Genomic DNA, 144,179 nt, shown 5'->3' with positions numbered 1-144,179 from the left:
TCCTCTTCTGATATCACTCTTTCTCCGAGTTGTTTCAGTTCTTGAAAAGTTGACTGAATAAGAACTTCTCTTGTTTCGGTGATATGTCAGAAACTTGTTTTCTAACCCAACACATCTAGGATGGTTTTAGTTTTGATAGAATCTAAACGCCTGTGCATTGTATACATCCTCCATGCAGCTCCTTAAATAAGTGTCAATCCTGCAATGTAATTATTAGGTTTGACTACTGTAACAAACATTTATGAGTTAAAAAATAATATATTACTATTAAACTATTAAGAAACCCAATGAAAGACATACTATGTCTCATTGTTTTCACTGTCACAATACACTGAATGTTCAAAAGAGTGTAATGTTCTCCTCCTCAAAAAATGACAGACCTATAATCTGCTTGTACTTATTTTGTTACACAGACTAAGTAAAACAAACTTTTGGAAAACAACCAGATGAGCTTTACAGATTTGATGAACCATTGGGCTAGTTAACTGTAATAACATGAAGGTGTTGACCATCACACCTTTAATGGATGATAAATCATATAGCTCTTACGATTACAGTTGCTGTTCATAGCCTGTCCCAATAATATACCAGAAAATTACATAAATATAATTTAGAATCTAAGATCTTCTAAATATGAGCATTTTAAAAAGCTAGCCTGACTTGTTTTATTTAAGAAAGTCATACCAAGGAAAAATATACATGTGGAAATAACTAATTTGGATTAAATCTGGATTCTGTTGACCCAAACAGAAGACTGCGTAGGTCTGGAAGAAAAGGTGGCTTGACTTGCAGAATTTATCTCATTTCTAAGGTTTTTTTTCATGGGATATTGCCATATTGCAAGTCAGAATGCAGCTCTTTAACTTTTCATGCTCATCTTATCCTAAACAATTTTAAGTTGGAAAGTCTTCCTCCACTTATACAGAAACCAATATGGCTTGATATCCCATGCCTCACATCCCACCCTAGGATCTATTTATATACAGAACACACTTCAGTTTCAGATTTTATCATAGGACCATATATCACGGGCTCCAAGAAAAAGGCGATGTTCACATATTGAAGGAAGAAGCTGTTTTGGTTTGTTGTTTTTTTTTTTAAGTTGGTGATGTATGAAATTCCCCTCTTCAGAACATCTCTGTGAATTAGTTCAATTCCAAACTACACTGAAGGCCAAAAAAGATATTAAAAAGGAGCATATTAACTAGGGTTACTTAAGGATCACTTAAGTCAGCAAAGTCCATTGGGGTATCTGACTTGAACTAGCTGAGGCACCAGTCTTTAATTTTTCAGATTCATGCTGTAGTAATTCTGGAGGTATAAGATTTGAAAATTATAGTGAACAATTATTATATTCATATAATTTATTCAAAAACAAGATACAGAAAACAATAAAACGTACAAAACTACAGTATTTAAAAGGAAGAGCCATGGCTACTATACACACGCATCCTACAACTCATCTCTGCTGTTATTTTAACCTCATCTTTACCTAAAATCATGGTCCAAAATGTCAAGTATCAACAAATGATATAATTTAAAAAAATATGGATAAAGGAAAATCTAATGGGTCAGGAAAATATAGTATTAAAAAAAAAGGTGTACATATTTAAATGCAGTTTTTCCAGAGTGTTTTGTGCTACTTCTTTCTCATTTTTTGCTGCAGTTGACTTCTGAAAAGTTTTGGTTTGCTTTTTCCTTGCTATTCTCACAGTATGTCTTCAATACATGCTAGACTGAAAGAAAATACAAATTTATTGAGTCTGTGATTTCACTGTCCTGTTAATCTGTCATTTTAAAATCTCATTTGCAATTGGCATTCATTCATTAAGTGTATTTCATACATTTTGGGAGTAAGTCAAGAGAAAAGAAAAATCTGCCTGGCAATATTTTCATTGAAATGCACTTATTTGCAATTATGTGACAAAGTTCACTAAAGCTAAAAAAAAAAAATGTCAACCTACCAGGTGCTAAAAATGTCCCTGAGGCTATCCTTCACTGAGATTTAATAAAGCTATTAAAAAATCGAGGAGGAAAGTTATATTTTAAATGTTTTTCTTTCCTTTTATTTTGAATTTCAACCTGTCCTTTACAGTGGAAATTAAAAGAAATGAAAGCACAGTCTCTTGATTATCATCAATATGTCAATCATTTAATCTGGTAACTAGTTCTCTCTTTTAAAATTCACTTTTTAAGGTGTTGACATTGATGTTCTTCAAACAATTTTAATGAGGAAAAATTCAACATACTATGAGATACTGAGGTTTCAAATTCTCCTTTTCAGGAATTCATACCACCTGAAATGAAAGTGAAAATATATTTTCCCACAACCTCTCCCATTCTCAAATTTGGCCACAGATGTATAGACAAATGATGACATATTTTCTTTTCTGAGCAAAAGTAGAAAAGGTGCAGATAATTAAATAAATTGCTATACTTGCAATACAATCAATCAGACAATTGTAAATGTCTGTGGTACATAGTCATAAAAGTAGCCACCATATGTTTCTGAAGAAGTCATATAAAATGCCTGGTTTGCTTCTTTTGATCAGTTAACTAACCCAGCTGCAAACGGAAATATCAGATTGACGTATCTTGACTGTAGGAAGGGCTACCTTACAGGACATGTTTCAGAATTATCCTAAAATGTATGGTGTGACTAAATTTACTATAATTTAAATGTACAGCTGCCTGAATACATTGCATTCACTGGTTTGTTATCTAAGTAGGCAGGTAATTAAAGCAGGCTCACCAGTCAGAATAATTCAATATTTTTAATAATGACTTTGATGATGGAGAGCTGAATACAATTACAAAATGTTACCGCAGTAAATGGTTAATAAACCACAAGCTGTATTTGAAGGCACTACAATGATTCTACTGGAAAAAAAAATGACACTTCTCACATAAAAAGAAACAGAAGTCAGTTATGTCCTCTGATACATTGCTAGCAGAACCTCAAAAGAAATACTGCATGTAGTTTCAGGCACCACGTTTCAAGATTTTGGACAAGCTAGGTAACGTCTAGTCATGGATGACAAAAATATTTGAAAAAAGAAGCTAAAAGAACTGAGCTTTTTCAGTTTAAATATGCAAAAACTAAAGAGCAGAGACAGCATAAGGAGGGAACTGGGCATGTTTAGTTTGGAGAAGAGGAGGCTGAGGGGGGACCTCATTGCCCTCTACAACTGCCTGAAAGGAGGGTGTAGAGAGGTGGGTGTTGGCCTCTTCTCCCAAGGGAATAATGACAGGACCAGAGGAAATGGTCTGAAGTTGCGGCAGGGGAGGTTTAGATTAGATATTAGGAAGAATTACTCTACTGAGAGAGTGGTCAGGCACTGGAACAGCCTGCCCAGGGAGGTGGTGGAGTCGCCATCCCTGGAGGTATTTAAGGAACGTGTAGACATGGCACTTCAGGGCATGCTCTAGTGCCCAAGACTGTTGGTTTGTGTCTGTTTGTGGGTGGGTGTGGTGTGGGGTTGTGGTTGTTGGTTTGGTTTTGGTGTTGTGGGGTTTTTTTTTGGTTTTTTTTTTTTTTTGTTGGCTGGACTCGATCTCAAAGGTCCCTTCCAACCAAGAAAATTCTGTTAATCTGTGATTCTGTGATAAGTTTTCCACTAACTAAATAACATACAGAGACAGAACTGTGGAAGATTTTTTTCCACGTTCATGGAGATTGAACTAGAAGAAAACTGATTTTTCTCCCTTGTAAGAAAAATTCAGAATACATATTAGAAAAATATAAGGCTTTTTAGGCTGTTCCAGATATTGATGGGAAAGGTTATACCTTCATAAAAGGTTACGAAAAAAAGGTTAGCTAAATATCTTCCAGAAAGGTCTAACTGTACTTGATATTAGTTCACTGATAAGACATGGCTAAATTATCTGTAATTGCCTCTTTTCCAGCTGTGATATTCCTGACACTGTAACCCAACAATTATCTACATTATCAGAAAAATGTTCATTAAAGGAAAGAGATGCTAAACATTATCCACAAAACACCAAGGTTCATAACATTATAATCTGGGATGCTAATGATGCCTGTCAAAGTTAGCAAGTTTTTAACATTGTGTTGCCTATTTTCATTTTCTTTTAATTTTGCTCAACTTAAACTGATGGCATTTTCAATGCTCAGGGTGATGTTTTAACAGATCAGCTAAAATGGTTCTGTCTTTTAAAGGCTAGGAGATTTTCTCCATTCTGAAAAAAATATCCTGATTTATTTTTGTTTTCTAAAGTGTCTGCAAAGGTTTAGAAGCCCACCCTCTCCCCCCCTCCATTTTTAAACAGGAAATTTAGGTAATGGATCCTGCTCTGAATTTTATCAGTTACAACTCATTGCTATTTGTCAGTGAAACTAGTTTAGGTCCTGGTTCTACATTTAGAAATAGGAACCTGTTTTTCCTTTGCCTTGAATATCTTTCCCTTATAGTTCCTTTTCTTCTTCTTGACAGGCATTCATCACTTTTTCTCCAAGGCAGTACAGTGAAAGAAGCCATCACCAGAGGAAAAGGCAGACAGAGGAGCGGCCATGCTTTGAATACACTTGGAGACAGCGGCCTTTATAGCAGCTGACAACAGGTGCTGATGGAGGCCATGGTAGAAAGAGCTCTCTAGTCCAGTTCCATGCTCCCCAGTACAAGACAGACATGGACATACTGGAGAGTCCAACAAAGGGCCACAGATCTGATTAAGGGACTAGAGCATCTCTCCTATGAGGAAAGGCTTAGAGAGCTAGGACTATTTGGCCTGAAGAAGAGAAGGCTCAAGGGGGATCGCCTCAGGTATAAATACCTGAAGGAAGGGTGTAATGGAGATGGAGCTGGGCTCTTCAGTGATGCCCAATGACAGGACCAGTGGCAGTGGACACAAGCTGAAATACAGGAGGCTCTGTCTGAGCATTAGGAAAGATGTTTTTTTCCCATGAGGGTGACTGAGCAGTGGCACAGGTTGCTCAGAGAGGTGGTAGAGTCTTCCTCTTTTGAGGTATTCAAAAACTTTCTGGACACAGTCTTGGGTTGGACAAGATGAGCTCCAGAATTCTGTTACAACCTCAACCATGCATCGAGCATGCTGCAAATTAGACCTTCATGGATTTCATCTAAATTCAACTACAACAGGTTTTATTTTGTTGTTTTGCTTTTCTCACTTGTTATAAGGGAAACCTATAGTTTCTGCAAAAAGAGTTCTTTCAAGTATTTCAGTATATTTTCTCAGGTTATAATTGCATGTAGACATTGAGTAAGAATGGAGGAGGCAAACTATGGAAAAATAGCTCAAATTAACCAACAAAAGACCCTGATGGTCTTAATTGCTTGTTCAATTGAATCTCCACAATATGTACTCTTTTCACAATATATACGTCTATCGTTAATAATTTAAAGGACTAAATAAACTTCACTGAAGAAAAAGTTAATTCCCATATTCTTTACTACAAATTTCTGAGTTATTGAAACCAGATCAGATGAAAACATTCATAAAGAGATTGCTTTTCCAAATTTCCCTTCTCCATCTTTAGGAACAAGGGACTAACACAGATTTGAATTAATTTCCATAATTTGTGCTACTAGACATATTTCTACTTATTTCCACTAAATTTTGCCAAATGGCTGATCCACCTGCCCCCCTTCCAATCTGTCTTTCATTTCAGATATTGAATTGTGCTATTTATTTTCCTTTTCAGAATCTCTCTTTTAAAAGAAAAAAAAAAAAAATTAAGCAACTTGTTGACTCCAAAATGACAAGAGGTTTAAACCTGAAGAAGAGTGGTGAGAAGCATTGATAGCACGAAGATAACAGGCTAAAGCTAAAATCTTTTGCTGTGCTAGGAACTCTCAAAGGAGTATGAGTAAAATCTCAAAATCAATATGAAATTCACGTATTTCAGCATTTCGATAGTTACTACGCAGCTACGGCATAAAAGTTTAGTGTCATCTTAGAGGCAGTTGACAGTAAGTGTAGACTAAATGTAGTTGCTTGAAAATCACTTGTACTGAGCAGAAAATTCTATTTATGCCAGATTATGCCTTAATCTATTTCCAGATTCAGAGGAGTGTCACTCCTTATCAGAAAAAAATAATAAAACTGAACTCAAATAATATTTTGGAATTCTACAACTGAATTCAAATATTATTTGTTTTTATTCTACATTTGTTATAATACAATGCAACAACAAGCAAGAAATATTAAAGTTATTAAACAGTTTAAAAAATGTGATTGTTAGTTTTCTGGGTAAAACAACCTTTATTCTTTGAGAGTAGAAGTTAAAATGAGAAAAAAGTTTTCTTATATGAAGTAATTAAAATGATAACTTTTTACTTATAGCTGTCTAAGGATTAAAGCTGGTTATTGAAATAAACCCTGTTTTCCATATTCCAGTACTTATTAATTTTTTTTTTATTTATACCCAGCTGTTCAACATAATTTAGACTCCTTAGACATAAGATATGTGAAGATCTAATCTGAGTCTCAGTACCTTAGTACTTCTATTTCAGTCAGTCAAAGAAATCTTTAAATCAAACAATGTGGTTGAATGTCAAGCCTTTAACATATACCGGGTCTCTTGGCTGCCAAGCAATGTTTCTCTGTCAGATGAGTTTGCCTGACTTTTTACTTCTATTATTATTTCAGCAGCAATCAAGCAAAACGAATCTTTGTCAATCAAACATAATAAAACTGGAAAAAAAGAAGGAATGAGTTGATAGGAAATTAACCAAACCAGAATGAAACTATACTGAGTTAACACAAGATGAGTTTTAAAAGTGGAAATGAAGATACAGTAACAACTGAAGCAGTCAGAATATTTGGAACCTGTAAGAAGGTTGTGGCATTCATGCAGATATGTAAATAAAGCGACTGCAATGAGTGGATGTTAAAATACTTTTCTAAAATGTTTTCCAAATGCTAAAGTGTTGGTTTGGATTTTTTTCCTTTTATAGCCCTGATGGAGATCTCACATCCATCTTTCCACCTCATCCCCATTTGGAGCAAGGACACTAAAATGCACTCAGCCATGACCCATCCCTTAATCCAGTGCTCACGCTGCTAGATATAGACCTCCAAATCCTAATATTTACTTTGTTTCCCTTAAAACTTCTAAGGAGTTCCTTCTTTTGTCTACAAGGTAGGTTTGATAGTTGAAGTCTGCTGACTTGATACTAACAGAGATAGCTTTAACAAACATAATTCTAGTGATTAACAGTTGTCTTGAAGTCCCTAGCATTTGATCTCAGTCTCACAAAATGAATACGTCTTTGGCTAACAGCTATTTATGAAAGTGAAGCTGCCACACCTAGTTCTCTGACAGATACATGATACCAAAATTTCAATTAAAAACTTTTAACACACTAACACAGCTGAGCTTTGGAGCCATTTGGATCTAAATCCAAATGTTGTGACTAAGAATGGAAGTAACCGATCACAATCGTTCAAAAACCTCAGCTTCACCCAGCTGTTCCACCTCCTGTTTCCTGCATTATTGTTTGAATAATGTTCTTTTTTCTTTCTGCCATCTCTGTTGTATTTTTAGACTTTAATCACATTTTAACAATTGTTACATACATACCTTCTGACTCACTATCTTAATTTAGTTTCTTTTTTGGAGGAGTATTTAATAAATCTAGTTTCCTATTTTGACATCACTATCGTTTCTCAATTCTTATACAGAGTTGTTTTTAAGTACCTATTGCTGTTGTAGTGATTAATCTTTATCTCTCTGACCTTTTCTTTTGAATTGTGTACAGCAATGTTTAAAAAAAAGTTTGTGTTACTCCTCATGATGTATGTTTACTCTCAGTATAAGGATACTAATGCATAATCATTGAATTAGTTGAAACTCTGGCTTTATCTATACTTGTAAACTGAATATACACAGATTGCAGCCCCAAATACTGTCAAGTGGGCATCCATATTATTAATTTTTAGCACCATTTCCACAACATTTTTGGCCTGGATTATCTAGCAATCTCCAAGGAGGTGCTTGGGCATGGACAGTGTTTAGACTAGTTGGGCTGTTGTGGGTCAGGAACCATACATTATTGATTGGTATAAAGGTCGCTTTAAATACATGTGGTGCTGGAGGAAGATTTACCAGAGAGGTCATTGTTTTGACCTATTTTCACTTTCTGGTGCAAAGTCTCCGGGGATCTACTCAGCTTCAAAAACAGGAGACTCTGTTCCAAAAGCAACTTCATCACTACCAAGCAAAAGGAAATAAACCCTTTTTCTCATTAGGATTACAGTGAATTTCTGGCCTTAGTGGTTCCCAAATCCATATAACATAGACATTCATGAACATTTTAATTAGGCTTTGCAAAGATGCTGGAAAGAGATGTGAAATCAGTATTGCAATTTGATACACTGTTAATCCTAAATAACATCTCTGATGACAGCTTTATAGGATATTTATAGAAATTTAATCGTAATTCAGAAGTGACCCAACAGATAAAAGGATCTGTTTTAACTCCATTTAAAGTCTGTGGAAAATCGTATCTAAATAGTAGAATTGTAGGATCGTTCAGGTTGGAACTGCCTCAGGAGGTTTTATAGCCCCACCTTCTGCTCAAAGTAAGGTCAGCTAGAGGTCATACTGGTTACTTAGGTAACTTAAATGAAAATTATGTTGGGCTTGTTTTTCTGTTCTGTTCCCTTCCTTTTCCAGAAACCTTTCAACTGAGACTGAAGCAAGTAACTAATTTCCCAGTTTCTTATAGCATTATTAGTGCTTTTTAAAAATAAGTCATTCTGAATACTTTAACTTGATATTGCTACTACTTTAACCTAAAGTAAAAGCAAAATAATATCTGTAATACACAAAAGAAAAACAACAAAAAAAAAGACCAAACCAAGCCAAAAAAAAAAAAACCAACCTCCACCTGCAAGGTGCATTTCTCCATAACACTGGGTTTTCTATAAAACAACTTAATTTATTTCACATAAATCTCAGTCATTTACTGAAGAGTGTTAAAGTTAACACACAATAGTTTTGTGAATACCTACTTTGAGGATCACGTTTCTATCAGCTAGTTGCTTGTTTGTACATTACCTGAGGTACGCTTTTATGGTCACTTGAAAAAAAGTTCCAAGTAAAGACATTGACAAGAAAAAAGGTCTAGAGGAGGAGAAAATCTCCGCCTACCGGGGTACTTGGTGCGAGTACTTCAATAAGTGAAGGACAGAGAACAATGTACAGTGTGAAGCTAATTCTGAATATCTCTTCAGCTACATGAAATACTGACAGAATCCTCTGAGAGCCATGTTGCTCCATCCTTTAAATGTAATGTGTCTTGCTGTCAAGGACAACTGGAGATGTTGTATTATTTGCAAATATGAATTTGTACTTGTAATGCAAAAAAATCCCAAACAATAAACACACATTAAGAAACTGTGATTCACAGAGAATCTTTTGATGGTACATAAAAAGCTCTAGCTTTGTTAATAGTATCTCATTATATTGTTCTTTTAGTTATACGAAGCATAAAGTATGGTTTATATATGCTTTTTGGATTCTTGCTTTTCTGTTTGCATTGACCACAAGATAGCAATGAATTATACAAATAGTAATTTTATAGTAGATAAGATACTGCCTTTGTATCTTCAGATACAGTAGACATTTTCTTGCCGTGGGTGATATTGTCATAGAAATGAATTACTAAGAGGTTTGCCCCAAATCACACAATGACAAATTACCAACAGCGTTTAAAAAAAAAAGTAATTTATTTGAGATACGCACAGCCTTACTAACCAGAGTAGTTTTCCTCACTTATACTTAACCTACAAGTAGCTTCCCATGGTATGTTATGAATGATGAAGATAAAACTATGCTGAGGATTTCTGAATGCTTTAATGTACCTTAATAGTTCTTATGTCCTAGAGGTCAGGTCCTACAAACCAGTCAGAATCTCATAAAACATTTCTGCTTGGCAGAGCCCATACATCTATCTATTCTTCTACAAATGTCAGAATGATTATACATAGCAATGTATTTATGTAGACTATGGGAAAAATGAGCATGGCCCTGAAGGACTTCTGAAGGAATTAATTCTGGAGCCTTAGACTCTGGAAAACTTTCTCTACTGGGACTTCAGGCCTAGCTGGGTGAAAGGGTCTTCTTTTCATTCTTTGGATTCTGGGATTCCCATTCACTGAGGCTTCAGTTGGGACTTCTCCTGAAACTTAGTTAAAGCTGCCTGAGCCGTGAGATATCCCAGTGGTAGCTTCCCTGCTATGTATCTTGTGCAATTCAGCACAGATACCGTAGGACATTGCAGAGAATAAATACTCCTGAGTTTATTTTAGAAACAAAATGAACAATTAAAAAAAAAGTCTGTGTGGCTCCCCTGCAGGCTAAGGCACAGCAGATCCTAGGAAATATCCTCCTTTTCCTGCCACAGAATTCACACCAGATGCTGTGCACTCAGCTGCGGGCATATTCCAAGTATGGATGAGAACTATTTTCTCTGTGATACAAATCACCCTCCTTACATAAGAGGTACACAGAAAACTTACTCAGAAATTAGAGGGCTGTCTTGGAGCCCACCTTGTATGAACTTCAGCAGTAAAAAGCCAAGGTCAAGACAGCACTGACAATATGATTCGGACTTGAGGGCATAGGAAGATGTGAAAGGAGCACAGTGAACTGGCTTTAATCAATATGTTTCTGGTCATCATACAGTCTGCAGGGAAAACACTTGAATGCAATCCCTCATTTTACTGCCAGGGAGGCCAGCTGGCTCACTCAAGAGTAGAATCTGAACGTCAGCTTACGTATCAGAATATGGGTGACTGGGGCTTGGGTTTGAAGGAAAACTGGAACCCACATAAGTATAAACATGTAGCAGCTGTGAAATCAGCTGTAGCATAGGTTAAATTCACGATAAAATTTGTAATTGTGGAAGTTTCTGCAGTTGAATAATTTTGACTGTGAATTTCTTCTCCCTCCTTTCCATACTGAAAGAAAAAAAGATCTGAAGATTACCCCAAGAAGCAGACTCCCAAAGCAATTGCCTAAACTGAAAGACAAGCCTCACTGGGTAGAAAATGCAAATAATTTGTTTATGACTAGGGCTTTCAAGACAAATTGCAGAGATTTTCTTTGAAGAGAAAAAAAGCTAAAAAAACAATATTGAAGTAAAAGTAATGAGATTAAGCTCCTGAAGCAAGTGTTGTTCAAAATACTGTTGAAATAAAAGTTTAGCTGTAATCAATGAGATAAAAATGTCTTATGTTTCTACAGTGTTAAGCAGGCTCTGTCTAATTGAGTAGATTAGAAATTATGTCATTTTGCTTTAGAAACAAGGCAGAAATGTGGGAATAGTGCATAAAAACAGATTTCTTTTCTTTGGCTACATAGCCTAAATCATAGTTAAAAACAATCATTCCTCAAGCTGCACATATACATTTCGAACTCATGCATAAACATTGATAAATTGCAGACACTGAGTGAAAATAGCACAGAAAAGCTCTCTTGTGCTCTAAGGTTCAACAGGATTTTTGGGAAGTTGACAGGGAATTCATCTATCAGAAACCAAAAGAATATTCATAGGGACTCATCAAAAAAAGATTTTCTTGTCCTCTCTCTCCTCACAAGCACTGTTACATTGCAACTTTCATTCCTAGGAGTACCAGCTCCCTCAGAACTTAAGGCTCATTCATAAGTTTCACCAGCCTTAAAGGTACGAAATGAGGCAACGTGTTATACAAAAAAACCTTATTTATGGATTAAGATATTATTTATTTAAAAGAATGGACTGGATGGTGTCATGAAAACTGCATTATTGAGATTAATCATATCTTGGCAGGGGTATGACATGAAGATATCACAGTAGTACTGGATGACTATTTTCCACAGCTGAAATTTTGTAAATGTGAAAAGTGATTTATAAAAAGAAGTGCAGGGGGAAAACACACATAGTCCTTTAATATAAATCAATATTGTTGACAACTCGCTTGGAATTGTTACTAGTTAAAGAGTTTCCCTAATGAATGTGGCATACTCTAGAGAGATGTCGATTCAGATGGGAAAGAAAGAAACAGAAAATTATTGCAGTGGGATGTTCTAGCAAGGTAATTCTGTAAAGTTAGTGAGCTGCAAGCCAAATCAGATGATTTAAGACCATCCAGTACAAGTAGCTCTTAGCACCTAACTTTTTGACAGTGGTGAAATAAAGTGTTTGCAGCCTAAACTTCCTCCTCCATGAGTTTTTTGTTTTTTGTTGTTGGGGTTTTTTTTTGGTTTGTTGTTTTGTTTTATTTTTCCTGGTACTAATGCCTAATCTTCCACCTCTAATAAAAAGATCCCTCTACAAACAAAACACAAGATCTGACTAAGCCTACTATTATTTCCAGTGACAGTGGCTCATCTCCAAAATTGGATCCAGAGAAGAAAAGAGAAATAGAGTTCTTTAAAACTCAAAGGAACACGATTGTATTGCAGCAGGAGAGGGTAAGGACATGACTGACTGTGACATTATTACCAGCTGTTGCAGACAAGAGTGTGGTCCATGGTCTAGGCCCTGAAACAGGACGTAGGATCTTGGTTTCTGGTCCTAATCTTGCCCTGAGGTGATCAAAATGCTTTTAAAAACTGATTTCCACTTTTTTTTTTTTTTTTTTCCGTGGTACTTTTTACCTTATCACTTTTTTTGTTGAGCAGGATATAGTGATTTCATTGTAATAGGAAAAAATATGTTAGTAATAGATATAAAAAGATCAGTGAGTTTCTAGATTAGCAACTTAGGGCAACTTATTTTTAAAAAATCAACTATCCTAGGTTAGTATTATCCTCATGTTCTTACATATAAAAGCCAACAGGATTTTTAATGAAAATTAAATACACATGATGTTTATTGGTGTTAACATCACTGTCATACACTTCTAATTTTGTCCTCTTATACTTTGCCCACTAGATTGTTAAACCTGCTTCAAAGCTAACAGTAAACTCTTTTAAAATACCTAGGGAGGTTCTTTCTGTTCCAAGATCATAGGATTTCCCTGATCTTTGTAAGAAGTATCTGGTACTGGCTGCATTTGTAAATGATACACTGTGTTAGACAGTATTTCATTCTTACCAAATATGGCAATTACTGTGTGTTTCGTCCCTGCAGAGTGACTAGGGCTGCTCAGGTAAGTAGTAATTCACTGTTGTGAAGCCATAGCCCCTTATAAAATAATTTAACACTCTTGAAAAATGGTAGCATCCATCACTAAATGGATTAATAATAGCTATTTCTAAGTTTCCTTTTCATTCACAGTGTTGGAAAATGGTACCTTTAGACATTCTTATTTTCATTTGATAAGAGCAGTATGTTTACTGCCAGCTGATGTTACAGTAGCTATCGCATATTTGCCAAACCCAACATTGATCTCTTCTTCAGTGACTATTGCAGAATGTTGTCATGTATCTTGCATGAAATGAAGAAGATCTAATCCATGAAGAGTTAATGTGAAGCAAGTGTGTGAAAGTTCAGTACATTACCTATAAAGAAGAACAGGAGAAAGTATTGTACAGGTGGTTGGTGTGTCAATCTATAGTAACTGAAGAGTCAAAAGGAGAAATAGCACTGGGAATTTCATTTTCTTGCAAATGCTTCCAAATGTCATCTGCAGAAGTTGACGACAACCAATACAACTACGGCCTTTTAGCACAGTGTTCAGTAAACTTTTTGAGTTCACTGGCATGATGCAGTTGCATTAATATGTCTATAGTGCACCTTTAGTATGACACTCCACCACTATAAAATTTGCTTGCATTTACATTGCTTCTAAAGCACCATCATTGGAAAGGATGTACCTGGACACAGACAGTGTACTATTTAAAAGTGTAGGTTCTGTTTCTGTCACTGGCATATGGAATGATAAAGATCATGTTACTATTTCTCTGTGACTCCACTTCCCATCTTAAAATATACAGAGAAAGACAATGAATTCCTTTGTAAACAAGCAAACAATGGCAAAATGTGATGTAAGTATTTACTTATTTTGAGAAAGTGTCTAGAATTGTGCCTACAATATAAGCACATCCAAAACAAATAAAAACCCTGCTCTAACAGGGAGCAGTAAGGATTGCACTGTCTGGTTCAAAAGACTGATCTTTTTCTTGTTGCAACTGTAAAGCCCAAGAAGATATTTTACCTGCAAAATCCCTACAGTCTTACTGCCTGCCGTTAGCTAGAGAACAACATACTTTGTCCCTAGAGAAGACCCTGTCTGCAGTGTTACATATTGCATGATGCGGAGCACATTGTTGGCAATGAACGATCATAAAAAAGGCATTTGACTTCTCAATGTGGCAGCTAAATGGGTAAAAGACTGACTCTACTGGGAAAAGGAGAATAGGCAATTTCCAAAATGTTCTGCTCCTGATGTGTGTTAAGCTTTCTGGCTGTGTAGGTTGAGTGGACTGCAGCTCCCACACAGGCTTGTGCCAGAAGGCACTTATGAATGAAAGTTTGGGAGCAAGCTCCAGGAGAAAAGAATGAAGTGTTTTCAAAAGTATTCCAGGTGACTTAGGACCTACATGACAAGTCTTTTTGTAAGTCAGAGTAGTCAGCTGAAAATCCCCCACAAGCCTGTTACTGCTGGAGACGTAGATACATGTGCATATATACATATTCACTCCTTGTCTTGAGCATTGTTGCTCATTGTTCTTCTCATTGAGAAACACATTTTTCTTAGTGTTATGCATATTAATGGATTGAGATACAGCTATGTTAAAGACTGAGTTTTGATTTGAAAACTGACAGCTGTGCTCTTCTGAGGCAATATAAATTCTGGAGTCAAGAGAAAAGAACATGATGTTAGGGATAAAAGGAGGAAACACTTGCAAACAAAACCTACCAAAAAAATGGAGGATAGATTGTAGTCTGATCCAATTCATATACACCTTTCTAAGGAACTTCTAGCCATAGGCAGAATGGCATTTGTAACAGTGATGCCTCACCTCTCGCCTTAGAGGTACCCAGAAGACAAATTTTATGCTAACGTATAAAAAATAGAACAACGAAAAAAAAAAAAAAGGCAATTAGAGGAAAAATCCATGACACTGAAGCATCTAAAAGCTGGATGATTGAGTCTGAATTAGTATATCATGATTTTCTCAATAACTTGTTTTGAGAATTAGGTAATGGGAATGACTTGTCCTTGTAGCTAGTTGTATTTTGAACTGTTGATAGAGTCCAAGGGACCAACTAAGACTTACTCATCTCATGTTGGGGCAGCCAGACTAGGCAAGAAGAATCCCACTGTGCATCTTTAAATTCATGTGAAGAACAAGACCTCAAAAACTGCAGCAGTGATCAACAAAAAAAGCTGAAAGCTGTGAAAACATGAACGAGAGGCAAAGCTGAAGGCATAAACCTGAAACAAGATAGATAGTAGGAGGAGCATACACACAAGAAATCAGTGAATTTAGAGGAAGTTACTTGAAATACGACAAATTTATCCTATTCTTGGTTAAATTTCTCACTGTTGAGGTAAGGTTTTTAGCAACTTGTCTCTATGGGTTTGTTTGTTTGTTTGTTTTTTTACATTTGGGATGTGATTTGTTATGTGTTAACCCAATTTTTGTGTTCAGGTGCAAAATGAGATGAAGTTTTGTTTTTTTCTGTATGTTTAAACTGCATTACTTTTTCTAAGGTCAGCAGAGCTATTCCAACATAATTCTGCTGAGGATCTCTCTACAGCTTTAAAATAAGAGCAATGATCACAGGTGGAAAAAACAAGTAGGTGTAAGGGAAAAAAAGACATTGTTTAAATGCAAGATTAAGCATAACAAAATATTCATAATCAAAGTACCACAAGAAAGGAATGTTAGTTAGGAATTGTAAAGAAATTACTGTAGCAGCACAAAAGGGAATCAACTGAGAGATATGGAAAGGCAATTATTTACATGGAAATTTAAATTGTATTTTTATTTGGTACTCAGTTGCTATGATATTTTCATGGAAAGACTACTTTTCATAGGTTAAATCAAAATTGAATAATTCTTACCAACTCTGAAGAAACTACACATGCTACAATGATGTACATGAATGTGCACAATGGAAAGCAGAACAGTGCCTGGGGTTAAAACTGGACTAGCCCAGAAAGGGAAGACTAAAGGCAAGAGCATTTAGCAGGCACACATTTGTGAGTGCTTATTTATGTAAATGTTCAAAAGGGAAATATAATTCAAGAGTGGATATGGCCTACTAAATCCCTTATTAACTCTCCCAGGTACAGCATCTTTAATGTTTCACGTGAGTAGGTTCCTCTTCAGACTCATGCAGAGAAACAAGCTCTCCTGCATCCCATCATCTATCATAATCCATGTCTATCTGATGATAAATTGCTCTCACCAAAAGGGCCTCTGTTGTTGATTAAATGTGTGATATGCATATTTCGGCAGTTTGTAGTATTTAAAGGCTGAAGTTTTGTACATATTTTCTGCTTTCTTCCCTCATTCTCTTTAGAAATAATGAACGTATTCTTGAAGTGATATTTTTCACCTTCATTTTGAATGCTCAAAGATACTCTGCCAGCTTCTCTAGTCAGTTACATTATAGTATCAAATTGAGGTTGCTGTCACAGTGACACAGAGGACAGAAATCTTGTGAAGGGTAGGAAGCTATCTTTCAAAAGTCAAAAGGTCCCGTGATTTATAGCAATATAAGATATGCCCTTATGGAAACTAACTTTGCTTTTCAGGTGCCTTTTTCTAATAAGATGAAGCTAAAAAGCGTAAAGGTGAAATTGAGTTAAAAATGAATTCTTTATGCAAATGCCACATTTTACTTTCAAATTCCTAAGTACAATTATCCATCATGTTCCAGAAAAATGGTGATAACTAAAAAAAGCAGATAATGGATAAGTACTGTAGCAGACCAATTATAGTGAATGCTAAAAATTACTTCTTTACAAACTCATTCTCAACCCCTTCTGTTCTTCTGATTTATGTGTCATATGACTTTTTAATCTCTAGATTTTATCCTTTTTTTGAGATATCCCACTAAGCAGCTTACATTTAAGGGAGAGCGGGAAATGGAATTGGCTTTATTTCTGTACAAGGCAGATTGTATCTTCCCCAAAGACTTTTTTATGGTAGTTCTTTGCAAAAGATATTGCTTCTGCTTTGTGGATACCTGCAGTGTTCATCCAAATTATTCTTGATGTTATACAAGAAGCTTCTCATTAAAGGTATAGCCAATAACTGTTTGCTTTTTACTCCAAAGATTACATCAGCAACATAACATATCAAAACTACCTAGCAAAATTGTGATGTTTCTGTGAAATGAGAAGGAAACAGATGACAGAAAGTTTTTGGTTGAAAGCATGGACAGTAGCTCTCAAAACTTGCTGGAAAAAACATATGTCTTAGCCTATTTTAGCACAGAACTTACAGAACCGTATCAGGTTATCACTGTGTACAAAGATCCAATGCTGAGGTCAAAAGGCTGTGCTACAATAAAGTTTAAAAGAGTTGACCATACAAAACACAACTGCATGTATCTCTGCAAATATGCCTGTTCACAGTACTTATAAGAATATCTTACAAATTTCTGAAGAATTTATTTTTTTTCTTTTATGTATATTTAATTTTAAATATTTAAAATTAACAAAATGCATAGATATTTCATCAGATTCTTATTGAAAAGCAAGAAAAAACATTCCTAGTAAATTAACTGGAGGTAGATTTATGTACAGTGTATGTCACGAAGTTATCATCTCATAGAACCTAACAGATAATGGGAGCAGGTGTTTTCATTCAGATACTTACTCAGTATTAATAAGAAAATCCTTGCATGTCTGTACTTCATGACTACCTGTAACACTTCCTAAGAGTATAACATTAAACAAAGATTGCAGAAAAGAGGGCAGGCTTCATATTAAGGCTCCCTGTGTCTTTTGTCAAATACCTTGCAATTGTAGACAGATACTAGTTTCTCAAGATCTCATTCCCACGACACATTCCGACTGCTGCATCAGCACTTATTACTGAAACGGTCATTACAACTTGTTTAATGTATTCATGAGACCACCAGATCTATTATGTAAGGATTCACCAAAGGCAAAGAGGTTTCAGATGAAAACAAAATTCAAAAGCAATCACTGTTTTCTGTGACAATGTCTGTTTTCTTGCAGTCACTACCAATGGCTGCTATATGGGAGCTCTATGAAAAAAAAAAAAAAAAAGGCAATAACCATACCTACCCACTCCCTCCAACTATAATTAGAATAAGAATTACTTTATTGAGTGGATAATTTTGTAATGGACTTTCCATTCATGAATTGAGTTACAACCCACAAATATCAAAACATTTCCATCAAGAAAAGTAAAAGCAGTACGTTTCAGTGATTCTAGATATGGTGAGACCCAAAACAACTTCAATTTGCCCCTTCAAAAGTTAAGATTTGCTAGCAAATCTGAACTCTTAAAAAAAAAAAAGAAAAAAAAAGAAAAAAGAAGAAATAAAAAAACCTCTCACTATGTCTTCACGAAGTGGGATTAATTTGTGACTAAGTGGTGATGAAGAACACAGGCTCATTAACATTCTAGTGGGAACTTTCTAATTATCCACATTATATTAGGATATTAACTAGGTCAAGTCCAAATCAGAGAAGCTGCATGATATCACTATAGCATTCAATCTATATACTGAGAAAACTCAGTGCAAAGAAACCCATTTGCTTTATGGCTAAAATATTTTGAATGCTGTAGAACTGTATTATGAGAGTAGGTATATCATTAATTACACTATAACTAGTTTTTTACCTTCTTAGGCATTACTTTGATGACTCAAAATTGTTATTTTGTATTTAAATAGTTTAGGGAAAACAACAACAAAAAATGTATGCAACTATTTTTAAACATTGCAGAGAAGTCTGTGTTACATTATCTGAAAACTAGTTTTCAATACAGATACCCAGTATTTCTTATTCTTCTCATTTTCTCTCCATTTAATTACTGAAAGTATGCAAGTAGTAAGAAAGAAAGAGGAAGGAGAAATTAAAATCAATAAACCAGAAATGAATACATGACTCTCTCATTTTTCTGTTTCTGAGAGAAGATTTCAGAATTAAGATCATTTATTTCATTTATTTTTTTCATTAAATGTCTTCTACCAACTCTGTCACTTATATAGCCTTGTATCCTACTTTCCAGAAACATAAATAGGACAGGTCCTTTGGTCAAAAAGCTCACGATCAGGCAAATATTGAATGTACAGCAGCTCTTCTGCCCACACTAGATCCCACTAACTGGGGAGACTTATGTATTAGTCTGCAATGACGTTGGGAGAAGTCAGAAATAATCACTGCCATTTGACTTGGTTAGAGACTCCATTAAAATGCTCCCACTGTGAATCACACGTACTTACCACATAATGCCAAGGTTTTGAGACTTACACCTGGGTTAACCTGGATATGCATGAAGAGTGGTTCTGTGAAGCCGTGGGGGTTCTGTTGACTCAAAAGGACTCCCTGGAAGAGCCATCAGGGCTCTATTAAACAAGAAGTTAATACAGGAAGAGATATGATGAAAGTGTAGGTGAATTAATTTTTTTCCCTTCTCTTAGTTTTGCTTTTTGCCCCTGATATCTTTGTTTCAGAAGGTTTTCAGGTAATACCATCTTGTATATACAATATTCAATTAAGATGAAGGAAAGGAGGGAAGAAACTACCAAAGTAGCTTCTGACCTTTTCCCAGCATTTAATGCTGCTGCAAATAAAAAAAGTGAACTCATTCCAGAAAGAAAAATGTTTCCAACTGTTCTCTGATACAAAAGCAGTACTTTTTTTTCAATGAATCAGCTAGGAACTAAACTGATATTATTCGTTTTTCAGATAAATAGCAGAAGTCTTCTGGTAAAGAGGTGCAGTGGGGAGATGGATCACCTTTGTCAATCACTGTCTGAATAGCAGCCATTGAGTAAAACTGTTATCTTGTTTGCTAATGGTTGATAAGTCAATTCCATGAACCTCAGAGAAGACAAATAGAAAAGAAGATAAATCACTTCTAACCCCACCCCTTTTACCTAAACTCATGGAAAGAAAGCTGAGTTTTAAAGGTGACTTAAGCTTTAAAGGTTTACTTGTTTATCCTCCTGTGGGTACAAAAAGAGGGAGAAAAAAAACCATGCAAAAATCTAAACACAGGGAGCTACCTTTCTCAAATTGTGATTGAAGTGGCATTGCATCTTTGAGCACTGATTAGCATTAATTGGCATTAATCTGTATATGTATTTTTTATTCTATGTTAAAGTATCATCCTGTTTGCAATACAGATTATGCTCTAATACTATCAGGAATTCTCTTAAGTGCCCCTATTTAATGTTATGAAAGACTCCTACACCCTTTCACTTTTCATATGGCATCAGTTCTGGTTTTTCTTTCATCTTTGTAAGTCAGGTTGGTCTAGACTAATACTACTTTACAATCTGAGTCTGAAAGCAGAGGTTTATTAATCCCAAATAATCTGAACTCCCTCTCCAGTCAAACAGGGGTGCTCAGCTTTAAACATGAATGCCTTTTTCTACAAACAGCTACAAACACTTATAGAAACTCACTTTTCAGAACTATATAGAAACATACATTACTTAGCCTTCATACTGTGGAAAATAGATTTCATGCAATGAAGCACGATAAAGAGCTCATCATGCAAGATGCTTACCCACTCAGTTCATCTACCCAGAGACTAATCACCTGGACCCTTCCAGCCAAGCAGCAGCCTTACCTCATCACTGTGCCTGAGCTATAGCTGTCTGCCTTTCAGGGCTGACAGGGAAGGCCCCCACCCATTTCCCCTTTTTACGGGTATAATCTCCTTCCTAAGTAGGACAAGCGTTAATATGCTTCCCTGAGAACTGATAAGAAAGTCTTCCCAATTAGCACTTATCGCTGCTTAAGATGGCAGTGCAGGGGAAAGGGAAAGATTATACATCTTGGAGCCACAACTCTTCATTTTGAGCATAACGATAAACACGTACTAAAAAGTTAGTTATGAGGTTTTGCCCAGCAAAAATGCATGAATGTGTTCACTGTTAAATAATGTTTTGAAGATTTATTAGTAAGTTTAAACAGACCTAAGACTTGCATTACTGTATAATCTTAATCATTTATAACAAATAGAAATGGTCACCATAGGCAGTTAGACCTTAAGGTCCTAGTGTACTCCTATGGCACACAGCCCCAACACCAAATAGCCATTTATCAAACCGCAGCTTCATTCTATAGCAGATTCTTACAGTTCAAGCTGATTTTTTGCATCTTTCAACTGTTTTCAGCCTGTATTTATGTTACAATGAGAGTGTCATGTCCCTGAGGGCACCACCAGCCCTGACTGTCCTTGCTCAGCACCCCGGGGCTCCCCCCACCCTGCCCATGGCCCAGGACCCCATGTCAGCCCCCTAGGGCCCTCAGCTCCTGCCCCAGAGATGCCACAACAGGGCCAGTCTCCAGCTCCCCACAGCCCTGACTTGCCCAGCCATGGGACCCCTGAGCCAGGCACACCCATGGGCCCACGTCCCTGCCTCAGCCTGTCTCTATCCCCAGGGAGGTTCCCGATGCCTGCGGCTGGGTTTGCCCCAGTGTCCCTGGCTGCCCTGCACCTGGCTGGGAGTGGAACAGGCCCTGGATGCCAGGCCCTGCCATCACCCACCATGGGGAACCACCACTGCTGTTGGCCCCCAGGGAGCCACCTGCCCCAGTAGGGCCATGGCAGTGAGGTATGTTTATTCTGGGTATGTCCAATATGCAGGGTAAATCAACAGAAACTAACAGGACATTTTGAGTTACCTTTTTGTATGATCCAAAGAGGTAAATAGATAACTTTCTTACATTTGTAAATAATCTTCCTAATAGAATAGATGGATAAATTTTCTCAGTATTTTTAAAGAGAACTGTAACTTCAGAAAATCCTTCTTCCCTCCAAAGAACCGCGTCAAAGAAAAGAATAAAATTAGATCTCCTTAGTTCCTAATTTTGTCCCTAGCAGATCCGAGAAGTTTATTCTTTGATTTTAAAAGACATTGTTTGCTGCAACCAGTCTTTGTTTTTATTTAAGTACACAGATCATTTGAATAATTTGATTTTTTTTAGGGAATGCAGTGAGACTCTGTCTTGGAGAAAGGATACACCAAATTCATCACATTGAAAGACCAGGACTTCACATACAAACCAAGCCTCCCACCCTGAAACAACAATTCAAGAACAAACAAAAGAGCTGATAGGATAATGCCTTTTTCAATTCAGTCTTTTCTGCTTTTAACATCATAAATTTTTCATTCTTTGAAACAGAGGAATATGAATGTGTTGCTTCATGGGCACAGTGGGTACTACAAAATACAAGAAGTCCCTTAATATTTCTATCGTTCCTAATGAGCAGAATCTTCTGCATTAACCTTTCCCCATCATTGGCTTGAAAAGCTATCTAAACTAGGCCAGGGCAAGAAGTGTAGAGCTTGGCAGTCTTCAAATCTCTGGTGAACTATTTCAGGGAGTGCTAATTACAGTGCAATAGTGAGAGCAGGATCTTCTCATCTCTGCTGAAGCACAAGTCAGCATTTGTAAATGGTTCACTCTGACAGCTGTCTGCTATCTGCACTGCAAAGATCTCTCTTTTAATATACTAAAGCCTATCTGGTAGCAAATCTCTCTCCCTTTTCCCACATTAACTGTTAAATGCACGTATTCTTGTTTTCTTTGCCCACACAGATAGTTAAAATGGTCATCCATATGCTTATCATAGCTGCATGCATACTTAACTAATTCATCAACATGCGAGGGAAATACAAAACCAAATGTTCCTACAGGCACCTGAGAATAGTCTGTCCCTACAGCATCATTAACCATATCATTTGACCGGTTCATATTTCTATTTCTTTTCTTTCTATGTCCCGATTTTTATGTCTCTCACATATATCGTTGATTCATGTTAAAAGACAAATTAAAATTCTTTATTTTACAAATTATTTTTTCCCAAGAAGGAAAAGTCTCATTCAACTTTTTTAAAGCTAGCTCAAAAAGTTAGCAGTGGAGTCAAAGTTGAATCAAGCTTAGTTAAAAGGACAACTAATTACTGAAGATTTTCCAGTTAATGGCGATAACATGAAAAGCGTCATTCTAGAGGAGCTACAAGAGGAAAAAAAACATGCTAATCTTTAAGCAGTATCACTCAATGACTAAGTGGTGTTTGATATTCATTAAATGGGGAGGTAGCTCGTAATCTTTAACTGATGAATGATTAAACTGACACTGAAATGTTAGATTAAATTTGGGATGACTGGAAAAACCTTTAACCAGAGGCAAGCCAAATCACTAGAAAGTAAATTGAATGATCTCCGGGGAAAATAAATTGCTTTAATGGTCATTGTTAAAGGAATTTCATTATTATTTTTGTTCTTACTTTTGTTTTGAATATATACCTTGTTTTTTCTGACGAAGTCTAATATACTAAATAAGAGATCATCCTGCCATCTGTAAAATATGATGAAAAGGAAGCAGGAATTTAAAGTTTATTCTACTGTTGCTTCTGCTACTAGACCAAAATGAACAATCTCTGTCATCTTGAAAATCATTGGTCACTGTAGTTACAAAGGCAAACTCTGTGTTTCATTTATATATGTCCCAAGTTACCCGGCAAACATATGGCATTCTTTATAAGAAGTTTTTATTGTCATGGTTATTACATTCTCTGTACAACTTTCTCCTGGGAAATGAAAAAGGTCCCTGGTTGTATCTGCTAGGCTTCAAAACATGTTTATGGCATGAGGCAAACATAATTCATAACATTAAAGAAGAAAAAATAGAAGGGAAAGGAAGCTAGTGTGCAAGATGACAGCATGAAAAAGAACACATCATTCAAAAGTGGGAAGAGAAATTAACTAACAATAAAATTAATATTTCAGAAGTTCATGATTTTGACCTAATTATTTCCACCAAATCCTTCATTGGTGGTCTCAATGGGAACAGAATTAAACTGGTACTGAGCACTTATAGTATAGTATGGTGAGTGGTACAGGGAAAACAGTCAACAGACAACTGTTCTCTGTCTTTTCTAATCAAAGATCCGTAAATATGAAATGAAACAATTTTATTTCAGGTTTAAAACAAGAAAAAGCATTATTTATTCAAGTAATGAATAGTTAAATTATATTTTTCTACAGGTTGTTGCAGAAGCAAAAGCTTGACGACTGGACAAACTCACAGCAGAAAATCCATCAGGACTATTAAACACAAAGACAGCACCTCTCACTTCAAGCACTCACTCTCACCCCTGTTACAAATTGCTGAAGTCTGGCAGAATATCTCAGTAAAATATTATCATCTGCTTGCCCTGATCTCATATGTTTCACTATACTATTCTCCCAGTGTTTAGTATGACCATTGTTGGAGACAGAAATTTCAGCCTGACTTATGCAACTGTCATATGTTTCTGAAAATAAATAAATATGTGTATCTGAAATTGATGCCTTTCTCACATGACAAAATGTTTCATTAAAAGTGATCAGACATTTAAGAAGGAATGTATCTTAGAAATTTATTTTGTTATTTTAGTGTGTTTGGGCAACTCAAAACACTCAATCGTTGTAACTCAAATTACTTCCAACCATATTTGTACAGACCGCACACTGAGAATCAAAGACAATTTGAGTCCTCAGAGTTAGAAATATGAAGGAACTTCTAGTTCATGTGCCCATAATATTACAAGCAGCTTGAAGAATTAGGAAAAAGGAAAAAGAAACATGATCTTATCCCATTCACTCCAAGATAATCTATTGTGGAATGCAATAGGTTTCTCTAGCCTGGAAAACTGAGCTTTCCATTTGTGTTTTAAGGATACTCATCACTCAGAAAATAGTTCTGTTCCAGACATGTATAGTAATGTAATTAAAATTACTAGTGTCCTTGTAATACACATGAAGTAATTCACATGTCTTCGCTTTCTGATCTACATTTTTATCTGACATAAGCTGGTAAAAAGAATAGAATTACACTGCCAATACCGTTATCAGTGAAGTCTTTTGGCTTGCAACAAGGAGAACGGTTAGATGTGGTCTTGTCTGGAGATGGATATGAAAGGAGCCTGGTAAACTCACCGAGGCAGATGAATTAAAAAACCTGTATGCTATGAGAAGTTATATCATGCTAATGTAATGTAGATAAACAACTAATTTCAGATTTCGCTGGAGTTCTGTAATTGTTAAAAGAGTAAAAATTTCAGCTGATCTGAATTTTCTGATGAATCAGATTTTTTTTAATTTAAAACATTTTAATAAAACAGTATTAATTATGAAAACTTGCTGAAGGAGTACAGGCAGAATTAATTCCAAGGTTTTCCTGGTTTCATGCCAGCCCACATGCCACACCACCAAAGAACTAGACATAGCCAATTCTGCTAAATAGAAGAGGACTGATCCATGACCCTGAAATCCAGTGTCAATAACTGATTCCCATCCACGTTTGTTAAAGCTAGTCTTGTGTAAAGCAAATTGCCCATGTGTGTACTGAAAAGCACACTGCCTTGAATCTCCCCTGGGTCCTTTGTGCTCTATTTGACAAAATTAGTAATTTTTTCTGGAAATGTTGGGCATGAGGCTCTATGTGTTGTTTGAGTATACAAAGCTGTTGAGAGAGAGATGGAGGACTCCCTAAGGGAGAAAAACCCAAAACTGATGGTATTTTGTCAGTACTACCTTTTGATACCTATCTCAAGAGTGCAGCACCCATCTCTATCACCCTTCCGTCTCCTCAGGCTCTGGCTGCCTGTGCTCAGGCTAGCTCTGCTGCAGCCTGGCTGGGTAAACTGGGAACAAACCGCTGGGATGGAGATAGGGCTTGGAGACACCTCATCAGGGCCTGCCCCTGAACCTGCTCAGGAGGTACATTTGAGCTCGGGCCCATACCGTTGGTACTTGCCTTAGCTATGTTGTACATAGGCTGATACCTTGCCAATCCTGCTCTGACTCACCAAATCAACTTCCTTTAGCCTCAGACCCACCTTGTTGCTTGATGTCCAGCAATCATCAGATGGTGGCTGGTCCTGTTTGTCATTGCCCTACTTTTCTTGCATGAGTACTATGGGAGTAGGCTCTTGTTGCTGAGGCTGCTGCCTCATCTGCCTTGCTGTCGCCCTTGACTCCCATTCCCTTTCTCCTGCAGAGCAGCCAGCTCTCACTGGTACCTGGCAGTAGGTCCCCAGAGTGCAGCCCCACAGGACTGCATCTAGGAATTGCATTGGCGAGACCTAGTCAGAGCAAGCCTAAATGGAAACAGGAAACAAACTAACAGCTGAGCTGTGTGGCTAATCACTGCGTGTGTGCTCCAGCTTATTCCCTTTTCTATAGCAAACCCACCCAGCCTGTGATTCTGCCTTGCTTCACAGTGCAGGGCCCTTCAAAGGCTGCACAGCTGGCAGCCTGCAGCTGGAAACCCCCCGCTGTGCTGGCTACAGCCTCCATTTCCATGTCAACAGCAGATAGCCTAGAAATGGTGAGCCTGTGCCTTGCGCACACACAGAGGAGAAGTGTCTCTCCAGAGCATGCCTCCAGCCCTCCAGAAAATATTAGAATTTGGACTCGATGATCCTTGTGGGTCCCTTCCAACTGAAGATATTCTATGATTCTATAATTCTATGATTTCATAACACAACTTTGAGAACATTTGCATTATATAGTGTTTAGTTTGTAGAATGTATAGAAGTAAGATTTTTATTGCTATTTTTTAATTGTAGTTGATTTTTCAGTCCAAAAATTACTAAATATCTTAATTGTAAGCTTTCTTAATTAGCCTGTAAGTAACACTTTTATAGCAGTAATCTAATTTAAAATTACATTTTTAAATAGTTGACAAAAAAGTTCACCATTATTCAAAGTAACAATATAAAAGCCACATTGATCTAAGTCGAGATACAGTAAAGAAGTCTAATAATATCTGAAGTAAAAAGTCACTGTGGACATTACCTGAAGACTACTGGAGTACACTTTTACACGTGACTAAAGTTCCACTAACCTAAGGAGTCATAATATACTAAGCACAACACCTGAAATTAAGGTTTTTAGCTCATCAGCCAAAAAGCCTTGATGTAATGAGGGTAGTGTGGTTTTTTTGAGCAGAGAGAGTTTTCTATATGATAGTTCACATCTATACTGCATTGTGGGGTTTAGTCAGTTGGGAGATACTGGCAGTCACTAAGAACTCATAAAAATGCTACTGAGGCACCAATGCACTGAACTGACATGATACAATTTTACAAATAGTATGTATCAGAAGTGAGAAATGGATGGGGTTTTTTTCTGCTGTAAAATTTTCCATTGGAAAATGCCAATCCAGTAAAATCAACTAATTCCACAAGAATATCCATTTCATTGACACTTCTATTGAAAAACTGTACAAATAATTCATTTCGATTAGGTCAAAGAAACAGATCATTTTGACTTCTGTATTAATAGAATGCAATCATTGTGTCAATAAAATCAAAACATTTCAGCCTTACCAAAACAAAACTGTTTTAAATATACCTAAGCGAAACTTTTTTATAAAGCCAAATGAAATGTTTTTAATTTTCCAGAATGCTACTTTTCAATTCTGTATTTCTAATTCCGTCCTGTTTTCAGCTGGAATAGAGTTAATTTTCTTACTAGCAGCTGGTATAGCACTATGTTTTGGATTTAGGATGAGATTAATGTTGATAACTCATTAATATTTTAGTTGTTGCTAAACAGTCAAGGACTTTTCAGCTTTTCATACTGGCCTGCTGACAGGAAGGTGGAGGGCACCCAAGAAGCTGGGAGGGGCCACAGCCAGGACAGCTGACCAAAACTGGCCAAAGGGATATTCCATACTCTATGATGTCATGCTTATTATATAAAGCTGAGGGAAGAAGGAAGGGGGGACATTTGGAGTTATGGCATTAGTCTTCCCAAGTAACCATTACACATGATGGAGCCATGCTTTCCTGGAGATGTCTGAACACCTGCTTATTTGTGGGAAGTAGCAAATGAGTTCTTTGTTTTGCTTTGTTTGCACATGTAAGTTTTTACCTTGCCTGTTTAACAGTCTTTATCTCTGCCCATGAGGGTTTTTTCTTCCTTTTTCTCCCTCTTCTTCCTACCTTACTTGGGGGGAGAAGGGGGAAATGAGCGAATAGTTGTGTGATCCTAGTTGCTGGATGGGGTTAAACCATGACAAACTCCATTTTGGTTCAGAAATGCTTCAGAAAATGCAACTGTCAAATATTAGAAGTGTTGGAGTTTAAGAAACTATTGTTCCATGCTTTTTGGAACATGAACTATGCCTAGAGGAGAAAAAATTAAGACTGCAAGAAACCGGTAGTAGGACCACAGTTGTTTATGACTAATGCTTCTGAGCTTTTGATTTGGCTTTGAAAGTGCCAGTTTCTCAGAAAGTGATGGGCCATCTACACCAGAATTTCTCTTTAACATGTTGTAAACTTCTCCAGGCTCCCTACAACTGACACAACCAAAATATTTTAGCTCTTAGTTAAGAGATAAAGTTAAATAAAGAGGCAAAGTTAAGTGAAATTTATCTCTTAGTTCAGAGGCAAAATAATTTACCTTAGACTTCAAATAAGAAGCAGATAAAAATGCAGTACAAGGAACTTCTGTATTGCTGTCTGTTCTGGTAATTAAACACAGTTTAAAGATCCATTAACTGTTTTTCAACCCTATCGATTTCTGGTTCACCCTTGTTTTTTCCCCCCCTCAGTGGAGTTATAGAAAATTTTAGAAATTATGTCCATAAATTGCATCACATTTATACATTTAGTTTTCTCAGTCACCTTTCATGGAATCCTTTGAAACAGTCTGTACAAACTTTATATTTTAAAGCACTAAATACCAAGTCAATATTCACTGAAGGCACCAGTAATGTACTCCATAAACATCTTTTTACAGATTTTGCTGTTTTCCTCAGAATGCAAGCTTTCATGTAAAAATAAATTCTCACTCCTTTTGGCTGTGGAAATAGTCTTCATTCCCTAAATCAATAGATTTCTATCTTGTTCACTCTGCAGTCAAGACAGACTGAACAATGTAACACCTGCAGAGGTGTGGATGTCTTTCATCTGAATAGGAGTTTAACTTCAAAGTCAGTATTTGACTCCTTAAATGCTTAGGGCTCAATTTTCAGTTTGTAACAAACTGCAGAGAGTTTGTGACAAAAATCAGTTAAGTTTCCAGTTATTCCTGCTTCGGCAGGAGTAAACCTGCTACCACTTACTTCCCAATGTGCCTGCAGGGAACTACAATCTCACCACCTCGATAAGCACCCTGGGGAGCAGCTCTCTGCAAAGCTTGTGCTGCAACTGCAGTAAGGCCAGTCTGGCAGGGAGAGACTGAGTTCCTTCAGCCTCTTTGCTGCACGGGTCTGTTGAGCGAATTACAGCCTTGTCCTAAGGTTCACAAGATAATTTAACAAATAGGTTCCAGGTGGCCAAACCTGTATTTTTCACACACAGCATCTGACACATATGTGGGATGTTATGCAATCTCGCTCAGAACAAATAATAAAATGTCTTTGTTTGTTTGTTTGTTTTACACAGATGAGTGAAAAACAAATCAAACTGAACTGCATGCAAATGAATTTTGCCCCTTCCTTCTACAAAGTTCTTAAGTCCCCGCCATAATTATAACCATTTTTACAGTGTTAAAGACTCACTGACTTCTAATGGAAAATATTGACAGACATTCAATACTGGGAAACAGTCTGCCTCCTCATAAATTATAATGACAAACAGCCTCCACTCTACCCTGGTGGAAACATTGATTAAAACAATTTTGCTTATGTTTCACACTTAGGATAAAAGTCTTTTGTATAGATCTTCTTGTAAAAGAAGAGAGGCTATATTGACAAGCGTATGCGTATCTAATATTATTTATTGGAAGACATTTCTGAAAGCAGTTAAGATTTTTAAAGAAAATATATGATACAAAATTAAATGTAGTATTAGAACTGCAAGGGAACTTTCTAAGAACACTGTAAAATAAATAAAGCTGAGATTATCTCTTGGATTCCAAGTGATACAGATAAGTATCTGAAGTGTGATGCAACACCTCCAAACTTAGCATATGCTTATGCTGTATGAGTGCTTAGGCCCCATTTATTCCCATTTCCAGCATTGGTCACATTTTGTGGATCTTAATTTCTTTAGGCACCACAAATTGACCTAAAGTTCCTTGGACCAGTGACCAAGGCAGACTCAGGGGAGTGCCCCTGCTCTAAGAAGACAGGCATTTACCTCCATTTTGCTATGCACAGATAAGTCAGTTTTGCTGAAATGTGTGAGTGGTGGCTGAGAAGTTAGATGCAGTTAGATATTTCCCACACAGGATATGGAAAAGCTGAGCACAAGGTTTTTGTTCAGCCTGAGTAGCTTGTAGTCCCAAAGGACCACCAAACCATGGGCTATCCTTGGCAAAGATTACAAGAGTGACTTTTTGGTCAGGACAAGCATTTCTGTAACTATAAAATTTGTCATGTGCTACTTAATTTTTTCACACTTTACACAGCAAAAGCAGTATAAGTAATATAAAGAAAATGTAGAGCAGGACTAGAACTTCCCTTTTTTTTTTTTTTTTTAAATATGTAACTTGAATAAATTTCTTTTTTCTGCTATATTTTTGGGTGGCTTCCGAAAGCAGCTCTTAAACAATACTAGCAGTCTTAGAAAGACCTCAAAAGAATAAATCATATTAACCAAATTCATTAGTTTTATTGGGCAGGGTTAGCAGGCATTTCATTCAGATCTCCATATCACAGAGGAGGTAGAGAGGAAAACAAGGTCATATGAATACAGCTGGATATTCACAGGATATAAGCTTAAATATATATCAAGAAACTAATGCTGCAAAATTTTATGCCTGTAATTTGATCAGTGTGATGGAAATAGTGTTCTACCAATTAGAAATTTGAACAGGTTGAGAATTTTAGGTATAAAAATTAATATAAAATACTGTGTCCCATAATAATAATAGAACTCATCTTCACAGAAAATTATGCTTTCAAGTAATTGAAGGCATTTTTGTTTCAAGAATTTCATAGCATAGTTTTGAAAAACTAAGTTTTGCTACTGTGGCGGGTTGACCTTGGCCAACTTCCAGACACCCACCCAGCTGCTCTCTCACTCTCCCTCTTCAAATGGACAGGGGGAGAAAATAAGATGAAAAAGCTTATAGGTTGAGACAAAACCAGGAAGATCCTGTACCAATTACTGTCACAGACTTGGGGAAAAATAATTTAATTTCTTAAAAATTAAAATACGTATGGATGGTGAGATAGAAAGAAAAATTCCCTTCGCCCCTTCTTCCTGGGCTTAACTTCACTCCTTCATTCTCCACTCTTCAACCTCACCCCATTCTGAGCAGCGCATAACAGTTCCTCTGCCACTCCTTCTTCCTCACACTCTCTCCTTGCTCCCACGTGAGCTCTCCATGGGCCATACCTCCTGCCAGGAGCCTGCTCCAGTGTGGGTTTTCTACTGGCTGCAGCTTCCTTCAGGGAATAGCCATCTGCTGCAGCTTCCTTCAGGGAATAGCCATCTGCTGCAGCATGGGGTCCTCCATGGGCTGCAGTGTGGATATCTACTTCATCATGGTCCTCCGTGGGCTGCAGGGGGATAGTCTGCTCCACCTCAGCCTATCCATGGGCTGCAGAGAATCTTGGTTCTGGTATCTGGAGCACCTCCTCCCCCTCCTTCTTCACTGGCTTTGGTGTCTGCAGGATTGTTTCTCACATATTTTTTTTTCCCTCACTTTTCTCCCACAGGCTGCCATGCAGCAGTTTGCCCTTTCTTAAATATGTTTCCTGGAGGAACCTCTAGCCTCACTGATGGAACTCTCTGGAGTGTCCAGCATGGGGCATTCCCTGGCCTTTCCCACAGAGGAAAGTTCCCTCTCTACTACCAACACCTGGACACCTACAGCCAATATACCTCCTTCCTGAAAAACAGAAAATAGTTTTCAATTCAATTTTCACTTCTTCAGTAAAAACTTCCCAGAAAAGAGTGAGTTGTTTTTACATCACACTGAAACTTTCTTACTTCCTTGCATTTTAATGCTAACAAAATTACTTTTTTCTTTTCCATTTGCCAAAAGAAAAAGTGGATTTTTTTCCTGTCTGTGATTAAAAGAACTGTAAAATTAAGGTTTCAAACCCTCTATGCATTCTATTCTGTATTCTGCAAATGTTTCTAATTAGCTCACTGGCTGAAGTGGTAAGATTCATTAACAAAAGACAAGGGGTTTTGGTGTTTTATTTTCCTAATTAGATGCCAAAAATCTTTGGAACAGTAACGAACAGAAAGAGATGTAGGATATACCTATTAGGCACAAGAAGCATACAACTCATAGCCATTGGATTATGTCAAAAACATATGTAAATTTTTAAAAATGCATTGTTAGAAGAATGAGCTATTAGAGACTGTTAGAAACAAGGTTTCCACTCTGTCTTTATCAGCAGATAACACAATTATAATAGCATATAACTCCTTTTTTCTAAGTGCATGAGTAATTAATAGGTTAGGACTGAACAGAAAATTAAGAGTACCTGCTGGTCTATTCCTGTGAAAATAATAGCTCCAAAAGTGCCCCATCTTTGTAAATCTTAACTCAAGTACACACTGTTTTGCCATTTGTGCAATTAATAAAATTAATTTTAGTAGAGAATGACCCCCAAAATAATGCTGTTCTCAGGAACAGGAAGGAGGAAAAGCTATACATAAGGAATAGAAAACAAAGGCTGATGGAGGAAGAGTTTAAAAATTACAAATGTAAAAGAATTCATCTTCTTGTCTCCTCTTGTGCCTGATGGTGCGTTTCAGGCTGATTTTAGAGGTGAAGAGCTGCAGTAGCCGACCTTGAAAACCTAAAGAAAAGTTGTATCAGTTTTCCTTTCAACCATGTGTCAAATAGGATCAGCTCCTGATTCCAGACAAGGTGAGGAAGTTGTTTTGGATACGATGTATGCAGAGAGCCAGTTATTTGGGAAGAGACCGTAGCATTTGTTCTATATTTTTAGTGTGTCTGGAAGAGTGCACAGAGGAACTGTAGTCTGTAACTACAGCCTCTTCAGTAATAATGCAGCTAATTAATAACAATCCATTATGTCATTTATAGTATATAAAACTTAACTTTTCTTTCAGGAGCCAGCTGCACTGTTCAATAATCACTCAGAGCAAAAGGGGTTTACAGTTTTAAACCTCAATGCCTAAGTTCTAGCTGATCAGCATTGTATGACTTCAACATCTGTGCACTCCAAATGGTTCCAAATGTCTTTTTTAAAAAGTTGGGGGTTTTTAAGCTGCATTTATTTGATTGGAATTGTAGAGGCAATTTAGCAGCAACCTTACGCTTCTATTTTTAGTCTCACTTTAGATTAAAACTAACCTTGTTCATTCAAGCAAATCTACACCACTAGATTGATTATAAATTGGATTGCTGACAGTAGCTACTGTTTCACTGGCAATGCTGAAGAACTAGGAAGACACAAAGGGCAAGATTTGCAAAGTGGACTTGCATGTGTGTTTCTCTTGTTAGGTGCCACTGTCAGTTACAAAATCCAACTCATTTGCCACCTACAATCCTAAATTTCTGTTTGTGCAGCGAATGATTGAACAGATTTTATGCTTAGTTTACAGTTAAGTTTGAGTCTGATTTGCAAAACAACCATTCTTTTTACTTCACTTACCTACATACACTGATTCAGTAGGCATTCTCAGGGCTTCTGACTCTGCCTAAATAATGCCAAGAAACTACTTCTCAATAAGTAATTAGGGTTTATATACAAAATATGGAAGATCAGATGAAATTCCTTTCTTTAATCTTTGATCTGGAGTATGAATTTGTACTTCAGTTTCTCACATCCTCCTTCTTTGTAGGTAAGGCAGCACAAGCAGCAACTTATTTATTGTTATTCTGGTACATTTTTATGCATGCTAAGCCACTTGCTTTGCCAGAAAATAACAATGACTCTGTGGACAGATGATTAGCACAATCACCAGGCTTCCAGATCCTCATTAACATCCTCCTCACTGCAGAGAAGTTTAACAAGAGAGACTCTGCCACACCACAATATACCTCAAAGAGACATATAGTCAAATCATGCATAAAAGCAGGTTTCACATGGCTGAAATGAAGATTAAAATTAATAGAATATGAGAAAACATTTTTTTAATTAGGACAAATATCTAGCAAAACTATCCAATGTCCAAAGTGGGAATGCAGCTAGAAAGACTTCTCCCTAAAAGTTATATGTCTAGTTATTGGAGTAATCAGCTAGACTCTGCCCATGTGATTTCCTAGTAGTTAGAATAGAAGGTTCACTAGTAAGCATATGGATTTACCTGAGCCTTATATCTAGGTGTCTGCCTCCTTCTGTGATCATAAAGCACGTATCCCTATATATCATCATGTCCCTGAGGGCATTACCAAGTTGTATTGTCCCTGCCCAGCCCCACCTGTAGCCCACCCCACCACCCGTGGGCCCAGGAGACCTGTGGGAAAGTAACAGAAGGTCTGCGAGGAGAAGGATTCATAAACATTCTCAAGAGATTCACACCTGGAGTGTCAGAAAACACATATATCACACTAATCATTGTTTAGTCTTATGTGCTCAACAAGTACAACATCTGCACTTACACAATATAAGGCTGTGATGGACTCAGAGGCACCTTATCAAACATGCCTGAGATTCCTGCCCTGCTGTTGGAGAAGATCAAAGCATGGTGGAAAACTATGCCTGCTTGAATCCCTGATATATAGACAAGAACAGCAGGTTCGAACTCCCTCTCTCACTAACAAGGACTCTCTCTTGCAAGGACTGAGCTCCACGATGTCTGCATTACCGCTGTATGCTTCTGCCTAGCTGCTGCTTCAGAGATCCCCTGTTCATGAGGTATTGAGATTAAATTTACTCTTGGCATTTTATCTGTGGTTTTTTGGTTGTTCCTGCATCCTGTGTCAGCTCACGCAAGCCCCATTTCAACCCATCCTGGGGTCATCAGTGCCTGCCCCAACCACATGGCTGGAATATTGGTCTCCAGCCCTCTCTCTGGCCCTGCCTCCCAGAAGGGCCTTGTCTCTTATCTGCAGGTAGATCATCTCCTGGGTGGACCCTGACATACCCTTCTCCTTTTGCCCCTCATTGGTACCCCTGGCTGGCTTCTGGCCCTGGCTTATTTGCCATGCCTGGGGCTGTCAATGATCCTATTACCAGCATGTGGTGCTGCCCACCCTCTACAGGCCCTGAGGGTCTGCACCCCTTAGAAAGGGCACAGCCTGTGATGAGGTCGTCCTTGGTCTCCTGGCTTCCTGTCCCTCATGGAGCTGCTGGTCCTTGCTCCACTCTTACATGTATATATTATAGTTTAATCGAGAGTTGTGTATCCAGCAGGAATTTGCATATTTCTCAAACATATTTCTAAAAGGCAGAAAGTTATAGGTTTTTTTCCAGAGTATATGGAAATGTCTGTCCCTTCTCTTCTCTTCTCTTCTCTTCTCTTCTCTTCTCTTCTCTTCTCTTCTCTTCTCTTCTCTTCTCTTCTCTTCTCTTCTCTTCTCTTCTCTTCTCTTCTCTTCTCTTCCCTTCTCTTCCCTTCCCTTCCCTTCCCTTCCCTTCCCTTCCCTTCCCTTCCCTTCCCTTCCCTTCCCTTCCCTTCTCATGTGTGGCATTACAAAGATTATTTTGGCATACTATTGGTTCGACCATTTTGGTCTGTTAAGTATGTATTTCATGAGAGGCGCATCCTTTACAATAAAGGCAGAAGAACTGGCTGTTAAACAAGCAGCTAATTCCTCTATAAAATATTATACTAAATAATGACTAAATGACTAAATTAAATAAGCCAACATATTCACTGAACAATCTCACAACAAACTCAAATTCTGCTTGAAGTGTCAAAAAGCACCAAGTTAGAAAAAATATTCCCTGAGGGCTAAAATCTCAGACATACTCAGGTATATGCTTATCTAAATATCAAGTTTCTACTACAGTCCCTATAATCAGTGCCACCTACTTCTGCTTAAAGTCATGTTTCTGCTGCCAAACATATGCAAAGTCAGTATTGCCTTCAAGTCAGTAAGCTTCTCAGAGTTTAACTCAACCTGAAGCTTAGACAGTCCTCCAAATCACTGTTGCCAGTGGCCTGAATTAATAGCAGCTATCAAATGCACCTAAAGATAAAATCTTCCTAAAGCACCGCTGGACATCTGATTGTGTTACCCCAGAAAAGTTATATATCTAAACCATAATGATTTTCCCCTGTAATTGTGAAATCAAGGCAGGATTCCTGCCATACCAGACCTAGAAGGTTAACAGACCTGTTCTTTCCCTGCAGTTCAACCCTGGCTTGCCTAAGGCAGCTGCCTTCTGAAAAATCTTGGCTAAAGCATATACTTTGTGGCAACAAGATACCTAGGAAATGGGTATTACAAAGCCAAAATGCCTTCAAGGACCTGGACCTACAACATTATTTCCCTTAGATTTCTTGTTTTCTTCAGATATGTGTTTCAGTGGATTTCTGAGCTTCAGCTGGGAGCACAGGAAATTACTATGTCCACTGAAGTTTCTGATGCCTGAGACCAGCATGTTACAACATGCTCCAAAATATCTTTGAGAAACAGGCTCTGTGACCTCTATTAGTCACAAATTGCAGTCTGCCTGACAAATGGAATAGCTACTTATTTGAAATGTTTGAAAAGTCTCTATCATTCTGCTTGTTTTTACAATTAAGGTAGGTCTACAGAACTTTTGTTTCAAAGGTACCCCCCCTACTCAAATATAAAACTTGTATATCTGATGCAAAAGCATACTGCACGCTATTGTGGCACTCTGGTTAGGTAAAGAGCACAGAGTGGCCTTTTTTCACATTTGTTGCTATTTTTTTGAAACTCTCCTTGCATTTTACAGGCAATAGACAGAGTAATGAACTTTATTTTCTGACAGATCTGTAGTTTTAGGGGCTTTGTTTGTTTAAAAGAAAGGTACATCCTTTGTAAAAGAAATTATAATCATAATTATGTAAAAGAAATTACAATCATCTTTTCTACTCTTTTCTGGCTCTTGGTTCCAACATACAAAATGAAGAATCCAGATGTGACAGAAACTTGTAAGTTACTAACATTTTTCTTTTCATTTAAATATTGCATTTTAATACACCACTCCTTTATGAAACTCATGAACTGCTGGTCAGTTGATAGATGCATCATATCAAGCAGGAAACATTTTAGGAAATGCTATACACTAATAAAGTCATGGGATGTATAAGTTTCCAGGAAAGATTTGGATCAGAAAAAAATGCTGTTCCACAAGCAAGTCTTAAATAGTCTTAACTTGCCAGATGTCCCCCATGAATACTGGATATTTAAAACTGCTTTAGGAATCCAGGTTTTTCCAACTGAGAACTGGTTAAATTTCAGAGTAGGAAGCTCTCAATTACTAAATACCTGATAATTATGCCTTATCTGATTAAGCACTGTTGATTCATGGTTTGGTATCCCATTTTCAGAGTATAATATGATCGATGAATTTCACTTTTGAAATTACTTGCAACATTGACAACAAATGGAAAAAAACATTGCCTCAAAACTGGATGAAAACATACTAGTTTAAAGAGACAGAATGTACTATTTACCTGGAGCTGGCAGAAAATGGCATCAATAAATCTTATACTTCAGTTGAGTTAGCATGATGCCTTTCTTTGTGTCAAAATGAAATGAGCTTTGTGAGTTACTTGGATTTTAAAGTATTTGGACATAAGCTTTGTTTCCCTGTTTTTGTATTGCCCTCAGAAAAAGTCTTATTGTGTGTGTGAGTGTCTCCATGTGATCTAAGTCAGGCAGAAAGTACAAATCAGTGACTTTGAAACAGCAGAAGTGTCTCCTGGAAATGGCAGGACCTGGGTGCATATAAGTCTCTAAAGATACACAGTCATCTTCAAACACTGCACAAAATTCTTTAATGATTGTTCACTGCAGTTATATACTGTTAGCATATCATGATGACTCAAAAGAATGATTTGGTGAATGGAAGAGCAGACTCACTAAATAGACTGATAACGTCAGAAAATCGTCAAGTTCCAAGGCAGAACATCTAAAATTGACTTGAAAGTTATTTGACATGCTTCCTAGTACCATATACTCATGTAGGATATTAAAAAAATTAAAACAGGGTAATTCATAAAATAAACAGTTTTTAAAAGTTTTAAAACTGAGTTTTCAAAAAAAATCACAGAATGGTTGAGATTCTTGATATTATGAAATCAATGTAAGCTATTCCAATCCAAGAACTGTCCCAAACCTTTCAAACTCAGGGTGTGTTGTGGGTATTCCCGGAGCATCCAGTGAGATTTTTACCTTCCCAATAAATTAAAATATTATTAAAGCTGCACTAATTATCTGTATGCTTTCACTTGCACATGATTATACTCTTTAACGCAAAATAGCAAAAAGAACACTTTGCTGTGTCAGGATAACAAAGTTTTCATTACACTCAATTCTAGTCCAATTTTTCTCTTTTTTTTTTTTTTTTTTTTTTAATGGTGAAAGCTATAGCAATCTTTGCTAATGTTAATAGGCAGCAGAGAGACTTAAAATAAGCATGTACCCTAAGGATATGCATTAAAGGGCAAGCTCATGCATTTTTTACCCTGAAGGAGGTGTTTGGTTTGTGGGTCACTGATTCAGCATGACTGAGAGAGAACAGGTGACCTGAACGCTGACTCTTGCAATAGCTAGAGAAAGAGGTTAAAGGAGACATGGTTAACCTTTACAACACTAACTACTATATGCAAATTGCTTTAACAAAACTCTGCTTCCTGAAGCTGATGGCATTCAGTGCATTTCCCATACCAGGGCATTCTTCCCTGGAAAGCTGGAGGTTTTGTCTCTAGCAATGGCTCAGACCTATTTCTATTTTTTTCTTTCTTCTTTTTCTTTTTTTTCTTTTTCTTTTTCTTTTTCTTTTTCTTTTTCTTTTTCTTTTTCTTTTTCTTTTTCTTTTTCTTTTTCTTTTTCTTTTTCTTTTTCTTTTTCTTTTTCTTTTTCTTTTTCTTTTTCTTTTTCTTTTTCTTTTTCTTTTTCTTTTTTTCTGCCCAAAGGCTGGTTTAAAAGGCTAACAAGAGGGAACAACCACCAGATTGCTGCCAAGAATATTAATTGACTATTTATGGTTGAAGTGAGCACTGGGGCCCTCATGTCCTGGGCATGCTTCCCACAGCTTGCTTCTGTTTCTGAGGGTAAGAGCAGGGTTTTACTCACAAGTGTTTCCATGACTTCTACGGATTCTGGTGAGGATAAAATTAAAAGAATTTCTTTTTGCCCCCTTTTAAGTTAAGCTTCCTTTCCACTTGGGAAATTTACACTTCTTCCCTTGTCCATTAACTTATTCAGGTTTCTGAAAAGATGCTGGTGAAAATATGACCACAAGCTCTCCTCTCACTCCCTTATGGCCTCACGTGATATATGAGAAAGTATGTGGATGGTCTTGTGAGATATGCCTTCCTTAATAACTCTGCTTTGTGGGCAGTCAGTAAATAAATAAAACTGAAAGCTACCTATAGCTATTTTAGGTTCCTGGAGCCTGTAAATCAATATACATAACGGTCTGGACAATATTTTTCAGGTAAAACTGGCTATTTACTCATTATGATCTTTATTTTTACAGAAGAGAAAAATGGCTGGAAAATGAGTGAAGCAAAACCTTGCTGTCTTTTTCTGATCTTGACATCATAATACCAGGGGTGCTAACTTACCTCTTCCACAGTAGAAAACAGTGGTTGGGGTAACATTTTGGAAGTCCTCACCTCAGAATTATTGAAGATCTCTCTGAAAAGCCACTAGAACTGAGACTCAGAATCCCCTTGAGTATAGTCATCAGGAAAATATTTGTTGACAGACCTTATACTGGAAAACTGATTAAAAAACCCAAAACAAACCAAAACACTCTGCTGGTTATGAGGAATTCAAGCAATAGTTTTGATGACTAAATATAAAAGGGTAAAAAATGAAATATTTAAATAGTTCATTCTGGTAGTTCCAAAACACTGTTTTTCATTCATGCAGAAGTGAAATTACTTTGATGAACAGAAGTATCCCTAGGAAAGCTAATTAAACAATCTAATTTCATCTTCTCCATGTACCTAATCCAAAAGAGGTCCTTTGACCAATTTTTCTCACTGTCTCAATGATTTCTTTTAACATTAAGTCTAATAAACAATTTTATATGAAGTAGATCAGTTTCAACATAAGCTATGCAAACAACTCAATATCTCTTACAGCCCAATTGGGAGTCACTGTCAGGAAGAAGGCGGCTTCAGAGATGAGACAGGAATTTTGGCTTTGTACTGGGTATCCAGTATCCCATTCTAATAGGATAATTATTGAGTTGGAAGCAGAAAGAGAGATCAGTTCCATGTTTCTGGTGTGGCATGGGGTCTATAGATTTAAAACTTAATCACGTGGACCTAAACTTTTGCTTTCGTTAGAAATGCCTGTGGAAAAACTTGCTATAAATCGCCAGCTTTTAAATGAGTTGATGAACAAGAAATAAAATTTGGAGAGAACCTGGACTGGCCTTGTTTTTTCTTTCAATCTTCTTATGTCTTCCTGAAAATTTTTATTACAAACGTAACTTATATCACCAATAGTTATCATTCTCATTTTCCAGAGAGAAAAAAAAAAATCCATTATTTTCCTGTATAAAATTAACATATATAAAATCTGATATTTTTAGGTCAATTTTACTTTAGTATTGATAGAGCTTCAACTTGTTTTATCATATGAAGCCTCAAAGTACTGGGTTTTGCATTTGGATAGAAAGTGGTGAATCTTACGGTCTTTCTCGGTTCCTCCAAGCAGTGAATTCCATTATTTTATTCTAATCTCCAAAAATATGATGACTTACCTCCTTTCTCATAGAGTTAGGTAGTTAAATTCTGAAGGTCAGAGTAACCCTGGCCCTGCTTAGTCAGAGACCGGAAAACACTAGATGAAACATTAAATGTGACTCAGTGTTCTTTCTATAAAGAGCTAGTGCCAAGAGCAGAACAGTGGGTGTAGGTACTTATCGTGTTCAGGCTTCAGTAAGCTTCATCATGATAATTAATTCATGAGATAAGGAAGGTATACATGATTAAGGTCATTTCGTCACCAAACAAAAAGTGAAAAGAAGTCTCTTAGTCCTTGTGTTCGTGAATAGGTTGCTATTTATAAGTCCAAGTTCAGAAGGGAGTCTAGAAACCAAGGGCGGTTTTGATGATTTGTGCGATGTCTTCAAATGAAGAAGCGAATATGATGGAAAGTTCCCTAGGGTTTTTCTTCTGCCTGCAGGCATAACCTCTTTCTTACTTGGATTTAGTTTCAATTAACTCCTCGTCAGCTATGTGCTGAGCTCAGCGAGGCACCAGACCTTCATAAGTTGTGACAAATAAACAGATTTGAATATAATCTGAATAATGTGCCAGAGTGCATCATATCCTAGCCTTTCTTCCATGTTTGGTTGCTAACCATGGGTATGCTGATTCAGCATTAGTCTGCACTTTTGCATGGTTATTTATGCTCCCACACAGTGTCTGCAAAAAGGTACCTTCTCTAATCTGATCATATTTTGCATCCCTTTTTTTCAGTGGCAGTAATGGATCTCTAGATATTTGGTTTATATGTTTTTATGGTCTACATTGTTATACTTTCTACGTTTCTTTAGGTTTGCTTAGTTAACATGTAAATCGGTGTATCCCCAAGACATGTAAATCACTTATTACCTGTACAGTCAGCAACTATATCTGTATTTATTTTTGTTAAAGGTTTGACCCAGGCAACTAATTTAAATGCAGCCATAAAAAAAAAAAAAAAAATGTTTATCCAGAACAAGGTACCTCTTAGAATGTATTTGAAAACTGCCTGGAGCTGACCTAACAAAAGGAACATCTTTAAATGTTACCTCTAGCCATGATCGGATATTAAAATGCATTTTATGTACTAACACTTGAAAGACAGCTTCTATTTTACTTTCATAGAGTTGTTTGGTCTGTCAGAAACTGTGATAAAAGACACTGCCTAGGTCAAACCTATCTGCCGAAAAAATCAGCATCTTATTCAAGAAGAGCATGATGAAGAGACAATTTTTTTAAAAACAAGCCCAAAACTTTAATCATGAGGCTGTCCTAGGGTACCTTGATGATCCAGACTTATTCTAACTGCTTAATGGAGTAGGAACCTAGACAGGTATTCATAGTATAAGAAAGACATCTATGTCAGAAATTACTTCAATATTTCACTACTTTAGTAGTACTCAGTATTTTCATTAATAACCAGGATAGTGGAATAAAGTGGTGGAAAAAAGTTAAAATTACATTGGTCAGGAAAGGCACTCAGGCCTTTTGGAAGACAGCCTCAGAGTTCAAAATGATCTCTGCAGGTTGCCGTGATCATCAGTTGTAAAGTCCTGGTACTAATGATAATACCAAACGGACAGTATTTACTAGGTAGACAAGCAAAGGAGAGAGAAATTGCCCTAAGATGTAGCTAATGAGCACTAGTGGAAAGGTCTCTGCTGGGTATTCCACACTGATTTCACAATGGCACTTAGGGAAAATTTAGAACCAAAATGACACCATCAAAATCACAAAAAAAAAAAAAAAAAAAAAAAAAAAGAAAGAAAAGAAAATTTGAATGTGAAGTCAGATTAAAGGAATTTGCCTCTGATTAGAAAAGACTGTGACTGAATTTTCTAAAATAAAAGGTTGCTATTAATGAGTATGATCAAATGTTCTTTTTGTTCCCTAAGTGCAGTACATTAAGTATCTAGCTTAATTTACAGAAAAAAAAAAAAAAAAAAAAAAAAAAAGGATAGATCGGGAAAACACACACTTCTATCTATAAAAATAGTTAAAAGTCAGAACAGGTTCTTTAATAGCCTTCAGAAACAGTATAATTTCAAGCTTTAAAAGAAGTCATACAAGTTTCTGTCAGGGACTGCCTGGCTGTACTTGAGTTGTCTCAAAAGAAGGAGATAAATCTTTTGAGGTGAGGGTTGGTTTGGGGTTTTTCTTTGTGGCTTGGTTGGTTGGTTGGTTGGGTTTTTTTGTTTGGTTGGTTGTTTTTTGTTTTGTTTTGTTTTGTTTTTTCCCCTTTCTATGCTTTTCCTGTTTAGGCAGGCTTGTACTTAATAAATAAAATCTACTTTTCTGCTTAATGTTGTTTTTCCCACAAGACCATGATGATTTTTTGTGTTCAAAACATCACATCCAGTTTATCAAGCAATCTGGGAGCTATTAGACTTACAGAAAATTCCCACTATCTTGCTTAGATATTCTTGACACAGCAGTAATAATGAAACCAATATGTTAAACCAGGTTTCTGCTAGATCAGCTACTGTTGATCACTAATATATACAAAGATTCTAAATAAAAATACTAAAACAAAGCATACAGATATTAAACATAAATTGTAGAAATGGAGACAAAAATTACTAGCTGCTAGCATATTAGAAGCACTGCAGTGAATCTTAATGTAAAGATAACGTAGGATTGAGTGAAAAAGTTTTAGAAAACTATTTTAAAAATCTATGAAAACTACAGAATAAAAGATGTCAGCCTTTGAAACACTACCAGAGGGGCAATTATGTAGCCAGGACATCATGTAGCCAGAAGGGTATCAACAAAACCTGAAGGACATATCCAAGAGGGAAACAAAGAAGCTTTAGAATTGCATGCAACTCTTACATAAACCATGGGTCATGCTGAAGCTGTCAGAGACACAGAAAATGCAGATAGAGAAGAAACTGAGTCTCCCATAATGAAAGGGAAAAAAAAAAAAAAAAAAAAAAGAAAATAAAAGAAAATACATATCAAATGTGAGCAGATCAGTAGAATACCACAGATCAGTAAAATGTCTTCCATGGATATATGACCTATGATATTCTCCCCAAATCAAAGAAAATAACTGACAGTATTCAGCTATACATTTCATAAACTGAAGTCAGTGTCAATTTGCCCTTCTCTGGCAAAAGACTGCAAAACCTCTTGTGGAACATTCTATTCGGTTTTCATTTTCTTGCATTACAAATGATGGAGATATTCTGCAGTTAAAGCATCCTGATTGATCTGGATATTATAAGAGTTTACTTGTGATAAGTGTTCAGAGGAGCTGTAGAGGGGAATTCTGTGAGACTGAGAAATTACATAAATGTGCTATAGGGTAAAAAATAATATTTTTTCATTATTTCAGGAACAGGAAACTCTCTATTTGGAAAGTCAGGATGTCAATAAATTTGGCAGAATGCTTACATCACATGGAACACTACTGAGAACACCAACATTCAGAGAAATTAGTGAAACAATACTGAAAATATGCATGCACAAGTATTTTGAGTTCAAGAGAAATCTGAATTTACACAACCTAAGCTGACAGGTATTATTATTGCTATGATGATTTATGAGTACTTTAAAAGTTTTACCCTGTCACATTGGCAAGTATAACCATAAGGAAGTAGAAAACTATTATGACAAACTTAATAAAGAAACAAGATCCTCTGAGACAACTATTGTAAACTGCATGAAAGAAAAAAAGTTAGAAAAAATTGTACAGCTACTTTTGGGTGTCTAAATTGAGAAAAAAATTAAGTATATTTTTACTCCTGGAATACGCAATATCTTCAGGTGAGCAGCAAGAAATCCTAATTGCTTTTGAATTTTGAAAAACTATTTTCTGCAGAAAAGCTTGCTCTTTCCCCCATTACATTTAAACAAGTCTTATGAAAATGCACATGGGCATCTGCAAAGGAGCACAGCATTTCATCTATACAAGCTGAGTTCATCAACTTAGCTTGATATCAGAAGAGAATCATTTAATTACACCAGCTCCAGTCTAGGCAATAATTTAAACTTATTTAAACAAACAAAAATACTGTATTTTTTCTTTTTTCTACATAAAATACACATGACTTTATTATACTTAAAAGACTTGTGGATTTTATTCATTCTATCTAGTACTAGGGCTAGGTCACCACTGTTGCTCCCCTTATAAGCTCTTTTAGTATAAACTGAAATGTGTAATAACAAGTCAGTCTCATTGTTGCTTTTTCATCTAGGTGTACCCTGTGAATATGAACTGTAAACTTTCCATATTCTCAATCTTTTCATTTTATCACTTAACGTCACTGAAATTCAATACATAAATGAAAGGTTTTAGCCACAGGAGAAAAGATGAAGTCAGCCAAACATGGACTTAAAGCTTGAGGGAAAGAAGCAGAAACATTGCATTTCATTTTTCTATAGGGCTTTACATGTTCAAAGTGCTGTATGAGCACTCATTAGCAAAAAATGTGTCCTTTCATCCTCTCGTGCTAATTACCGAGAGAAGTAGCGAAATGTTAGTAGTGGTAATATGCATATACACTGCACAATATAGTACTCTACCATATATTAATTAGCACGAGAGTATGAGAAAAAAACTTTTACTGGAAACATTCGAGGAATGCAAAAGCAGAGGAAAGGAAAATACTCTTCCAAAGTGCTTGAAGGTAACAAGATATAAAAGCCATATAAAACAAGTAAATCTAAAGAAAATAGTTTTCTGCGATGTTTTTGGTTTTTTCAACTATCATAGTGAAAGGGGAAGTATTTAGTGATGAATCTCCATTCATTCCTGTTCAATCTGTTGCCTGTATTCACAGAAAAGAGTAACTGTCTGTTGACTGAACCTCAATTAAATATTATTAGTAAATCATCTTCCATTATAACCCTGTTTGTTCCCCATAGTGAGATTGTAAATCACACAATTTGAGCACTGTGTCTTTCTCAGATGCTGTGCAGGGTGAACACTGATCTCTCAAACATTTCTTGGAATTTCTCTCTTTCCCTAGGCAGTCTCTAACTAGAATTTTAAAGTGATTTTCCACTGGTTCATTTTATTTTAGAAGCCTGTGGCAACATTTCTTTTTTGTTTTAAACAATTTTCCAACTGATTTTCTTTTTCAATGAGAAATGTAAAACTTCTTAATACTTTTAAGAATAACATCTGTTCATTTCCATGGAGAAAATCTAATTTTATCTGTTGTTTTCTTATTCCATTAGCAACTAATAGCTAAAGAAAATGGAATTATCTTCTGGTAGAAGGGAGGGAAATAAGAATTATTTTTCCCTTTATGTAGATAAAGCTGAAGTTATACACTTGTTTAAAATTCTACCAGAGAAGTTGTATTTAAATACTTTGAAACAAACAAACAAAACCAAGAAATTATGACTGTTAAAAGACAATAGCGTAAATACTACCAAATATTTTGCTTCAAAACAAGCATTTTCATTAAATAAAAATATCAATTCCTGTCTTACACCCTTCAAAGCCACGTGTGGAAGATGTAGTCAAATTTTTCAGTAACATGAATGCTTTGTCCAGTAAAAGGTGGCTTTTCTCGCACAGCCTTCTTTGAGGTTTGAAATCTTTATGGTGTGGGATACTGCTTAAAAATGTAATTCACATCTGGCTCCTGAAGTTTTTAGGCACATGAGGGAAGACAGAATATCCTAACAAAAGTCAGGATTAATTAAGAGAGGAACGCAGCCAAGTGGAAAAACTTATTACCACACGTGATTTAAAAGCATAGATGAGGACTTGACAAAATGGAGTAATAATTTTATGTTTATTCACCTACAGATGCAAGGGTATGCCTGAATATTGCCAACTGATTCAATGGACTAAAATACTGTAGGTATTAGTTATGCACACTCCTTCTCATTGATTTGTCAGAAGGCTTCTTCCTTGACAAAGAAACTATCTTTTTTTTTTTTTTAAGTTTTTTTTTTTTTAAACAGAGTCCATTTCAGCCTCCATGTTTTTGTTAACAAAAGGGGTAGTTACTGTCAATTACTCTGATATGTTTTTTCCATAAGTACCTCATAATCTGTTTTTCATGGGGTGTCCTAACATCACAAATACACAGTATATTTTGGGCAACCAAAGAGTTAACAATCACAGTTAGTTCTCTGTAAAGACCCATTACATATCTATGATGTTACATAAACAATTGATAAAAGGCAGATATCACTAACAAATGGTGTTGATCAATATCTCTGTGCATTTCAAATAACTGAATTTATGATGAAGATCTCTATGTTCTGCAATTTCTAGGATTTTTTTTCCCTGATAATTACCTGTCTTTCCCAAGAGAATCAAAAGTTTATCTCCATTTTAGAAAAATATCAGATGGCATAGCAGAACAGTACAATGAATTTAGAAATTAATATTTTGTTTTTAATTGTAATTCATCACCCCTTACATATTTTGCCTTCATTAATTAAAAACAAAACAAACAAACAAACAAAAAAGAAACAAAAACAAAAAAAAAAGAAACCCAAACCAGGAGCCAAACCATCAATAACAACAAAAAACCTTCCGGTAGGGATACTCTGAGACTTGCAGGTAGCAAATATTGAATTTTATTTGAATGAAGAAGAAAAATCTCAACAGCAAGAAAAAAAATAAAAGTCACATTTCAAGCAATTTTTTCCATATAAGTAACTGAAATTGTGAATCATTTGTGAATATATTTTATTGTGAGAGATTAAAAACTAATTATAACCTTCTAAAATCTCAGGCTTGTAATTCTAAGTTTTCTGCCTGCAAAATGTACTAATATATTGCACTGAACTCTCCTACTACTACTGTAGCAGAGTCATATTTTGCATGCAAGTGTAATTATTTATTTACAACATTTCAGTCACTTTGTCAACAGTGAACCTCAGAGCTTGGAAGACAGCAAAAGAAACAAATAAATGAAAACATTTAGAGGACATAATCTTCTTTGTTTACATCATATATCCCATACTGACTTGTATCTTATCATGCTGCTAGTATGACAAAGCTCAAAATCATTTTTTTACCTGAAAGCGGACATTAAAATGTGTCAGCCATAAATCAGGTGAAACATTGAAGCATTTCTTTCTTGTTTGTATGTTTAAATAAAAGAACTGTACAACGTAACTCTGTTGTGGAGAGCTTCTTGGTTTTTTGGTTTGGTTTGGTTTTTTCTATTTTTGGTACTTTAAGAACATTGTTTCAGAGCAATGAAATAATAAAATAGATAAATAGATTTTATTCTCTGGCATCTTCAGAGAGGTTTATTTAAAAATAGATACACACTATAAGTATATGGATACTGTTTTAAGAAGACTCAAGAGACACATTTAGGCCTCCATATAACCATCAGTCTTACAGCCCCAAGTATTAAAAACTGGACATTTTTATCTTTTGAAGGTGATTTTACTTTCATTGTTTCCACATTGACTTTCTTGGACTACAGCATTTATTCTATGTGGATAACTGCAAAATACTACAGTTTAAAATACATGCAAGCCATGGATAAATAGATACAACAGGTGCCATATAAAATAAGCATCACCCATAAGAAATTGTCAGACAGGGAAATTGTCTGTAAATTAATATCATAAATATCCACACAATTTTTATCACAAAGACATTGAGATCTTGCACTTATCATCCTTGGGATTCCAATATCTGGAATAAAGCCAGTGGAAAAACAGACAGGCCCAGAAATCATTGGTATATTTTCCACTACTGGAGACATTAGCTAGCAGTGACTTTGCTCCAGTTCCGTGCTGTGCATTGTGCCAGGGCTTCTTTGCTCTATTTATTAAGCTGGCGACACTGGCAATGTTAACTCTGGCATTGAAATTCTGTTTGCAGTCAAAATTGGTTGTTCCAGTCAGAAAACCCAGGCTGAGAAAGTCGCAGCATACTGATCATCTTTCAATAACTTTCCATCCAAACTTCCTCGGGGAATGTGAGGAAGGAAGGGGACCTTTCCACATACAGCCAGTGAACAAACTATCAAACCTGAAACCCAAGCTTTCCTTCAGTTAAGTCTTATCATCTCCTTTTAACCCGGGGATCTGGCAGGTCCCATGAGCTGAGGTAACTAAGAAGCAGTGGCAAAGGAAATCTGCCTGTGGTGGGGAGAGGGGATGACCAGGGTCCTGGCAGCAAAACTTTTCGTGTTGCAGTCCTCTTTCCATGTCCTGTTACACTGTATGCAACTACGGATAGAACTAAAGCATTGCTCAGGATCCACTCAAGCTGTACTAGGCGGAAGCAGTAGGTGTTTTTTTGGATTTGTAGAAAACGTGTAAATAAAGATATTTAGATGTCATCTAGTCCATTCCCTGGCCAAAATGTAGGGTCCACTGAGAGGATTCAACAAGTGGAGCTGATGTTGGCAGTACTGAGCTGCAGTCAGCTAAGCATTTCAGCATCTTCTCTGATATGAAGAGCTGAGACATAAAGGTCTAACCACCAGAAAACAACAACAACAACAACAAAAACCCAAACCCACAACCCCAAAACAACTCAAAAACCAACCACCCAAAAAAAAAATCAACTCAAAAAAACCACCCCAAAATATTCCTGCTGTTCCTGTTTTACTCTTTCTTGAAAAGTCCAGTCTATCAGTGTACTGGTGAAACCCACTGCCACCACAGTTCATTGTTAGTTATATCTATACTAAAAAATTAAATCTGGCTAAGGCACAGTCTGAAGTACATGCGTGAGAACATCCTTCCTACCCAGAGGTTACCTTGCTTTTGGGCATGGCTGTGGCTTCTGCCAAGTAACCCCGCGCCTGAACCCTGTTCAAGAGACAGCACAAGCCAGAGACGCTTCCCAATGTCCAAACAGTAGACCCTGTGGAAAGAGGAGGGTTTAGTTGCACAGACATAAACTGTGCTGTGCCAGGGTCACAGAACAGGATGTAGCCAGTTTGTTGTTTTTTGTTTATTTGTTGTTTGGTTGTTTGGGGTTTTTGGGGGGGTTTTGTTTTGTTTTGGTTTTTTTTGTTTTGTTTTGTTTTAATAGTAGTACAGTTATAGTCACTAGGAAAATGAGCCACAAACCTAATTTTCCTTCAACTTTTCTCATCTTTGGTGGCCTGGGATCGATCATTCTTTGTTTTGGTTCAGATTTCCATACTTCCTGTTGCAGAAGCAGGGATGCGTCCTTGTCCATCTGCAAACACGTATTTCCAGCATCACAGAATTCAGCAGTCATGGATTTTTCAGTACTCAGACCAGATGAAACGGAGATTCACAGCAGGACCTGAGGCTGGGTCCATATTCTTGGAATTCTATCCTAATAACTGAATCTTGGCATTCTTCTCTTTGCTACCCAGCAAGCATTTACTGCTTGACCCTGTCTTCATGGCATTTTGTTAAAAAAGGTGATGTTGCATTCATACCCCAAATACTTTAGTGTACTCCGAAATCTGTGAAATCAGTCATGTTTTGACATCCACAGCATTTCACAAACAACCCAGGGCATCTTGGCTGCATGAATTACATGCCAAAAAGGCACAGTGTAGTCACCAGAATGTGAACATAATAGCACTCCCAATGTTACCTGTGACAACTGGATCCAAGTATGGGGAGGTGCTTATACCTTTTTCAGGAGAAAAGAAGATCATGCATTATGATAAGGAGATTGTGCATTATGTATACCTATGCAATAACTACATTTTTAAACCATTACTTACCATCTTTATTCTGTTCCAAACAGTTCCCTGTCATGCTTGAAAAATTCCTTAAGTCTGCCAAAGACCCTCTGAATACTTCATAATGTTGGCTTACTCAATAATCACATAAACCACCCCAACATCAGAATGCAATTATATAACATTCCTATGGCAACTACGGCAACTGCTTACATGGAAAATTAATATTAAGAGGCTAACATATTTTTAGCTATCTTCTAATACAATCTTGCTGCTGGAAATCTTAGAGGAATGGTAATACTGTGAGATGGTACAGCTCCTTGTGGCACATCAAGGGCTGCTTTTTGAAACTGAGGACTGCTATGTTAAATGGCTGCTAGGAGCCTAATTAACATTTTCACCTAGTACTACTGTCCTAATCTGAGAGCCAAATCAGATTTGTATTCCAAGGCATTGTTTCTAAAACAATAAATCATAGATTCATAGATTCATAGATTGGTCCAGGCCGGAAGGGACCTCCAAAGGTCATCTAGTCCGACCTCCCCGCAGTCAGCAGGGACACCCCCTACTAGACCAGGTTGCCCAGGGCCTCGTCGAGCTTCACCTTGAATATCTCAAGGGAAGGGGCCTCAACCACCTCCCTGGGCAACCTGTTCCAGTGTTCCACCACCCTCATGGTAAAGATTTTTTTCCTAATATCCAATCTAAATCTCCCCTTCTCCAGCTTAAAACCACTGCCCCTCGTCCTGTCGCTGCAGGCCTTTGTAAACAGACCCTCCCCAGCCTTCCTGTAGGCCCCCCTCAGGTACTGGAAGGCCGCTATGAGGTCTCCCCGGAGCCTCCTTTTCTCCAAGCTAAACAACCCCAGCTCCCTCAGTCTGTCCTCATAGGAGAGGTGCTCCAGCCCCCTGATCATTTTGGTGGCCCTCCTCTGGACCCGCTCCATCAGGTCCATGTCCTTTCTATATTGAGGGCTCCAGACCTGCACACAGTACTCCAGGTGAGGTCTCACCAGAGCAGAGCAAAGTGGCAGAATCACCTCTCTGGATCTGCTGGCAACACTTCTTTTGATGCAGCCCAGGATGTGATTGGCCTTTTGGGCTGCGAGAGCACATTGCCTGCTCATGTCCAGCTTCTCGTCAATCAGCACCCCCAAGTCCCTTTCCTCAGGGATGCTTTCTAATACCTCATCCCCCAGTCTGTATTTATACTGAGGATTGTTTCTTCCCAGGTGCAGAATCCTGCACTTGCTTTTGTTGAACCTCATGAGGTTCAACTGGGCCCACCTCTCCAGCCTGTCCAGGTCCCTCTGAATGACATCCCGTCCCTCCGGTGTATCGACAACACCACACAGCTTGGTGTCATCTGCAAACTTGCTGATGGTGCTCTCAATCCCTCTGTCTATGTCTTTGATAAAAATGTTAAACAGTACTGGTCCCAGCACGGACCCTTGAGGGACACCACTTGTCACTGCTCTCCATCTGGACTTAAAGCCATTGAGTACCACCCTCTGGGTGCGACCATTCAGCCAGTTCCTTATCCACCGAACCGTCCACCCATCAAATCCGTATCCCTCCAATTTGGCAAGTAGAATGTTGTGAGGAACTGTGTCAAAGGCCTTACAGAAGTCCAGATAGATTACATCCATAGGTCGCCCCTTGTCTACTGACCTAGTCACTTTATCATAGAAGGCCACTAGGTTAGTCAGGCAGGACTTGCCCCTAGTAAAGCCATGTTGGCTGTCCTGAATCATCCCCCTGTCCTCCATGTGCCCAAGCATGGCATCCAGAAGGATCTGTTCCATGATCTTCCCAGGCACAGAGGTGAGGCTGACAGGTCGGTAGTTCCCAGGGTCCTCCTTTCTTCCCTTTTTAAAAATGGGTGTGATGTTTCCTTTCTTCCAGTCTCCAGGGACTTCACCTGACTGCCATGACTTTTCAAATATCATGGAAAGTGGCTTTGCAACTTCATCAGCCAGTTCCTTCAGGACTCTGGGATGGATTTCATCAGGTCCCATGGACTTGTATGTCTTTAGATTCCTTAGGTGATCACGTACCATGTCTTCAGTTATAGTGGGATGGACTTTGTCACCTGGATCCTCAACTTGTGGGCCATCAATACAAGAGCTAGGAGGAGAGGGGTTGCCAGTGAAGACTGAGGCAAAAAAATTATTGAGAACTTCTGCCTTCTCTTCCTCCATTGATACAAGTTCCCCATTGCTGCTCTTTAGGGAGGGTACATTTTCTTTAACCTTCCTTTTCTGATTAATGTACCTGTAGAAGCCTTTCTTGTTCTTCTTTATGTCCCTTGCCAAGTCCAATTCTAGCTGTGCCTTGGCCTTCCTGACCTCATTCCTACACAGCCGGGCAACATCCCTATACTCTTCCCAGGTTGCCTGTCCCTTCTTCCATTTCCTGTGTAGCCCCATCTTACCCCTTAGTTTGACCAGCAGGTCCCGGCTCAACCATGGTGGTTTCTTGCCTTCCTTACCCAATTTCCTACATGTTGGGATTGAGATCTTTTGTGCTCTATGGAGAGCATCCTTAAAGATCTGCCAGCTTTGTTCTGCTCCCTTGTCCCTAAGGGCAGTTTCCCATGGGGTCCTATTTACTAACTCCTTGAAGAGTTGGAAGTTCGCTTTCTTAAAATTTAGCGTCCTGATGGTGTTCCTCTTGGGCTTCAAACTTCTTAAGAGAGTGAACTGCACTAGAGCATGATCACTGCAGCCCAGACTGCCTTCAACTTTGATATCCCTGATGGCCTCACTTGCATTTGTGACCAACAAGTCCAACAATGCGTCTCCTCGAGTAGGGCTGGTGATTTCTTGTCTCAAGAAGTTGTCGTCTAGGCACTCTAGAAGCTTCCTGGAGTGCCTGCAGCCAGCCGTGTTGCTTTTCCAACAGATGTCAGGGTGGTTAAAGTCACCCAGCAGGATGAGAGCCTGTGATCGTGATGCCTCTTCCAGCTGGAGTAAGAAGGCATCGTCGACAGGCTCTGCCTGGTCAGGAGGCCTGTAGTAGACTCCTACCACAAGGTTCCCTTTGTTGTCCCGATCTCTAATTCCTACCCACAAGCTTTCTACCTGCTCATGGCTATTCTTTAGCAACAACTCTTCACACTCTAGCCATTTCTTCACATAGAGGGCAACACCTCCACCCCTTCTTCCTCTCCTGTCCCTTCTGAATAGTTTGTAGCCATCAATGGCCACACTCCAGTCGTAGGACTCGTCCCACCAAGTTTCCGTAATTGCTACTATGTCGTAGCTTTCCTGTAGCAGGATGGCTTCCAACTCATCCTGTTTGTTTCCCATGCTGCGTGCGTTGGTGTAGAGACACTTTAGTCGGTCTGCTGGCTGTGTCTCCTTCTTAGAGGGGCACTCCACTGATCTCCCAACATGTTTTGTGCCAAATACACTTCTGTCCCCTATTGTCTCAGGGGATCTCGGTCCCTCTCTGCAAGACCATGCCTTTGTTACAGTATTTACAGCATCTCCCACTTCAAGTGAGATGGCAGGCTGAAGGCTCTCCTTAGGCTTATTTCTGCTGGACTCGTGTTTAACCCCTTCCCCCTTCGAGCCTAGTTTAAAGCCCTTTCAACAAGCCCTGCCAACTCACATGCCAGTATCTTTTTCCCCCTCTGAGAAAGATGTATTCCATCCGTTGCTAGGAGACCTGGTGCCGTATAAAGTTCCCCAAGATTAAAAAACCCAAAATTTTGTTGGTGGCACCAGTTTCTGAGCCACTTGTTAATCATGCATATTTTTTTATTCCTCTCGGCATTCCTACCTGCGACTAAGGGTACCGACGAGAAAATTATCTGTGCCCCTGATCCCTCAACCAGTTTCCCCAGTCTCTTAAAGTCCTTTTTGATTGTTTTTGAATTTCCAGTGTTGACTTCATCGCTACCCGCCTGAATAACTACTAACGGATAGTAGTCAGAGGGCTGTACCAGACTTGGCAGCCTTCTGGTAACATCTCTGACCCGGGCCCCAGGGAGGCAGCAGACTTCCCTGTGGGAAGGATCCGGCCAACATATGGGACCCTCTGTTCCCTTCAGAAGGGAGTCAATCAAACCGATGTATTCCTTGGCCATCTTCTAATGAGCTCCTAAATGCTAGTTGCTTCCAAAAGGTAGAAATCAGCAACACTATCAATGCAGAAAAAAAAAAAAAATAAAGCATAAGCTGTGATCTGGGAGTGTATTGTCTCTACCTATTTCTTGCTGTTTTACCTACTTTCCTACCCATTCTCTCTTACTGTCAGAGCCATTTTCAAATGTCCTGAAGCACTGCTGAAGAACAAGAGACAGATTAAGATCCCTTGTTATCTTAATAATAATTAAAAAATCACTATTTTTCAGTGATTTCAAGACCTTAATTCTCACACAAAACCCTATAACAGCAACCAGCTAGATTCTCTAGGTGCTGAATTGGCAGTATTATGCCAATTTGCACCAACTGACATTTACTGCATTACATTTTGCAAACTGTAGGTGCAAAGTTTGGGTGTGTGTTAGCCCAGATATTAAGTAGGCAAATATATGTTCCTTATAATAAACTGTTGTCTGCCTGTATTTTTTTTTTTTTTTTTTTATTACCTGGTAGCTAGACAGGTCAGAAACTCAAGCATCTACTCTATCATTTAGGAACAGCTTTTGAATTTGCTACACTCCCTAGAGGATTTTGGGTCTTCTAAACTAATCAAGGATTTATGAGACATAAACAGTATATTATGTCTGTGATAGATGAATTTTTCTCCTCGCTAATGATCCTCTGGCTAGTCTGAGAACTGAAGAATGTTGTTGGATGAAAAATAGATATTGTAATACATTGCCTGAAGGGAGTTGAAACAGAGAGAGAAATGAGGGAGAACCTTTTCCACAGGTGGTCATACAACTGTAAAATAGACTTGTGTTTAGATACTGTGATTGTGGAAGCTTATTTGTTTTGAATATTATTTGGATTTTAATGAACACTAAGAACATTTTATGTTCGATAATTTTGTTAATTGCACAAAATTCCACATTGCACAAAATATCTAAGGAAAGGATGAAGAGCCTAAATTAATATAAAAAAGCTCCATTGACACGGATGAAGTCGCAGTGGTTTTATATCAACTGAGAAGCTATCACAAAAAATGAGATGTGGTTAATGGTTGTGAAGTGCACTTCTTTTTGTAAATTGTGAAAGAAAAAAATGTGATATTTTTAGAAGCAATATTGTAAGAGGCAACTTATGCATACATGATATTAATGGAATAAGACATTAAGCTCTGAATGATTGCTGTTCCCTGTTTGCATACCAATGCATTATTTTATATTTAACTGATATCTCAGATGAGTATCTGTTCTTTCACCTTCTGTATTTATGTAAGATGTTTTATCCTTTTTCTGTTTTACACGGGTTTTTTTTGTTTGCCTTGATATTTTTAGGGTCTGGGAATAGGTTTTGTTTGTCAGGATGAGTCATGCCCACACTCTTTCTCTCATCCATACAACCATACAAGCAGAACTGAATTGTCCTTTAAGTCTTCAGAGCAGGAAGACATTTTCTTGGTAGCATGTAATTTATGTCATCTAATAGAGCTCTTATCATAGGTGTACAGTGAACAAGAGCTACTTTTGACTCCTTTACAGGTGGGTTTGGCTTTGATTTCTTTTCTTATCAATCCCAATGAAGATAATCTTTACTAGTTTCGCACTTCTTTTATGACCTGTGGTCTAATGCAAAAGCTGTTGGGTTCCTTACTGTTTAGTAAAATACGTACTTGTTTATTCTTACATAATTTTTTCCTGGTTCTCATATTGAGATGTTAATATTCAGTGCCTGACCATACGTTGCTTTATAGATAGTGTGTTATACATCTCCATTGAGAATTTTATCTTTCATGATTTATGTAATAATACTGGAGGTTTTAGTACTATTGTGCTTTGTATGCAAGGAATATTTCATTCAGTTGCATCTCTCTGTATTTCCCTTGAACTGACATGTATGCATGATTGCTATCAGTTATCATAACAGTAATACCTCTTGCACTTAGGACAGTGGTACTTTTGCTTCCTTGACTCATGCACATGCATGTGATGCACATATGTAACAGACAGGAAAGCGGCAATTCCTAAAGACAGTATGTTGGAAACGCATCTTGCTTTATAAATATGTGTAGCTATCTTAATCAGCATTTTTACTTTTTATTTTTAAATATATATTTATGGATAAAACCTCATGTTAAAGCCGTAGCTATTGACTAGAATTAGAAAGCAGGTTTCTTTGGATATTTAAGTCAGCATAACCATGGTAAGCATAACTTACTATGTTTTTTCGTTGCAGTCCTGGTCACAATATGTAAGATAACTTTTTTGTTCCACTTTCAACTCCCACACTTCACTCAATTTTTCTTTTTAAATTGGATTAGAATCTCTTGAGTTGAAGCAATTATCCTGATTCCTTATATTCTCTGTCAAAGAAAGAAGGTCTCTGAAACAGAGTGGAAGGAATCATCTTTAGGTTTATCTGTCCCTTGCTGTGAAATCTGCCAGTGACTTCTCAGAGAGGATTTGAAAATAGGAGGAGATGAGGAGGGAAACAAAAAAAAGTCAGAAAAAATACATACATTTCTGTTTGTATTTTACGTTTTTAACTTAATGGTGAGTTAAGGCCAAAATAAGGCGAAAACTGTAATTGTTCTAAATTTGGGTAATTTGCAATCTTTTAGTTCTTTCAGTTGATCTGCACTGCTCTTTGTGAGGTAGACTCACAAGGACATTATCCTCAGCTAGTATAAGTCACAACAGCCCCATAGTGGATGTCTGAAGTTTGTAAACCATTATATTTTTGAACCTTCAGAGTCACAGGCATATACCGAAATCACAGGCATACACGGAAATGTAGCTTCCAGCCTTCTTATCATCTCCAGATTTGTCCGATTCTAACTGAACTTGAGACTGAGCTTGCATGAATTGCATATGGAAGGATTGAGAGAGAGAGATGTAGAAGGGAAAGTAAACATATAATGCATATGCATCACTTCAATGCACAGAAGTGATCTGATGAATACTTTATAAGCTTAATTTATAAGTGTGCTCTGACTCCCTCAGTGTGCATTGTTCAAATTTAAAGTTTGTACATCCTCTATGGCATACTCAGATTGTATCAACACTTCAGAGTGTTTTGTCTCATTCCCAGCAATGGAATGTTCCTATTGTACACATTTTGCAGAGTGAAATGACCCCTGATGCTAAGATACACAAAGAGGATATTGCTGTGAACTTCTAAAGTGTTCTGGCTTATTTCCTTCAATTCTTCTCATTGCTTAAAAATCTAATAAATAAAAGACTTTTTGTCAGCTTAGTTACAATGTTACTGTTAATCGCTTGATGAAAAAGTTGCAGATCTCATGCACAACTAATGTAGGCAAAGAGAGAGCAGCTCAGTTACAAGGGCTACATTAGTGGATGTATTATAACATATACTTCTGCTGCCTTCTTGAATCATTGTTCCTGCAATGTAAAGACAAAGATGGACATGAGTTGCTTTCTCTAAGAAGTGATGAGGAGAACACTGGTCTTTATGGAAGAGTGATACTTCCAGAAGCATAACTTAAAAATATCTCCCTTAGGAATCGCATCTTCTAACCTCAGGAAGCCGTACCTCCTCATCCACATATTACCCCAACAAAAAAGCATAAGTGCTGCCTGGAAACTTACAGGTACAAAAGTTTTAGCAGGCATGAGATTCTTAAGTGGATCAGTTGCATTAATTTTCACTAATGAAATTAATGATTTTCATTAATCAAAAAAATTAACTACATATTGAGAAGGATTCTTGTCTTCTAAAGCAATGGTTAGCTGATTCCTAACTACTGTCTTTACAAGTGCACAAAATGTACAAAGTTAAGGATACAAAAAAATTGTGGGCCAGTCTATGGAGTTGCACATTTGTCCAATGCCTGACTTTAGCTCCAGACATAGTGAAGGGAAAAGGTTCATGAAAACTAAGAAACTATCATTAAAGGTAAGTAATGTGAATACAAAAGCATGTATCTTGATTTGTCTCACTAACGAGACATTCTACCAGCAAGAACTACCAACAAAAGTCATCTCTTTTATGCATTGAAGAATATATTTTCCCAGAACTTTTCCAAATCAAATATACTCCTATAATTTATTTTAGATTTACATTTTTTTACTTCTCTAAGCTTGGGTATATTGAAAAACTAATTTCATTTAACTTTCCAGTCAAATTACTTTTTAAAGTTTTCATGCCTTAGTTAAGTTTTTACTGTAAATTCTGAAAGGAAATTTTTATCTTGAAAACCTCAGACCCCGGGTTATCTTTTTTACATTATTAAAAAAGTTTCACAGCAGGATTATTTTTTTTTTCCTCTTACAGAGTCTAAATCTTCAACCAAATTTGGCCATATATTCTCTTTTCTAAGGAAACATTGAAGAATTAAATATTTAAAGGGCAGGATACTATAAACTCAAGCTCATATAATTACAATAAAATATATTTGATTTTAAATCTGCATTGTTTCTTTCATAAAGTACCTCTATCAATGTCCATACAAAAAATAATCAAAATTTAGGATGCTAACTTTGGGAGTAAGACTGGGAACATTTTTCAGCAAGGATTAAAATTCTCCTAAAGCCCATTTTCATAGATTATAAGGCAAAGTAAAATTATTATGATCTTCAGATCTGACTTACTCCTTGACAGACAATGAACTATTTCCCTGAATTAGGTCTTTCATAAATTAAGCATAAATGTAAAAAAAAAAAAAGACAAAAAAACCCAACAAAAAAAAAATCCAAACCCAAACCCAAAAACGTTCCCAGTTCCGATTTCAACATTTTGAGAACTAGTGAATTCAACACATAAATTGACAAGTTGTCCTAGCAACAACATCATACTCCAAACATGCTTACTTTCTAATCTTAATTTATCTAGCTTCAAATTTAAGACTTCTAGCTGACAAACCCCCTGCTAAACTGAAGAGCTTCTCAAAGATCCCTTTCTCATAATGGTGGCAGCAGTACTGAACCCAGGGCCTACTCCGCTCCTGCTTGACATTTCTCCAGGCATGTGCACAAGGCACATGCTTCAGCCTTTCTGCTTACAGCAGCTCTGCCTGCCGTGCAAGGCAGGGCTGACAAGGGAGCCCTTCGAGCATGAGTGCCCTTCTGGACAGGGGGAGCCAGCATGGCTAGTGCCTTCCAGCCTGGGAGCCAAGGATGCCTCTGCAGGAAAAAGGGGTACAAGGAGGGGTAGATGATGTGTTCCCGGTTCTGGCTTGAAAATTAATGTGTTGCTGAGTCCCAGACTGCAGATATTGTCCAATTGTGTGATAAAAACTCTTCTGGGAAGACTGGCTGTCTGAGGCCAGATGCTGGAGGGATCCACATTGCACATGTGTACACATATATTCTCAGTATATGTGTATATATACCTCCACCCTGCTCAGGCAGACAGGGGCACAGGGTGAGTCCCTTGGTGCTGCCTGTGTTTGAGCGAGGGCTCTGTGTGTCTGTCTGTGTTACCGTGCGGCTGGCAATTTACTGAACAACAAACATACTGAACAATTTATATGGTGTATACGTGTGCTCTGTGGGCATGTGAATGCTGGGAGCATGCGCTCAGCATCACTGTTGGTTGGTCCTGGGGGCATGGAGTTGCAGCTGCCACCCCCACTGCAAGATTTGGCAACTCCTAACCAGTATGTCTGCTGCTGCACCGGAGACTTATTTCCTGCAGACCCATCCAGTGTGATTCTGAGTACTTTCAGAGCAGCAGCTTACCAGGACAGAGTTCTCCATCCTGTGGGAACGGGTTGCATTCCTAAATTCTTTGCTGAGAGGCACTGTTGGTAACCTGTGAAGATTTTTCCTGACCAGTATCCAGTCATTCTTCTGCCTCCACCTGTTTGTTCCCTCCTTCTGTAATTTGTGCATCATTTGAAGAATGCATCAGTAATTATTTCCCCCAAGACATTCATAACCTCATTAAATAGCTCAGAGACAAAAGCTGATCCCTGTGAATCAACCGCTGCAGCCAGTTAACGAGTCCTGCTTATAATTACACTGAGCCATTATTTAGATAACTTTTAACAGACTTTATGTAAAGCATGTAGATTTTTTTTTATTGTTTCACATTATTTATCAAGATACTGTGCCATATCAGGTCAGAACAGAAATCCAAGAATATTACAGCAACAGTACCTTTACAAGTCAAATTTGTATACATCAGAAAAGCCCCCCAATTACTTTGACAAGGTCTGTTTTCCAGAAACCTGTGTTGATTTGCATTAATTAAATTACTCTATTTTAATTCTTTATAAATTGAGTCCCATATTAAATGTTTCTTTTTTTTTTCTCAGACTGATTTTATGATGACAAACTTATAAATAAATAGGTTATTCTATTTATTTCCTTTGAAATATTGGCACGACATTCATTTTCCTTCCAGATGATTCCTGAATGTCCTCCATGTTTCAATACTTTTGAAAATTAACCTTGACAGTTTAGAGAACTCCTCTGACACTTCTGTTATAATTCTTTGATGCAAATTACATAGACATGCTGATGGTACATCCAAGTGAGAGGGAGAAAGAGCTTAACATCCTTCAGAGTAACTTTTGTAATGGAAATTTTTTTATCATCGACTATGATGGGACTATATATTATCTGGATGTTTCTCAAAAGACAACAGAAATACTAGAGGAAACCTTTTACTTTGTCCAGTGATAATCATTGCGGATTCGTTATATTTTATTTTATTCCATTTATTCCAACACAAAGAAGCCATGCCCCAAACAGAAAATTAGCCACTATTTTCTTTGCTAATTTGTCCCTGACTTAGGACAGTATATTGAAACATCTTTGCCATGACGGGGATGGATGGGAGCATTCCCAGGAGGCCTCCTGAAGCTCCACAGTCACATTAGCTCACAACCAACACATTGCAGGGAAAGGCACAGAAACATTAATTTCACTAAGCAGCTGAAGGGTTGTAATTACATTCAGCTCACTTCACTATTTCTTTACTTTTACATTGCGGTTGGTCACATTTGCACTGGAGCAAAACTGAAAAAGAAGCTGAATCAACAATCTAAATAAAATCCACTCAATGGATATCTTAACCCTTCTCCACCCACCTTAGACCTGAAGCATGCATTACTCCTATCCACAGTGTGGAAACACAGCTCAACTGCATTGCTTCCACTTACCCTGGCTTTACGTAGGGAAAGAGATATTTTTTCCCCCCTTGGTCTTTAATACTTTTTATTATTCTGAGATGCTAACTTCTTTTTGTGTTGATCAGAGGAAGTACACATAGTAATCCCGGGTGATTAAGCTCCATATTTGAAGGGATAAAAGAGAAAGAGGGATAAATAAAAAAGGGATAAAAGAGCTGTCTCTTCTCTTTGTAAAGAGAATGGACAGCTAGGGATTTATGTGTATTCTAGGTTTAGGAGACATTCTTTGTTTGCTATTACAGGTTTTACTTTATTTTATATTAGTTTTTAATCTTAATCAGAAGTTTGTCTTTGCAGAATTTACAGCTTTAATTAAAAAAAAAAAATTATTTGGAATATGGGTAAAATACAGCATTTGGTAAATTTGACATCTTCCTTTCAATGGTCATTAATTTGTGCAGTTAGAGTTACAATATTCCTGACTGCAATGGTCTTTTAAAAAACTAATCACAAACTGTTTGCTTAAAATATTACATAATAATACTAAAGAAATTTTCCTGGTAAAGAATCCTAATATCTTCTCAATATTTCAAATCCCTGTTTGCATTCTGGCTTACAAGCTTTTAACTTTTATGTTAAAATGCAGAATTATATTTTTTGGGTGTGTTTTATGATTAATTGCATCTGCAAAACTCATGTCTGCTGATTGTTTACATCTGTAATCAGCTGTGCAATCAGACAACTAAAGGAGTTGAGTAACTCAACTAGTTTACATAGACTTCCAAAAAACCTTGCAAGTACAAGAGGGGAAAAGTATCGTGCTATCATTACTAAACTATAACCAAAGAGTTCACAGCAATGATTTGGACTGTAGAAAGGGGTATAACTCCGTAGCGGTGACAATTCTTAGTTCAAGTATTTGGATACACAGACAGTTCTGCTCTTCTGGTGCAAGGAGCTCTGTGCACTGAAGGTGGCTACTGATTCCTAAGGGCATTCAGCAAGGTCTGAATTGCCATCTGGCTGCTCAGCAGTGATCAGTTGATCACTGATTGTATGCACATTTTGCTCATAGTTGTTGATACCTTTTTCCTGTCTTTCCCTTTGGAGAACATGACTAACGGCAGGTATTTTATCATGTAGAAGCACTGCTAGCAGACAATAGTCTAGTTATTCACCCTGACTGCACATAGCAAATGTGACCCACGCAGTGGGTTGGCTTTGCATTTCCAGGAGTCCCAGTGTATTAGTTTTATCTTCAACAGCAAAAGGGATTTATGTTCCAATCACTAGGGATAACTGTGCCAGCATGCTGGCCTGTAAACTGAGAAATCTGAGGATAAGATTCACTGAAAGACAAAGATCTAGGTAGTGTTTCCCCAAAAGACCCCTTGATGAGATGACAAATTTTACCTTTTCACAAATAATCTCAGGGTGTTTTTCATTTAATTAGTAGAAGGCACTTCTTCCCTTTTCACATTTGAAATGGCTTGTGTTTTCCCTAGGTACCCTTTAGGTCAGAATCTGATATCAAAGACAAGATCTCTCTCTAATTCATAAGTGCAAACAACTGCGTTTACTTGGAATTCTCGGAATCTTTAGTTTTGAATGGATTGTCTAAAGTTTTATCAGACATTTCTTTGGACATTTTACTTACAAAGTGATGAGTTATTGAATAAAACAGATAAGAATTAATTTTTGCTTTTTATACAGGTACAAACCTCAAATATTAAAAAAAAAAAGAATTATTTGGCAAGAATAGTTGAAAGGTTTTTTATTTATCAAGGCAGATAGGATATTTATCCAGATGAACATCCACACATTTGAAGAGAGCATTTATCGTAACACTTTTGACATAAACTTAACAGAACCAAGAATGGTACCTCAGCTGTAGAACCCAGAAGGGAAGATGACATTTAATCACTAGTATTAGAGTCACATATATGTTGACGACTTCTTACCTTCAAAGATGAATTCATATGAGCCACAGTGTTCAATCATGTCAAAAGTATTGATCCACTGTTAGGAATTTAAAACATATTTTAATCCTTGCATTTAACTTTTAGCACATGCTAAACCCAAATGTTTATATGTGTCAAGGGTAGGGGAAGAAGAATGTAACAGAGGAGAGAGGGAGATGTGCTAAAGGAAATTACCTGCATATACTTGTGTAATGTACAGCCCATTTCACAGAGGATTTTATGAGTTGCAATTACGTGTACCTCTCATGAGAGTTTTTTTTCTTTCACTCTAGCCATCACAGTCAAACAAGAAATACGCGTTGCACGCTTTCAGTCTTATCACTACCACTGAACCAGGTAGGAAGATGGTATCATGATTTGTCATAGATCATCATAGTCTGCTGTATTGTTTTTAAATTTTCTATAGAATTGTATGAACATGTTCATTTACATCAATTAAGTGTTGATGAAGTTTGCCTAGCATAATGGCACAAAGTGGATTAGACATTTAGCTATAGAAAAAATTCAGTGCAAAGCAGTGTTGGAAGTCTTCCAGTAAAACCCAACCCTCCTGGAGTCAGAGGTTTGTCTAGTTTCTAATGTTCAGTTCCCCCTAACTGAGGCTTAGAAACAGCATGTCTGAGAAAATACATTTTATTGACATTTTGCTGAAATGACTACTTTGTTCTGCAGTTACTTAGCTCTTATTAAAACAAAACAAAATGAAACACCAACAAAACCAAACCACCAAAAAACAGACAAACAAAAAACCTCTAAGCCCAAACCGAACAAAAACCACCCAACTAATAAGACATCTTAATAACAACCAACAAGGCCAATACTGTGGTAGTAACTTCAGATGGCTTAATGGAAGGGTATAAGCAGGACATTTTGTAAATTATTGAACTAAGAATGCAGGGAGTTGTGTAAAAAATCATGGGCAGACTAGAACAAATAACTATGATAGCTCCCGATGGATAGTCCCAGTTACCTTTGTGAGAGGATATCTCAGATACTCAGTATGTAATCATTCACAGATATACTCTCCCAAATCTGCAATCTTTGGTGTGGTCATTATAGTAATTAAAAGCTGATACAATACACATCCAGATTACCTAGATAATAGCTAGACTGGGTACTGATACTACCATAGAAGCACAGAGGTAGATGTAACTGTAAATCTTAGATCAAAATTGAGGTAAACATTAATGCAGCTTGCTCTGAAAAGAAGAAAAAGAAGGCTGCTTCGTGTTGGGTGCTGTTATTTGCTAAACACCAGACTAGGTAGTCTACACCTGGTTCAGTGTCACTGGAAAGGGGAATGTAAGCCTCCCTGTGGGGTGCTCATACTATGTGTTTAGTCCTTTAAGCAGTCTCTCTCTTTAAAGCAGAATTTATGGTGATAAGGGTTTACTTCCATTTCCAGGGAAGACTGGTAATCTAAGTAAATGTCATTGAGAAATGTCCTGTATTTTTAAAGCCCATGGAGCCTCAGCTTGAAAGGAAAAGAGCCAAACAGATCTCATAATCATAAATGCCTTCCATGTCCAAACTGATGATTCGTTTGACTGAAAAGGCTTGAGTCAACTAAATGGGCAGCATGCCATTCTGCTCCTCCCTTCCTTCCTTCCTCCCTTCCTTCCTTCCTCCCTTCCTTCCTTTCTGCTTTCCTTTTTTCCTTCCTTCCTTGAGCTACATGTGGCAGTTCACTCCCCTTAAGCAAAATTTCACACAGGTGTAAACTTCACTAAAGATAAAGCACTCTCTGCTGAGTTTATAAGGAGTATTAATTTCATATCAGATACAGCAATGGTTTTAAGAAGTGCACAGATGACAGCTCCTTTCACCCAGATGTCAAAAAGTCCTTTGTGTAGGAAGAGGTTTACAAGCTGTTCCTAATACAGTTGAGTCTTTACCAGAAAATCAGGGCTGAAAGGAGCTATGCCCCATATACAATTTCACAAACCACCTTCCTTCAACCATAGCCACAAAAAATTAAAAATAATTTGATAAGATAGCCATGGAATGCGTTTAGTACACTCCAGACAAATAATTTCATTTCCGGACACAAATTTCAGCTACGTATGTACTCTGTAACTTTGATAAAATCATCACAGACCAGAGTTATACAATACAGGCTAAGGAAATAGGACAGGATGAAATTAGAGGATTAATAAATTTACTTACAGTAAGACTTGCTTTAGAGAGGGGAAAGAATCCACCGTATTTTCCTGCCTCATATTGCACTGAAAAACATAATGTCACTTTAGTCCTAATGTGTTTGGTCTGAAGAAAGGGAATGCCATGGGTTTTACAATGTTTCAGATGAAGCCATCAATAAGAACAATGTTGAGGGCCATAATCGATAAGTTTACAAGGCTGCAGTCATAGGCCATGAGGAAATCCATTTTGACTTAATCAGCTTTCCAATTTTTTAGTTAAAATATAGCACTTTTGGATCATGTCCAAGCAATGAAGACACAGTAATAAAATGATTCAATGCAGTTTGCACAGTCTTCAAGATTTTTAAATCAAGATGGTATTTTAGCAAAGTTTAACACTTGGTTTCCCTCATCTTGTGTACCCTATTCCTCCCCCCTTTTTTAGTACTGAAATGAAAACTGTGCTCTCCCTGCTTAAAACTGGCTTATGACATCCATGTCTCTGTGGTTATTCTGTGGCAGGTTGTGTGAAATATTCTTACGTGATAAAACCGTTTGCTGAAATTACATTCTGCTGCAGCAAAAAAACATTTCACAAGGTACAACACTATTAACTGACTTTCAGCATTTTCTGAAAAGGGAAAACATTCCTTTTATTATTTTTTATTATTATTTTTTTTTCCCAGTGTAGCACTTACCTTCTCTTTCTCGAGCTTAAGATGCCAGTCCAGTGCTTGAGGTGCTGAGTGTCTCAGCTGACTAAAGAGCATGAGAAGCTGCATCTGGGCCAACCACTGAGAACAGCAATTGTACTGGTATGTCACCGAGATGCTTGTTTGCATTTCTGGCAATGTATACAGAGAATTTTCTGCAGCTGAAGCCTAACTGCATTTCACATATTTTTGTTTACCTCTAAAGTTCATATGTAATAGAGAAAACTGTGAGAACAGAGATAAAATTTGTGTATCTGAATTTGTTATGCCAAAGCAATACTTTGATTAACAGTCAGAAAACCTCCTCTCCTTTTCCTGGTCTCAGGCACCCTCTGGGAGAATCAGAAGAGGATCAGGATGGTTGATCAATGTGTGTCTTCCTCTTGCCCCTGCACATTTCTACCCCGCCTTTGGAAAAAGTCATTAGGAATAAAGCCATTTTATGGAACTATCATATTTACATTCCCCAAACAATCTGCATCATCGTATGAGGAGCCTTTGACAAGTATATTTTTCTATTAGTTGTAGATCTACATGATCCCCTATAAACACTTCCTTTTCTCAGAAAGATGGAAGATGAACTGGACAATGAAACTCCAGTTTGAAGTTCCTAATTTTTTGATTTTATCACATTTGAGTGTAAGTTAGTGCGGTTTTACCTGCAGCCATATAGCAATTTGGATTGGATACTGTTACTAGTAGACACATTGCCCACACCATAGGTATGTAGGTAGTAGTAATTAATTAAATTAATAGTGAGACATCCAGATGATACAGTGGAAACTGCTTTCTCAAATCTACAGGAACTTAATTAAACCTTTGTTCTCCAACTTCCGAAGTTCTCTAAATGAGGAGCAGTGGCTGGCTATATAGTGTTATTGCTCTTTGAGACATGAGGAGTAAATGGCACCAGCACAATACATTTTTAACCATGATATCATGGGCAAAAGACCATTAAAAGTACATTTCCAATATCCCCTCCTATGACTAAACTGCTCTAGTTGCCATGGGGGTGTTGTTGACTTCAAAGAAATGAAGAATTCTCTCCATCAATATTCAGTTTGAGCTATAGATGATAGAGAAAACTGGTATGCAGCAGTTTTTTCCAGTTGTCTTCAAGCTGATGACATACTCTTCTAGTTTTGTAGTTGTAGCTTTGTCAAAACTGAAATGACTTTGAAGTCAAAGCTGAAATGATTTCACAATCTTACCAGCATCTGAACTGAGGCATCTACTCATATATTTTCTACATTTATTTGTGCTCTAAGGCTAGTAAAGCAATTTACACATCTTCCTAGATTCTGGTTTTTAACTGCTTCATTTGCTTCGGGCCTTGGTTTTAAGGAACGTACTTCAGGAGGTTGACTATTATCTCTATAAATATCAGTGCCTCATAACACAATGTCCTTGAATATGTTTTTGACCTAGGTTTTGCCTCTCTAAATGCAAAGATTTTCCCTCCAGAATCAGTGGGTTTACATTTTTGCTAAGGACAAGTAGAAGATTTGACTCTTCTGTTTCCTTTTCCTTTATTGCATTGGAATTTTTGATTCTAGATACTTTAGACCATGGGTTGCTTCCTTGTCTCCAGCTCCTTTCTTTTACCATTTTGTTTTTCTCCTTTAAATAATGCCCTCTCTGCTATTTATTGAATCAAAGAAACATTGGATATTGACAACGATCCTGTTAATACTTCTCTTCATGTTCCAGTTTTACACCGCAGATATTTTGGAGAAAGAGCTGTAAAAGGATGGGTGAGAGCCGAAATGCTTTCTCCCTGCTGAGGTTTCTTTTCATCATGAGTGTGAGCCAACTCCTAAAATTTTGAATACAATGGCTTAGAGCCGAAGGGCTGAAGAGTCGAAGAACAGAAGAGACCAACAGCCTTCCTCATGCCATCCCTTGCCATCTAAAATCTATTAATTTTGTTGTAACTGAGCTATCTGGTGCGGACGCAGCCACCAGCACTCAGTGAGCCCTGCTGCCAGGGCTTCCTCAGCTCTTGGAAGTTTTGGTTAGGGCTTTAGTTTTGAGTTCTCATCTTCCCTCTGTTCTCCACTTTAACAAAGTGATTAAACCCAGAATTTGTGAAGTGTCAGCCAAAGGGAAGGTAAAGTGTGGATGACAGTCATGTTTCTCTTGAGACAGAGAAATGTTTTGAGAGAGCTCCTTTCCGTCCACTCCATTCTTTTCATTTATTTCCACTGATTTGGCAAAAAAACAGTTCTACTCTCTCAATGTCAAAACACAGGAAATTTAGTGAAGTTACAAAGTGGTAAATTAGAAACAAATAAATGGAAACAAATTCATTAGATTTTTAAAAATTTTATTATTGTTTAATATTATTCTAATATTAAAATATTCGAAATAAATAACTTTTTCATATGGCCTATGGAATTATGGAATTTAGTGTCTAGCTAGTGTTTTTGGTGTCTAAATTTATCAAAATTTTTGTTTTAAAGAGTGGATTTCTGTATGCATAACCAATATCTAGAGCTAGTAATAAAGCAGAAAATGTCAAGATTCATTCTCTAATTGTTAAAGATACAGATGAATCTTAATGCAGTGGAAAACCACTTCATTTCTTCTTACTATGAAGTTACTTGCAACTTTTTCTGATTTATCTAGTTTAGCTTCTGCTGAAGACATTTTTTTGGAATATATGCAACACGAGCCTGACGTTGGGCACAGGTTTCTATGGTTTAACTATAGCATTCTTTAGAAAGACATCTAATCCAAATGAGGAACAAACATCTCAACTTTTCCCGATCTTTATTTGTAGAAGGTAAATGCCAAGCTTCACAGACTGCATTTTGAAATTAATCCTGTACCAATGCAATGAATTTTCTCTTGAATATATTCGGTGAAACTCCTGTTTATGTTTATCTTTGCAACCTACAAATTCTATCAAGATTAATTCCATTGGAGTTACAGTAGAATGTAAAACCTAATTCACTTATGAGGCAGCAAGGGGTTTAATTTCTAGTACAACACTCCATACATGATTAACTGGCTTTTTTTTTTTTTTTTTTTTTTTTTTTCCCAGTATCTATATTTTCATGGCTGAATTTAGCTCCATCTTGCTGCACTGATCCTACTTTCCAATGGTAAAAACTTGGTCAGGAAGTTTTGCCTTTATTTTGTGGAGGCTGGAATTCTCAGGATTTGCCTGAAGCACATGTTCTATATTAAGCCAAAATAAAACTAAACATATCCTTAAAATTAAGCTGGTGCTTAATTTCTATGCTTAATAAAAATGAATTAAGAATGCACTTCACTATTTGTTGGGATTGAAGTCTGCTTGCTGAGTTAGAGGGCAGAGTTTTTGGATTAGTTTTTAACAGTCCTCTTCATACAAACACAGATGGAGCATTCAAATGTCCTGATTGCTCACATGTACTCATGATCTGTAGCCAGGATCTGGTATGGATTTTTTTACTTCAGTCAGAACAGGACTTCAACTGCAAAGCAGCAGATGGAAGGAAGGGATCCAAGTTTTTAATCCTTTTTTTTTGTTTTTCTTTTTGAACAGATGTTGTTGAGATGATCGAGCTACAGAGCCACAAATCCAACCACAAACTGAGTAAAGAAATATATACAAACATATGTTGATAGTTGGTATATGGTTAATCAGGCAGGCTACAGGCACCTACTGCTGACATGAATATCCACTTTTCGTATGATGGAGATGAAAGGATTTTTAAGATTACTATAGATGAAGAATTTAATTTTGTGTACTCTTTTATTTCTTACTCAGTCAACAGAAAAGCCAACCACAACACTGATACTTCCTTTAATAACAGTCAAATGGTTCAGCACAGGACCAGCAAGTTGGTCAACAGCAATCAGTAAAGTAGATGGAAGGGAATTTTTAGTAAAAGGAGGGGAAAGTTATAGTGTATGCCTCAGGTTCACAGATTTTAGTTTTGGGCAATAATCTCACCGACAACTGTCAAGTGGAACACTAAATGCATAAAAGAATAATTGTACGGGATAGCATTTACTGTTGAGCTAAGAAGTGATAGTTTTCTGACTATCAATTCCCAGCACAAGATAAGGCTATTAAATTACAATTGCAGGGTATGCTGATCTCATCATGGTGGTCATGATGAAGTAATTCTGATTTTGTCAGTGATATATTTATTAATGTCTCTACATTTTTAAAAAGAAAATTCAAGACTTTGATGAGTTCCTTCGAAGTAAACTGTAAATGAGATGTGCTTCATTTTTTCATTTTTATTTTGTGTAAAACTCCTCAGTTAAATTAAATATATGCAAAACTTTGAAAAAGTTACTAATTACAGCTTATTAAAGCTTGTTCTACCTCGTAACTTCCCTGTTGGAATTCAGCAGTTATGAACGAAGGGGATCCCAACAGGCACCTGTTTTACACTTGAAAGCTCAGAATTATTGCTCTACAGTAGCAATAATTTGTGTTATGTAACATAAGTCGAAGGAGGAATTATACAGCAAAATTTCTGTTATCTTCTCTGGAAAGACCAGAAATGGAATTCATATTCGATGGGATGAGTTGTTACTACTGTACGAACACTACTGACTGCAATATCCATGGACCTAAAGAAGTAACATAATATGCAAAATACCTATACTGAAACAATATTTACCCTTTATTTAAAAAAATGCTTCCAGATCCTTAGATGAAAAGCATTTAACTGTAAAACATTATACTATACGTACTAAAAATCTTCTAGTATCATCTAGGTCATATTTGACTGACCATATTGAATAAAAGTTTCTTAATTCTTTGAGGTATGAACAGACTACAGTAACAGAAAAAAAGAAAAGTCTACATAGAAGATGTAAAAGTTTGGTCTTTTTTAAATCCAGGAGCAAAGAAATGTAAAGAAATTCACCTTGAATATTGAAGGAGAAGAAAACAAAATAAGAAAACACAAGAAGTAACAACAGAAACCCTGCAAATAACTGCAAAAAAAGCCAACGAGCACAGGGTACAAAGGGGGATTAGGTAGGCAAGTACAGTATGAGAAAATGGACAAACATGTTGATAGTGACAACTGTATAAAAAAAAAATGTAATGGAATAAAAGCCAATCTAGAACAGATTTCTGGTTAAAGTCTAAACAGTAAGTCATTCAAGTGGAAACAGAACAAGAAGCTTCTATGATGTGCAGATGCACGGGGTTTGTGTGGCAAGGTTTTGGTAGTGGGGAGGGCTATAGGGGCGGCTTCTGTGAGAAGCTGCTAGAAGCTTCTCCGTGTGTCCTAGAGAGCCAATGCCAGTTGGCTCCAAGACGGACCAGCTGCTGGCCGAAGCCAAGCCTTTCAGTGACAGTGGTAGTGCCCCTGTGATAACGCATTTAAGAAGAGGAAAAAAAACCTGGGCAACAGCAATGGCAGCTGGAGAGAGGAGTGAGAATATGTGAGAGACAATTCTGCAGATGCCAACGTCAGTGAAGCAGGAGGGAGAGGAGGTGTTTCAGGTGACAGAGCAAAGATTCCCCTGCAGCCCATGATGAAGACCATGGTGAGGCAGGCTGTCCCCCTGCAGCCCATGGAGGTTAACAGTGAAGCAGATCTCCACTTGCAGCTTGTGGAGGACCCCACGCTGGAGCAGGCGGATGCACCTGAAAGAGACTGTGACTCTGTGGAGAGCCTGTGCTGGAGCAGGCTCCTGGCAGGGCCTGGGATCTCACAGGGAGAAGCCCACGCTGTAGTGGGTTTTCTGACAGGACTTGTGACCCCTTGGGAGACCCGTGCTGGAGCAGTCTGTTTCTGTAGGACTGCACCCTGTGGAAGGGACCCAAGCTGGAGCAGTTCGTGAAGAACTGCAGCCCATGGGAAGGACCCGTGATGGAGAATTTAATGGAGAACTGTCTCCCTTGGGAGGGAACACACACTGGAGCAGGGGAAGAGTGTGAGGAGTCTTGCCCCTGAGGAGGAAGAAGCAGCAGAGACAACATGATGAACTGACTGCAACCCCCATTGCCTCTCTCCCTGTGCCACTGGAGGGGAGGAGGTATAGAATCTGGGAGTAAAGACCAGGAAGAAGGGAGGGGTGGGGGAAGGTGGTTTAAGATTTAGTTTTCATTTCTCATTATCCTACTCTGATTTGATTGGTATTAAATTAAATTAATTTCCCCAAGCAGAGTCTCTTTTGCCTGTGATGGTAACTGGTGAGTGATCTCTCCCTGTCTTTATCTCAACCCATGAGATATCTCAACCCATTTTGTTATATTTTTTCTCCCCTGTCCAATTGAGGAGAGTGGCTGTGGTGGGCACCTGGCATCCAGCCAGGGTCAGCCCACCACAGCAGAGAACAAGGCTGGATTCGTTTCACAAGACAAAATGCCGCTTTAATTTAGCAGTTATCATGAGGACAAATCGTAAACATTCCAGTCAACTTTCAAAGGTACGGTGTGGAAGACTTGGTGTTAACAGGATTTTTGTGCTCTAGTTTTGAAGAAGAGAGGAAAACATGTAAAACAATCATAAAACCATAACAAAATTTCATTCCACTTTCCCAATCTGCAGTCAAATGCATGTTCATAGAGATTAGGCATTAATCATATGCTGGTAAACCAAACAGTTCTGGTTTGAAATCTTCCATGGAGTTCAGCAGTAGTGTTGCCTCCTTTTTAAGATTGGGATTTAATTTTTCATCTGGAATCATAACCACTTGCATTCCTGCTGCCAGGGCTCCTTTCACTCCAAGTGGCGCATCTTCAAACACAAGACACTGAGAAACAAGGAGGTAAGGGGAAAAAATTAAAAAATAATGTTACTATGAACTTTTAATCTTTTGATTTAAAAGAGAGAATGATCCCAAATAAAACTTAGCAGGAAAGCTAAATTCCTGGCTTAGACACCCCTAATTAGAACAAGGGCAAGCTTCTCAATTTGAACATCTGTATGGTAGTTAGCCTTAAATTAATTTAAATTCAAAAAACCATCAACATGCATACTTAAATCCCAGCAACTGGTTATCCAGATATTTCTAGATGATTTGTTTTATAGGGACGGATTTAAGCATAAGCTTAAAGTAAAGTTAAGCAAGTGCTTAAATACCTTTATAAGCAGGCAATTTAACTCTTCAAGACCAACTTTACAACCTGCAAAATGGCAAAAGCAATGCTTTCATTTACAGGTGTGTCATTTTCTACGTACAATAGAGCGGGAAGACTGCATTACCTAGGTCAATATTAGGACTTTGGATGAGTGGAGAGTAAGACAGAAGTCACTTGTCAGAAGAGTGCTGTCAAATTCATGCTCTATTTACTTAATTCTTCCAAAGCAATGGTGAGAAAGAAAATGAGCAATTATATTGGTAAGTTACTTTTAGAGAAGAGACACTTTAGTCAGGTAAAAGTTCAGTTGCTTACAATAGTAACAATTATTCAATATTGCAGTTTGGAAGCAAAGTTGTTAAAAATAATCAATACATTATTTATGTGAATTTTGTAGTTTAACATCAGAATATTGAGAAATAAATATATAACAAATCATCTAGTCTGAACTTCTATATAATAAAAGATAATGCTTCTGGAGTTCATTTCGGAATGTATATAATAAAACGTCTCTTCCTGACATTACCCAGTTTGAGTTTGAATTTCTAGTCATGGACAATGCAATGCAACCTTTGGCATCTAACCATCCCAAAAATTCTGACCTCCACTGACAAGTGGTTTCTAACACTTCTGCAATTCAGACCATTTATTATCAATATTACTAGCACTGCTGCTACTACTACTAATACCAAAACTACTGCCAGAAGTCATTTCAGTAATTCAACATAGATGTTGGGATGGTTAGTGCAATTTTCCCCATACCCTTCAGACAGCGCAACTTTGCCTTATCACAAATTTCTCTCTTGTGCATTAGGCCATTCTCTACAGTCATTACTGATCTACCAAATCCCTTCCAAATCCCATCCAGGATGGATTATCTCATGTTTTTCTTCACAATACGATAGGCTGTGGCAACTAATGCAAATGGGTAAAAGTAATGCTAAATTTGCTAAACTTAAAAGTTTAACTTTTGACTGAATCTAGATATGACACACTGGGAGAACATACAGTATCACACTGCATCTTTTAGGCTCTCTAACACACAACTATTTCACTAGGGAAGATGAGGAATGCACAACTTTTGTCTGTTCTGGCTGTGCTCTAAGAGAACCAAGTTGCAACCTGCAAAAACTTTACAATGTTCAAAGAAAACATTTGTGCAAGATGTATTAAACGTCTGCTCTGTATATACCCATCTGTATCAGAGACTGTGGAAGAGCAAGAGGGAATGAACCTTTTCTTTCTGCTTTCTTTTCTTTTTAAAGTACTTATTCTTGGCCATCAACATGCCAGCAACCACTTGGAGTCTGCCAAGAGAAGGTAACAGGTGCTTTCTACCTTGCATGTAATAAAATAAAACTTAATTAATGATTTTAGTAAGCCAGTGGAATCACACCAATCTCTTTTGTGCTCATTTCCTTTATACAGTCACTAAATTCCAGTTTGAATTATGTGAGATTTTCAAATGTTGATCATTATCACTAATTACAAATATGTAACCAGCTGATCCTGCAAAGCTTGGAACAATTGCTATTAGAACGGAAGCACGGTTCTGCCTCTAGGTTTTGTTCTTAATAGCACCTTAGTTTGTGACCCTAAGCACTGTGAGGACAGTAAATGAAACCCTGACAGGCTTTCCCTTCTGAAATGTAAGCTTAAATGTTGCACAGAACAGCATTACTAAGGCCTTTTAGAAACCTTTCCTAATCCAGCCCATACAAAGAAATGTACTTCACTGCTCTGCCTTGAAAGACCTAATTGACTTCCATGATGTCACTAAGCTTACTGTATGAGAGGAACTGATGATTATGGAAGGCAATATGCATAATGAAAAGCTTAACTAATTCCCTGGAACTAGAAGCAATTAAAACTCTTAATTACCAAAGAAGCCAGGCAAATGACCCATAATTACCGTGGCTTTAATGTTACAGGAAATAAGTGTACTAGGTCTTCCTGCAGTCTGTCTTGCTACTGACACTTATTGTCAACAGCACAGCAACGTTTTTTAATGGATGATGAAAGGTTTACAGAGGTTCACATACAAAATGGATTTATTAACTTTGCTGCACAGAGATGTTATAAACTGTTCACTGTCCTGGCCCACCCACATACTAAATTTAGAGATATGAAAGCAGCCAAGTTCTCCCCGATTTTGCATAAGTATTGCAATATCAGCATCACTCCAACTGAGAGAGACAGATGAGATTTATACAGACTTCAGCTGAGATTCTGGCTGCTTCTCTACATTATTTCTAAAACTTGTGTCACTACTCAGTGACAACACTACTCAGTGAATCAATACTACTGCTATGAGACCTCTGAAAAGGTCATACTAATATAGGACAGTTTTCACTTTGGAATGAACTAGATGCTTAAAAAAGTATAGTAGTAAACCATAGTAATTTATATTTCAATCTATGAATCTAGAAAAGAAAAATTAATCACTTAACCAAAGGAAGAAATAATAAAATCACTGCAGCACCTCATTACCTCATCTTCCTACATGAAATTCAAAAAATAAAGAAAAGAGTGCTAGCTAGATCCTTGATATATACAGTAGACTCTCTCCAACCTATATACTGTAAATGTCTGGATGGAATACTTATGTAACTAACAGGGATATCCATAAGTGCTATTGCTATTAGTGATAGCCAGGAAGTCTGGAAAGATACAAGACTAAAATCAGTTCTGAAATCAAGATTTTGAAAAACCTGTGTAGATAATATCGAATGAATATCCTTGAGCACATATGACACTACTGTGTCTAAAACAGAATGATGAGACTAAGGATGGTGTAATTGATACACATAGAACTCATCTGCAAATTAAACACTACCATCTATTGTTATATAAAGAAAAAATGAAAAGAAAATTTTCATTGTTTTTAAAATGGATAAATATAGCCTCAAATTCTTTCATACTATAGTAGAATCACAGAATCATAGAATGGTTTGAGTTGGAAGGGACCTTAAGGATCATCTAGTTTCAAACCCTCCTGCCATGGGCAGGGACACATCCCACTACTTATTCAAAGCCCCATCCAACCCAGTCTTGAACACTTCCAGGGATGAGGCATCCACAACTTATCTGGGAAAAAAAGATTTTCCTTAGAAAAATTTTCCGTTTGCTGTTTCTGGTCCTGTCTGTTTAGGCCCTTAATCTCAGTGCAAACATCTGCAGACGTGGGGACTAAACCACCACATTTTAGTACTTTGTCTTTAAACCAGAGTCTTACTGTTAAGAATATTGAGTATTTCATTCCCTTTCATAAAAAGAATGAGAAGAAAAGGAACTGAGCATTTGTTTGTTCCTTTTCTTCGCCAAACATTTTGTTAATATATTATTATTTTCACACTGTATTCTCCATATGCTCCATGAAAAACAGGCACTATGGAATTAATGAGAAAATATTATACTTCAGTTTTCATTTTTTTTTTTCTGTTACCACTGTTACATTTACCTTGTGGTCTGTTGAAACTGAAGCCAACATGGTTAAGTCTTTCACTGGGCAAAAATACTTAATAAAAACTTCCGTCCCCCCAAGTCTTACACAGAACTAAGTTAAAACTACCCTGTCTTCTGAGGAACTAATAACAGAGTCACTGTCCCACCATACATTAAAACTCCATTTCAAAACCACTGCCTGTATGTACTCTGACTTTAAACATGCAAACAAAAAAATTCAAAAGGAATTCTGGGGAAAAAGGGGCTAAAAATTAATGATGAATAATTAATTTTATTCTTCCCTCCTGCTGAATGAAAGCAAAAAGCGAAAACAGTGGAATTTTGAGGTTTCAAATCACAGTTTCAAAAAGGGTTGGTAAGCACTCTGAGACGTTATCCCTATGTTCATTCTCCAGCTTCTGAACAGGACCAGTCTCTCTCTATGTTTGGTGAGAAGGCACAGTAGAATATTATTGTATCTTCTGTCCTCAAATGACAGAGAAATATGTGATATATTAAGTTTGGGACTTCTTTTGGATTGCATATTATAATTCTGTTACTTTATTTATCAGTGATTTTTCTCCATGTTCAAATCCACTGGTCAAAAGTGCGACGTGTTATTTGTAAAATTCGCACTCTGGAAACACTTGGCAACCTTATACGTTAATTTACATACGTATACATGGACAATGCAGTCTTCTATAAGCATTTAAGGCCTAACTCAAATTCCATCATATCACTAAAAAATTCCTCATTGATTTCAGTGGGCGTCACGGTGAGCCTCAAAACAGGCTGCAGGAGGAAATCCACCAAGTACAGCCAGCTCACGCTGGTTTCAGAAAAAACATTGTTCATCTCTGCAATCCAGAAGGTGATCAGACCTTTCATTTCTACAGGAAACTTGTTGACTGTTCATTTCCGAAAGTATTTTTACTTTTCTCATTGCGAAAAGCTAGCTAATACTGTGGTGATAATTAAAAGCTAAGTAGTAACTAAGAAATAAAGTATCAGTCTGAAAGATACTACTACTGTAATCACGGTTTTTGTTTTGTTCAAGAACTTTTATCTCTTTTTCCTTGCTGACTTTATTTTTTCAGATTTTCGAAGTAACTTCACTACTGACCAACTGTGTTACTCATGTGAGCTACCTAGGAATTTTCAAGAACCATAATGTAATTCAGAATACAACACAGACTCATCTATATACCTTACAAAATGTTGTGATGTGAAAAAAGATGCTGTTTATCATTTATGGGATGTTGTGAAAAGTCACAAAAAGAGAATACCATCAACCTTAGTAGCATGTCATAACAGGTGCTGGGCTATTTTTTAAGTAACTTCTGTTTTCCTATGCTTTGATATACAAAGTATCTAGGAACAAGGGGAAAATGTAATTCTGGGTCACCCATTTACCACAAGAGTTACTTACATTATAGAATAAATGCATTTTAAGCAGCTACAGTATTTGCAATTTTGCCCTCCCACTGTGTTAACTCTCTGAAGAATTAACAAAAAACAATAATGAAACAACTTGATTAATGTTTCTCTCCTAATCTTTGGACTTACACTCTTTCCAGAAATAGTTGGGAAAAGTCTCAGTAGCAATAATGAATTACACTTAATTTTATTTTCAGGACATATGCCAATTTGACTAGCCAGGGATAACAGAATCATATTAAACATGATGTTTAAGAAAGTCATGCAGCTTACAGCCGCATGACTTAGTTCCATTAAGGAAAATGAGGAGTAAGCCAAGATGTTTTTAAATGATATAACAAATGAACAAACAAGCTGGAAACTTATAATCAAACGAATTAAGCATCAGAGTATCCAGAATACTAACTACCAGCCACCATTCTTTATGATTCAATGATTCATATGAGAACCGTTTGGAAATCATATTCACATATGCTTTTTAATTCAGGTTTTTATTAACTTGCTACTAGGAGTATGTTGCAGACCAATACAAGAATCAAATTATTTACCAGAAGACTCATAAGATAAAACCAAAAATCATTAGTATAATTAAAAAAAAAGGAAAAAAAATGAAGTGTATTACATCTGCACATAATTAGATCACTCTGCATTTCCAGCTCTTGCATAAATGCCACTTCCCATTTCAGCCTACAGCAGCAGCTACTCTCACAAATCAGTTCACAGGATGTTATCTTAAGGTGGGCCAGAAGGAGCGAAATGGCTTGGATGAGGAAGAAGAAGGAGAAATTTCAGATTTCTTGCTTGTTTTCAAGACTCGACCAAATGAAAGAAAGTGCTTCTGTGAGTGACAGTCGGACCCAGACACAGCGGCTCTGTGAAGCAGGGAGAAGGTCACATTTACATGCGGGGTTACTCTCATCATTCCGGATGGCTGGAGCACTCTTTTCACAGAGGACTGTGTGTTTAAGAGGACAGCACACTGGAACTTTGAATGGCAACTTGTGTTACAGGCCTCAAGAAATTCCCAGGCATTTCTGAAACAGTGTCCAATTATCCTGGCAGCAGAAATCTAACTCAATCAAGTGCAGCTTGGATTAGCCATAGAAGAGTATTGTTCTTTTACGGAGGACACAATGCAAATACTCAAGATGCTCTCTACTGAGACTACTCATACTGAGTGACATGCTGGGTTTTTATGCCCCTTATCTCTAAAAGTGGCCTAACAAGGAACTCTGTGCAATGAAATAGTTCACCTGTGCTGTCTTCCCTTCCACACAGAAGTACCTTTACTAAAACCACTGACTTTCTTGACATGTAATACACAACACGTTCAAGTAACTGCACCTTTCACACAGAGGTCAGAACTGTAGGATAATTTGATGGATGACAAGCTCAACATGAGTCAGCAATGGGCTGCATCCTGGGCTGCATCAAAAGAAGCATGGCCAGCAGGTCGAGGGAGGTGATTCTGCCCCTCTACTCCGCTCTGGTGAGACGCTCACCTGGAGTACTGCATCCAGCTCTGGAGTCCTCAACACAGGAAGGACATGGACCTGTTGGAATGAGTCCAGCAGAGGGCCGCAAAGATGATCAGGGTGATAGAGCACCTACAGAGTTGGGGTTGTTCAGCCCAGAGAAGAGAAGGCTCTGGGGAGACCTTATAGCAGCCTTCCAATACCTAAAGGGGGCCTACAGGAAAGATGGAGAGGGACTCTTTATCAGGAAGTGTAGCGATAGGGCGAGGGGTAATGGCTTTAAACTGAAAGGGGAGATTTAGACAGTTATTAGGAAGAAATTCTTTAGTGTGATGGTGGTGAGACACTGGAACAGGTTGCCCAGAGAAGTTGTGGATGCTCCATTCCTGGAGGTGTTCAAGGCCAGGTTGGCTGGGGCTTTGTGCAACCTGGTCTAGCGGGAGGTGTCCCTGCCCATGGCAAGGGGGTTGAAAACTCGATGATCTTTAAGGTCCCTTCCAACTCTAACCATTCTATGATTCTATGATAATTTACACTGGAAGGGATCCCTGGAGGCCACTTACAAACATCCCTACTCAATGCACATCCAGCCAGAGCAGGCTGCTCAGGGCCTTGACCAGGTGAGCTTTGAGTATCTTCAAGGATGGAGATTCCACATACCTCCTGGGCAACCTGTTCCCATATTTCACCATCTCTGTAGTGAAAACAGTTTTCCGAGCATCTAGCAGGAGCTTCTTGTGTTCCAGATTGTGCTGGTTTGTGCCTGTTGCCTACTGCACTATCACTCTGCACCTCAGAGAAGAGGCTGGCACCTCGTGAGCAAACACATCAGAGATATGAACCAGGTAAATCCAAAGGATGAGCTGTTTTGATGAATCCAAATTCTAGCTTTCAGACTGAAACTGGAAGTAGGTATCAAAAGTATTTTCTGAATAAATGCAACAACCTTTTTGCCACAGGGAATATCTACAAAGTCGCAGGTGCAGCACAGCAGGCTGATGATGGCAGGTACCCTGCCTGTTTTGTGTAACTGGACACCACCACTTGCCTACAACCAACCCAGCAGGTGCTGCAGAAGGCAGATGATTCTCATGGAGCCATCCAATTGTTTTCAAGCAGTGTAATTTTTTGGCAATAGTTTCTTTTTGTTCTATAATGTCTCCTTGACCGGTGTTATTTTCCCACACAGAAAGACCAGCCTGCATACTGAAATGTACCGTAATCTGATCTAAACATCATCTTAATTATTGTATAATCTTTGACAGAAGTGTTAATAACAACCCACATATGCTTCAGACATAAAGTCATTTCCTAGTTTCTTCAGTAAAGAAAGAAAAGGGATTCACCTTTAAACAGGTTTTCATTGGGAGTGAAAAAAAGTCATGCAAAAGGTCTTTTTTTTTTTCTATTCAGTACAAGCTTCTCATTGAACTGTACACGACACAGTGTCACCGGTCTGGAGTGACTTGGTGAGATGCAGTTGTGTTCCGTTTTAACTCTTCATGATCAGGAAGAAAACGGTTTTCTTTCAAACTTCAAACAACTGAAAGTGATCTTTTAGAGAATATTTAATATTATTGGCATACAACTCCAAACACAAAGCCACAAACTAGCAGCTTTAAGTAAATGAAACTAAACACTAAAAAATTTTAAATATAAATTTTTACATTTTTGAACTACAGGAAACAGATATATTAAAAATGGCAATTTTCTGTTCTCAATATGGATTTTCTAAGAGGAAGGTGGACAACAAAGTACAAAAGTAAGCTGGAAAAAATTTTAACTCCATATTTGTTGAATTTATATATTTCAATCAGAAATAATGTCCAGATGTCAACAGGGTATAAAGCTGACAGATGGCAGACTAATTTAAAAGGAAAACTGCCACCTATCTGCCTATAAATTGACCTCTCATGGGCAAAGTCCTCCAAACACTGCAACAGGCCATATGCTTAAGTGAAAACTACTTGCTCATCCAACACAAAAATTATTTTATATTAAAAGTAAAAATCACCACTTACATAACGAATCCACTGATCTGAAGTATCCTGCATTTGCTGACCTTCAACTGTTTGAGTAAAGGTTTGGAAAAGGCATGAGGGTTGATTTCTTATTTAAACTAAACACATCCATTTCTCTGTGACTGTTGGAATACTCTAAAGCTTGCTGCCATGTTATGGTGCTACTATCTTATGGATTACAGATGCCCACCCATAATATACATACACATAATATACATAGACATAGCATATACAAGCAAATGCTACCTAAATCTCATACGGACTCACAGAATCACAGGATCCCAGGATGATTGAGGTTGGACGGGACCTCTGGAGGTCACCTGGTCTACCCCCCTGCTCAACCAGGGACATCTACACCTGGTTGCTCATGACCAGGTCTGGACATCGTTTGAGTATCTCCAAGGATGGACACTCTACCACCTCTCTTGGCAATCTGCGCCAGTGTTCAGTCACCTTCATGATAAAAAACGTGTTTCCTACTGCTTTCCTACTGTGTTGCAGTTTGTGCCCATTGCCTCTGGTCCTGTCGCTAGACACCACTGAAAAGAGCCTGGCCTTGTCCTCTTTGCACACTCCCTTCAGGTATTTATATACATTACTAAGATACATGCTGAGCCTTTTCTTCTCCAAGCTAAATAGTTCCAGCTTGCTCAGCCTTTCCTCGTATGAGAGATGCTTAATTATCTCTGTGACCCTTTGCTGGACTCCCTCCAGTAGCACCATGTCTCTTGTATTGGAGAACCCAGAACTGGACACAATATTCCAGGTATGGCCTCACCAGTGCTGAGTAGAGGGGCAGGATCACCTCCCTCCACCTGCAGGCAACACTGCTCATCATCAGTGCCTTTGTCGCAATGGCCCATTGCTAGGTCATGGTCAACTTGTTGTCCAGCAGCCATCATAATTATCTTTTTTTTCTGAGAGTATGAAATCAATTTGATTTTCTTTCCTGTTCTTTCCTGCACCACTCACTGGTGCAGAGACAGATGGTACTTTAATGAAACTTCTAAATTTAAAGGTTTGAATGACAAATGTGCAAAAAATACAGACAAAACATATTGCTAAGTGACCATTACAGAACTTATGATGAGAATATAAAACACTCCATTAGGAAGTGTCTCAGTCACCCCAATACTGATATAAACACAATTCTTCACAGTTAAGTCAAAGGCAAATTGCCTTCTCTACAAATGCTTGCAGTCAACTTACAAACAAGCACCTGAATGAGAGTTACTGTGCTTATAACACATCCTTGTTGTGGGCAAAATACTAAGTCATCTCTGCCTAAGCACAGGCCACCCCTTTTTTCTTCTTTTAAAAATCAAATTGTGTATATTTATATATTAGTATGACTACCATGGCATACTGCAAACAGTGATTTTACATTGCTCTAACCATTGCAACATATGACCTGAAAGAAACCACCTCTAATACAGCAACATGACCAGTTCAGAAATAGACACTGCCACAGGTATTGCCAAGAATCTGGATAAATTGACAGGCAGCTGAGTGCTACAAGCAGCATTTTGCTGAGAACTTGGAAGCTTTAGCTCCCAGACAGTATATAAGGATTCCCTGGGGAAACCAGACTGCAGCAGGTATGTCAAGGTGACAAAGTATCACTGCCACACAATCCACTGAAAGATATGTTCTGGCTACCAGGTAAAATATGCTGTGACTAAAAAAAAAAACCGAAAGGACAGACTGTCAGGTGAAGAAGTACAAGAGAATCTCAACCACCATGATTCAGTATACAGGAAATATCTCAAGTAATTTTTCCTCCATTTTTTTCCTATTAGAAGTTGTAGTGTTTTCTCTTTATTATATTAAAAAACTTTGCTAATTGATTTTAACTACTTGTAGTGAGATACAGGTAAGATGCATTATAGAATACAGAAAATGTATAAATCAGATGGCAAATATGACTGAAGAGTGAGGACTGAAATTTCTCATCCATACATAAAGATTGTCTTGGGGGTATATGTTCTGGGTTTGCAGGTCTTGAAAGTGTAGCTAAATACATCTGTTTCTTATTCTTCAAAGGTTTGTAAGTTCTAGTCTTAGCAAGGAAAACAATGTGAGAAAAGACACTAAACCTGTTTGCTCCATTGACATTGCATCTGCAGATAAAACACTTCAATATTTTCAAAGCCGTAGAGAAGAGTCTCCTCATTGACAAGTAAAGCAGTAATTTAACAAGTAGTTCTATGGAGTATCAATGGATTAAAACCAGAAAGAAACAATTACTTTGTCGAGGACTACTGTTATTATAATCTCAACCAGGTCAAGTTTAATCTTTGTTACCAAAAGGAACAGGAAGAAAATCTTACATAATCAAGTGACAATTGTCATTTTGAGCTTCTTCAGATTACCGGCATATTGCATCTAGATGGAGAGCAAAGACATTGCTCATGACACTCTAAATGCTTTTCTCAGTCAGATGTTCTTGTGCTCAGCAGTGGCAGTGCTGCAGGCTGCCAGCCGAGGTTCTTCACTCCTACATGTTCTCCTACTTCCCTATCAACTAAAAAAGTTTCTCTCCCTGCTTTCAGTGCCTTCCTAACTATCCTCCCTGGAGAAAACGAGGGCAGCTTTGGTAGACAGTTTTTAATTAGTAAGAATCTTTCCTTCCAAATCTTCTGTGGTTATGAAACATCACATTACTAGTAAGTCCAAAGAACATGTATGGAGCATTAGCAGTTAAAATTGCTAAGTATGTTGCTACAGAGAGAGATCTGTATATTTTCATATCTAGAAATACATATATATATATGCACACACATATGTTAATAACACTTATGTTAATTCATGTGATAGAAGTATTCATCTTTGCACACAGGAAGGTTTGTCACTGTGTTGTCTGCACCATGAACACATGCACTTGTTGAAGAACCACAGCATTTTTAACTTTTTACCAATTAAGGTGATTTTTTTTTTATGCTCTCCACAAAAAAAAAGGAAAAAAAACCAAAACCCAAAAAAACCAAAACCAAACTGTATGAAAGACCCATAAATAAAGGAATTCACAAATAAAATGAGAGACACAGTCGACTGGAATAGTACTGAGCCCCTTGCCACATTCATAAAGAAATGCAAGAAAGTGGTTGGTTTCTTTGTTTTTGTCAGGCAACACAAGCTTTTAATATCTCTAGTCATTCAGACCTTCGACTGAGATTTATTAACCTGTCAAACAAAAGCAATTTTACAACATATACAATTGCAGTTCATTTCAAAACATTTATTGCTCTGTAAACAGAAAATCCAGATTCTCCTTAAACTATTTGTCCCTTTCTTTCTCCTTGAAGAAAGAAAGAAGGCATGGTAGGGAAATAAATTCTACATGAAACAGAAGTATTCATGAACTTATTTACAAAATCATATAAAAGAATGGTTAGAAATTAAAACAGGCAAAGGGCCACCAAAGTGGCTGGGGTTGTAGCAACTTGCCCTATGAGGAAATGCTGAAGGAGACCTTGGCTTGTTCAGCCCAGAGAAGACTTCAGGAGGGCCAAACAGCAGCTGCCCAGTATCTCTGAGGACATTACTGAAAAGATGGAGACAGCGTCTTTACCAAGGTGCGTAGTATGAACATAAGAATATGATCCTAAATTGAAATATGAGAGGTTCCGAGACACATATGAGATAAATATGAGACATAAGGAGAGAAGGGAAAAAAACCCAAAAAACTCCAAAAAACCCCCCAAAAACGTCACAGCAAGAATTAAGCACTGGAAAATGTTGTCCAGAGAAGCTGCATGGTCTTCACCCTCGGAGGCTTTTAAGACCTGACTGGACAAGCCCTGAGCAATCTGGTCTGAATTCAATATTGACCTGCTCTCAGAAGGCTGTATTACTTTGCAAGGTTCATTCCAACTGGAATGACTCTACGGAATAATTAAAACAATGTACTAAGTATTCCTCTGCTTCAGTTTTCAATCCTTCAAAGCATCAAGAATAATTTGTACAATACTACCAGTACGCTGGATACTGACCTTTTCTACCTACTGCATATTAGACCAACTATTACCTAAAAGAAGACCTGCCTGCCAGGCCAAAGGGAAATATTTTCTTTCTCATACACTCCACTTCCTGGCACCTCTGCAATACAAAGCAAAATCAACAGATACCTGAACAACTGAACAGATTTTTCCTACCATAAACTAACATGATTCTATGATAATATAATCAATATTAACTTTAGACATTTTTTGCTCTCTTAATCTATGTTTAGACTATGAGAACATCCCGCTTCCTGAATCGGGTTGGGGAAAGTAGGTAGAATAAGGTGATGTTCCTAGATAGGAAAGAATGGGGCAAGACTTGTCCCAGCAGAACTGCAATAGAAAATACAGGAGAAGATATGATACTATAGGTCTACTGTAGATTCTACAGTAGAAACTAGGAAACTAGGGTGAAATAGCTCAAACAGCTCTGAGAGAAGTTTAGAAAGAAGATATTTTATTAGAAGTCTGAAAGAGAAGGACTATGATACCTACCTGGAACACTTACACCTGAACTGGTTATTTAGTCTCCCTTTATGGAGAGAAACGTGATCCTAGGGAACAGGGTTAGTGCTGTTTGGGAATAGGGTCTAATGCAGTAGCCTGACAGAGGGAAGGCAGCTGCAGCTCCATGCCCCCTGGTCCAAACAGCAGTGAGGCTGAGAATGCATCCCCAACAGGCATATGCACACAAACACATACACAAATATATATATATATATATACACACAGATCAATGCAGTTGATGTGAGTGCTGCGCTGAGCACTCACATGAACCCATGGGCTCGTTTCGCTGGCTCTTCACTAGTGCTCACACACTCGCCTGCACTCAGGCCAGCCACTGGCACTGCAGATACACGGGCCAGGCCCCTGTGGCCCGCAGTCCCACTCCAGGGGCTGGCACTTGGTTTCACCCAGTGGCTGGCACCCAGACCCTTGCTTGCTCCAGCCACTGGCACCATGGACACGTGGGCTTCTGCCCGGGGTCCGACTCCATTTGCCCCCCCACGTCCCCCAGACACAGAGAACAGATGCCCTTCAGCCAGAAAAAAAGAGTTAGAAGTGGAATTTGGTAAGATAGGACAGACTGTGCTCGTCAGGAGCAGGGCATGGCCAGACAAGTGTGTCACGTATTTACACACATTCAGCCCTTTTTATCCCCTATCCCTCTATTTCTCTGTAATAAATCCCGAGGCATCCCAAAATATTCTTCCCCTGCACCCCATAATGTGTGCCATGCCCCAGGCAACATCTCCGCTCAGTCCGAAAGGGGATCCAGTGTTGATTCACCCTGATGGGTCTCATGGGTGGATAATTCACCTTGGTGGCTTTCCTGGGACAGCCCTGGGAGAGCCCAGACAGGCCATCCCTGCCTCTGAGTCCTTTGTCTGGGCTCCCATCTGCCTTCGGGACTCTGTGCTCCCCTGGGCTTGTGGAGATGGGCCTCTGATGGGCTGATGGCTCCTGTGGTGGGCCTGGGAGCAGCCGGGCAGGCAGTGACTTGGGATCCCCCACCCACCATTGCCTTTTTGAGCTTTTATCACACAACAGCTGCATCCTGTGGCGGATCTTCCTCAGGATCTATCCAATTCTATGCAAGTTTATGCATCACATGCTGCTTGATTCCTAACATGCAAGACCAGGAATCCAAGTAGTTTCTTTCACAGGTCTTTATAACTAGGGCCTGGCATACCATACACTACGCTAAATATAGAAATCAATAGGAGAAAGAGAGATGCTCAAATCAGACATCCTATTTTTCCTTTCTTCTCGATGCCGCTATTATTCCAATGTTCAGTCTGATCCTAAAGCAATACAGCACAGCATGTCACAAGCATTATTATGTCTTCATACTGCCGAGTAACTGAAATCCTTTTATTAAAATACAGCATTCTGTGATGGATTTCTTCATCCTTGGACTGACATTGAGCCTGAAGCTCTTACTGGTAATCACTTTACACAAAGCCAGATCACACACCCAACTCAGACAGAGAAGCTAAGGACTCAATTCACAGGTTTTTAAAAATCGTGTGAAAGCTGGTGAAACTGAATTGTTCCTACAAAGAACGGATACATTTCAAAATTTCTGAGAGAAACTACACTGAAGGCCTTTTCTGAATAATCTGAATTATCTGAATTAAGGAACATTATATTCATCCTTCATTACCATTGTATTATTAAAACAAAATCAGTTCCCAAAAACATCAGAGAAGCAAGAAGAAAGTTATTCCACTGAATATTAATCATCTTAAATAAATTTAAGGCTGTCATGTAACAACACCACAGCTGTAAAGCAGAGCTGTATGTAGTAAGGTATCAGTACAACAGTCTTCCACCAGCCTACTCAAAAGTCAACCATCATCTTTCAAGAGTACTTCGTCTTCAACTGATTGCTAAGACAAGAAAAAATAAAGTGACAGGAGAAAGGGACAGTAATAAATCGTCCAAATGCATTAGAATTACTAGTTAATGCAAGACAGAATAGAAGATGAAACTCTGACATCAGTGTTTCTAAAGAAAACTTCTTCGCTTTGAGAGACATGCCAAAGCACACATTTGCAGCTGACTCTTCTTTCCACTATTGAAATTTTAAATTTAGACATGTAGCATCCTAAATGTTTGAAGACTTTCTGCTGTAATGTTAGCCCTGTCACATCATCTACCAATCCTCTTTAGACAGAATGCTTAGCCACAAAAAAGTAAATGCTTTTACTATTTCAGTATATACATCATTAACTTATCTACCGTATCCTGACTCTTCATCTACACTCCCTAAAAAATGTTTGGGAAAGCGTTAAGGACAAATGGGCTACTGCACACTATTAAGTCTTCATAATTTATAATGAAGCTATATAGATTACTTAATGCAGTCACAAATTCAAGTTTTCATTTTCACCTTCAAGGCCCTATATTATCTTACCCACAATTACTGTGTGTCTTGCTTTTATTTCCTTCTACTCCCTAGACATCTTCTATCCTTTCACTTAATTGCATTCTTTATCTCTTTCTCCCACTTTCAGCTGTATGTCTTATATCACGCTGACCTCTGTGCCTTTTACAATCTCCATGCCTACACTCTTCATCCTTCTTCAGCAGTATCTTTAAAAATACACTCTTTCAGGAATCATTGGTACATTCTCTTCTTCCTCCCCTTCTATTGCCGACCTATTAACTGAAATTTGTCTTGCTTAAACCACTTTTGCTCCTTTCTGGATGAGGGCAACAGAGAATACAGCTGAAAGCTAGGGCAGAGCTGGCTGATTCACTTCTTAATTCTATCAGAAATGCCCTCTGTTAACTCTAACTCTGAGGAAAATTGAGGGACAATACTTGCTTGTCATCTAAAATAGAAACTTGGAACCTTGTTCACTAAAAAAGCACAACATTCATTAAATAAATGCCAATCAGTGCGTGTGGGGTGTGTGTGATCAGTTTCTTCAAGCTACTTATTAGAGCCTTAGATAAACCCATAGGGTTTAATGTGTACTTAAATATAAGACACCCAGACATGAGGAAACTCAGGAGCATTCCCAGGTCTAGTAATGATCATAGTATGGTAGAGACATAGCATTATTGCTGACTCCTAGAACACGACTGCAGAACTCTCAGCTTCCCATACTTCAAACACCTCCTTTACAAAATATAACTCTTCATGGAAGTTATCATATGACCATTGCACTAGTTATTACTATAATTAGAAAATATTACTATCTTATGAGGGAAATATTAAAATATTTGCAAACACTTCTTGCTGAAGTTCAAGAAAGAAAAAGTCCTCATGAAAATTTTCTGCCTGAAAAGTTAAAAACTCACAACTGAAAGCAGTCTTCAAAGTATATATCATAGCTAATCTTAAAAACTGAAAATGCATTCTACCTAAGATACGTGATCATTCTTCAAAGAATAAAAGGTTCTGTTGGCATTCTCTTGGGATAACTGCATTATTGAAAGTGGAAAGCAGAAAGATAAGTTACATACTATTATGCTTTCTGCCCATGGCACTTTTTTTGAATCAGTAATATTTTCAGTCTGTACTAGCTTTGAAGCCCCAGACAACAGGCTGCAACTTCTAATGTTTCCACTCTTTAGTCTCAAGCTGCAGAATGCAATAATGTGTTCTGGACACAGCAACTGTATGGATCACTGTGACCAGGTAGAAAAGAAGACAATTTCCTAATGGACAAAAACATGTTCTGTAACAGAAGATATTTTTCAGTAACGGATGAAATCTCATCAGCTAGTCTTTGCTAGTCAGCAAGACCCTGAGGCTGAAGCAACTAAACTATGAAGTGAAGCAGTTACTAACTTTAAAAATAATTTCTCATTACCATGCTACTATTTTAGAAAGCAGCTGCAGATGCATTTTAAAAGAATTCTGGTGTTACTCAGGGAATTATTGACTAGTAAGCCTTACCTCTATACTTGGTAAAATCTGCTGATGACACAGAGTTATGTAGGTTAGCTGGGATAAGAACATCTGTAAGAAACTTGGAGTGACAAGGTAGTCTACTGGGCAATCAAGTGTCAAATTAAATAAAATGGTCAAGAAGTGTAAGCAATACACATTAGCTGGAAAAAAATAAATGACATGTACATCTTGTAACATCCAGTTTATATACTGGACATCACTGTAGACAACTCAGTGAAAACTCAAGAGCTTGGGTGATATTGTATATATTCATAGACATATATAGTGCTGTCTTATCTGCAATACTCTATGTACTGTATGCCACAGACATTATTCTATGTTAAAGTGTTTTTGATAGGAAGGGTCTGAAGAAATGCAACCAGAATGCTTATGAGGAAAAAAAACAACCAAGCACACCTCCCACCAACCGCCCAAAAATACTGAGTGGCAGATCAATTCTTATCTTTCTCACTCATAACATTAAAAAAAAAAAAAAAGAAAAGCTACCATTCAAAGAAGTTAAAAGATGAGAAATTCAGAACATATGCAAAAGATTTACACAATTCATTGTCCCAGGTAGTGACCAGCATCAGGAAAAAAAAAAAAAAAAAGAGTACCATGAAAGTGTTACTAAACCGCCTTTTTTTCTTTTGTTAAAAAAGAGCCTTCGATTATTTGATATGGGAGCAACAGAATTTAAGTTGATAAATTAACCCCCTCTTGGCTAAAAGGTGATTATATTGAGCTTCTGGTATTAGCTTTCATCAGAGATGGCACCAAATAAGATGAACACTGAATCTGAGCATGAACAGCAATTCCTGTATTCAGTACTATTTAGACAAAAATGAAAAGCTTTCTTTGATGAAATAGGACAGCATTTCTACCACTGCATGGAATTGTTTTCTACGTTAAATCAGAATCACTTTGGTCTTACTGAAGCTTAACTTGAACCATTTCCTTCTCAGCTTTAAATCACGCTATTATTCTAAGATAAAGAGATGCTGGAATGGAAATGTTAAGCATCCTTTTTTAGCAGATAAAGCTGTCACTTCTTCAGCTCTTGTTGTGTGCTACAAGGTCTTTTATCTTTATACCACCAGTCTATCACAATAATAATAATAAAAAAATTCTCAAACATTGCTTTATGGAGTCCACTTTGTAATCATCTTGTAAGTACACTTATTTTGTGATACAGCAATCAGCCTGAGCAAAATGCTTTGCCCTGTTTAGACTATAAACAATTTGTCAGTGTTAATTGATGGTCCTGTATGTAGGTTTTTGCAACCGTGCCAAAAAAAAGACTCTTAAAAATTCCTTACAACACAACAGAATAAACAGAACACTACCACGAATACCAGGTCTCTGAAAATTACTTACAACCGCATCTCCACAAAGAGAAAGTAACTTAAAAAAAGAAAGGAACAAATGAACTCTCCCTCCCCCAGCCTTAGTGCATTAAAACAACACATAGTTGACCTTAGTCTTTCAAAGGTTTCCAGAGGTCTCCCCATGACAATAATTTACAAAGAAGCAACAAAAAAAATACTGCTAACAATGCAATTCCTTGTTTCAGTCTTCATTCTTTGTCCTGAAACTGTTGAAAAGCATTGTTATAACAAGCTCTGGGGCGATTACAAAGGTAACTTGAGATACAGAGAGGATCAGTGCACTAGATTTCTTTAAAAGAGGATTTATTCATGCTTCCTGTAACCCAAAAGACATTAAAAACATTTTTTTTGGTGAAAATTCTTGTTAATTAAAATCTAATTATTCAATGACTGCTCTGTTTTGCATCTCCAAAAAATGCTCAAGGTCTTGAAAGGAAGAAAAGATAACTCAGTGAGCAATTTATCATAAAAGAAGGATTTTCCCCCCTCTTTTTTACTACTTACCATGCATAATTAATATGTGATAATACCCATAATGAGTTTCCTAAAACAATTAGCAACGCATCTCCAGTGACCTGCTAATCTGAATATAATGCTTTTAGAATTTGGAGGTGTACCAGTCTCTTTGTGCTTACACACTCACCTCACGTAGAAGCAAAGAAGGCTGCAGAACATAATTTATTATTCTGCATCACATTTCATCAAGTCCCTTAGCAGCTACTTGATACACTATCAAGAAAAATGCAAGGGAAAAAAAATATTTCTGCCTCCCCACCCCCCAACTAGGGTACCCCCAAGACTAAGAACAAATTATAATCCTTCTTTCCTCTTCCAATCAGACACATTAAGTGAAAGCAAACCTTGACCAGGTTATTTTTTGCATGGAATTTCAATTACTTTTTTCATCTTCATAAGACAAATACTTCCATAAATAAACATGCACTGCAGTAACAAGGGCAACGTCTGGAACACTTAAGAGCTAAATTACTTTCAAGCCATGCAACATCTCATTTTTCTTGCACAAATATATAATAAAGACTGCCAGCACTGGTGGGGGTGGGGGTGTGCACACACAAGCACACATGCCTCAGGAGAAGGAGGAGGAAGAAAATCAACCATGTGAACTGAGAGCATGATAATTGAAAACAAAACAATACAAACAACTTTATAACTGTCTCCTTCCTTTAATTGTCTTTTAAATATTAAATAGTGGCTTATTATGGATTTAGGGAAAAGATGCATGTGTATAGCAGATCTTCAGAAGTCCTGAATTGTTAGATGCAGTCAAATATCTCACATTCTTCTTTCTACAGCCATGTCCATTACACTTAAGTAGCTGGAAGCTGAGTTTTATAATCACAGACTTCATCATCCAGCCTGGGATGGGGCTACATGCTTAGACAATTTAGAAGCTGAGGAAGGTGCAGGATTCAGTCAACAGACTGTCCAGCAGCATATCACATAAAAAGTACATTTCACTACAGTGTTGTGATCTGTGTGTCCCAAGCTATAAGCTTCTAGCAGTATTTCAAGATGGAGGTCTTAACACACAAAACTATATATATCGTTCAATACCTACTCACTTATAATTTATTAATAATTTATTCCTATTATTCCTTTAAATTTCTCAGGTGTCTGTTTGAAATCTATAGTTTTTCCAGGGGGAAAAAAGGTAAATAAAAAGTTATTCTGTTTATTATTTTGCAGTGCCCCACGGCAGGAGGAATTCAAGAGCTAGGCCAGCAACACATAATAAATACTCAAATCAAAACTTGCCATCTAGAAAGAAGTCTTCAGTCATACTGCAGAGCGAGAAAAGTAAAGGCTTTATGAATTCAGGAAAAAGTTCTAGTTGAGTACATTCCTGAGCAAACAGCTGGTGCACTGTGAGGTAACTAGGACAATCTGTAAGGAAACCCCAAAACTGGAAGACTGAACGGCTCAGGTCAAAGAGTGCTCAAAAAGCTGTTTTCCCCAATTTCTTGAGGAAGTATTCCACACAGTGGACAAGATAAGGGCAACCCTCTCTTCTGATTGGCTTTAAAAAGAAAGCAGAAGTCCCAGATTATTGTTATGTTCTCCATGGAGCCAGTTTTTCTTGATATTTTAGGAATATATTGGGACTACTTTTCCAATTATGCTTTACAAAGATTAACTAAAAGAGATATTTAGTTCCCAAGAAATAGACACAAACTGTTGAGATTGGGTGGTTTTGGATGCACACATGAAAGCAAAAAACTAATTTCTCAAAAAACTAGCAAGTCAGAAAGGGAAGTTCCTACCAAACTTGGCATCTCATCTTGGTTAGAAGGCAGACCAGTGGAAATGTTCTGTTCTCAAGACAATAGATGTACCCTTTCAGATTTCACTTGTTATCTGTTCCCAACGCTTAAGGGTATGTCTGCATGGAACAATTAAACTAATCTGAGTACACGCAAAAGATGCAACATACTTCATTCACCTCCCAATCACCCCACATACAGTAACAATAAAATCTGCCATATGAAACCTAAATTCATCAAGGGAGTGAACTCTGCTTTTGATACAAACTTAAGCACGCCATCTGTATGCAGGAGCAGTGGTTTCAAGTTCTTGTGGCACCAAACCAGTTGCTCAGCAGTCCCACCACCTCCCAGGGAGCACTGTCCCCACCACACGACACACTTCTGCCAAGGGAGAGTCTTCTCTGCACTGTCTGGAAGCTGGCCACAGCACAGCACAGGATGTGAGGCTAACAGGAATGCTGAGAGAGCACAGCCTTGCAGATAAGGGACACTAAAGGGGCACTCTGTGAAAGCAGTGAGGAAATTATCCCCCAAAAAGCCCAATAAGAAAATACACACACCACAAACACTCAAACATCCCAGACCTTCAGTCAGCCTGGCTACACAGGAGTTGGCACCAACAAATCAGATGACACGGGAAGTCCTTTCTTGGCTCTAACTCATCAACTGCCTAATTTGAATTAATGAATGAACTGTAATTACATCTGTACAAACAAGAAAGTCAAGTGGCTTCTGAAAAGAAAGCCCAAATTCTGCCTTCTACCTCAAAACACACCGGCAGCTGAGAAGAGTCCTGGAGCAACACTGATCCCTCTTCACACAATAAGCAGCCGCTGGCATGTGCTGTATTTGCTTCTGTACAGGCTGCAGTGTATGTGGACAACAGGGACCTGCTACAAACTCTTCCTCAGCTGTGCCACTGGTGGCAGCTTTAAAAGCCAGGCGTACTATGAGCATTATGACTGCAGGCTATACCACTGGGAGAAGCAAATACCTAGGGATACGCTAAAGTAACTGGGAAAAATTGTGAGTCCAAGGAGATCAGACAGCAGAGGATGGGTAAGTCAAAATGGTTTATACCATGAACAGCTGTTTAGAAGAGTGTTTCGGCTGAGGAAAAATTGGGAATGTAGGGAATTCAAAGGACAGACTAGAGCCAAGGTTGAAGAGAGAGTCATTGATGTAGGTTTGAACTAAGCTGAAAAATGTCTACGTATTTTCACATTTAATGCCTTTGTTATTTCTAAAATAAAATATCTGATTTTTGAATTGCAAACATTCAGTAAAGACTGCAAGTCAATTTATTTATAAAATGGAAAAGGGGCAGATTTATGATGACTAAAATACACGATTTCAACAGCAGGGATTCCAATTTACAGCTCAGTACGCCACCTAGAATGGCTGTTCATGCCTTGGTAATTTCTGTACCTTATTTAAAGTACTCCTCAAAATTCAACCTCCAGGTATACATAAGGAATAACAGAAATATCACTAATTAAATAACTGCTTATCTGAAAACCATAGTAAGTGAAATACACTACATGCATACACTAAAAGTGGTGCAGTTGAAGGGGAAAAAAGTAGGAAAAGGAATAAAATGAGGGGGGATAAGAAATAAAAAATAGATGTCGGCATCCTTTTTACCTAAGCTTACAATAATGATGGTCACGTTAAGTGCTAAATCTGCCTTCTTCACCCTCTGTTTTCCTTGTACAATTATAGACTAAAATTACAAAATGGTCATAATGTTCTGAATCTCTGTTACACTTTCACTACATCTTTTGGAGCAAAAAAGTCTCAGAAAATCTCTTTGAACTTCTCTTCTCTATGACATAAAAAGTCCACTGAGACTCATAAATCCTAATGCCATTTAATCAGTCTGAAAAATTTTAATGAGCTCTCACTAGATTTGGTACAGAGATTACTCCTAACTATGGGATCAATTAATTAATTAGAAATGGAAGAAACTGCAAAGAAATAGTGTTTTAAATTAAGGTGGTGATTTACATCACTTGGAACTTCTTAAATAGGACAGATTGAATCTTCATAAGAGAGTTATGATAATTTCTATTACTACAACCTTTTCCTCTTTTTAAACAATGGATATAAATGCTATTTGTTTGTTCTAAATTGCTTTACTACTAAGGCCCTTTATTTTACAGAAAAGCCACAGGCAAAACAACCAAAATACTGGTAAGAAAGGCCTTGACCTGACACGTTCTACAGTAAGAAAATAATTAATTAATGTGTTTTTAATGACATGAGTATATTGAAAGTATGTATAAATGTTTGCATGGGAAGGTCTGAAACACTGAGTTAAAGTCCTATTTGAAACAAATTTAGTAGCATAACATTTTTGTTACTATGAAACAAAAATGCTTCAAAGTAAAACTGAAAAGTTATAGTTGATATATCTATCTTATATACAAATACACACAGAAACACACAAACAGCTAGGTTTTTATGAACACTTTTAAGGCAAAAATTAATATTCCAATATTTATAAATTCCAAAATCATGATTTTAAATAATTTGAGCCCTTTAAATCAAAATGGAACAGAAAAATATTGTTCAGTGAAAGCACTTTTGTTTCCTTATTTTTTTCCCCAGATCAAATCTGAGAAGTGTATCCCTGAATCACTGGATGATTGAGGTTGGAAGGGACCTCTGGAGCTCATCTGGTCCAATCCCCCTGTTCAACCAGGGCCACCTACAGCCTGCTGCCCAGCACAATGTCCAGATGGCTTCTGAACATCTCCAAGGTGGGAGTGTCCACCACCTCTCTGGGCAATCTCTGTCAGTGCTCGGTTACCGTCTGTCATGGTTTGGGCTGTACTGGCCACTGAAACACCCTCACAGTAAAAATGTGTTTCTTTGTGCTCAGACAGAACCTCCTATGTTTGTTTGTACCCATATCCTCTGATTCTCTCACTATGCACCACTGCAAAGAGCCTATCTGTCTTCCTTACACTCTCCCTTCAGGTACTTATATACATTAATAAGATCCCCCGACCATTCTCTTCTCTTCATCAGCAAAGTGCCCCACATCAACCAAGTTATTAACAAAGATCTTAAACAGGACTGGACTGGGCACTTCTCCCAGTGGTCATGACTGATCAAAGATTATCAAGAGTGGTCTCACAAGGACAACTGCCAGCTCGCTCAGCACCCAAGGTTGAATCCCACCAGAACCCATGAACTTATTCATGTCCAGTTGCTTATCTACTCCCTGACCTGATTCTCTTCCGCCAAGGGCACATCTTCCTTGCTCCAACACTTGCCTCTGGTCTCTGGGACCTGGCATCCTGACTTGATAAATTCAGTACTTCAGCCTTATTCATGTCATAGAATCATAGAATGGTTAGAGTTGGAAGGGACCTTAAAGATCATCGAGTTGCAACCCCACTGCCATGGGCAGGGACACCTCCACTAGCGCAGGTTGCTCAAAGCCCCATCCAGCCTGGCCTTAAACACTTCCAGGGATGGGGCATCCACAACTTCCCTGGGCAACCTGTTCCAGTGCTTCACCACCCTCACAGTAAAGAATTTCCTCCTAATATCTAATCTAAATCTCCCGTCTTCCAATTTAAAACCATTACCCCTTGTCCTGTCACTACATCTCCTGACAAAGAGTCCCTCTCCGGCTCTCCTGTAGGCTCCCTTCAGATATTGGAAGGCTGCTATGAGGTCTCCCCGGAGCCTTCTCTTCTCCAGGCTGAACAACCCCAGCTCTCTCAGCCTGTCTTCATAGGGGAGGTGCTCCAGCCCTCTGATCATCTTCGTGGCCCTCTGCTGGACCCGTTCCAACAGGTCCATGTCCTTCCTGTGTTGAGGACTCCAAAGCTGGACACAGTATTCCAGGTGGGGTCTCACGAGCGCAGAGGGGTAGAATCACCTCCCGTGACCTGCTGGCCACACTTCTCTTGATGCAGCCCAGGATGCAGTTGGCTTTCTGGGCTGCCAGTGCGCACTGCCGGCTCATGTTGAGCTTACACATGTCCTGTGTAATCAAGTCCCCCATCTCATTCAGCAACGGGCCCATATGTTCCTGAGTCTGCCTTTGTCTCCTATGTACTCATGGAAGCCTTTTCTTGTTGTCTTTTACATCCCTTACCACATAGAGCTGAATATTACCAAATTTCACTGAAAATTGAAACTCTGATTTTGCCTCTGCAGCACACTTTAAAGGTTCCCTTAAAAGGAATTCCTGTTGTAAAAATTTGAAACATAGTATTTTACTAAGTAACTAATTCTATAAAAATATGAAACAACTTATTTCCCAAATTATGATCATATGAAGATAGGAAAATAATAATAAAAGAAAAACAAACAAACAAAAAAACACTTTGAAACTTTTATTTTGGTCAATTATCTAAATAAAATGTATGGAAAAGAACACAGTTTTGAACACTGTGGCCTGAAATTTCTACAATATTCAAGCACACAGTTTCTACATATGTACAGCTCCACCTGGTTTTCATACGAATTGCATCTCTGTATTTGAGAGCAGAATTTGGCATATATTTAAAAAACAAAAAACAAAAACCAAACAAAACAACCACAAACTGAATTTTAGTAAAACACAATTTTTCTAGTATTCAACCTGCAGATCACAATGTTATTACCTGACTGATTTAACTACTTGTATGATAGTGCATTGTTACTAGAGTTGGAAGTTCATATGAAACTTCCTGCATCACAAGATAGTAAGACGTAGGCTGAATTTGCAGGGTGTATCTTGTTTGAAATTCCTGTGCTGCAGTTTCATCATTATGCTCATTAAGTTCCTAGCTAACCAAAGACTGCAAACCAAAAGGTCAATAGTTAAGGAATAGCCATATGGACAATTATGACATCCTTCAATGGTAGTAAAACAGACATCATATCCAGTTTTACATCATTTTAGAACTGCCTACTTGTTGAAGTATGCCTGCACAGCAACAGTCACAGGCTGGTATGCCACTACAGCTAAATTCTGGATTTGGCCTTCTATGGCTACACTGTATTTTTTGCTTGGAGCAGCAGTTAAGTTTTGCAGCAAATCTGACAGTCCTCAGTTGCTACTAAGTAGTTTTAGTGTGTACCAGCTTGCTTTAGCAGGTCGCTAAAAGTGGAAGTCCTCTCCAGATGCATTATCAGGCGATCACCAATGCTTAGGTGGACATAAAGCTTCAAAGAACTTTATACAGCTTGCAGCCAGGGATCAGAAAAAATTTAATCCAATGGCAAATATTTGAAACACATATTCCATAGATATATGGGCCTAAGCACCAAATACTTTGCTCTAATAATCTATTTCTTTGAATCACAGAATGACATGGGATTGGAAGGGACCTCTGGAGATCATCTAGTCCAACGCCCCTGCCAAAGTAGGTCCTCCTAGAGCAGGTTGCACAGGAACTTGTCCAGGCAGGTTTTGAACGTCTCCAGAGACAGAGATTCCACCACCTCTCTGGGCAGCCTGCTCCAGTGCTCTGCCACCCTCAAAGTAAAGAAGTTCCTCCTCATGTTTAGATGGAACTTCCTATGTTCAAGTTTGTGCCCATTTCGTCTTGTCCTGTCACTGGGCACCACTGAAAAAAGACCGGCCCCCTCCTCTTGACACCCACCCTTTAAGTATTTTTAGGTGTTGATCAGATCCCCCCTCAGTCTTCTCTTCTCCAGACTAAAAAGACCCAAGTCCCTCAGCCTTTCCTCATAAGAGAGATGCTCCAGGCCCCTATCATCTTTGTGGTCCTCTGCTGTACCCTCTCCAGCCGTTCCCTGTCCTTCTTGAACTGGGGAGCCCAGAACTGGACACAGTACTCCAGATGGGGCCTCACCAGGGCAGAGTATAGGGAGAGGATGACCTCCCTCGACCTGCTGGTCACACTCTTCCTGATGCACCGCAGGATCCCACTGGCCTTCTTGGGAACAAGGGCACATTGCTGCCTCATGCTCATCCTGTTGTCCACCAGGACTCCCAGGTCTTTTTTCTCAGAGCTGCTCTCCAGCAGGTCAGCCCCCAACCTGTACTGGTGCATGGGGTTATTCCTCCCCAGGTGCAGCACCCTACACTTGCCCTTGTTGAATTTCATCAGGTTCCTCTCTGCCCAACTCTCCAGCCTGCCCAGGTCTCCCTGTATGGCAGCACAGCCTTCTGCTGTATCAGCCACCCCTCCCAGTTTTGTATCCAATTACTTGCTTATACAGATATTGCCTACACCTCCTGGTATTTTGCTGCAAACTTGCATCTTACTGATTTTTAGGGTGCAATCCAAACCTGTAGCTCTGTCAGTTCACCGCTTGGGACTGCACACTGCAGATGCCAACACTACACTGGCCATGAATGTTTCAGATAGCTTCACATGTACTGTTTTGATTTTCTTCTTGGCAGTTCTGTGCTTGTGCTAAATTCCCACACTGACATTTGAGACTTTTGTAGATGTGACAAAAAAAAGTTCAGCTGAATTATCTGCTCTAAGGGAACTCTGAATGCTCTTAAACATCATATAAAGGAAAAACATGGGCTGAAACATTTATGCTCTTCTTCAAAGAAAATAGCTATATAAAAGTACCATCAATACTCTGAAATTTTGTCTAACGTGTCTTTAAAGTTTAAAATTATTAAGTGTAATACAGATGTTACTATTATCTTCAAATATTTTTTTCACTGTTTACCACAGTTAAGGTTACTTACTGCTGAATAAATAAAAATATCTACAACACAGTGTCACTGTTTTTTTTTTGTTGTTGTTGTTGTTTGGTTTTGATTTGGGTTTTTTTTTAAATGTTTTTGTTCTTTTTAATTATTATCACCTTGTGACTTTTCTGAAATAGAGCCAAATAAATTAAGAGCTCTGGGAAAGCTCTCCCTGTGGATATTACTATTAGGCTTCTCACATGAAGTAATAGTTTAATTTGTCATTAACACAGCTGACATTCAATTTCCTTACCTCTCCTTCAGATACAATACCAATTACGACCCAGCTTTATATAAATTCTCAAATTTTCTGCTCTTTTACATTCAGAATTACAGAATAGCTTACAGCCACACCTCTATCCAATTGAAAAGCATGCATTACACGTCTCATTTTGTTTCACAAAAAAGCACACTACACAACATTATAGGAATATACCCTGATTTTTTGTTCCCTAGACATATAGTTAAGCAAGAAAGAATAATTTTATATGAAAGCAACATTAAGCTGTGATTTAAGCTTGTTTTCAACTCCTCTCTTACTCCCTCCAAAACATCGGGCTGCTTCCCAATATTTGCTTTCAGCTGCGTATTAATATGTTGAAAATTCATACCTACATTGACTCTAAGGTGAGATTTACAGCCCTATTGCTCAGATTCATCAGCATTTGGAACTTACCATACATCCAAGGCCTACTCACAAAAGTACCTAACATACCCATACAACCGCTATCTGTGTGAACATGGTTGTGTACATTCGGTGTACCTTTTCTGAACACCTAAGTCTCCAAATGAAGTTGATGCATATACGCAGAATGTCAACAGAACTTGCAACAGAATAAAAAAAAAACCCAAACCAAAACCAGTTTGGTTAACACTGTTCCTAGTATCCCATGCTGCATCAAACATTTCACTTTGTATTCCCAGGCAATGCAAATCCCATTTAGACTCTGGGTGAGAACTTGAAGTATGAAAGGCTGAAGAATCTTAACTAATCATTCTGTATGCACTTGTGTAACCATTTTTTCCTCAATAATCCTGCTGAGAAAACAGTCATCGCAGTCTAATCCACCTAAAGTTGTTCCTCAAAAATTAGTATGTAATACATTTTTCTGCAGTAATGGAACTCCAAAACTTCAGAATTTAGGCTCCACTCAGAATAGACAAGAAGTGAGAAAAATATTTTAAGGAGAAAGGCAATTTAAAATAAAAGCAAAGACGTTATTTTAACTAACTCTCAATCTCCCTACAGATTTCTATTTCAGAATCAAGTTTGTATATTTATACATATGAGAGAGAAACTAAGCACCTCTACTATTTGAAAAAGATTGCTCAAACTGATCAGTTTTAAATCAGACAAGAACTATGATCTTAGAGATTTAGAATGCCAGAGGAAAGAGATGGCTTAGGAAAAATATATGCCCTCTTTACAAAGAAGTATCTTTAACATTTAGACACTTAAGAAGTAAATCAGCCATGAATGTATGAAAAATAAACTGATCTATGTTTAAATAAATGTTTGAAAGCTTTGAGTAGTAAAGTTAAGATTGCAGATTTATGCATAGAGTGGAAAATCATTACACTTTCCTATTACTGCACACTACCATGTAGTAAATCAGAGCAATCTGCATTACAAACGTTATACGTAGCAGGGGAAAATCTCTCGCTTCAGCAGCATAAAATTCTTTGAAAACAGAGGTTGCTGAATTTATAATTAAATCTTAATCCAAGTATTTATCATGTTAAAATAATAATAATTCAAATATAGCCCAAACAGAAGATTCCTAACTTTTCAGTTAATTTGTTCCCTCCTCTTCTTACCTTCTCTGGAGGTGCAGGAGGGTGAAATCTCTTTGCACAGACTAGAAATGCATCAGGCTCTGGCTTGCCACTCTTCACCTCGGGGTCATCTCCCAACACAATATGATGAAAAAGACCAAAGAAGTCTTTGTGTCTGGCTGTTTTCATCTGAAATGTCACTTCAGCTGAGCTGGTGGCAACAGCTATGGGTATGTTGTGTTTGTGTAAATGACGGATCAGCTTATCAACCCCTGCAAGACAAATATACACATTTTATTTTTTATATATACACATATATGTAGGCATACGTATTAATATTTATACCTACTTACAATATATTTAACAGTATTTCAACAATGTTGTCATACTGAATATAACAACCTATTTTAACCAGTCAGCGTAGAAGAAAATTCTTGCTGTGTCTGAAACGTACCTTCTCCACACAAAAATCATGGAACATTCCTATATACTTGTTCTGTCACAAACAAATGACGTTTTTCTCAAAATATGCCAAAAATGAGTTCAACATCATTATGAAGTACACCCAGCCGAAGCTCATTAAGTAACATCCCCAATATTATGTATGTTTATTATTTCTCTGTAAGTGAGAGAAAAGCACACAGGGGAACATTTTGTTTTATACACAGAGCTATGTTCCTGGAGAAAAAAAATAATAAAATAAATCAAAGCCAAATAAATATACTCTTCTCACTGCACGGTATAGTTTTCATTTCTGAACCAGGTATCCAAGTAGCTAAAACCAGCCCCTAAGAGAGCTCAGTTTCTCTTTTTTGCAATTACTGAGGCAAGTAACACTGGCCAGAAGAGGGGAGCCGTCAGTCACAGTTGTTAATACCAGAGCTTTATCTATTGATGCTGTGAACCCAGAGTAATGAACACCTCAAGCCTAATGGGTGGAAACTTCAATCCGATCTAGTCTTCTAGGGAAGGTTAACGCAGGGAACAGTGAAAACACAGCAGTCTGTGTAAGAGGGAAACACACTTCATTATTCGGTGCAAGTTTTGAGTTTCCTCTTCAGAGGTTTCAATGCTCCTTTGCTGCAGCATTAGAAATGTTGGATGCCTTTTCCATACAAAACAGTTAGCAGTGTCCAATGGAGAACAAGAGTGGACATCCAGTCTTTACCAATTCACAAGAGAAAATCCCTCCATATCTGTAAAATCATTTCAGCTCTGCTTCTCGGCATGAAGCCAAACTGTGCTGGACAAAGGATATTAGTTTCAGGTAGATAAGCATCCAGTTGACTGGACGCTCTTTGACGGTTCTCTTTGAACCAACTTGAGAACGGTTCTTTGTTTTCAGCTTCCAACTGCATGAATTCTTACCCTACTATTCATGCCTGTCTATACTAATGTAATCTTATTCCTTTCCTCTTGTCATACTTATGGCTAGTCCCTGCTCCCTCAAAACACTCCTACTCCTCACAGCCATTTAATTCTTTCCTTTACCACCCCAGCATCTCCAATTTGCATTTCCCATGTGATCCAGCCTTTCTCCTCCATTTTCACAATTCTACAAACAACAACCTTATCTGCAATATATTTTTCCCAAGTATAGTCATATGCCCAACTTTGAGAAGTTATAATTACTACTGGTAATAAAGCGTGTAGATTAGTAAGTAGGTGCATTAGCTAACCCATGTATCTGGAAATATGACCTGTAGATGTGACCGTCCACAGATCTCTTCTCTATTGTCCAGAATCTATTCAACCAATTGATAACTGACATTTCCAGCTCCATGCTTGTATTTGAAGATAGCCTTTAAATACATGCACTTCTGTGATGCTAGATCCCAATTGGACAGAGATAACAGCCGTGTTATTCCTCCTCCAACGGCAAGGCATCAACCATTTAAAAGCTTTCCTATGCCCCCTTAAATGGTTATACTAACAACAAGCAAGTGCATTTTTCCCAAAATGATGATACTCTGTCCTCTCATTGAAATATGATGCTTTTTATTTTATTCCAGATACAGATTATATCTTCATATGTGAACAAGTGGAGCAAGTCCATATTGAATTAACTGAAGTATTAAAATCTTTTAATATAAATCAGTAGACTAAATGTCTCTTTTTAAATAAAATGCATTCATTCAAAGGAATTTATTCTAAAGAATCTGCAACATTTAGCAAGGCTAGCATACCATGTATGTAGTAATATAGAGAAGTCTAAAGATTACACAAGGAAGAAGAATTTTCCTATCTCCTATGCTCTTGCTATGATATAATTAGTTTTCTCTAAAGTTGCGGTCTTTTCAAATACCTAATTTTCTTCAGTCCCACTGCATCACAGCTTCTGTTCATCTGTCACAGACTATGTTTATTCTACAGTTCTATTGGAGTTAGCCAGCCACAGAAAAGCACTGTTGCAGAAAGGTTATTTCTTCAGGGTTCTCTCTTATATTCTCCCAGCATGTCATGATTTTGGTGTGTAAATGTGTGTGTGTGTGTTTACTTTTTATTTTTGGCTTCCCTTGCTACAAGGGAGCTAAAATGCAGCTGTCCCTAGTAGCTCCAGAGAGCAAAGATTTACATTATTCAGAAAATGCACTTTAATAAAAATATGCTGTTTAAAAATTATTATTTGCATATGTGTAAACATAGCAAGATAGATAAAATACAAGAGGAAAAATCAGCTGCATGGAAAAAAATTACATTGCATATGGAAAAATTGCTAGCATAACTTAACAAGCTCAAGATAGTATTTTCTTTCCAGGTTTGTTACTCTTTGTAAAAGCTATAGATCAACAAAATCCTTTTGTTTGCCTCAATTACCACCAGTATAGCTCTAAACACTTTGCCACCACATCAAATTACTGACACAATTATTATACTAATTCAGCACATAATTCTTCATTAGGAAAATAATACCTTTCATAGTATCTTTCTTGGGCTTTTTTTACAAAAAAGCAACAACAGAAAGGGAAGTGGGGAACTGCTTTAAAGATCTGTAAGAAACTTTCCCTGGCATATACTTTGTCATTATATCTCCTATAGCTACACACATTTTTCAATCAAATGAAGACTTCAGTTTCATCAAAAACAACCAATTAAAAACTCGATGTCTATGAAGAAGTATGGTGAAAATTCCTGTGAACTCACTAACTTCTAACTTACTTGTAGCTACCATGTAAGGGATTGAGGCCTATCCATCACAGACAGACCTATCCGCTAGGCTTCCTGGGACCATCTTCCACCTCCCCTACTGAAAGCTTAGCCACATTCAGCAAGTATTTTTTTTCTTTTTTTTTTCTTTTAGTATCTCTGATCAAAAACAAAAAATAAAGAAAGATCAAAAGAAATAAGGATCTCCGTTTTTCCAGCATAAGGATACACTCCTAATGTGATACAGATACAATAACAATCTTAGACAGTAAAACATAAATTCTTCAAGTAATCATAAAAAAAATCAGGAATAAATATCCCACATTGTTATGCTTTATTTCCAAATGTACTCTTTCATTTCAAATAATCAAAAAGGTAAATGCTGTTTCTTTCCTCTTTAAATATTAAATTTTAGAACAGACTCAGACTATATTCTAAATGTAATAGTTAAACGCCAGCGACTATCAGAAAGAAAAATAGGTGAAACGAATTGTCAGCTGAGTTTAGTTACAGAAGCTGAAAACAAGAAGGATCAATTTTAAGTATCAGCTACTTTAAAATCTGATTAATCACAAATGTCAAAGCTAACAACTTCATGGAAAAAAAAAGAAAACAAACTAAACGAACAGAAGCGTGTTATTTTTTCTGAGACCACAGATATATGTTAAAGGAAGAGATCAGCACTTTTGTTCTGAAAGTTGCAGAAAAAAAGCATAAAATATATATTTACTTTTTTTTAAAAAAAGGAAGTATTATTCCTCCATTAGACTCCAAATGTGGTGTTTGTTCTCTTTAGATTCAGCTGGAAACACAGTGACTAATATATTGGATCAACTGACAAACGAAAATTAAGACTTATACTGAACAACAAAACCCTTGGGCTAACTTGCATTTTCCTTTTCATTGACTAATACAAACATGTACAGCAAGAGTTCAGAAAACCAAATACTGCTATGCTAAAATGATCTAATGATAGTCCCTATCTAATTATTTACATGCTATTACAACACTGTTTTCTACATGATTTTTTTTCAGTTATCACATTTTATAATCAAATGGCATTATTATGAACTGAAAATTAACAAGATGTAACTCCTGAGAGCTAATTCAAATTGATGAAAAAAGAAGGGAATTTTTATTTTCCTTTTAGCTTTATACAAATGTGAGCTCTGTGTCATATGGAATACTTCAAAATGGTCAACATATACATTTTTGATATATTTTATTTGATATACTTTCAAATTTTCATACTACCCCTTTTCTTGTGTTTGTCTACCACTGAAAAGAACACTGTTCTTAACTTATATCACTTCTGGAACTTTAGATTCAGACCTATTTCTTGTGAAATGCCTCCAGACAAATAAGGAGATAATCATACCATCATAGAATGGTTTGGGTTGGAAGGGACCTTAAAGATCACCTAGTTCCAATGCCCCTGCCATGGGCCATAGACAGGGACACCTCCCGCTAGACCAGGTTGCTCAAAACCCCATATGGCCTGGCCTTGAACACTTCCAGGGATGGGGCATCCACAACTTCTCTGGGCAACCTGTTCCAGTGTCTCACCACCCTCACACTAAAGAATTTCTTCCTAGTATCTTACCTAAATCTACCCTCTTTCAGTTTAAAACCGTTACCACTATCGTCCTATCATTACACTCCCTGACAAAGAGTCCCTCCCCATCTTTCCTGTAGGCCTCCTTTAAGTACTGGAAGGCTGCTATAAGGCCTCCCCGGAGCTTTCTCTTCTCCAGGCTGAACAGCCCCAACTCTCTCAGCCAGTCTTCATAGGAGAGGTGCTTCAGCCATCTGATCATCTTTGTGGCCTTCCTCTGGACTTGCTTCAACAGGTCCATGTCCTTCTTATGTTGCGGGCCCCAGAGCTGGATGCAGTACTCCAGGTGGGGTCCCACAGAAGAGGAGCAGAGGGGCAGAATCAACTCCCTTGACCTGCTGATCATGCTTTGATGCAGCCCAGGATATGGCTGGCTTCTGGACTGCAAGCACACATTGCCAGGACATGTTGTGCTTCTCATCCACCAGTATCCCTAAGCCCTTCTCAGCAGGGCTGCTCTCAATCCATTCTCCACCCAGCCTGCATTTCTGCTTGGGATTGCCCCAAGCCAGGTGCAGGACCTTGCACTTGGCCTTGTTGAACTTCAGGAGGTTTGCACAGGCCAACCTCTCAAGCCTGTCCAGGTCCCTCTGGATGGCAACCCTCCCCTCCAGCATGTTGACCGCTCCACACAGCTTGGTGTTTTCTTCAGACTTACAGAGGGTGCACTCACTCCCATTGTCCATGTCACCAACAAAGTTGTTAAGCAGCACGGGTCCTGATAGTAACTTAGTAACTTCATCTGCCATTTCCCTCAGGACCCGTGGAGGCATCTCATCAGGCCCCATGGACTTGTGCACCTTCAGGTTCTTCAGATGGTCTTGAACCTGTTCTTCTCCTACAGTGGGCGGTATCTCATTCTCCTTGTCCTTTTGTTTGCCTTCTGCGACTCGGGTGGCATGGCCAGAGTACTTGCCAGTGAAGACTTCTCTATATCCCGTATAACCAGGTCTCCCATTTCCTTCTGGAGAGGGCCCACATTTTCCCTGCTCCTCCTTGTATCACTGATGAAATATGAAGTTCTTCTATTTTTTTTCTAATGTAACTCTCCAATCAAACTTTTGTTTTACAAAGTATTTTTTATTTTTCTATTTTCCTAAAGTGAAGTTTCTATGAACATGTTACAGTAGACTATAAGAATGTTTTTCAAGATTCATAGATTCATAGATTGGTCCAGGCCGGAAGGGACCTCCAAAGGTCATCTAGTCCGACCTCCCCGCAGTCAGCAGGGACACCCCCAACTAGACCAGGTTGCCCAGGGCCTCGTCGAGCTTCACCTTGAATATCTCAAGGGAAGGGGCCTCAACCACCTCCCTGGGCAACCTGTTCCAGTGTTCCACCACCCTCATGGTAAAGAACTTTTTCCTAATATCCAATCTAAATCTCCCCTTCTCCAACTTAAAACCATTGCCCCTCATTCTGTCACTGCAGGCCTTTGTAAACAGACCCTCCCCAGCCTTCCTGTAGGCCCCCCTCAGGTACTGGAAGGCCGCTATGAGGTCTCCCCGGAGCCTCCTTTTCTCCAAGCTAAACAACCCCAGCTCCCTCAGTCTGTCCTCATAGGAGAGATGCTCCAGCCCCCTGATCATTTTGGTGGCCCTCCTCTGGACCTGCTCCATCAGGTCCATGTCCTTTCTATATTGAGGGCTCCAGACCTGCACACAGTACTCCAGGTGAGGTCTCACCAGAGCAAAGTGGCAGAATCACCTCTCTGGATCTGCTGGCAACACTTCTTTTGATGCAGCCCAGGATGTGATTGGCCTTTTGGGCTGCGAGAGCACATTGCCTGCTCATGTCCAGCTTCTCGTCCATCAGCACCCCCAAGTCCCTTTCCTCAGGGCTGCTTTCTAATACCTCATCCCCCAGTCTGTATTTATACTAAGGATTGTTTCTTCCCAGGTGCAGAATCCTGCACTTGCTTTTGTTGAACCTCATGAGGTTCAACTGGGCCCACCTCTCCAGCCTGTCCAGGTCCCTCTGAATGACATCCCGTCCCTCCGGTGTATCGACAACACCACACAGCTTGGTGTCATCTGCAAACTTGCTGATGGTGCTCTCAATCCCTCTGTCTATGTCTTTGATAAAAATGTTAAACAGTACTGGTCCCAGCACGGACCCTCGAGGGACACCACTTGTCACTGCTCTCCATCTGGACTTAAAGCCATTGAGTACCACCCTCTGGGTGCGACCATTCAGCCAATTCCTTATCCACCGAACCGTCCACCCATCAAATCCGTATCCCTCCAATTTGGCAAGCAGGATGTTGTGAGGAACCGTGTCAAAGGCCTTACAGAAGTCCAGATAGATTACATCCATAGGTCGCCTCTTGTCTACTGACCTAGTCACTTTATCATAGAAGGCCACTAGGTTAGTCAGGCAGGACTTGCCCCTAGTAAAGCCATGTTGGCTGTCCTGAATCATCCCCCTGTCTTCCATGTGCCCAAGCATGGCGTTCAGAAGGATCTGTTCCATGATCTTCCCAGGCACAGAGGTGAGGCTGACAGGTCGGTAGTTCCCAGGGTCCTCCTTTCTTCCCTTTTTAAAAATGGGTGTGATGTTTCCTTTCTTCCAGTCTCCAGGGACTTCACCTGACTGCCATGACTTTTCGAATATCATGGAAAGTGGCTTTGCAACTTCATCAGCCAGTTCCTTCAGGACTCTGGGATGGATTTCATCAGGTCCCATGGACTTGTATATCTTTAGATTCCTTAGGTGATCACGTACCATGTCTTCAGTTATAGTGGGATGGACTTTGTCACCTGGATCCTCAACTTGTGGGCCATCAACACAAGAGCTAGGAGGAGAGGGGTTGCCAGTGAAGACTGAGGCAAAAAAATTATTGAGAACTTCCGCCTTCTCCTCCTCCGTTGATACAAGTTCCCCATTGCTGCTCATTAGGGGGGGTACATTTTCTTTAACCTTCCTTTTCTGGTTAATGTACCTGTAGAAGCCTTTCTTGTTCTTCTTTATGTCCCTTGCCAAGTCCAATTCTAGCTGTGCCCTGGCCTCCCTGACCTCATCCCTACACAGCCGGGCAACATCCCTATACTCTTCCCAGGTTGCCTGTCCCTTCTTCCATTTCCTGTGTAGCCCCATCTTACCCCTTAGTTTGACCAGCAGGTCCCAGCTCAACCATGGTGGTTTCTTGCCTTCCTTACCCAATTTCCTACATGTTGGGATTGAGATCTTTTGTGCTCTATGGAGAGCATCCTTAAAGATCTGCCAGCTTTGTTTTGCTCCCTTGTCCCTAAGGGCAGTTTCCCATGGGGTCCTATTTACTAACTCCTTGAAGAGTTGGAAGTTTGCTTTCTTAAAATTTAGCATCCTGACGGTGTTCCTCTTGGACTTCAAACTTCTTAAGAGAGTGAACTGCACTAGAGCATGATCACTGCAGCCCAGACTGCCTTCAACAGACAGAAAAGAAAGCGATCTCCACCATAAACTGGGCAAATATATGAGATAGGGAAGAGGATTATTCATTCCGCTTCAGCACTGAAGCATAATTTCAGTTTCCTCTGTTCATGACTTGAATGATTTCTGGTGTTCATATTTCCACTTGCAGTCAATTCATTTGAAGGCACAACTATACCATCAGGAAGACAATTACACAGATCTGCCAGTACCTTAACCTGAAAATCCACTGTTTGATGGTCTTATAAGCATGGACAAAGTCCCACAGTCTTATGGCTTCAGGAACACAGCTGGCCCAGGCCTACACAGGCAGTCTCACTGTCTTTTCTATTCAATTCTAAAAAGATGAACATAAGCTATGTAAGAAAAAGCTCTTGAAAAATAAACAGAACTCCCCAAAGCCTTCTCTTAAGCAAAAACATACATACATTGTAAATAGGACCACAAAAAGTTAATAACCTAAAATTTACAAGGTAACTTTTATGAAAGTTAAGCTTCAAAATTACATTACAGGAGGTCCTATCTGGCTGAGAAGACCTCAAATAAACAAACAGTGGCATTTCCAGTGGCAAATCCTTTCATAAACATCACAGTGTACCATACCTCTCTTGCATTTCTTTAGTCCCTCCTTGGGTGCTACCTGTGTACTTATTACAGCTAATTTCTAATTAGTAGTATTTTCACCATTATGCAATCCCAGGAAGAGAAACAGGAAATCAGTGTGCAATAGAGAAGACAGTGTGCGTGTGTTATGTCTTTTTAAAAATTTGTTATTTGAAAGCTAACATGTTCTACTAGGAAGGACATTTAGCAGACACATCCCCATTTTTCCTACCCTCAAACAAAACCCAAACAGCTCACAGGAGTTTCAGTTCTGCACCAAACATCATAGACAATGCTCCTTTGTAGTTTCCAACTAATTTAGCTATGCTGTTAACCAATTTAAGAACATTTTGAGCAAGCTAGAACATAGAGCCATCATATACATTAGTAACTTATAAATTTTCCAAATCCGTGTTGTCTTTATTCAAACATTAATAGTGTCAGACTTCTAATAATCAGAGAAATAGTATATTGTAGGATTACTTTAGTTCAAGATAGCAAATAATGAAAAAAAAACCCAACAAAACAAATAAAACAGCATAAATACAACATATTTTTTATATTAATTAACTGCAAGCATCAAGTAATCAATGAAATCAGGTTATATTGTGGAGTTTCCATAGATTCTGTCAATTCTTTTTCAGATCAAGTGAAAGCTCAAGCTAAAGTATTACAGAAAGATAAAGGCTACATGTACAGAAATTATAAAAGCTTCAGATAGACTTAAAATTATTATCTTGTGTCTTACTCTTCATAGTTGCTTTTTTAGAAAGCAAACACATGCAAACTCTTAAAAAACCCCAAAATAGCAAAGGGGTATTTTAAAACTGATATGAAGATGACTTTCTATGCCCAAAAGCTTCTCCACAGTTCAGTTATCTTAATGAAAGATATTACTTCTTATTTAAAACCTTCTCTAATATAAGTCTCAAAGCATTATGATTATAGTAACAACATTACTGCTATCTACAACTGCTGTGTATCCTTTAACATAGTTTTGTGGACTACAGAGTTATTTAGGACATTTTACTTATTAAATTGTCTTATCCCCCTCCCCAGTTAGTTATCTGCTATCCAGTTAAATTCCCATGTTATTCTTATTTTTGTCTGTATTCTGTAATAACAATATGTAATTTGGTCTCCAGTTACTTCTAATTGTTGAAAAGATAGTAATTCTTCTTGCTTCAATAAGCTATAGAGGCCACTCTCATTTGACAATTTAATCTTGAGTACCACTAGTTACGTTTATTTTATTGTCAACTGCAATTATAAGCCAAAGGAATGGTTCTTTCTCTCACCTTTTTGATAAGAAACGTACTTCTGTGACAAATGGGGTGGGGTATTGAAACAAGCCACAAAGTCCTTTTTAATTGAGAAAAAAAAACATATTTCATGGGCAATCAAATCTTTTCTATGTATATTTTATTGTATCTATCTATGCTTGAGTTTTCTTGGACTTTTTGTTTTTTTAATCTGCAAAAAATATTTATTTTTGTTTTCCTTTTTGTATCATGTTTCACCAGTCTGTTAATCTACTACCTCTTTTACCATGTTTCCCATTTCCTTCACTGATGTGTGTATGTTTCGTTTCTCTTTCCCTGATATACTTCTAGAGCTCATCTACACTACGTAGCCCATGGTAATATAATTAAGCTTGATACATCTTGTAGCTGAGATGCAGCTGCAGAAGAAACAACATGGCTACAGGCTGTTTTAGAGAATACTATCTTGATCAACTGACTTTTTCCCTGTACACTGAAATTTTTGTTGGAAGAACTATACTGGTCACCAAGTGCTATCTTCGCATAGTTTGCATGCAAATTATGAGCTGTAATACAATTTCACACTCTTTTGGCAGTCTTTCAGCACTCCCTCTAAGAAGATCTTCACATACATCTATCATCACAGTGTTGATCCTCATTCACTGCTGTGTAGATACAGTTAGCTTTCTACTCATACTAACAGCATGAGAACAGAGGACACCTGACCTCTGGGGCACCAAAAATCAAGGCTCTTTAGATACTCATACTCAAGTCCACTTCATTTTGCTGTAACATTACACAAAACAAGCTGTCTGAGAACGTTCAGTGTGTATTCGGAAGAAAAGATTTACTGCTGAGAAAAAGACTAAGGGAAACCAAAGTGCTGCACGCATTGTTTAAATTAACTGTGTACATGCATTATGCATGTCCTGTATGAATTATATCCAGTTGTGCACAAATGGAAATCTTAAGGATAAATATAGCCTCTGTATGAAAAGACAGCTCCTCTTTTTCAAAATCATTTACAGTTCCTACACTGAATGTGATATCAGACCAAACTTAAAGCTCTTCAAGATTTTATCACTCCCTTTAATCAAAGAAAAGCTAATATTACCACCCAGAGCTTTGTCGAATTGATTAGATTTCTAGCCAATTCAGTAATAATTCTTTAAGTTCATAAAAGTGATTCTATGGCAAAAACCTCAGCAGCCTCTGAACTAAAAGGTGGGGTCTCACAACAGCAGAGTAGAGGGGCAAAGAAAAAAAAACAATAACCTCATGTAGGGCAAGAAGCAGCTGTCTGTTCACTTAAGTCACAAACTGATGAAAAAATATCTTTTATGTAGTTTGGTGTGCTACAGCAGTTGCAAGCCCATCAGCACAGTGCTATTCATTATCTACTCTTGCTCTCAATCCTGAAGTGAAGTCAGCATTGCTGCTGTGAAGGTGACAGCATGACAGAGGTGGGGCTCTCTACCACTTGGTGTAATTGCCATGAATCTGATGAGACTATGGAAACGTAACTCTCAGATCCACGTGGTTCTTTTTTGTTCTGAGATATTAAAAATGTTCCGAGATATTAAAATTGTCTGAGATATTAAAAATGCTATCTATAATGATATGTTATGCTTTCACTGAGCTACAAAAGTGGAGGTGTAAACTAATAAGCTACTTCCCAATTTGGAAAGTGTCCTGGTTTCTGCCAGGAAAGAGTTAATTTTCTTGCTAGTGATTGCTGTGAAAGGAATGTCGACAATACATATTGTTTTAGTTGTTGCTATGTAATTGGCTATTAATAAAGAAATCTATCTTCTCATCTTATTGCTCTCCAAAAAGTACCAGAGATTCTTCTGGTGGCAGACTCCCTGTTCGCTAGATCGATAATCTCATTTTGGTCTGGACATACCGACACATGCATGGCCATGGAAAAAATATAAGTTCTGAATTTTACACAATGCAGAATCTCTGTCAACTGTGTTGCTGACTTCCTGGTAAAAGCATTTTTGAGTTGCAATCCTTTAGGACTTAATGCAAAGGCCAAATATTTGAAATCAGCCAGACAGCATCATTCCAAGTTTGCAGCTAATTGACTGATCTCTAGGGGTTACAGGCTGACTGAGCCCAGCATGGACTCACTAGAGTTTCCTACCATTAAAAAAATAATAGCAAGGAAAAGAAAAGACAACATGGTAGGAAGTCTGTTTAACTGTTAAGGGCACAACATGAATCAAGAAAACAATAGCTAAGCAAACTAGACTGCTGGTTGAATGGAACTGTTCAAGAAAAAAATATATATGACTTTAGAGTGAGCTTCCATTCGAACTTGAACAGCTTTTCTTTCTTCTTTTCTTGTGATTCTGACTGGCTTCATTTGATACTAAAACTGAGCTATGAAATTACCTCCTCATGTCTGCAAGAGACAGTCAGCTATACTTGAACTGGAAAATAGTTTGCACATCGCATTCTGCACTGGCTGAACAGGAGCTGCAACAAAGAAAGCCCAGCTATCATGGAAAATGTCTGAAAAAGGTATGCACAACCACACAACCCTTAAGGACCTGTGCGTTGTGGTGATGATGAGCCAAAATAAGAGGCTGCTACGGCATTAATTTCATAACCCTGACATGATTATATTAACTGTTGGCAGCTGTGTAACTTGGCATTAGGTTTTCCTGGCTCTGTGTATATTCTGGGTTTATGTTATGCAAAACCATATACGTGTATAGATAAACATACATATGCATGGTTTTCTTCTGCTCCACTTGTCACTCCCCATTCTTCTGATGATCTACTTCCCTGCAACGTAGTACTGCATTTGCAGAAACAGAAAGCCTACTATGTTACTCTTGCAGATAACAATGTCTGTACTCTGACAGAAATACTTAGAAAAGCAGCACAAGTGGCAGCCCTGTCATTTTGTCAGCATTGTCTTTGGATTAATGTTTTTTTCCACTGAATAAAAACTAGTGTCCCATAAGATTCTTTCAGAACTAAAAATAAATCTAACTCCGAAAACCTCTCAAACAGTTATCAGAAAATTTCACCTTAGAAATGGATATATCCTCTCCATAGATGAAATCCTTATTTTGACCACAGTCTGATGTATTGAAGCTTGTCTGTTGGTTCAGCCATACTGAAATAGTCAAAATTCTGTCTTCAACCACTAATGCCTCAGAATTGTTGAACATTAAGTGGCATGGCTGTGATATAGCCTGTTAGCGAAAGAACTGCTTTGTCGATTGTATATTCATAGAACTTCCACACCATCCTTAACCATCACTGATAAACCTGTCAATTACTTGATTTGAGAATTAGAAGAGTTATCATCTTTGGCACAAACGTGCATAGCTCATTGTATGTCCAGAAACAAGTACTGCTTTGCTCGAGTCACTTCTTCAAACATCATTAGTCATCATTTAGCACTGCTCTCCACCAAACCAAATTTGAACATTGCTTTTTGGAAAACCTGTAGAAATTGATTGAAAAATAAAATGTCACCTGCCTATTAACTGACAAAAGATGGCCAGAGACTCAGCATATAAGAGTCATCTTACACCATTAATTACTATGACAATTAACTTTCACTTTCCTGTATTTACCTTATTATCTCAAGGATCAGTGTAGTCAGCGAACATTGTAAATTCAAAATGTCACCACAGTCTTATATTTTACACAAGACCTGCATGAAGTCCATTCTTAATTAAAGAACATTAAGAGGCTGTAGAATAAATCCACAAGGATTACATTAATAAATATCCTCAGAAGATACAAAAGGACAGAAGGAAAAAAAGCATCAGATAAAAAAATCTGGTTATCAGATTGACGAACATGTCAGTCCTTAAAGAAACATCTGGAGCCACTTCTTTCTAGGTTATTAGCTGACGTTAACCTTGCCATTCTTGGCAACTCAACTTGTCTCTCATATGCTGCTACCAAGTAAAGTACAGATCCCATTACTTCAGTGGCCAAGGCTGCCTTTGCTCCCAACAATGGCCAGTGAGCAGAAAGTATTTAAGTTCATTCACATCAATTCTGCTTTAGAAAATAGCCTAAAGAAAGTTATCATATGTATTTAGTTGAACTGAAAAGGTAATCAGTTGAACAATTCTGGTGATGTTAAAAATGTTTACTTGCTTGTCCCAGTAAGAATTTTGTTTGTTTCATCTATAATAGCCCAGCTTCAGCAAGCCAAAAATTCACTTTTTGAAGGCAGGAAAACACAAAACTTTATGTTTTCTTCATCTAATCTGTTCCATCACCTCTCTGCGACTCTGTTCAAGCCAGCTCAACCACATTGTAACAACCCTCAGCAGGCATAGAATATCCACTTAATGGCATCAACCTGTCCCGTTAACATTCTCTGTGCATCCTAACAATGCACCCAGTCTCTCCATCTGGCATCTCCTAAACTCAGACTATGGTTTTTTTTGTTTGTCTTGCCAAAGATACAGCTGCAAAGGTAGTCCCAGAAGTTTAAGATGAACAAATTAGAACACATCCTTCTATCTTGTTTTCCTGGTGACTTTAACCAGGCTTACAGTTTTAGGTGGATCTGTAAGTGAGAAAGATGCAATTTGAAAAATATTGCATATAAAAGACATCAGTAAGATAACTAAATAAGGTGGCTGCACAAAATACTCAAGTTTTTAAGCTGCCTTTTTTATTTTTGCTGCCTGTTATTTATTCCTAAGATATGACGTTTTTAACTCTCATCTTCTTAATGCATTATGACTCTAGGTATAAAAAAGTATCTAAAAATTAAAACATCATTAATGCGCTGTAGAGATTGTCAGAACAAACAAGCACACATTCAAAGAGAAAAATATGTAATGGTTACACTTGTTATAGTGACATGTAGTTATTTAACTTTTAATACTTTTTTTATTCTCCCCCCTCCTCCTCTTTTCTTTTCTTCATAAATTATTGACATTTGCTCCAGGAAGTTTAACATTGTACAAAAAGTTAACAGCAATCCTAGCTTTAGGTACTGCTTGTCATGTACGGCTGAGGAATTTTCTCTAAGCATTCCAGATGTAAATGTAATGGAATATAAAAGTCTGAGTTCACACTACAGATAACCAAAAGGATGAATCTTATCTTGAGGTACCTGGTTTAACCTACTCATTTGGGCTTCCTGCATAATCACTGATAAAAGACATGTCTTAGGACAACCTGAGAAACCCTCCCTCTCCTTTGGTACGCAGCTGGCTCAGATGCCATGCTTAAATTTCAATGCTAAGATTAGACAAGATGAATCCCAGCTGGAAGAACCCATGGGCTAATACATTTGCCTTCACATTTAAAAGTGTATTTGTGCTTAACAAAGTTGGACTACTCTCACAGCCAGAGAAAACTAACTTGCTGAGTTACACAGCTGCCAACAATTATAAAAAATGTCTGGTTTACAAAATAAAAATCATGCACATTTTTTCTTCTTTGAAAACACATAGAAAATAGTTGTTATCCAAGTAAACAAGAAAAAAAAAGTTTTCAGTACTTTTTACCAGGTAAAATATCTCTTTAACAGGTAAATAACAGATAGATTTGAGTAAAGCTTGCTAGAACAAGGCTGATGAAACTGAATCTGTAAGAGAAACTGTTTTGTGGAAGGCAGATTAAAAACTTCTGCCTTGGTTAGCATTTAAGTAATTCCATAAACAGTTCATAAATATTGAAGAGAAACATACCTGGCATCAATTCAGCAGTATGGAATATCTTCTCCTGCTTCATTTTACTTTCCTGTAATAACTCTTCTTTGGTTATTGGAAGATCTAGAACATCTCGAATAATCTGTGCTCCTTCTAGGGCTTTTTTACCCATGACCAAGGATTTCAGATCCCAGGTATAGGTCTTTCCAAAACGGCCACAAATCTCTTCGAAAACCACTGTATAGAGACGCTCAGTATCTGCCAAAAAAAAATTAAAAAAATTAAAAAAAAGTAAAAGATTAAACCCCTGTACAGCTAGCTGAGCAGCCAGTCTTACATGGAGCACCATATAAACAGTCATAGAGTGAACTGCCAGAAGCCAGAAGGCATATCAAAGGGGACAAAACTGCCTCCCTTTATTTGCAGAGGGGAAGCCAGACTTCCAAGATCACCCCAGAGGTACCTAGGTTTTTCAAGTTGTCACTTCTGTGTTAAGAAAACATTACTGAGTGTCGCAACAAAGAACTATCTGGACCTGCTCCTTCATCACATTTCTGTACTATACAGGTTAGCAAGCAGTGTCTTAATTAAAATACTCTTATTTATTCTTTGCATGAGAATGAAAAAGGAAGGAAGGAAATCTGGTACTTGGGGGATGTCATTACATATTGCATGTAAATTGAAAAAATAAAAAAAAATACTTAATTATTTAGGAGTGTCTTTGAACGGAAGCTTCAGAGTGCCTTCAAAGACACTACAGTCATTATTACAGTGCTGCTGGCACCTCCGCATTTACATGTGATTACTCAAGCAGAACACACCCACTTGTATTTCCAGGGGGCTTCTGGCAAAAGTAAACTTCAGGCTGAATTTTGCCAGTGAAATTATCAGCTTCTATGTCAAAGTTGTTTTCAGTTTTCAAACGCATTTTGATTTTTTAAATACAAACAAACAATCCTGTCCTTCCCCCTAGACAAATCGTTGAAAAAGGTCGATAACATTTAACATCAAAACAGGGAAGAAAAGTTCTTTCAACTCTTGACTTCATTCCAGCAAAGATCCTGAACAGTGGCTTTTCCACCAATCTGTATATCTTTCTAAGTAGTACCCTTTGAAAAGCCAGCTACTGCTGTTAACCATGTTTAAATTCCTTATGCATGTCTTTGCCTTCTGTATCTCTAAAGCTATGTTTATTATTACCATTTTAACAAAGAAAGGCAAAAGCAAGGAAAGAAAGTAGCTCCTCTTACGAGACTTGTTTAGAGAAATTAGGGACTTACTTAGGAATGTATCCTTTGCCACGTAAAAATATTTTTAATAGGTGTAATAAAATAGTGAAATTATTCATGTACACATTGCCTCACTTTCTGAATGTATAAGAAATATGCAACAGAGTTTAAACTTTAAACTTTAACATAGATACTATGAAGAAGACAGACTGAAGAAAGAAGAGCAGAGCCCATGCCTACAATATACGCAAAGGTCTCCCCTGCAGTCTGACAAATGCTTGCTGCTCAACCACAGTAATCTGCCTGTCCTGAGATCAGCAGATGATTCCGATCTGAAATAAAATGAGAAACATAGGGGCCGTTTCACATCATTGCACCTACCATCATGTGAACACACAGCAGTTCACAAGACATGCTCCGCTGCTTGCCAGAGCGTTCTTCTCCATGTTCCCCTTCAGTAACTAGAAGGGACATTGAGCCAAGAGATCAGCTAAAGATCCAATGTACTTATCTGTCCAGGGCAGCAAATGGCTCACAAAACCCTCCTATCTTAAAAATGAAAGGAAAAAAAAAAAAAAAAAAAAGCACGTGTACTACTCTTTGCAAATGCTTCTTTAACAATGACACTTACAGAAAAAAGACAGTTGAGAGTAATCTTGGAGACCCATAGAACACACAAGAAAGGTATCACAATACCATTTTGAATCAGCAGAAACACAAGCAAGTGGGCTTTGAAAAGTGTTAAACTGGCTAGTAACCAGGAATGAATGAAGAAGAAACAAACAAAAAATCTTGACACTGCCAGCTGATACTCCCTGCAAGCTGAGAAGATGAATTAGGAATAGAGTGTTTAAAATTTCATAGTTCTGTCTTTCCTTTTGCTCTGATGCACTCATTTTTCTTCTATATCTCACCTTCACTAGGTGAAGGACATAAAATTCTTACCCTAAGTTTAAAATTGAAACTGAAAATTAATCCTCATCCTGCTAAGTAATGCATAAACTAAGAAGAAATAAAACTAAACATGGAATCAAAAAGTGTAATTGTAGAATGTGAAAATTTTCCTATAGGTCTCTACAATACTTACATGCTAATCTATGAAAGACTCAACTCTATAGCTAAAGATATTCAAGTTAATAGCCTTCTGCATTTTAAATACCACATACCAGACTTGAGTATGAGATTTTCTTTTTCTTCTTTAAAGAAAAGCTTGTGTCCAGATTGCACTTAAAAATAATCTGTTATGCAATATTGCATTTTCCCAACTGAAGAGCACTCATGAACACGTTTAGAGTCAAATATATTAAAACAGTTAATTTTTACCCTATTTGTATTATGTTAGAACTTAGTTTTCTCAGTGTTGACCAAAAAAACCCACCACTAACCAATCAACCAACCAAACCCTAAAACTGGTCAACACATCACAACTAATCACTGCCTACATTTATTTTAAATGTGAGTTAGTCTCACATATTACTCAAGTGTTTAAAGCAACATAAATATTTAAACAAGCAGGATGTCAGAAAGCCTTCTTTCCTTCCCTCTCCTCGTTAATTATCTGTTAAAAGAATTGGCTTACAAAACCTCCAATTTTTCTTTCAAAGAAATCACTTACACTCTGCCTGAAGTTGTAACTTTTGGACCCTGGACATCAGTTTAGTTGCAATGAAAATTACCATCATCTCAAGATTCATGACGTATGATTCTACATATTTGTAATTCTTGAGAAACAACATAGTTTTAATTGTCATAATTGCACGATAAAAACATAGATATGGAAATTTTACTTGCCTGAATTGAATGTTTCAATACAGCACAGGAATAAAAACTGAAATCTGAGGGGAAAAAATTACACATATAGGAATACACACACCCCCTGCAAAATCGGAATCTGAGGAGACCACTGCTGAAAAAGCTGCACTTCCTACATATATGTATAACAGATAAGGACATCCATTCCTTTTGATTGGAAACAAAGGAAAATCTGTATGTCCCCCTTATAATTAGACAGTAGTAAATAAATACTAAATAATGATATAACTTCAAGATTTCTTATTCCTGTTGAAATTGAGGAATCTCAAAAAAAGTTTTTAACAAATACAAAGCAGGCTAGCTTTTTTGCTATCGTAACAAGAAATAAACCATAGCACAACTGATTAATCAGAGTTTAAGTATAGCAAAGAATCATAATTTCTAACTACTACAAGTCTGCAATACAATAAGAAATTAAATATAATACACACACATGAATATAACACATCAATGAGGAAGCAAGAGGAATTAGAAGCTCAATTCAAGTATCTAATCATAGGCATCTACTGGTGATTTTAGTCACCCTAGAATACTTAAGACATCCACACACAGCTGACATTAAAAAAAGTAATCTGGGTGAGACTCACACCTTATTGCATGAGCAGATGAATGCCCTACAGCATCCCAAGTGGTAATAAACAGAGACATTTAAGCAAGTGAATCCAGCCCCAGCTACTTGCTCCCATCAGGAATACAAGCCGAGAAAACAGCAGGATGCACGTGGCAGTGGCCTGTTCTAACGTGGGAAGGAAAAGCAAGACTTCTTAACTCCTGCAATTTGCAGTAAATGTATAACCTCAGCTTCATTCTCTTCTGCCTTTCAAAATACTCTTTATCTTTCTATCTCTCATCCCTTGATATATCTTTTACATGGACATTATCAGCATGACATATTGTCCATCCATTCGCTAAATTTCACTGATTGAGTGATATTCATTCCCTAGCCACGTATCATCTTCTAGTCATTTTTATAGCAACCCTTCTTCTATATAAAAAGCACAGTCAACTCCACTGGTGCTGTTTACAGTGTGTAAAAGCCAGTCACAATAAATACAAATCAAGTGACAGGAATGGCAGAGGCACTGGATTACTCAATTTGTGATCCGGCACAAAAATATGCTGACGCATATTCAGAGAAAGCTACAGGTCACTTGGCATCAGACCTCAGTGCAATGATCATCTGCTCAAATCACTGCAGAGCCAGAATTAGAAGTGCACATCTACCTAGGTTAGAGGTACAGCAAGCATCAGCAATGCAGGATCTAAACCTCAGCTTTATCAATCACTTCTTACCCATGAAGACAATTAAAGACAGAAGGTTATGACTTCATGAAAGAATATGGAACTTGATTTTTTCAGAAGGTTATACACCTTCTGAATTGATTAAGATTATATTTTTGTAATTCTAAAATAGTTTCTAGTTTATCAAGGATATGAGGTTAGTAGGCATGCATGCTCATAGGCTCATCTTAACCATTGGTTCTTTGTTTGAATAACCCATCCCATCTTTGCATCAAGCTTCCCAGAAGAAATACACCTATGATTCATCCTTCCACTAGGAGTCTAAACGGAATTTTAATGGTGTACATTCAATATATTCCAGTAAGTCAAAATCAGATCCTGGACACCTAAACTCTGCAAGATTTTTATTCTGAGACGGAACAGAGGAATGGCTAAAGGGAACAATTTTAATTCAAACAGTAGATTTCTTGTGTCCATACCTGTAAGGCAGATTTCTGTTCATAGGCAGAACCATCTTCAGTATTCAATTTAGCCAAATTCAAACACAATTAGTAATTTTTACCAAGATTTTTGCCCAAAATCGAGAAAATCTCATTAGATTTTGTCACCATCAATACTGAATGAACACACAGATTACTGATTTTGCTTTCCTATCACTCTTTCAAAATATTCCTTTACTGTCTTTAGGGTATGCAACAGTGTAAGAAGCCATACAAATTACTGAAATGTTCATTTGGGGTACAAGAGATAAATATAAAACAGAACGTAATTATAGAAGTGGAAATTTTTGCTTTGCTTTTTACAATTCAATTGGTGGCATTTAGCACAGTACAAAGTGTTAACTTGCAAATAAATTATGCAATTGTTTAAATGGTGAGGGGAATCAACATTCCAGAGAGTATTAGATATTTCTTCTAGTCATGGAGCTATAGTAATAATAACGACATTTACATTTTCTCTTAGTGTGTTTATTCTCCCACTATATCAACCGAACAGCATTAAAGAACACACTATCTATAAAGAACAAACTATAAAGAACAACTATCTTGGAATTTGTGTCAAAGGTCAGTCTTGCAGTTCCTTCCCAACATCCTTCCATTCACACTTTCATTACTGTGAAAGCTAGTTTAAAAATGCATGACTATGGTTACCCTTGATGGCTAAGAGGAGAAAAAAACAGCAGTTTAACAGCTGACCTCAAAATCACTTACAGCAGCTTAGCAAGAGTGGGGATAAGGAAGACAGGCAACAGAAATTACTTTTTACACAACAGCCTAAGTGTTACGGCACTAGTCCAGAAAACGAGACTCAGCCTTTCAATATACCCTAAGAACCTAAGCCTACTTCTCTAACATCCCATGAGACTTTTTTATGCTATTATGTTATATATATACACACATATACATATGAACCATTTATATGTTGGTATATATATATGAAACATGCAAGCATTTTTTTTTTTACATATACACACACATATGTTGTATGTGTGTATATATAGTATTGTGTTTTAAAGGCAAAAGCTGCTTTTTAAAGAATAAAACTCAGATGAGTGCTAGCCAGTGAATACAAATCAACCTGGAGCATGTTGACTTAAGGGCTCATTAAAGGGATGTTGATTAAAACCCATTAGGAAAGAGGGCCTCCCGAGGAGATGAGGAACTGGAATGTTCTGTTCTTTGCTGTAGTATTCCCATTACTTCCAAATGAACTTGCTTATGAAGAAAAATAAAATCAGAATTTATCACCATATAAAGAGAACCCCTTCAGTCACCGTCACAGGAGGAAATCTGCACTGTTTTTATCCATGCTCAACCGAAATATTTGAGCCATGCCTAAATTTCAAGGTATGTGCTGCTGATGTAGCCAATCAGCCAGGCTGAACTTACACGTGGCCTGGCCCATCAAACCAGTCAAAGGAAATGCTGCTGCAGTATTCATATCTTGTACCTTTCTACTGATCTAATCTCATAACCAGTACCATTTAAGCTCATCTTATTATTACCTGGAAGTTAATGGAAGGTAAAGCCTCTATTAAAATAAATTGCAAGCACCAAATAATGGCTATTTCAGTATCATGAGCTAGTTATAAGGAGCAAGTTATCCGGTAAACCATTTTACATGACTGATAAACTGTAACTTATAAAGATAAAGAAAAAAATAATGACTAGAATTGCCAAAAATTAAAATGACTGCTTCCAACTTAATTGAGAAATGATTTGCAAATCATTATATTTTTGATTAGCACTTAGAAAAATTCACTGAAATGATCCATTATTCATTTTAGTAGGGAGCCGGTAGAAGTCTGTTCTGGAGCTTTAATTTTTGCATATCTATTTCTTTTTTTCTGTTGTACTAGAATATTAATATAAGTACACTTCAAGATATACGAATATGCTACATGGTGATTACTTCACTAAGTCCAGAGAAACATACTGCCACTGGCTAACTTACTCAGAGTGCTGTCAGTCTGTTTGCCCTTCTCTGATATGAGACATCCTACTGCGAATTCAAGTTATTGCTAACAGGTTTAAAAAGAAAATAAGTTTGGTGCCCAAAAAATATTAGCTGCATAGAACTGTGCCCAAATAAGTATCACATATTTGCCCCTCTGGGCTTATATTACTGGGAGAATTCTTCAATGGTAGCTACAGAGGAAGCCAATTTCTCATTTTATATGCAAAGAAACGTTTTACTTTTATGAGGCGGAGAAGCTTCTGAACAAATTCAAAGAGCTTTTAGTTTACAATAATACAGCAGACACATCTTACTGCTATCTTGTATTCACATATGCACCTTATGGTTCTTTTTAATGCCATAGGGAAGTGAAGAAACAGTTCACGAATAAACCATGCAAACACTCTTCTGGTGTCGAGCTGTAAACAAATACTCCACCGCCAATACAAAATAACTCATGAAAAAGTAGAGAAGCCCGCATTTCAATTCCAGAGCATGAGGGAACCCAACTTTGAAATAGCAGGCAATATATATGACTTGAATTCAAAACATGTTAAAACTGTACTTTAATTATATATCAGCTATGTGACAGCATCTCATTAGTTTAAAAATAGAAAATCTATTGATTCATAGAAACTGCCTGATATGCTTTCTTAGGCATTCATGCAGGCCCTAGACCATTAAAAAAAGAACTATGCAAAGAGCAGTTGATACAGTGCCTACACAATCCAGCTTGTTGGGCTGAAACCTATGGCTAGCAGAAACAGCTTCTTCAAACATATATGTCAAGGCCCAAGCCAGGTAACAGGTACACTCTCATTAGCATATGAGCTACTTATTCTCATCCAGAGGAGCAATTACTAGCTCTGGGAAGAACATCTTATAGCACGTTCACAAGGAAGTCAGCCTTTCACCAAGGGGGTATCTCATCTTCGCGATACTTTGCTGACAACACAGGGCAGCAGTTCACTGACCTGAGGAATGCAAAACAGGGTTTAAAAAGTTGTTTTGAAATTAGATGTTCCAAGACACTTGGATAAAACTACCACACAGGGTAGATGAAACCAAAAGAGTCACTAAGTCAGCAGAAGAATAATCACATATATCGTTTTACTTCTTTCTCCAGAAAAAGCTGTAAGAAATATAAACTTCCCTGAACAGACATCCCAGAGCTGTTCTGGTTAACCTACAACCCAAAACAGCAACAATGGTGAAAAAAAGTCAAGAGACTGGAAAAAAAAAAAAAAAAAAAAAGAGTCAGAAAACCTTATTCCTCCCCCCAAAAAAAAAAACCAACAAAATGAAACCAAATAGAAGATTCTCTTCAGAAAGCCACAGTTGTCTTCTAATACTGATTTCCTTATTTTCAGAAAGCTTTTGCTTGCCCAGGAGACTACATAAAGACTTAGGAGAGTTGTGAATTCAAGTTGTTTGGCTTTCAGCGTTACATGTTTCTATCATCAGAAATCACTTTCTGTAATACTGTCCAAAAAGTCAGCTTCCTAAACAGCGGAAATATTTCATAAGACAGAGTGACTTTAATAGAAAAGAAAAATATTATTTTTCCAGTGTGGCCTTGGACAATCTTCTAAACTTAACTGCAGCAATGTGTCAAACATAGTACCACAAAGGAAGGGTAAAATACTACAGATTAATAAAGCTTCCACTCTTCTGTCCACTCAAAAGCACCTACAGTTTTTGAAGTAAATCTGCTGATGGAGTAATTTCTCTGTGGTGGTAATACTAAGAAGAGAAAACCAAACATCATCAATGTGCTTGATTTTCCAAGACAAAGGACATCTTATCATGGCTGACTGCCTACTGTTAAGAGGAAAGTGTCAGAAATACTGTGAGACCTGATCACAATATCTCTTTAATAGAGATACTATCTCTAGTAGAGATACTAACTAGAATCTAAATTACAAAAAAGAATCAAACCTTTGAGATTCATGTGGTTAAGTGTGATATAGCAAAGTGAAAGTTATGTTTTATGAATTGTAATCACTGTTTGTTTGAAAAACAAACACACCACTAATACATCACTAACACACCAGTGAACCCAATTCACATGAGGACTACAGGAGAAACAGAAAACTGGAACAAGTCTCTCTGACAGTAGCTACTAAGGTTATACTTTCAGCTACCTCGAAGGGGAGAGGCTGAATATTATTTTGCTAGAGAGTGGTTCTGGGCGTAATGGAAATGTTATGTTATGACGCTGTTTTGAGTGTGACAGCTTAGAGTTACAAGAAACATTGCTGTGTATCCTACTAAATAAAATAAAAAATAAGTGTTCAGAGACTCAAACAGTGAAAGAAACTTTATTCCATCATTTCATTCTTCTATATGATTAACGTGCTAAAAATAAAAACAGATATTGTGAACCGAACTAGGAGTCATTCCACTTTCACTCAATCTTTCTTCCTTTCTACCTCAGTTCTGCAAACTGAGGTCAAAGTTTACATCTTGAGACACAAGCAGCTTCACTCTCCCGTGGCTGCAATTTAATAAGGATGACACAGGAGATACTTCACAGGGGTGTGCTAAGTTCTACTGCAACAATGCTTGCAAAGGACAGGCTGGCAAAGTATATACTCAATAAGCAGATAAGAGGAGATTTTTTGCTTTATTTCCAAAAATAGCCCCAGCTTCTTTCCCTCCATCCCAAAACTAAAGAACTGAAAAAAAAAAAAAAAACCAACCAGCACCCTTTCTCTCACTACGCAGAATTAGGTACAAATCTACTGAAATCAATTAAGTCACAATGGCACAAGCAAGAGACAATCAAGCTCACAGTTTCTGAATATAAATACGTTAGATAAGGTACGCATTTCCAATTCCACAGTAACTAACCTGAAATTAGATTTTAAAAAAAAATTTCTTTGCTCCATAGCAACAATTTGCTATAATTCTGCTTCTAAACGTGAAAATTTTTTTGAACGTGCATTGCAGGCAGCTTCACAGTTAGAAAGGGGTGAGAAGTTTAAGGAAATTAGGAAAAAAATTAGTCTCTCTGATTAACACCTGACAAGGTGTGGCAAAAATGATAGCTAGAAATTATTAATATAAGCATTGCTTACGCAACCATATATAGTAACTATGAAAACAATTATGGACATACATATTCAGCAGTATCCAAAACCTGAATATGAAATAACTCTGAAATAGGCCATTTGTAACAGACACTGTTCAATAAATAGTTTCCTAACCCATTCCAGTAATTTCCTTTTGCTTGATATAAAAATCAAACTTACAATCAGCAAAATAAAAAGCGTCTGCTTCATTTGCTGAATACACTGAACTGAGCCACTTGAACTTAAATGACTTTTAGAAAAAAAGATGAAGTCCTAAGGCTATAACTTTTGATCCATTCTGTTTTGAAACTGTTAGAAGGATTACCATGTTCTAGGCGCATAGTTAGAGCTGCATACCCAGTTAAACAGAGTAACTTACATGTTTCCTAAATGTAAGAAAAAAAAATTTAGAAGGTATGCAAGTTGCAATAATAATAAAACAGCTGATCACCAAAGGCCTTTCTCTTCTGAATACAGGCAAACACACCATAGGCTACATCTTCCTAATAAAGTGTGGATAGTAGTTTTCAGAGAGATAGAAAACTGCACAAAAATGCAAATTTGGTATTCCATCAACAAGTTGGAAAGCCTTTTGTTTTTTTCCTCTTGTCTGAAGAGCAAGTCTAACTACCAATATAAGAATCCAATTGCATGAAATGTTGCAATCAAAGAAAACACAGCTGAACGCTGTTGAACATGGCTGCAGTCTACCCTCTACAATGTAAAGGGCAGTTTTAGTCACTGAGCTTGTCATAAGCGAAGAAGTTGGAGGTTTTTTTCTCGTGTTAGGTTGACATGGTTCACGGTGGTACTGCTACAGGGCTGTCGGCCTGTCATCACTTGTTATGAACTTCCATTTTTCAGAGCTTTAAAACTTTGCTGGTTAAAAATAAATAAAATGAAGTTATCCAAGAATTAAAACTGTTTTCTTTAGGAAAGGGACTTCTGACAGGGGCCTCTACCTTATTATTGTTATTCATAGAATAGTTTGGGTTAGAAGGAACCTTTAAAGGTCATCTAGTCCAACCCCCCTATACTAAGCAGGGACATCTTAAACTAGATCAGGTTGCTCAGAGCCCTATCCAACCTGACCTTGAATGTTTCCAGGGATGGCGCATCTACCACCTCTCAGGGCAACCTGTGCCAGTGTTTCACCACCCTCATTCTAAAATATTTCTTCCATTTATCTAGTCTAAATCTACTCTTTTTTAGCCTAAAGCCATTACTCCTTGTACTATTGTAACAGGCCCTGCTAAAAATTTGTCCCCATCTTTCCTGTAGGCCCTTTAAGTACTGAAAAGCCACAATAAGGTCTCACTGGAGCCTTCTCTTCTCCAGGCTGAACAACCCTAACTCTCTCAGCCTGTCCTCACAGGAGATGTGCTCCATCCTCCTGATCATCTTTGTGGCCCTCTGCTGGACTCGCCCCAACAGGTCCATGTCCTTCGTCTGCTGAGAGCTCCAGAGCTGGACGCAGTACTCCAGGTGGGGTCTCACCAGAGCGGAGTAGAGGAGTAGAATCACCTCCCTCGACCTGCTGGCCATACTTCTTTTGATGCAGCCCAGGATATGGCTGGTTTTCTGGGCTGCGAGCACACACTGTCAGCTCATGTCCAGCTTTTCGTCCACCAGTAACCGCAAGTCCTTCTTCGGAGGGCTATTCTCAATCCCTTCAGCCCCCAGCCTGTACTGATATCAGGGGTTGCCCCAACCCAGGTGCAGGACCCTGCACTTGTCCTTGTTAAACCTCATGAGGCTTACATGGGGCCCACTTCTCTAGCCTGTTCAGGTCCCTCTGGATAGCATCCCATCCCTCAGGGGTGTTAATCACACCACTCAGCTTGATGTTGTCTGCAGACTTGCTGAGGGGGCACTCGATCCAACTGTCTATGTCATTGATGAAGATATTGAACAGTTCTGGCCCCAATACGGACCCCTGAGGGACACCCCTCATCACTGATCTCTATCTGGACATTGACCACTACCCTGTGGATGCAACCATCCAACCAATTCCTCATCCACTGAACAGTCCACCCATCAAATCCTTCGCTCTCCAATTTAGAGATGTTGTGAGGGACTGTGTCAAAAGGCCTTACAGAAGTCCAGATAGATGACATCCACAGCTCTTCCCTCACCACTCAATTGGTCAGGCAGAACTTGCCTTTGGTGAAACCATGCTGGCTGTTTTGAGTCACCTCCCTGTGCCTAGCATAGTTAATAGGAGGATCTGTTCCATGACCATCCCAGGCACAGAGATGAGGCTGACAGGTCAGTAGTTCCCAGGGTCCTCCTTTCTACCCTTTTTAAAACCAGGTGCAATGTTTCCATTTTTCCAGTCACCAGGGACTTCACCTGCCTGCCATGACTTTTCAAATATCATGGAGAGTGGCTTGGCAACAACATCAGCCAGTTCCCTCACGGCTCTGGGATGCATCGTCAGGTACCACTGACTCCTGTATGTTCATGTTTGTCAGGTGGTTATGAACCTGATCTTCTCTGACAGTGGGAGGGACTTTACTCCCCCAGTCCCTGCCTTGCAGTACCATCCACTTGAGAGGTGTGGGGAGCAATTATTACTAATTATAGAAAATCTAGCATATCTCTTGAGAATTTAACTCCATCTCATGGACTGTCAGAGGAGTTTCTTTAGGTCTTGAACTGGAAATGGGAAGCATCTATGTTGCCAGTACTGAAGCCGCTAAAGGCATCTTCATCACCCTGAAAAAATAATTTTCTTGGTAGTCTATAATTGTTTCAAAGACTCCATTATAGACAATTCAAGTGGATAATACATTTTCCAAACAGACTACCATTAAGTACAATTACACAATACCTGTAATCACTGTCCTTTATAAACTACGTTGTTGAATATTTTGATTTTTGCTTTTGGGCCTACATTATCAATAAAAACTTTCACAGGTTGGAGGAAAGGAGTAGGTACTGTTATTTAAACAGAACTGTAGGATTTTGTAATATCTGTTACCTTTCTACCCAAGGAAGAAGCGATATCAGTAAGGTACACCTTATTACACCTCTGATACGGTACAACACCTATGTATTGGGCACCTTATAACCACTCACGAATACAAATTTAATCTTTCTGAATTACGTATTTCCATGCTGTGCTAATCTCTAAAAAAAAAAAAAAAAAAAAAAGGCATGAAATAACAAGGTTTTGGGGAAATTATTGATAAGCACTACCAAATATGCTGAGTCGAGAAGACTCAGATAAGATGAGGATTTCAAGACTTTAGTGAGAACAATTTCTAGAAAAATCAGATCAAATCTCAGTTGGGCCTAAACTTACAGAGTTTTTTTTTTCAAAAGCAAGCCTATTTTTAATTCACAGCGCGAGAAGACTACTATTAAGAAATAGGAGAAGAGAAGAGATGTAACTGTAGGATCCAACCCAGAAACAATGAATGGGTACTGCAAGTATTTTTCTTATTGTAATTCTTTCAAGATATACTTAGGAATAACATTAGAACATTATGAAATGCAATTTCTTGTACACACAATTAGAATATAAAGCAGAGACCTCAAGCTCCTGATTTCAGTATGGAAGACACTATGAAGAGAAAGGTGTAAACCAAATGTCTACTGAAGAGTACACTGAGGAAAAAAGTATTCTGCCTTCTTTTTCTGTACATACAAACACAGGAACATTTGAGTCAAACAGGAATATTCATTTTAGTCCCCTGAAAGCTGCAATTATAACAGAAGAAAAACGAAAACATGAATCTATTCCATGCTCAACTACAGTATTAGAAAAGGGAATGGATGAAGAGGCAAATAACTCCCATAGTTTTGCTGTAAGTCTTAGAATACAGCTTTTATTTCTCCTCTGTTAGTAGAATCTTCAAAGAATGTATAGCCATTTCTCAATTAACCAAGGCAATGAGGAGAGAAAAACCACACTAACACACAATTTAATCATCTTGTACTATTGCCTGGGGGAGAGGGGGAGAGAAACAGAAAGATTTATGTAGAGAGCAGCTTTAACCAGTATAATGCAGATAGGTACCAGCTACAGATCCTGAAATGCCAACTCTTAAAGCCAAGAGCTTTGACTAGGGAAAAACAAGGCCTAGTTCATTCACAAACCATATAATCCAGTTTTACTATTAACTCTCCATTATGCAAAGAGTCTTCTTAAAGAAAATTTTGACATTTTTTTTTAAAGCACTTTCCTTTGACAACCTCAGGGTTACTGAAAAGCCACTCATTATCTTGTTATTTTAAATGGAAGAAATCCTCGCCTTTGCATACATACCCACACAAGAAAAGGCTTCCCCTATATCTCTAAAGCTTTATCTAAAATTTCCAAACTGAAATTTCCAAACTGAAAGAATATTACTTGAAAGATTCTGAAGTCTGTAAAATGAACAGATACCTAGAAAAAAAATATATTAGCATATACAGCAAGCTTAATACTATGATGAACACTTCACAGATTTTCTTCTATTTATGAAATATATTTGAGATAAAAGCAATGCAGGCATAATATATCCAAGGAATGATACCCAAGGAATGCTAACTGCAGAATTTAGAGTATAGTCTTAGAAAAACCTTAACAACAAAAATAAGTATAAAAGAAGAAAATTCCTAATGTTATGACACTTCCCACGATGCCATCAAAATTCAGAAGTTTTCTCAGAGACCAAGAAGTCACATGAAGACTGCTATACAAAGTGTATTTGCAAAATATGTATATACGCATAAGTATTGGGATAAACTCTTATGCTGTTGACACTGCCATTAATAAGTACGCTTACTTCGGTAGGTCTATTTTGGAACTCATAGGCTATTTCTAAACCCTGGGATCTAGAAGAGCTCAAGCCATGTTATTTCAAATCTTGTCCCGACATCTGTGTAGACTGCTTCCTCTCTTCACCATCCTGCTCTCCATAGGAAAAGAATGGTCTGGACAGCAAGCAATAATGGTGCTACAGCAGACTCCAGAAAGGTCTCCTCTCATGAAGTTCAGGGACCAATCTGGAGAGAGGAGGTTGTGTGTGACAGATCACAGCCACCAAGAAATTCTGCAGTGGTAGTGTCAGGTTTTTAAGAGATGCAGTTGTTTCTAAAAGTATGAAGACTCAGGTAATAGACAGCTAAAAAACACACCAAAAGTTCTTTAAAACTTTGAATACAATTAGCAGGTAAAACCGAAACCTTTTTTTTTTTTTTTTTTTTTTTTTAATCTGTAAGAGAACAGTCTAGTTGTTTTTTTTTTAATGAAAAAAAAAAGGTAGAACTGGCATTAGTATAACAAGTGGTATAAAGACACAATTTTTTTTTTTTCCTTTTTTAACGTAACCCTTAGAACCTAGAGCTTCAATTTTATCTTGGTATTCCACAGTGTTTCCAAGTGCACATGCTAATTACCTGCTCTCTGTAACAAGCTCCAAAAGGGGGAAGAGGAATAGTTCACTTTCTTTTTGAAAAAGGTAAAGCCATGATAAACAGTAAGCTATGCAAAGTCAATGGTGGGTCAAACATTTTAAGAAACTAAATTTTACAATCATGTACAATTTACAATCGAGTGCCATATAAAAAATTTGAAGTTCTAGAATACACAAAAACAGAATAGCAACACTACATCTCATCCTTTACTCTTAGCTGTCTTCATCCATAGGAAATGAAGAAGTTCAAATTAAAAATGGGAGGAGGATAAATATCAGAAAAATATGATCTACAACAATAATAACAATGCAAGTTATTAGGCAGCGAAGTAGCAATTAACTACAATACCTTAGTGGCCCAAATATTTTCATTTTCCTGACATATGTACCCCATGAAAGACTGTTTTTAATTTTTAAAGACTAGAAATTTATTGCATTGTGATACACTCTTTGTGGCTCCATCTCCCCTGAGCCACAAAGCAAATAAGGTTTTGTTACTCCAATAACAATATAATGCTATAGAGAGGATTCAGTCCTAGCATAAAAAGATCCACCATTTCGGATGGTGTAATTTTTTGCAGTAATGGTCTTGTAGCAGAATGACGGTATTATCCAAGGTTATGTCACTTTACAGGCACACATGGGTCTGTTCTTCTGCCCTGAAAAGACAAGTTAAAGGAGCTTTCTGTATGTAAATTACAAAACCAAAAAAAATCTTTACCATAAAACAATTTATTCAAATGAAATTATGTCTCAGTGTACTTATGCTCCACCTTAAACCCATTATTTTCTCCCACTTCAGCCCTTCTGATACACTATAATTCCAATTGTTCCATTAAACACACAGTATCTTTCATTCCATTCTTCTTCCAGTGTTAGTGTGAATTTTTTCTTTTTCATTAGAAATGTTCCCACATGAACAGTACCAGCGTCAAACTCATAAAAGAAACCAGTCCAACAAAGACACTTCCTCTCATGACTGGTCAGTAATCAAATAAGGGTCTATTAGTTTGAATACGTACTCTGTGGCAGTTTACATTACACCCAAATGGACAGATTGAAGCAGAACACAATTTTAAAGACATAATGCTCAAAAAGATGCCCCAACCCGAGCAGACAATTTGCAGTATATGGCGACAGAGAACCTGAATGAACTAATCTGTATGCACAGCAGACAAGCAATGCCCAGGAGTGAACAAGAGGGCTGAGCTTCTTGGCAGCAAACCCAATCAGTTCAGCACCCGCAGGCACAGGGCTGATGCAAAGGACTAGCCCGTATCTATCCTTCGGAGAGCGAAGGTTACACAGGGGCTGCTGGAACTATTACACCAGGTCAGAGAATGTGTATTAATGAGCTGGGAGAATGAGACACTGTATAACGCTGTACGTATTATACAATAACAAAGGTCATGAGTAAATTCCTACAGATGTCAGATGGAAAAAATGCGCTGACAAATAATAAACTGGGCTTTCAGTTGTGTTGCGTTATCCTTAGACAGACTGAACACAAAACTTCTCCAAAAGAAGCACACACAGGCACAGCAGAGGCAAAAACTAACAGCGAAGGGAAAAAGTAATATCTGGAGTGCTGATACATAAATGGTGCCCAAAGGAAAGCTTTCAAGTACTAGAAATAAACCTGTTTCAGAGACACACAGTCTACTAGGACTTATTTGACAACTTTTACAAAAATACTTCATATACCTCAAAAGGGAAGGAGGAAAAAAAGTAAGAATATATTTTAAAAAGAAACCAGCTATTACATATAACAACAGCAAAACTATACTTGGGAAAGAGCAGTGTCAGCTTTGATGCAAGTTTTTCCAAATTACAGCACCAGAATTACTGGAAAATATTACTTATTATAAGATGAATTTAAAATTATTAAAAGCTGCACAAGAACAGAAAGCATACACAGAGACAGCAAACATTGATACTGTCAATAGGTGTGCAATATATTGCACACACCCCCAACAAAAAGAAAAAAAAGTTGTCAGTCATCAAAAAAAAGAGCCACAAGAAACAGAGACAATCATTCCTTACTGGTTATTGAAGGAGAGGAAGTCAAAAGTAAGATAAATAAAACAAGATGGTTTTCCCCTAAGTACCAAGGAAAATCTTGATAAAGGTTGGCAGTACTTACAATGAACTTTGGATAGGAACACTGATTTTATTATTATTATTATTATTATTAAGAGGAAGGAAAGGATAAATCAAGGTCAGGAGTTTCTATCAGAACCATTATAAGATGTAAAAATGATCTTGGTTAAATACTCTCAGTAGTCTTTTGAAAGAACTGAGGATCAATACAGAAGGTACAGCAACACATAACAGAAGCAGCAACAATCATGAACAGTCTCTACATCATGCAAAAGAAAATCAGTTGTCCATAATCAAAGCAACAGATATCAAGTTTGAATGGAGAAGATATTTAGCTTAATTGCTTTTGTGTTGTTAGTTAACGTAGTTCCTGGTCTATAAAAGAGCAACGATCATATTCTGAAAATTGTCATCACCATAAGGTCTGTTGCCAATTAAAAATAATTTTAAAAGTCAAAAAATAGTTAAAAATAATAACAACAACTAACACCTACGCACCCCAATATTAGAAGTATAAATGCAAGTATTCAAGAATAAGATTGTCTCTCAGAGAAAATATACCAGCAGAACTCACAGAGCAGAATTTTACTGGTAAACTGTCCTACCCAGACAAATTAAGGTGTCCTTAAAAATTCCCCTCTCAAGAGTTCAATTATCCAACTCGCAACAAGGCTACATGAATGAATTACATCTACTCAGAACAAGATCTGCAGAGTTGGGCCCAAGACAGCATACAGCGTAACCACTGCCAGTATGCAGGATAATAAAGGCAGGGTTGTTAATGGTGTTTTTCTTAAGTAAAAAGAAAATTGGAATGCAGCAGCTGGAAATAGCATTATTACAAGGGAAAACTCTATGCACCTTTTCTTTGTGTGAAATTCTGTTCCATTTATGACACCTTATTATTTACATTCAAAGGAAAATAAATGAACTTTATACACACAACAGTGTATGTAGCCAACAAATATAAAACCTTATCACCTACAAACAGATTGGAAAATCTGCATTTAGGCACAGAAAGAGAGTAATTTTTATAAACGATCAAACTGCTGTGTGCATCTTTAAAATCACTAAACAGAAGAAGGTCTCAGGACCTTCAAAACATACCTCTCCACTGCTAAAGGCCCTCTATACAACTGAATTTGCCTAACAGTCGAAAACTAAAGCCATGTGATTAACAGTGGAAATTTGAAATCTCTTGGGATTAATTTACTTAGCATGTTTGGTTTTGGGTTTTGGTTTTTTTTCTTTTAAAACCAAATGTTTTGAGTCTGGTGTAACTAGTAAATAAATAAATAAGCACCAAAAATGCATTGCATTTGTGTGCAATTTATGTGCAATATTAAAATAAAATCATGGATCTTTTCAGTTTGGGAGCATTCTTCTGTTAATTCCCCAAGGGGGAAAAAAGATCATTGCTAATGCTGCCCGTGGCATTTTGAAATGCGGTAACCATTACAGAAATTAGAAAAAAGAAAACCTCTTCTACAGATGCTGAAGTAAACTCTGATTCTGGATTATTCTAACCACAAACAACAGGCAACCATGTGGATGGACAATTTGTAAATTAGTCATAGGAATAATAGAAGTTAGACTCTAGGTTAGCATATTTGTTATGTTCTTGCCAAAATTTTCCTTGCTGTTAAATTAAAACGTTAACTTTCAAGCATATGACAAATCTTATTTACTCTATTTATGGTTAGTTAATTCTCAATGAGTTTTACTTATCTCCAAAATTTGCTCGTGAAGCATCTATGAGGTATTTTAATCTAATAATATCCTTAATCTCTTTGGCTTTGCAACAAGATACAAGTACAGAACACATGGGCAAGACAGTATTTTTGTTTCCTTCTTTGTTCCCCAAAATCATATGGAAATGAAGAATGGCAAGAAAGTAAGTTTTCACTACCTGGAAGAAGAAAATAGGCTTACAAGATTGCCAGTTTATAGTCTAAGAAGATTAATTCCTGCACTTAAGCCATAATAGAGGACAATCTAGGGAGGACTGATGTTTAGTTGAATTGGTGCTATTTGCTCTGATGCAGAAGAAATAGGAAGCTGTTTTAACCTCCCATTCACACTGTAAAATAAAAGACAGCATGTACATAAGCAAACTCCAGCATGGAACTCTTACCAGTTTTCCTGTAACAATCTCCTAGGCAACTTGTGCAATGAAATGAAAGTAAGAGTACATTTTTGACTTCTGACCCTGTGACAATCGGTAGGTAACACTGGGGAGAAAGAAAACACGCTAAAACTCTTGCGAATCTCACAACACTGTGATGAATTTAACTGCAAGTTAATTTCTTCTATACTACAGACCAGCGATCACCTGTATGACTAGCCATGCGGGAGTTGCTTAGAAATGGAACACAAGAATCCAGAAGTCTTCTCCACACAAAGACGACAGCAGCTACAAAAGCAGCAACTTGTGATCCCACTTGCCTAAACTACTTCTTGCCCCTCTGTGAATGGTCAGAACAAGCTGAGATACCTGTGCCTGTACAGTCCAACATGACTTTTGAGTTATGGCAAAGGTACCTTGCAAAACTAATCTTTTAGATCTACTTGAATATGCTGAATTAACTTAAGTAAAGATGCTGTTTCACAACACTAAGAGATACTGGCAAGGATAATAATTTACATAAAATGATCACTACTCCTAACAAAAATTTAAACAAAAATAAACACATGACTAAACTTTCTATACTAAAGTGTCATGTTCTCTGCATGTTAATTTAGCTTTAGTTCAGCTTTAAGCACAACGCTAAGAAACATCTTATCTTTGCAGCAGTTTTCCTAAGTTCATTTGTCAGTTAGGAAAGGTTAATAGTATACATACAGCTTGTAGAGAATGTAATTTCTAATTTAAAATATTTCCAGTCCCCTACAAGCTTAGGCACAGATCAACAAAGGCAACATTCAATCCTTTCTGTGTTCTGGTGGTGGGGTAGCTATTGGCCACAATTATGTAACAAAACCACTTGTCATAGCTCAAAATACAACCAATGCAGTAAATTGAGAAGATAGATCCTAGGGGGCATTACTCTAGTTGTACATTTTGTACAAATTCGATAAATTTTTTCTTCTGTATCTTCAGCATTGGCTTTGTATGTTTTTACAATATGCTAAAATGCCAGGACAGGATATTAAACAGTACAATTATAACACAAGTATTTCTTTAGGTATCAAAAATCTCTATCTTCTGTTCTCTTTTAATTTTTTATTTTAGCCACCTAACCTGGTACTGTGTGTGTCAGATATGTGCACATGTAAGTAGGTTTAATAGTTCTAATTATACTTCATTCTAGCAGTTAGAACAGTAGTTTTCTGTAGGAAGACTAACGTATTTTAAGAAAAAGCAATCTCCTGTATGAGTTCTGAGCATTTATTGTAAGGATTTGCTGTAGGCAAGCAAGAAGAAATTTAACACTACAAGAGTGTTGGGTTTTTTTATAAAAAAAAAAAAAAGAATACATCAATACAGGAAAAAAATAAAATTAAGTTATTCCTTTTCCTCTGGTTTATATTATATGGTGAAGTGAGCACCACTTATAAACTATGTTAGCTAAATTTTGCTGCATATGTATAATAAAGCAGGATGCAGCTGTAGAATAATAGCACAAAGGCTATTTCTGCTATTACATCTGGAGTTTCCTACAAATAAGTCCTTCAATTAATTTTACCTATTAAATAAAAAGCTGTCTAGAGCTGCTGTTCATGTATTTTATGTTCTAAATAAGAGCACTATTTTCCAGTGTGTTAATTTCCTGGCAACTGGAATGACAGACAAAAAACCTAAGATGTCATCCAACAGCTCAAAGGGAAAGAGAAGGTAATCCAAAAGGAGAAAACTTCAGAAGATGGGTGAACTGCATTGATTATAAGTGCTGAAAAAAGGGTGTTAAATAACACTTCAAATAATGATACAGAAGGACTCCGAATGAAAGGGATGAAGTACTTCTACTGGTAGTTCAGGGACGAGAACTTCCCTATTGAAGGTAAGCTGATATACCAAGGTGGGACTCAAGGACAACTTAATCAGTCTCAATTATGTTAAAGAGATGGGGGAGGTAAAGTCACATAAGATCAGACTCAGCAACACTTTCACATAGCCTAGCGTCAGCCACTAAAGTGTATGGATGCAGGTTCTATGGCGTAACGCTCAGATTGTTTCCAAATTCAAGAACCTTGTAAGTGCCTCAGACTTCATTTAAGGATTTTACATTCACAATTATGAAGTAGTCATGAATATTTTGGAAATCTTCCTATCAGAAGATATCCTATCCTTCCTTAATCAGAAGCTGATATGTCACCTATAGAAAGCATGTTCATGGCACACTATATTAAATCAATTTAATGTTCAGTTTTTCATCATTTATAGATCAATTAATATTTGGTCTATAAAATCAGCAATGTTTAGGTGAAAACTTCCAAAACCACACACATACATTTTTTCACACACTACTTTGTTGTCAAAATCACTGCAAAACCTAAAGCTTCAGATAGTGAAAAATGCCATCAGCTACCAAGGTACTTTAAAAAGTTACAAAAGTATAGTTATAGATATCCAATACTGAAAATTTTGTTTGTGCTCTTTCAAAGGAAGTAATTTTATGCATATTTCTATAGATTCTAGAAATATATATGTAATTCATTTTATCATCTTCAATGTGACACATGGCATCAAAAATTTCATAAGAAAATTAAAGGGGATCTTATTTCTCATGTAGGTTTACATCGATATAACCATTTGTCTTATTCAGAGGATTTACAGCAAACACGTTGGGCAGAAAGCATCTAGCCTGTGCACCCCTTATTTCATTCCTTTGACCAAACTATTCCAAATTTCTTGAAACATTTAGGAAACTTGGGGAAGTCCAAGCAGTCTCCTGACTCCTTTTTCGCCTCATAAGGCATCGTGAAACAAATGGGTTCATCAAAAAATTGTGACAGAATAAAGTCACAATAAAGTTGTGACAGAACTCAAAGTATTCAGAGGTTGAAACATACTACAAAACCTCTGAAAGGAAGTGTACATTATGAAAATCATCCCGGTGGTGACCCTTTTGTGCCTCTGCACTGGAAGACAAGAGTATTTTCAGCTTAATTTTGTACATAATTATGGCTTGAAAGATTACTGAAATACAAAATATTATTTCTATGTAACTTTTTTAAATAGAAGAAATCATATCCATGTTGTAGCATAACAGTAACTAGGGGAATGGAAACACAACACAACAAATATTTATCAGTGCAAAGGATGCCTCATATATAGGGATAAAAATAAATTATACTAGCATGCATAAACTCTTCATGTAAGTGTGTTTTATATACAAACACACAAAATGACATAATTTATGTCTACTATTTTATTTGAATCCAGAAAGTGACAAAGTATTTCTCTGGAGCTGTACTTTACAACAGATAAATTTAATAACAGCAAGGAGTAGGTTTATACCTCGAGTGTCTCAATCTTGACAAACTTAGGCCCAAGAATTATGGATCCTTTATAATTGCTTTCACGGTATGAGGTGCAGTTCATAATCTATAGTATTTTTCGTGCTTCTTCACTGCATGAACCCCAGGAGTTTGGAGAACTAAACATGACTCAGAACCTCAACTTGTGTTTTTGCCTGTTTGGAATGTTACAGAAGAGCAATTTCTAAATATAGACAGGACAGCATCTGAGAAAAATGTCATTAGTTTCTAGAATATTGTCCAAAGCTAAAGCACCTATCCTGTAAATACCTGTGCATAATAAATTCACTTTAAACTGGTACAGATACCTTACCTATCCATAACAATGCTTAAATACTCATACTGCTTACCTAGACTGTCCTGGTCAGGTGAGTATTTTGGGTGAAGCGGATTTTCAAATTCTGCTAAAAAGCAGTAGTAACTAAAATGCTTTCCTGAAAGTTCTAAATAAGAATGAAATTAAAATAATTGGTTCTGGATTAAAAAACAAAACAAAACAACACAACACAACCCAAGGCTATTTGAGACTCCAATCGTGAAACTGAAAATGAAACTAAAACAACTCATCTTAATCACTGTTTTCCATAGTGTCTTGAGAGGACAGATGAAATAAAGAAACCAAAGGCTCTAAATGCTTGAAACTATTCGTGTTCGTGCAAGTAAAGCAGTTTCTTTTTTAAACCATAATAACCGAATTGCCTTCGCCTCTTACAGGTGTGAAGGAGGCAAAAGTGCACATTTTTTGGAAACAGAGTAGCTCATTAGACTTCACAGCAGTCTTTCCAGAAACTGCAACAATTTGGGTTTTGCAGAAGGAAGGCACATGCCTCAAATTCACACTTTCTAAGAATTCACCCACATCCAAAGCTGCTTCCTGTGCAATAATCCACGTAGACTATTTCCAAAGCCGAGTCCCATACAAAAACATTCCATTATTCTACAGGAGATGTAATTCAGCAAAGAGCAAACTTCAACAGTGTTCTGGCTATTCAAACCTCAAGATCCAACCTCACTGTAGCATGAAGAACCAATAGATTTCAGAATCACCCTGTAAAGCTGAAAGTCTATCGATACAAAAATTGGGAGATGACTACCGCAGTAGTTTCCAGACTTTTCAGTTGGCGACTGCAACTCTTAAAAACTGAAAAATGTTCTCCTGTACTCAGCACAGCACAAGGACCCACCAGGGTAAGGGACTCGCTACTCTTGGCCACCTCCTGCAGACCCTAGCCCCATGGCTCCTCCGGCTCTGCAAACTGGAAACACCTTCTCTCCACCCGCTTTCACTGGACCTTAACCCCAACCCCCGTTCTTCGCACCCGCTTTCCCTGGACGCTAACCCCAACCCACCCCGCACCTCTCTCACCACGGCCCCCCTAACCTCATTCTGCCCTCAGGCGAAATAGCCCACAGAGAGGCAGGGGGTGGCGGGGGAGAGGAAACAAACCGTTTCCTCTTTACTATCTTCAGCAGGTTTTGAACACCGCCCAGGGCGGCCTGGCTGCGCTCCCGGAGCGAGAAGGCCGCGGGGAGCAGGCCGGCCAAGCCGGCACGGCCCCGGGAGGCGCCTCGGCGGAGGGGCGGCGCGTCACATCGCGTTGCAGTGCGGGGGGGATGGGGCTTCCCACCGCCAGCCACGGCCCCTCGCTGCCCGGACGGCCGGGCCGGGCCTAGCGGCGCAGTGGGACCCGCCATCGCGGGGCTGGGGGAGCCAGGCAGCGGCAGGGGAGAGGGGCGCAGGCTACACACCCAGCAGCAGGCCGTCCATGTCAAAGATCAGGTGAGTGACCGGCCGCAGCGCGGCCGCGGAGGAGGTGGAGGGAGCGGACATGGCAAGGCCGGAGCAGCCGGGGCCCCGTGTGGTGGCTGCGGCGCAAGCGCGCTCCGCCGCGGCGGCGGGAGCCAAGGGGAGCCGGGGAGCGGTGCCGCCGCCGCGGGGCAAGGCTGGGCCGGGGCGGGCGGGGTTGGACCCGTGGGGTGGTTGGTGCCTGGAGCGCCGTTGGGCGGGCGGGCGGTGGCAGTCAGCCAGGCGGAAGAGCCTTCTCTTTATTATTTTTTTTTCTCTTCTTTTTCTCATGTTTTTTCTTGTAAAACCAAACTCCATTTCCCTTCATGGGCCTTTTCGTGGAGCTCGTTTCCTCCCAAACTTTTGCGTGCCTGCGTAGGGATTTAAAAGGGTGATACTACCTCTGGGTCGTAATCAGAGACATAATCAAAAAGATGCAGTTCTCTGTAAAACTGTGAGAAAAAAGTAAGGTAATGGTGTGTAAACCCATTTCTTATGGGTTGCTGATGTGAACTGTGGGTTGGTTTGGGTGTTGGGTTTTTTTCTGAAACGTTCAAGAAATTCTGGAGTTCAGAAAACAAGTTCTTGAGATGAAGCAAAATCTTCCTTCACGGACACATGAACTGGGCAGTTGTGAGAGAAAGGGGTAACTTTCCTCGTCAGTCTTCCCTTTTTTATTCTTTTCGTGCAGGTAACCCACCGTTGGGCATCAGGATCATTGAAATTACCAGTTGCAGAGGCAGACATGAGAAGAGCTATATCAGGCTCCCAAGGCGACATACTGGCTTGAAGATTTGTACTGCTTCGCAGTTCTTTGTGAAGGCGATGGTTAGTGGCGGCTTTGCAATAAGGGAAGTCCTGTCTCTTGTCTGTAGGTACGCCTCTCAGCAATTCATGTTTTCTCTGACAGAGCCTTCATTTGAATGGGAAATACTTCACCATTTTAGCAAAGTAGTGGTGGTTTTTAGAGCCCTTACTGTAGGTGTCATAGTCATATTTGAATTTAATTTAGCCCCCTTACACATCTTACCTGCCCCCAAAACCTATCCATTAAAAGAACACTCACCCTACATTTGTAAGAAATGTCATAGACACAAAGTCCTCATACCTCCTCGTAGCTTGGAAATATGACGACAAATAAAACATCCTTGCCCTTTACTTTTACATTTTTAATAATAAAAATCGACTTTCAAGCAAAGTTTTTTGAGTTTTGAGTTGCTTCTCTGTTGTGGTTTTTTTTAAACTTGTTTCAAGCTGAAATTATTATGTTTGATAATGCTGCTTAGGCCCTGCCTGTGTCAGCTAGGAAAAAGACTGTGCAGAGTGCCTTAAATGTCTTTTAAAAATGTCATGCGTAGTCATGACATGCATTTGTTAGTTCTTGCACAGATTTAAAAAAATGGGTCCTGTGCTTCCAGATTAAATTTTTCTTTTTA

The 144,179-nt window shown here is 37.8% G+C and overlaps 1 protein-coding gene across 1 annotated transcript; it reads right to left on the bottom strand.

Moving 5' to 3' along the window:
• Positions 1-69,266: 69,266 nt before the first annotated feature.
• PUDP (pseudouridine 5'-phosphatase) lies at positions 69,267-142,845 on the bottom strand. The gene is made up of 4 exons (XM_074152683.1): positions 142,707-142,845; positions 118,197-118,415; positions 102,514-102,743; positions 69,267-73,226 (listed from the first exon to the last, which is right to left on the bottom strand). The coding sequence occupies exons 1-4, from the start codon at positions 142,786-142,788 to the stop codon at positions 73,050-73,052; spliced, it is 708 nt and encodes a 235-aa protein (XP_074008784.1). The 5' UTR covers positions 142,789-142,845; the 3' UTR covers positions 69,267-73,049.
• Between the last annotated feature and the right edge of the window lie 1,334 nt (positions 142,846-144,179).

Source organism: Numenius arquata, chromosome 1 (assembly GCF_964106895.1).
Source record: "Numenius arquata chromosome 1, bNumArq3.hap1.1, whole genome shotgun sequence".
Classification (NCBI taxonomy): Eukaryota; Metazoa; Chordata; class Aves; order Charadriiformes; family Scolopacidae; genus Numenius; species Numenius arquata.
This window is presented reverse-complemented; position numbering and strand designations above follow the sequence as displayed.

Excerpts from the sequence above, each read along its gene's own strand:
- PUDP (XM_074152683.1), bottom strand. The coding sequence starts at position 142,788 with ATGTCCGCTCCCTCCACCTCCTCCGCGGCCGCGCTGCGGCCGGTCACT. Across the intron at positions 102,744-118,196 it reads TACTGCTGAATTGATGCCAG|GGGTTGATAAGCTGATCCGT; the intron begins GTATGTTTCTCT and ends TTTGTCTTGCAG. Across the intron at positions 73,227-102,513 it reads CTCCTGCACCTCCAGAGAAG|TGTCTTGTGTTTGAAGATGC; the intron begins GTAAGAAGAGGA and ends CTTGTTTCTCAG.